Source organism: Barbus barbus (assembly GCF_936440315.1).
Source record: "Barbus barbus genome assembly, chromosome: 34".
Lineage (NCBI taxonomy): Eukaryota > Metazoa > Chordata > Actinopteri > Cypriniformes > Cyprinidae > Barbus > Barbus barbus.
Window position 1 is genome coordinate 27,407,143 of NC_136762.1, and position 130,278 is coordinate 27,537,420.

General features: G+C 38.4%; 7 protein-coding genes across 9 annotated transcripts; 2 read left to right on the plus strand and 5 right to left on the minus strand.

The window, feature by feature from the left end:
- Window positions 1-807: 807 nt before the first annotated feature.
- Window positions 808-10,449, minus strand: LOC306854621 (mitochondrial coenzyme A diphosphatase NUDT8-like). Its single transcript, XM_079392786.1, has 5 exons — window positions 10,406-10,449; window positions 8,546-9,241; window positions 8,174-8,306; window positions 2,033-2,110; window positions 808-1,923 (listed from the first exon to the last, which is right to left on the minus strand). Exons 2-5 carry the CDS (start codon window positions 9,238-9,240, stop codon window positions 1,708-1,710), a joined length of 1,122 nt encoding a protein of 373 aa, XP_079248912.1. The 5' UTR covers window position 9,241; window positions 10,406-10,449; the 3' UTR covers window positions 808-1,707.
- A 4,748-nt stretch (window positions 10,450-15,197) lies between these two features.
- LOC306854170 (tripartite motif-containing protein 16-like) lies at window positions 15,198-23,557 on the plus strand (the record flags this gene model as incomplete). Its single annotated transcript, XM_079391986.1, has 9 exons — window positions 15,198-15,707; window positions 17,989-18,084; window positions 18,166-18,399; window positions 19,408-19,567; window positions 20,758-20,850; window positions 20,930-21,037; window positions 21,586-21,651; window positions 21,738-21,940; window positions 23,095-23,557. The coding sequence occupies 9 exons, from the start codon at window positions 15,198-15,200 to the stop codon at window positions 23,428-23,430; spliced, it is 1,806 nt and encodes a 601-aa protein (XP_079248112.1). The 3' UTR covers window positions 23,431-23,557.
- A 3,208-nt stretch (window positions 23,558-26,765) lies between these two features.
- LOC306853889 (proprotein convertase subtilisin/kexin type 7-like) lies at window positions 26,766-51,361 on the plus strand. 2 transcript variants are annotated; one of them, XR_013782778.1, is made up of 17 exons: window positions 26,766-26,897; window positions 29,514-29,961; window positions 31,075-31,209; window positions 31,537-31,702; window positions 33,630-33,720; window positions 34,033-34,087; window positions 34,430-34,568; window positions 35,263-35,363; window positions 36,553-36,720; window positions 41,025-41,135; window positions 41,219-41,321; window positions 44,881-45,037; window positions 45,128-45,222; window positions 45,730-45,823; window positions 47,707-47,824; window positions 49,327-50,481; window positions 51,027-51,361. XR_013782778.1 is itself a non-coding variant. In XM_079391556.1 (16 exons), exons 2-16 carry the CDS (start codon window positions 29,560-29,562, stop codon window positions 49,552-49,554), a joined length of 2,163 nt encoding a protein of 720 aa, XP_079247682.1. In that variant the 5' UTR covers window positions 26,769-26,897; window positions 29,517-29,559; the 3' UTR covers window positions 49,555-50,359. The 2 variants fall into 2 exon arrangements, 1 of the variants encoding a protein (XP_079247682.1); XM_079391556.1 differs by lacking the exon at window positions 51,027-51,361 and having other exon boundaries at window positions 26,769-26,897; window positions 29,517-29,961; window positions 49,327-50,359.
- On the minus strand, window positions 50,429-59,902 carry LOC306853890 (transgelin-like). The gene is made up of 5 exons (XM_079391557.1): window positions 59,767-59,902; window positions 57,584-57,775; window positions 54,123-54,291; window positions 51,411-51,513; window positions 50,429-51,297 (listed from the first exon to the last, which is right to left on the minus strand). The coding sequence occupies exons 2-5, from the start codon at window positions 57,761-57,763 to the stop codon at window positions 51,150-51,152; spliced, it is 600 nt and encodes a 199-aa protein (XP_079247683.1). The 5' UTR covers window positions 57,764-57,775; window positions 59,767-59,902; the 3' UTR covers window positions 50,429-51,149.
- A 1,774-nt stretch (window positions 59,903-61,676) lies between these two features.
- On the minus strand, window positions 61,677-66,726 carry LOC306854563 (cerebellin-1-like). Its single transcript, XM_079392695.1, has 5 exons — window positions 66,592-66,726; window positions 64,878-65,005; window positions 64,108-64,287; window positions 63,876-64,007; window positions 61,677-62,144 (listed from the first exon to the last, which is right to left on the minus strand). The coding sequence occupies exons 2-5, from the start codon at window positions 64,978-64,980 to the stop codon at window positions 61,840-61,842; spliced, it is 720 nt and encodes a 239-aa protein (XP_079248821.1). The 5' UTR covers window positions 64,981-65,005; window positions 66,592-66,726; the 3' UTR covers window positions 61,677-61,839.
- An 8,651-nt stretch (window positions 66,727-75,377) lies between these two features.
- LOC306853955 (complement C1q-like protein 2) lies at window positions 75,378-78,295 on the minus strand. The gene is made up of 2 exons (XM_079391677.1): window positions 78,161-78,295; window positions 75,378-76,136 (listed from the first exon to the last, which is right to left on the minus strand). The coding sequence occupies exons 1-2, from the start codon at window positions 78,261-78,263 to the stop codon at window positions 75,709-75,711; spliced, it is 531 nt and encodes a 176-aa protein (XP_079247803.1). The 5' UTR covers window positions 78,264-78,295; the 3' UTR covers window positions 75,378-75,708.
- Window positions 78,296-102,761: 24,466 nt separating this feature from the next.
- LOC306854221 (arylacetamide deacetylase-like) lies at window positions 102,762-126,438 on the minus strand. 2 transcript variants are annotated; one of them, XM_079392058.1, is made up of 5 exons: window positions 126,176-126,438; window positions 124,186-124,414; window positions 122,415-122,484; window positions 111,149-111,320; window positions 102,762-103,787 (listed from the first exon to the last, which is right to left on the minus strand). In XM_079392058.1, exons 2-5 carry the CDS (start codon window positions 124,394-124,396, stop codon window positions 103,167-103,169), a joined length of 1,074 nt encoding a protein of 357 aa, XP_079248184.1. In that variant the 5' UTR covers window positions 124,397-124,414; window positions 126,176-126,438; the 3' UTR covers window positions 102,762-103,166. The 2 variants fall into 2 exon arrangements, with proteins under 2 accessions (XP_079248184.1, XP_079248183.1); XM_079392057.1 differs by having other exon boundaries at window positions 126,018-126,438.
- Window positions 126,439-130,278: the final 3,840 nt, after the last annotated feature.

A 130,278-nucleotide genomic window follows, 5' to 3' on the forward strand; every position in this document is an offset into this window, starting at 1 on the left:
ATGCTGTGCGCTAAGGCATAGGACACACAGAGAGAGGCCTTTCCTCTTTAACACGTGTCTACACCAGACGCGAGCGGCGAGTTACAGTAGAACCCATTAGAAGAAGATGTGTACACACTGGATACGGAGCGACACGACAAATCCCTGACATTAAACTGAGGCCTTGTTCTATTTATGGCATACTGACACAGTTAAAATGATTTGCAACCCTTTGTCGTGTCCGGTGTAGAGCTGTCAGGTGAGTGAAGCCGAGAGCAAGATTGCATATGTCCTGTCATATTTAGCTTCTGAATGAACAGCACGTGCCTGGGTCTGTGCGACTTCATCTATGGCTTTTCTCTTCCCTTTCACACACCGATCCATCTCCCATTATAAGTTACGTCATTTGGCTATTTACTTTTATTTCTTTTCTTTTTCTGCTGATGAAACTAATATGGCTTAAAACGCATTATTTCAGCACGATAAACATGATAATCAGAACCAAAACAGATGTTTTTAGCGGGTACGAGCTCTATTCTGGAAAGGGGCCGGGAGCAGCAGCTCATTAGGATTTAAAGACACAGGCACCAAAATCAGAGTGTTTCTGCTTCCACTCAAAATAGGCATTTTCTAAATCATATAATAATGATCTGTGGGGTATTTTGAGCTGAAACTTCACAGACACATTCTGGGGACACCAGAAACTTATATTACATCTTGTAAAAAGGGGCATAATATGTCATCTTTAAATTATTTGTTTTTAAATATAGCTATATGTAGAAAGTAGTTTAGCAGCCAAGGAATCAGCTAATTAGTTTGAAATGAATTAAATATATTATTTTATTTACGGAGTAAATTATTCTGCGTGGAAACTGACAACAGTAAGCTGAATACTGAATACTCCACTCAAAAGGATCATGTCGTTGTGGTAAATGTGATTATAGCTGGAATTAAACTGCAGGAAAGTAGATGTCCATCTGCAGAACTGAGCACATCTCTGCTGTAAAACAAACGTTCAACACATGCCACCAACCTTTAAAGCATCTGAACACTTTTATTCTAAGCACTGATGTTAAATAAAACAATGTTAAATCCATACACGTACATTCAAATCAAAACAATCACTTCTGATTTCCATAACAGCAGAGCAGCTAACCGGTACAGTTCACTCTGTTGCAGTATATTAACCCTAAACATACTAATGAGGGAATCTCTGAGAATCTCTGGCTGTCTCATATTGCACCACTTTTAAGGACCATCATGACCAAAAGAAAATCAGTGTTTTTATTACATATAATGTACTCTCTTCTATTTTTTTGGTGATCCAGAACTTTCTTGACAGTTTCAATGACATTTTTCCTAAAACCAATTCTGTAACACAGCAGAGTTGAATATGCTTAAAGGGTTAGTTCACCCAATTATTGTTCTCTTTGCACACAAAAGGTATTCTCGTAGCTTCATAAAATTGAAGTTGAACCACTGATGTCACTTGGATTATTTTACCGATCTGCTTGCTACGTTTCTGGGACTGGGAACATTTCAGTTGTATTGCTGTTGAAAGGAGGGTCAGAGAGCTCTCAGAATTCATCAGAAATATCTTGATTTGTGTACCCAAGATGAACGAAGGTCTTATGGGTTTGGAACGACATGAGGGTGAGTAATTAATGACAGAATTTTCATTTCTGGGTGAAGTAACCCTTTAAGCAAGCGGTCCGTCTCCTGAAGGTGCTACTGAACTACACTGTGGTCCAACAGTTGCTCTGGTGGCACAATAATTTTGAGCGCGTGATCCAGGGCCACCGCTGTGAGACCCCAGACGCGATACTTAGGGCTGTGAAACACTGGGAGTGTGTACCCGTAACGATCTCCAGTGCGGAAGTGTGTGTAGCCTCTGTTCTGGGGTTGACATAAATGCTCAACTGTCAGGGAAAAAATCTCTTCCACCTGTCAGAGGAAGAAATGCAGTGTTACTCAAGCCTTATCTGAGGACAAACACACTGCCATGATTATGAAGAACTGAATAGATCGTGACGGGATGTAAACTCTGCTGTACCTCACTTGGATTAGGTTGAAAAGAGAGCGCATCCAATGGTCCAAGATTGGCTATTACAGGCGCAATCATCAGTCCAGACTGCAAATTAGGGGAAAAACAAACATACATTCAACTGGAGAATTACTCTGATTTTCACTATAGAAATGTATTCAGGCACACTGAATAGAGTCAAATGAGCATCAATACCATAAAAACATGAGGTTCTCTGTTTGGATTGAAAACCACAGCATCTATTCATTTCCATCTTGTTACATTAGAACGAGCTTTACACGCAAGATTACAAGACCACGGATTATCAAAAGAGAAAAGAAATGTAGGGTGGGACTTGATTCTTTTGCTTTTACTTTTTTCAAGTAACTAGTAAAGTAATGCATTACTTGTTAATTTAGAAGGAAATATCTGAGTTACTTTTTCAAATAATTAACACCAGCTAGATCTAGACTAAATATCTACATGATCTTACTGTAGATCTAGACTAAATATCTACATGATCTTACTGTAGTTCTAGACTAAATATCTACATGATCTTACTGTAGATCTAGACTAAATATCTACATGATCTTACTGTAGTTCTAGACTAAATATCTACATGATCTTACTGTAGATCTAGACTAAATATCTACATGATCTTACTGTAGTTCTAGACTAAATATCATCATGATCTTACTGTAGATCTAGACTAAATATCTACATGATCTTACTGTAGATCTAGACTAAATATCTACATGATCTCACTGTACTTCTAGACTAAATATCATCATGATCTTACTGTAGATCTAGACTAAATATCTACATGATCTTACTGTAGATCTAGACTAAATATCTACATGATCTTACTGTAGTTCTAGACTAAATATCTACATGATCTTACTGTAGTTCTAGACTAAATATCATCATGATCTTACTGTAGATCTAGACTAAATATCTACATGATCTTACTGTAGATCTAGACTAAATATCTACATGATCTTACTGTAGTTCTTACTGTAGTTCTAGACTAAATATCTACATGATCTTACTGTAGTTCTAGACTAAATAGCTACATGATCTTACTGTAGTTCTAGACTAAATAGCTACATGATCTTACTGTAGTTCTAGACTAAATAGCTACATGATCTTACTGTAGTTCTAGACTAAATAGCTACATGATCTTACTGTAGTTCTAGACTAAATATCTACATGATCTTACTGTAGTTCTAGACTAAATATCTACATGATCTTACTGTAGATCTAGACTAAATATCTACATGATCTTACTGTAGTTCTAGACTAAATATCTACATGATCTTACTGTAGTTCTAGACTAAATATCTACATGATCTTACTGTAGATCTAGACTAAATATCTACATGATCTTACTGTAGTTCTATGATCTTACTGTAGTTCTAGACTAAATATCTACATGATCTTACTGTAGTTCTAGACTAAATATCTACATGATCTTACTGTAGTTCTAGACTAAATATCTACATGATCTTACTGTAGTTCTAGACTAAATATCTACATGATCTTACTGTAGTTCTAGACTAAATATCTACATGATCTTACTGTAGATCTAGACTAAATATCTACATGATCTTACTGTAGTTCCAGACTAAATATCTACATGATCTTACTGTAGTTCCAGACTAAATATCAACATGATCTTACTGTAGTTCTAGACTAAATATCTACATGATCTTACTGTAGTTCTAGACTAAATATCTACATGTATTTACTACTCTCACCTGCACTAAAAACACATTCAGTGTTCCTCAGAATCAATAAAAACAGTCAAATGCAAACTCAGACTATTATACAAACCTGCAATAATATTATATATGTATTTATATGTATATACGTATGTAATTAAATATGTATTTAATCCCATTTTATTAACCAGTGTCTTTGCTGCTGACCTTAGATGATCCAGTTCAAGCATACTAGTAAGCAAAAAATGACTTTAGATAAACATAATAGTTTTTTTGTTTTTGTTGCTGAGGAGTGTTGAACTTTGTGTCCTATTCTTCGTGTGATCCAGAACAGCAGCACAGCTGAAAGGTTAGTTTGAGCTGCACCTCTACTGCACAGATCTCAATTTACATTTCCTTCAGCCTGAGGCTCACTTTTGGTGTGAAAGGGCTTTTACATTTTCCAAAAATATAACTTTTTATATTAAAAACAAGCCCGGTCCAGATGAGAAAAAGTAATTCAATACATTACAAGTAACTGAGTAACGCAATTAGTTACTTTTTATATGGAGTAACGCAATATTCTAAAAAGTAACTTTCCCCGACACTGATCATTTTATGACCAATGCACAATATAGACATTCTGAACTCTATTGGGGTTAAACAACACGTTTCAGGACCTACTCATTGTCGAAATCATACTCTAGGTTTAATACTGTCACATGGAATTAATGTTAGTGGTGTTGAAATTCTGCAGCAAAGCGATGATATCTCAGATCATTATCTAGTCTTGTGTAAACTCCATATAGCTAAAACTGTAAATTCTACTCCTTGTTACAAGTATGGTAGAACCATCACTTCTACCACAAAAGACTGCTTTGTAAGTAATCTTCCTGATTTATCTCAATTCCTCAGCGTATCCAACAGCACAGAAAAACTTGATGATGTAACAGAAACTATGGACTCTCTCTTTTCTAGCACTTTAGATACAGTTGCTCCTTTACGTTTAAGGAAGATCAAAGAAAACAGTCTGACTCAGTGGTATAATGAGCACACTCCCAGCCTAAAGAGAGCAGCCCGGAAAACGGAGCACAGCTGGAGGAAAACAAAACTAGAGGTATTTCGTATAGCTTGGCGGGAAAGTACCCTATCCTACAGAAAAGCATTAAAAACGGCTAGATCTGATAACTTTTCATCTCTTCTAGAAGAAAACAAACATAACCCCTGGTATTTATTCAATATAGTGGCTAAATTAACAAAAAAAAAAGCATCAACAGGTGTTGGCATTCCCCAAGAGCACAGCAGTAATGACTTTATGAACTACTTTACTTCCAAGATCGATTCTATCAGAGATAAAATTGTAATCATGCAGCCGTCAGCTACAATAGTGCACTATAGATCCCCTGAGGAACAATTCCACTCATTCTCTACTATAGGAGAGGAAGAATTGTATAAACTTGTTAAATCATCTAAACCAACAACATGTATGTTAGACCCTATTCCATCTAAACTACTAAAAGAGCTTCTTCCAGAAGTCATAGATCCTCTTATGGCTATTATTAATTAATCACTGTCATTAGGACATGTCCCCAAAACCTTCAAATTGGCTGTAATTAAGCCTCTCATTAAAAAACCACAACTTGACCCCAAAGATCTAGTTAATTACAGACCGATCTCAAATCTCCCTTTTCTGTCAAATATACTAGAAAAGGTAGTATCCTCGCAATCATATTCCTTCTTAGAGAAAAATAGTATTTGTGAGGAATTCCAGTCAGGATTAAGACCGTATCATAATACTGAGACTGCCCTCATTAGAGTTACCAATGACCTGCTTCTGTCATCTGATCGTGGTTGTATCTCTCTATTAGTGCTACTGGATCTTAGCAGTGAATGAAGAGGTATCATATCGATCACAAGTGCAGTACGGAGTACCTCAAGGCTCAGTACTAGGGCCGTTACTTTTCATGCTTTACATGTTACCCTTGGGAGATATTATCAGTAGACATGGTGTTAGCTTTAACTGTTATGCTGATGATACTCAGCTCTATATTTCTTCGCGGCCCGGTGAAACACACCAAATTGAGAAACTAATGGAATGCATAATCCATATAAAAAAACTAAATTCTGAAAAAAAAATTCTGAAAGCTAAATTCTGAAAAAACAGAGGTGTTTATTATCGGACCTAAAACCCCCACATGTAATAACCTAGAACACTATCTAACACTTGAAGGCTGCTCTGTCAATTCTTCTTCATCAGTTAGGAACCTAGGTGTGCTGTTTGATAGCAATCTTTCATTTGAAAGCCATGTTTCTAGCATCTGTAAAACTGTGTTTTTCCATCTCAAAAACATATCTAAATTGTAACCTATGCTCTCAACGTCAAATGAAGGAATACTAATTCATGTGTTTATGACCTCAAGGTTAGACTATTGTAATGCTTTACTGGGTGGTTGTTCTGCAAGCTTGATCAACAAACTACAGCTGGTCCAAAATGTACTGGTCCTCAGTACCTGAGCGAGCTCTTATCACATTATAGTCCTCCACGTCCACTGCGTTCTCAAAACTGGCCGTTTGATAATACCTAGAATATCAAAATCGACTGCGGGCGGGAGATCCTTTTCCTATTTAGCACCCAAACTCTGGAACAATCTACCTAACGCTGTTCGGGAAGCAGACACACTCTGTCAGTTTAAATCTAGATTAAAGACCCATCTCTTTAACCTGGCTTACACATAATACACTAATACACTTCTATTATTCAAATCCGTTAAAGGATTGTTAGGCTGCATTAATTAGATCAACCGGAACCGGGAACACTCCTCATAACACACGATGCACTCGTTACATCATAAGAAGAATGGCATCTACACTAATATTTGTCTGTTTCTTTCTTATTCTGTTTCGGATCAGATGGTGGATCGGCGCCGGGAGATGATGTCTCCCTGATCGTCGGTGGAGGCCGGTACACCTGGACGATAATAAAATACCTAACTACATAACACTATTATTGTTAGAAATTGCAACAATATAAAATAGAAATAAATACATTTACACATTGATTTAAAATTTTAATTAAAACAATAAATAAACAATAATCTCCTGTCCAGAGGAGAACTGTCCCCCCGACTGAGCCTGGTTTCTCTCAAGGTTTTTTCTCCTTTCTGTCTCAGAGGGAGTTCTGGTTCCTTGCTGCTGTCGCCTCTGGCTGCTCAGCTGGGGACACTTAATTTCTAGTGATTATCATCAATTTGATTTAGCAGATACTATTTAAACTAAGCTGATCTAGACAATGACATCTCTGAACTCAATAATGAAATGCCTTTAACTGAAAATTGAGTGTTTAATCTTATTATTATACATTACTGACACTCTATCCTCCAGCTTGATACTGTTAAGTGCTTTGACACAATCTGTATTGTTAAAAGCGCTATATAAATAAAGCTGACTTGACTTTTATTACCACCAGACCAGTACAAGAGAACACATGAAGTTTTAGTCAGAATGTAAGTTCTAGGGCCCTATGATTTCTGCGATGTTGAAAATGCGGACGGAATCATAAAATCCAGTTATAAAAACAAAATTTACAGTTTGGTGCAGAATGTCAGGGAATTTGTCAAAGTCTAGATGAATTAAACAAAAGTAGTTTATTAAACTTAAATCAAATCGCTATATACACTAATATCTGTAAATAATAAGCTGCAAAAAGACTATTTAATCGTGCATGTTCCATGTGTCTCTGTGTGAATAAATGACGGAGATGCGCGGTATTGTTGTGACCCCCGCGGTGATTTCAGCTTTGGCCGTCTCATTTTACCGTTTCATTTGAGTAAAAAATAGCGTCATATCATATACACACACAGAAATTTAAAGATATGCACAGCAACCCATCAAAATAAAAGTTTAGTTTAACTAAGACATCGTGCCAGAAATACTACTATTATTTAGTAGAATGTTTTACTACTAGTAGTAATGTTGAAAAATTAAGTTTACTAAGGAATAATCACACAATATTTCTTCCATGTTTTAATTTTAATAGTAAATATCCTTCATTTAAAAAACAAACAAACAAAAGTTTAACTTTCACTAATTAGAAGAAATTAAATGAATGATTCATGATTTCAACATGACATCCCTAAACATGCAATTTTTGTTAAACAAATAAATTGATGTTAAATTGTATGCGTTTACTGATTTTAATTAATCAGACATGCTTTTAGGTTAATAAAGTTTAATTAAACCATTAAATAGGAGTCCAGAAGCAGAAAAAAAACTGAATTTGGGAAAAAATAAATAAAACGGATTTCATAGGGCCCTAAAGTTCACAACGGTCTCTCACACTTGTGTCTGCATTCACTTACTTGAGTAAAGTATGTTTCCAGCCTAATGCCTCATAGATTTGAAATATTACTCAAAACCTTCAACTCAACATCACACATACTGTGCAAAACAAGCAGAAGTGCAGCACGCTCACCATATCCCGCAGCGGTTTGAGCACACCCCACACTTTATCCTCAGTGATGTGGATTCCCAGCTCCTCGCGCGCTTCTCTGAGAGCCGTGTTCACTACAGTCCTGTCAGACGGGTCCTTCTTTCCCCCTGCGAAACTACATTTACATTTATGCATTTAGCAGACGCTTTTATCCAAAGCGACTTACATTGCATTCAAGTTACAGTTTTTACATTTTATCAGCTCTTGCTTTCCCTGGGAATCGAACCCATGACCTTGGTGTTGCTAGCGCCATGCTCTACTATTTGAGCTACAGGAAGGCTACTAGCACAAAAGGCATGAGAAGGGCATTCAAAGGAGTTCAGAGGAGCTTTAGTTCTGGACGTGAGGGCATACCTGACATCTCCTTTGTGCCTGCCCTTCAGTTTGGCAGATCTGAGGGTGAAGAGCAGCGCGGGATCCCCGCTCACGGCACACAGACACACCAGCACCGCAGCCCAGCTCTTGCCTTCCCGCGCGTACAGAGCAGCGTTAGCCTGCAGCGAGCGTTTGCAGCGAGCCTCGTTCCCTGCAGACAAACACTCGTCCATCACAGTCCGCCGAGGGGTGTTTCTGTGCAGCCCGCGAGTCTGCACTGCAGCTTTAAAAGGACCCGGGCCGATGTTAGACAACCGACGGAAGATGCTTGCGCTATTTGTGCTGCGTTTTAAGGCGTAGCAGCATCTTTTAATACTGCTTTCAGGAGAATTCTGACATTTGCTTCGATTAGTGGGGCTTTGTGAGGGAGAGGTGTGTAAAAACAGCAAGAACGCACTTGGTATGTGTAGCCAGTTCATACAGCCGTAATTCATGTGTGCTAATAGAAAACGAGAGCCAGTGCATATCTGTATCGTGTCTGGTGGACAAACATGTTTGGGAGAGTCCAACACATCAGAGAATCCTCTAGAAACGGGGCTGTGAGGAGGTGCTAGAGCAGAAGCGTCTCTCGATGAAGAAGAGCGGCTGCAGAGCGTCTGTTCATGACTGTCTCTGAGCATCAGTACCAGTCTGAGCTGATTTAAGCACATCTTCGTGTGTGGAGTCCTAAACATCCTGTAAAAACACAGTTCAACATTAAAAAAGCCCATTCTTCTGGTTTTATCGTTCTGAAGCCTAAATAGTAAAGACTAGAGGCCTGTACTAAGATGCTAGCTGCATTTAAGCTGAAAAACCAATCCAATCCAATCAGGCTGATGCTGATCATCAACTTTTCTCTGTCAACTCAGGCTTTGATCCTGAGCTCTTGATTATCTGTGAAGCACAAGCCAATCACACGACGTGAAACAGAGCCAGCACAATTCAGTTCACTCTTTTGCTGTAGATTAAGGATTGTTGTAAGGAAAAATATATCATAATAAAACGTAATAAAAAACAAGTTGTGAATAAACGGCAACAAAGTCTCTCCTGCATCTGACTGGAGCTGGCTCTTCATGGTTTCTAGCTGCTCTGAACTGATCAAAATGATGGATCAGAAAATCATCTTGATAAATTGGTTGAGAGGCTGGTAAGACCACTTGGATCAGAAACAAACCATCTATCAACATGTGTTCAAAGGTTATTTATCATTTAGTGCATTGCTGTAATTAACATTCACTGAGACAGAAACCTTGTGGCATTGGCTTCGAATAAACAACATTAAACTTTATAATAAAGCTTTAGTTCAATAAATAACGAACATTAGATTAGCATTAACGACTCGTTATCACATATTAACATAAAACTGTGGAGCAGAAATTGAGGAGTTTCTCATTATTTTAAACACAGCTTAATTCTAATCTACAGCGGTGTGAGCAAACTTAGGTTTTAAACTGAATAAGTCACAATAAAACATTTTTATGACTCGCCTTAATTATTGTTTTATTATTGAATGCCATAAAGAACATACAAAAAATTAAATAATCAGAGCCAGGGTGAGTGCAATTAGGAATACCGTTATTAGTTACACAATCGTGAAAATGTTATGAAAATGATAGTTTTAAGAGCTTTGGAATCGTTGGATTTAAGACTTAAGGTCCTTACAGGAAAGTGAGGTTTAGCACCTCGAAACTTACATTTGTGTAAAAATAAGAAAAATGAAGTTTATCAGATAATATCTGTCCTTGTCTTCTTTAGTAAAGTTATGACAACCAAATAAGACAACCTTATATAACAAAAAGAAACTCTGTGAAGAAAAAGCATGTACAAAAACACAAAAATCCTTCCAAAACAAAGACTCACCTTAAACGAAGTAAACAGCACGGAGCCGTGTGACGGAAGCAGCTTCTTCTTCTTCGGTGTGTGTTTGAATCTTCAGCAGCCGCGTGGCGCCACCTACTGGACACACACATTAATTACATTAACATTTCACGGTACATTTGGTTTATTAGTTACATAATTGAATGCGATTAAAATTTATTTAACTCAGACCATGAAACATGTATTCATTCATACACTATAAAACATTTATTCATACAAGCATCATGTTTTATTTTTAAAATATTACTGGAATAACTGTTGTTCTCTTTTAACCGCTGTTAAAGCGCCTTGTTCACATTTGTTGAGTTTTGAATGGTCACAGTGACAGACTCCGTCTCCTCGGTGTGTCTGAGTTCTGTGTGTAAGCACATCTGAGGCTTGTTGATATTTACACACTAGCAAACAGATTGGCTTCCAAATCTGGCCTCTGGTTGAATTGGTTAAGAACCAAAATCTAAAAGGGCATTAAGATGTAATACTTCTTGAGTGGCTTACGTTTCTTATTAATGTGTAACTATAACATCATGAAAATCTCTTTTTCATAGACTAATGTTATTATCTTGGTCCCTCATCTTTAAACACAATTGTACAGCTCACTCGTATCTAATCTGGAATAACAACAATCTACTGTATAAACACAAATCTCTTTAAAAACATGCTATTATTATTGTGTCTCAGCTTTTCAATCAGAATCACTCTAGTTTTTATCTGAGCATGAGCTGCTGTTAGTCTGAAAGAGTCTGCAGTTGTTGCTGATGCAGTGCCACATGAGTTCTCCTGCTTTTAGAGATCTTTCTTTATCAATCTCATGTCACTCAGTGGATCTCTCTAAAACATTTGTTGGAAAGCAGTGCCTTTCTTCATCCAAGTCAAGAAACAATCAGAAAATGAGAGTTGTGTTTCAGATGGAGTCTGTGTTTTATGTAATCTCTTATTGGAATGGTTTAGTAAGAGATATTTCCTGGAAGAACGTTTGCTCATTTCCTCACAAATATTTCATTATGAGAGAAACTGCATTGAAGTTGATTCACAGAATTTACCCGGATAAGTGCTCTCTTAAAACACTTCAGAATGACATTAATACCAGCTGTTCTTTCTGTTTAGAAAACAATGAAACTTTATGTTTATTCTGGAGTTGCTCTGACACAACATCATTTTGTGTGACATTCTTGACTTTATCAAATGTTATGTGAATCCTAATTTTGAGTTTATTTATAGAAATGCTATTTCTGGCTTTCATGAATGTGAAAAAAAAAGTGATGCTTATTTTATAAACCTTATTTTCCTTTCAGCTAAATATCATATTCATAAATGTACAATACATTTCATTTTTACGATTCAAACTTGAAATGAACATGTATTTTGATTCTCTTGAGTTCTCTTGAACCTGAAAGCGATGAGAGCAGTGGCTTTGTGGAAGGACTTGCGCTTCCTTTGGACTGAAAGACTGAATGTCCCCGAGCGGTTGTTGGATTGTTGTGTTTTGACGATTGTTATTGTTTTTTTCAAGCATTCAATAAAAAAAAAAACGTAGTCTCTTCGCTAATTAGCACACAAAATACCATTACTACTTCAGCCGCCTCACCGGAAGTTGTATTTTTGAAAGATATGGTCATCAGGGCTGCATTTACCAGCTCAAAATACGACCAGTAGCATTGTGAAATATAATTACAGTTTATTATATCTGTGTTCTATGTGAAATCTGTTTGATCATTATTTCTATGATCAAAGCTGAGTTTTCAGCATCATTACTGCAGTCTTCAGTGTCACCTGACGTTACATTCTGATGGTCATAATTGCCAGTCCTCATGTGTAATATCAAAAGGTAATCTAGTGCAAATCTAAAACATGCACATTACATCCACATAACCTTTACCTGATAATGCTTTAAAGCAGGAAGAAGGAAATAGTCTTTAAAAAACATTGCATGACATCATTGTCTTCCATCACGTGCAACATCTATTAACATCTTGCAAACCTGCATGAGCGTGCTCCTGCTATAGACCATCATGAAATGATAATGAAATACATGAAAACATTCATATTTTTGTATTAAATCATGACATAATGAGCGTTTGAACCTTCTGTAATAGTTGCATATGAGTCCCTCAGTTGTCCTCAGTGTGAGAAGATGCATCTCAAAATCATACAGTCATTGTTGGAAAGGGTTCAAATACACAAAAATGCTGAAAACCAAAGAATTTGTGGGAGCTGAAGGATTTTTCTGAAGAACAGCAGGCAGTTTAACTGTTCAGGACACACAAGGGACTCATGAACAACTACTAAACATAAAAAACCCACAGCTTTGGATCGTTCAGGGAACAACACAGTATTAAGAATCAAGGGCGTGTAAACTTTTGAACGGGGTCATTTTTATAAATTCAACTATTATTTTCTCTTGTGGACTATATGTAAACATATTTTATGTGAAATATCTTATTCAGGTCAGTACTAAACAAATAACATGCATTTTGTATGATCCCTCTTATTTTGTTAAAATAATTACCATTTTGCAGATTCTACAGAATTTTCATTCACTATTTTCCTCATGCTGTCTGTTCATCTTTATTGGTGCTGTGGATAACAGGTTTTGTCTTTGTGTGTGTTTCATGTGTTTCAGTTTCACCACTGATGGGAAGAAATGTACTGCAGACAGCGATTGAGCAGAAGATCAGGACGGTGATGGCCATCAACCCTGCACGCCAATAGCTTCATTCAGTCCAAAAGGATGTTTAAATGGAGGACTTTCCCACATGCCACCCACGATGTCCTCACATGCCCTGCATATCATGGGTGACGGTTATGAGAAACTTGTTATTATTTTTGCTCATTTTAAGATTTTTAGATAGATTTAAAATAAATCAAGTTCTCTCTTAGGACATTGATTCCCAATCCAGCCCTCAAGATGCATGTTTGTTTCATTTATATTCTTGCACACTTAAAATGCTTTCATGGCTGTAAGTTGTGTATGCACCATACTAAAATGTTTTGAATTGTTTTAATAAAAATACTTTTGTAAATATGTTTGGATTTGTCTTTTGATTTGTAATGTTATTCTGAATTATAGTAGTATCACAATTTTACTAACTATATGTACTGTAAGTACTATTCCAACTACACAATACTATGATAATAACATATTAGTTATATATTGTTTTTACATATTACTTATGTATTACAAATACAACAATAATTGCAAATTATAGTAGAAACAAAATTACAAAGTACCGTAAAAATACAGTACAATACTGTTTTATAGTTATACAGTACATTGCTCTACATGCTGTAAAGTTGCATTACAGTACATTGCTGTAAAAACAAAATACAGTAACTTGCTGGCAACCGTACTGTCAGTAAGCTCAAGCAGATTGAGTTTTGATATAGCGTTTCAAAGGCTTAATTGTGTTTTTACACCATTCTATTACCTACCACACAAATAAGTGACTTAAAAACAGCAATGTTGAATAGAGGTTGAACAATTATGACACAGCTGTATCACACTAACTAAATAAATACAAATTAAATCCTATAACTGCCTTCTTTTGTACAAAAGTTTGGGATCAGTAAGGTTTTTAATGTTTTTAATGAGTGTCTTATGCTAATCAAGGCTGTATTCATTTGATCAAAAATACTGAAATAAACATAATATTGTGAAATTATCCTTGCTAAATAAAAGTATTAATTTCTTTACAAAAAAAGAAAGAAAAAATGTACTGATCCCAAACTTCTGAATAGTAGTGTATAACACAAAATGTATATTTTGAATAAACACTGTTCACTTTCACTTTTTATTCATCAACGAATCCTGAAAATTATAACAGGTCCCAAAAAAATATGAAGCAGCACAACTATTGATAATAAATCAGCATATTAGAATGATTTCTGAAGGATCATGTGACACTGAGTAATGATGCTGAAAATACAGCTGTGCATCACAGAAATAAATTATATTTTAAAGTATATTAAAATAGAAAACTGCTTTTGTATTTATAGGTACTAATTTAGTTTTAGTATTTTTGATCAAGTAGATACAGCCTTGATGAGCAGAAGAAACATTTTTGGAAAACATTAAAAATCTTACTGATCCCAAACTTTATAACGGCAGTGTATATATATATATATGTATATGTGTGTGTATATATATGTATATATGTGTGTGTATATATATGTATATATGTGTGTGTATATATATGTATATGTGTGTGTATATATATGTATATATGTGTGTGTATTAGTGAGCTCTTCTTCGCTTATTAATAATGTTTTATAATACTATTTATGGTAATTGTATACATGCCATTTTTGACAAATTATTACATATTACTGACTGACATGCAGTTGCAAGTTGGACGTGGAAAGGTGGTTCCTAAAACATTACAAGGGAATGTACTAATGTTGTAACTTCATAACTATCATGTTAATGAAATACTTACGAAAAAAAAAAAACTTTCAATACTTACAGACGTCACAAGGGGAATGTTAACAACATAATAGCAACGTTTATACAACATTCTCAGAACCGTTCATGAGTTAACACATCAAGCCTGTTTACAACACTGCATTTCAAACCCCCGATGCCTGACCAGATACACAGGTTTGTCAGCCTGCCGTACATTTTATTCTAGCTGTGTCATTTCGGTCATGGAAAATGTGTGTAGTGCTTAGAACCATCCAGAGAACTTGTACTACTAGTTTTAACCACACCCGGTCTGGTTTAAAAGGAAATGTGAAAAGCCGTCGCCTGTGCTTTTGCAGAAACCCTGGATTGTTCATCATGGCTACGACAGACTGGGCTCCGGAGGCGTTTGCTTGCCCCATATGCTTGGACATGTTGAAGGACCCTGCTACCCTTCCCTGCGGTCACAGTTACTGCCTGCTCTGTATCCAGAAGCACTGGGATCAGACAGCGACGAAGGGCTCCTATGAATGTCCTCAATGTAGACAGCATTTTAAACCAAGACCTGTCCTGGCCAGAAGCAACGTGCTTATGGAAGCTCTGGAGAAGCTGAGGCTGAGCAGGCAGGACGGCCCGGGCTCCTCTGTCTCTGTGAGTTCAGCAGGGCCCTCGTCTTCTGATCCAGAAGGATCTTCAGGAGCTCCTGCGTCTGAGACCGGACTGTATCCCTCTCTGCCCTCCAGCTCTCCGCAGCTCTGCCCGCTGCATCAGCAGGTGCTGGAACTGTACTGCTGTGAGGACAAACAGTGCATCTGTGACGAGTGCAGCTTTATAGGACACAAAGGCCATCAGGTGGTCCGTCCAGATGAAGAACAACAAAAGATTCAGGTACGCAACTGCATCATGTTTGGGTAAATCTCACAAAACCTGTCAAGAATGTCATGTTTCCCCCCAAAATGTAACAAAAAGAAAGAAATAATGGGTATTCTCCCAAAATAATCCCAGACAGGGTGACCAGCGGCCATAAACACAGCGGCTATGTTAAAGGGGTCATCGGATGTAGGTTGATATGATTCTTTAGGGTCTTAATGAAAGGTCTATAACATACTTTGGTTAAAATTTCTCAATGGTAGTGTAAAACAACACCCTTTTTAGTCCGGCAATATCAGCTCTGTTCACAGAGAACCGTTTCTGTGCATGGTCCCTTTAAACGAGCTCTGCTGACCCCGCCCCTCTCTTCCATGGGGTGACGAGCCATTTTCATGATACTTTAGCCATATTTGGCCACGGAACTTGCAAACTAGCACATTATTAGGAAAGGTGATTTGCAAAGATTCATAAAAGAACCTTATACTCACTTCTTCTGTAGGTGAGGCTGGATCACGAATGATTGGCGCCAACATAAACACATTTAGGTAGATCAGGCATTGGCACATTGCCTTCAAAAACAAACATAATCCTCTGCATCTTCAGCGGCTCAGATGTCGGGAGTAAATGACGACTGCTATGTTCATTATTACATCCAACAACTAAACACTTCAGTTGCTTAGGAGACATTCTTATATACATCTGCTCCGCCAGTGAAACAATGACGGACTGATGACAGATCACTCAGGGTGGTGTAGTGATAGAATGCAGTACTAAGCCAGTAGTGTTACACTTACCAGTAGAGTGTGTAGATTACCAATCAGGAGTTAAAGGGATGGTTCACCCAAAATTATGAATTCTGTCATTAATTACTCACCCTCATGTTGTTCCAAACCTGTAAGACCTTTGTTCTTCTTCAGAACACAAATTAAGATATTTTTGATGAAATCTGAGAGGTCTCAGACCCTCCATAGAAAGCAAGGGTCCAAACACGATCAAGGTCTAGAAAAGATCGGTCAAATAATCCATGTGGTTCAACCATAATTTTACGAAGATATGAGGATACTTTTTGTGTGCAAAGAAAACTAAAATAACGACTTTATTCAACAGTTCGTCTCCTCTACATCAGCGTAGCGCCATTTTGGAGAATATCTGCTGGACAGAAACGGCGTCTTTCTTTTCCGATTCAAATTATTCTAAATTTTTATGCAACTGACTTAAAGTTGTGATGAGTTAAAAATATATATATATCTTGTAAGACTAGTCTAAGCAGCTTATGCAACCAGCCCCATGACTTGCCTTAAAGGGTTTTATTTAGCAATAATGACCTGATAACTTGCATTATCCTGCTTATTACATGGCCACATACCATATTTGTGCATGAAATATTGATCTGAATTGAAATTATTGTAATATGTGAGAAGAAAGAGAGCAAGGATTCATATGAGATACATTTATTAGAAAAACAGGCACAAAGTATGATATTTAGACAACTATTTAATATTTTGAATTGATGTATTCGTCAGTGTTGTATAACGTACTCAATCATCACACTCAGTAAAAATTAAATATACCTTTATGAAAATGAATTAAAAGTTAAAGTAACCAGAATACTTGAATACAAATATTAAGACAACTTATTGCTAACCTGTATAAATGATCAAGCAATCCAATCAACGAGAAGCTGATTGGAGTCAGAAATAAATGTGTTGTATGAATGTGCGATCTTTCAGCTTGCTCAATCACATTTTGATTACTTTAGGACCTCAGCAGCATCAGTCTCATCTAATCTGGTGTGATAGCTTCAAAAATGTCACAAAGCTATGAAATTGTGCGCTCCAAAATAAATATCTATTAACAAATCAACAAAATCTGCTCTCAAAATGTGTTACAACAATTGTATTTTGAAATGAAAGCTATAATGCCTTTGAGTAATTTGTCTGTCTGTAGTAGATGTGTGTTACAAAACTGTGATATCCACTGAAGATGCTGGCAAATGGAAATATTTGGTGGCCTCCCAAACTATCAGATATCAGTTTCAAAAATATCCAAGTTGGAAAGTTAATTAATTGGTTATTGATGACTGTGGTCTCTGTGACTGCTATGCAGTAACAGTTTTGCTTAGTTTATGAAACGTTGCATTGGATGCATTAATCATGGGAATGAAAGTAACAATGTTCTAACTCCTAAACCATTTGCTGCTGATTGCCTCTTCAAATAAGACTGGCCAAGGGCTGTTTTGTGTTTTTGCTGTGCGTATGTCTTGGACTGTTGTACATTGACATTGTATGTCTTTATACAGCAAGAGCTGAGGAAAGTGAGTGATCGGATACAGGGGAGCATTGCAGACAGAGAAAAGCTTCTTCAGAGCCTTCCTCAGGTTTCTCAAGCACACAAGGTAATAATCACATAGGAAATGTTTTGCCTTTGTGTCTCAGTAATGGAATGGGTGGTCAAGATGTGAGTTTGTCTCTCTCAGAGCTCAGTGCAGCAGCTGCTGATGGACAGTCAGGCAGTGTTTGCGGATGTCTTGAGGAGCGTTGAGCTCAGTCACTCTCAGGTGCTCGAGCTTCTTCAGACGCACCAGAAATCAGCCAGCAGCCGCGTCGAGGCCCAAACCTACAGCCTCCAGCAGGAGATCATCAGCCTGCACAAGAAACAAGAGGAGCTGAGGAGACTGGACAGCATCCAGGACCCCATCACCTTTCTGAATGTAAGCGTCTGGATTCGGCTTTTATTATGGCAGGCATATAACATCAGTCATTGCAAACAGATGTTAGTGTATGAAAACGCTTAGCTCTGTTTATGTTTGGTTTAAAATCACTGCATTTATAGATAAATGTCCATGTATTTGGGTCAAAGATGAGACATTGAGTTTTGGTGTCCACATCAAATTAAATTGACAAGTGATTTTATATACGCAGAAAGCATATTAAAATCTTTCATCTTATCTTTCAATTACACTCTTAAAAATAAAGCTGCTTCAAAAGGTCCTTCAAGCCATAGAAGAACCATTTTTGGTTCCACAAAGAACCATTCAGTCAAAGAACCATCTCTTTCTTACCTTTTTATAATCTGAAGAACCTTCTTTCACCACAAAGAAGCTTTTGTGAAACAGAAAGGTTCTTCAGATGTTAAAGGTTCTTTATGGAACCATTTAGATTAAAAGGTTCTTCTATGGCATCGTGAAGCACCTTTGTTTAGAGTGTAACTTGTGAACATAAAAGGCCAAAATATGGGTAAAATAATGATCATTATTCAGTGTAACAGATATATTTATATAAAAATGAAACCCTTATTCTGAAGGTTTATTATATTTTAAATGATTAAAAACAAAAGCTGACATGGGTAAACCCTAGTGGATTGAAGGATTGTGGCAAAGATTGATAAAGATAATTCATTAGTATTATAGGGGGTTTAATGCCAACTAATGATTCTGGTTGTTAATATGCATGACCAGATGTTTCGGTATATAAACTACTGTTACACTGAATGACATTTTAGTGTGTGTCTTCAGTAAATCATTGTAAAAATGGACGATAATCATTATTTTTTGCTCAGACAAAAATCGAATTAAACATCACACTTTCCATAGAAAATGAAATCTGTATAAAAATGTTATTGTTTTCATCTTTGGTCCATCTGTGACTCCTGACCTCCTGCAAATCCTGCAGTAAATCCTGTTTTCATTGACACTGTTACTCACCCGTATCTTCTGCAGACATTCATGGCCGTGGATGCTATGGATCAGACTGGAACTGCAGTGATGGAGATCTGGAGTCCAGAATCTGTGATATCTGGGGTCAGACTGTGTCTGGACGCTTACAGACAGGCCGCGCTAAATCTTACCAAAACCAACCTGGCCAGCATCTTTAGAGTGGGTGAGTTGTGTAACTGTGTGTTTTAGGGCTGCAACAACTAATCGATAAAATCGATTATATTCGATAATGAAAATCATCGACAACGATTCTCATTATCGATTAGTTGTGTCTGCCCACAGTGCATGTCAAATTACAGCACCGAATAACGCATTTCTATAATGCAGCTAAACATAGTGGAGGAAACAGAATGAGATGCTGTGGGAGAAGTATTCATTGTGCTGAAATATCCGTTTGACCCATACAATGTATTGTTGTCTATTGCTACAAATATACCTACTCATGACTGCTTTTGTGCTGCAGGGTCAGATATAAAATAATATTTTCTAGCAGAATAGTCCATGTCTTCCTGCCCAGTCATCAGCATTTCTCATATTTTTATTTTTAAATGTTTTGACATTAATCAATTAGTAAATGACAAACTGTCTGTATTTACACGACCACGGTAACATCGCTATAATGCATGCCCTTTAATGGCTTATTGATTTTAGCAAAATTCCAAAATGGGTCACATTTTACTTAAGGCTTTTATATATAATGCATTATAAAAGTAGTTTTAATGCATTGATTATGCTTTATAATGCATTGTGTGATCTCATGAATAATCGTAACCACATTATATATTCATTGTTACACCTTTAGAAACTATAATTTATTAAAACACATGATAATCAAACCTTCAAATATTATAATGCATGTTAACTTTGTTTACAATTATTTATGAAAAGATTAATGCATTACAGTGCATTTATATATATATATTTTATAATGGATCATACATAAAGGCTTTAAGTAAAGTGTTACCATAAATAGCAATGAATAAATACATAGATTTTTATTAATAATTAGAATAAATAATTCTTCTGCTGAATGCTTCTTTATACTAACTGTATGCTGTTGTCGATCAACATAACAGATGTTTATTTATGTCACATGTACATTTGCATTTTACAATAGCAGAATTTAGTTTTATTATTGTTATTTTATGTTCTCTGCATACTGTAATGTGCATTATCTGCGCAGCTAAAGTCTCTACAGTGCAGTGCAAATAAAAGTAATGCTTTATTTTGACATCACAGTTAAATTTCAGATAAATGTGGTTGTAAATTTGACTTTTACAAATAATAAGCCAATATATTAGTGCTGTAAAGATCAGCAAGCATGCCTTTTGACGGTCTCATGTCATGCTGCAGTCAATGATGGAGCTGCACAGGCTCATTCATCCAGTCAGCCGTGTGATGGAGGTCCCGTCTCCAGCAATCCACAGCCATCCTCACAAAACACAGGTGAGCACAGTTTGTCATTACAGTATTGGTAGTGTACAAGGAATTTGTCTTGCTTGATTGTAAACTGTTTTCCTCTCAGTTACAGAAGTTAAGTCAGAGTCTGTGAAACCAGATGTTAAACCCAAAGTCCAAGCTTCCTCTGCTCAAGAACATCACAAGAAAGAAGTGTGTCCCTCTGCTGATCCAGGTAAATCATGTCCACTTCACTTACACATGGAAATGTAATACATGGGTGAAATGTGACTTAGACATGTTTTCATGAGATTGTTAAAAGTGACCCTGGAGCACAAAACCAGTCTTAAGGGTCAATTTTTCAAAATTGAGATTTCTACATCATCTGAAGCTGAATAAATAATCTTTCCATTGATGTATGGTTTGTTAGGACAGGACAATATTTGGCTGAGATACAACTATTTGAAAATCTGGAATCTGAGGGAGCAAAAAAATCTAAATATTGAGAAAATCTCCTTTAAAGTTGTTCAAATGAAGTCCTTAGCAATGCATATTACTAATCAAAAATGAAGTTTTGATATATTTATGGTAGGAAATTTACTAAATATCTTCATGGAACATGGTCTTAATATCCTAATGATTTTTGTCATAAAAGAGAAATGTATAATTTTGATCCATACAGTGTATTGTTGTCTATTGCTACAGATATACCTGTGTTACTGATGACTGCTTGTGCTCCAGGGACACAGATACAGTTTAAACCTCTTTATTGTGTCTCTACAGCGGGGACATCAGCATCCTGTTGTGTGTCAAATCCAGCTCCTAAAACCAGAGAGGAAATGCTAAAATGTGAGATTGTGTGATTTTTCTACTTCATTAAATTTGTTGGGCAATGTTGTTCTTTTTTTCATATGTAACTGTGTATTTCCTTTCAGTCCGCATCGAGCCCACACTGGATCACAGCAGTGCTTTCCGTCACATTCGTCTGTCTGATGGATATCGCAAGGCGACTCTCTGCGCAGAGAACCAGAATTATCCGGAGCATCCGGACCGGTTCATGTTCTGGCGGCAGGTGATGTGTGTGGAGCCGCTGGCCGGGAGCCCGTATTACTGGGAGGTGGAGTGGACGGGACAGAGGGTAACAACAGCATTCACAAACCACTCAAATACACTGGACGATACGCAACTTTAAATTAATCTTTAGGTTTTACACACAAAAGCCTTACGGTCAAGGTGCATAGAAGCTATTGTTGCAAATTTAGTCATGGGTGTATAAAGCCAAAGATACTTTTATTTATTGGCATAGTATAAATTCATAATCTTAAAAGGATAGTTCACACAAAAATGAAAATTTGCTGTTAATTTACTCACCCTCAGGCCATCCCAGATGTAGATTACTTTTTCTTCTTCAGTAGAACAGTAAAGAAGCTCTTTAGCTGAAACCGTGCTTTTTGGTGATTCATAAAATGCAAATCAATGGCTACTGTCACTCTGAGAATCAAAAAAAGCATATCAGGCAAGATACAATTAATACCAGTGGCTCCTGATGATATGGTGAGGTCTTATGAAGCGAAATGATTGGTTTGTGCAAGAAACTGAACATTATTTATGACATTATTACCTGTAATCCAGAGCCTCGGAAAAATAGGGAAGTCTGAATCATTTCTGCAAACTGTTTTTTATCAGACGGTTCATGTCAAATTGGATTTAGGCACGTTCAAATATGAGTTTGATCGAGTAACTTGTAGATCTGTGCTGCTTTCAGTAGGGTTGGGTATCGTTTGTTTCTTTTCGATACCGGTGCCAAATCTATACTTTTAAAACGGTACCGGTGCCTGAACCGATACTAATAAAACATGTTTTTTTTTTAATTACCAATTAATAATTGGATTGGCCATTAGCACTAAACATATGTCTTTTTCATTCATACTGGACGCCAGAGGGCACCCTCGCACAAAAAATCCACATATCCAGTCACAGAAGTAGCAGAACTCATGAAGCTCCAGGAAATTCCCAATATGGACAAAGGCTATTGCTATAATTTTGACCCATACAATGTATTTTTGGCTATAGCTACAAAATATACCCCAGTGACTTAAGACTGGTTTTGTGGCCCAGGGTCACAAATATAAAGTATTTGAACATAACTGAAGTCAGGTAAAATAGTTTAACAAGTGCTGTCCTGCTGAAAAAACATTTATTAAGCAGATGCTTTATCTAAAGTCGTAATATTTCATTAATAGCTACTGGATTTATTCGTTTGGTCTCATGACATTGATTTGCTCTCTTCAGGTGACGGTCGGCGTGGCATATAAGGACATGAAGCGCTCTGCATCTGACGACAGCGCCAGACTGGGTCACAACACGCAGTCCTGGAGCCTCTACTGGTCCGGCAAGGCCTTCTCCATGTGGCATGATGGGAAAGAAACCGCACTGGTCGCTCCCAAAGCCAAACGCATCGGGGTTTATCTGGACCAGCAGACCGGCGTGCTGGCATTTTACAGAGTGTCGCATAATCAGGCCCAAGAAATATGCTGCGTTCACATGCATTTCGACAGACCTCTCTTCCCCAGCTTCCGCTTCTGGTCTGGAGTCGGCTCCTCCATCACTATCTGTGAGCTCCGCTAAAGAGAAGACAACGACGGAGAAATTACTGACAAAAAGATGAAGAATGTCAGCTGTTAAACATACACCCTTAATGCAATCTTTATCTGTTTACAACTATACGATGAAAATAAAATATGAATACTAATGTGTGTGCTTGTGAAATGCATATTTATCAGTTTCTTACACTTGAATAAAAGCTGATGCATGTGAGTATTAAGCACAGTTATCTTCAGTGGAAGCAGCGACTATGAATAATACATATTTAGTCAACAAAGTTTGTCCTGGCAGCAAGAGCAATGAGGTCTATAAATACTCGGAGAAAGCTATCCGTTCCCAAGTGTCCCAGAAAACCAGGAATTTTAAAATATTTTCCACGCCTTGAAAGTAATAGAAAATGAGAAAATAAATAAAGCTTAATGCTGAGACTGACACTGATGAAGCACCATACCGTTCTGTGCATAAGTCATAAGTCTGTTCATATTGTATGTCATCTGCTTATAAATAAGTGTTTAGAATTTGTACTTACAGGAGCTTGTTAAGAGCAAGTAGATCCATTACTGGCCACAAACCCCCATCTTTCTTTGGAATGATACAATAATGACTACTGGACCTCCTCCTACAGCATTGTGTCTAAAAGAGAAAGAGAGAGGATATTTCTGCCTGCAGCACTTGAGTTGATTCTCCTTATGCTACAGATGCAATTGAAAGGACAGGGTTTCACTGCAAACTCTAGCCTCCTGATGAAGAGCGAGGAGGTTCTGCTGTCTGGTGGACCGAGGGAAGCTTTATATGTGTGCTTTACTTCTCTGAGGCCTGGTTTCACAGACAGGGTTTAGACTAAACCAGCATTAGGCCATAGTTCAGTTAGGACATTTAAGTCATTTTTACAAACGTGCCTTTACTGCTGTGCATCTTGAGACAAAACAAAGGCACTGATATATTTCAAGATCAGTCAGAGCAAGTTTCTTTCAGTTGAAACAGCTCAGATTTACACTTTAGTCCAGGACTAGGCTTAAGCCGGGGCGGTATGTGCTCTTGGCTTCCAGCCTAGAAGCTGAAGTGCTCTGTGACAACACATTTGGGAACTTGTGCTTTCATTTCTCAGACCACAAGCTGCTGTTGACTGAGTCTTGTGATGCTGAAAAAGAAGAAGAAGAAGGGAAAAGCACGTTTTTGTTATTTAAAAAGGCAATTTACTAACACTTTTAAGCAGGTAGCACGACCACAACGAACTAAATAAATCAATAAATAACACTTTCCAAGTATTAGATTAATGAAACAACTCAATCTAGTTTAGCTGTAATAATTCAACAGAGATTTATGGGCCAGATGTCTATTTGTATTTCAGATACGACTAAATAAAGGATTCGCTCATATTGTCAAGAGAAAAGATTTGCATTAGTGATGTGTCGTTCACAGACGAGTCGGCTCCTGTCTGAGAGTCAAGGGTTTTTAACACCAAATAATGGGATGAGTTTTGCCACATTGCTTGTTAGCCATGAGCACTTCTGTACTATTATGAGTATGATTTGTTTTTAATGTTTTGCACATACCTGATACATTACATCTAATATCTGCTCTTCCGCAATATGTCTAATTAAATAAACATTTCCTACAGATCTTAAATACATGTGTAGAACATGTCTTTAAGATGATTTATATGTAAATCTGTTTTTTCTAAGACATCTATCAGATGGTTTTACACAGATCAAGCACTCTACCTGTGCAATCTGCGTAATAATGTATTATGTTTTTGATTTTTATTTGAAAAAAATATATTAAATTATGGCATTTTGGAAAGGTTTATGGAGCCAGAAAAATGAGAAAACGATTAGAATTTGAATGGTGTAAATCTGAATAGTGTGGTTTATCAAATAAAGAGCCGGTTTGGGATGGCCATCAAATAATTATAAAGCCTACAATATATGGATGGATGTAAGAAAGAGGCAAGAGCAAAAACAAGGAAAAACTGATTATAAATAAATCATGACTGGCGATATGCACAAAGAATGCAACGCGACAAAAAACGGAAGAAGAAAGAGACTGTTCCGGATGTAGTGATGTTTCGTTCGTGAACGAATCGTTCTTTTTGAACGAATCTTTTAGGTGAACGAATCATTCTCGTTCACGTAATCCATTGACTCATATTTCTCGTTCACTGAAATTCCTCCCTCCACCGCAGCGCGCCGCTATTCCGCGCATGCGTAGCTCTGGACCGTTTCATCTGTCAAAGAATGACTAAACCTCGAGCCAATAGCCTTCGAGTATGATACGAGGACGGAGCATGTGATTTGTTGAATCTAGTGAACGAATACGCCCTTCATTGAGTTGCTTTGAGTTTGAAAGAGTCAAATGAACTGTTACATACATACATCTATCTCGTCTCATTATTACGTTCGTCGTTCGAACAACTGGTTCTTTGTTTTATTTTTTTATATTATTGTTTTATTTTTTTATTATTATTTTTTATTTATCATTTTGTTTTATTTATTTATATTATTGTTGTTTTATGTTTGAACAGTTACATATTTTTAAATAAAAAAATATTTCATTATGTTAGTCATGTCATGCACTTTTGTTTGTTTAAAAACTGTGAAACATAAAAAAATATGGCAGTATTGATTATTTGCGTCACGTCATCCCATCTCATTTGCGTCACGTGACTCACGTCAGCAAATAGCATTTCAGCTCGGGTTTAGAAGGGGCATGTAATTGGTTGGATCGAACGAACGAATATAATAGCATCATTGACCGAGATGGCTCTGTTTTGAGTCTGAACGAGAGAGAGATCTCCCGTTCGTGAACGAATTGAACGAACTGGTAGCTATACCCAGTTCGTTGACCGGGTAGGTCGGCCATTCTGTCAATCTAGTTCATCAATCAGCAGAAAGCGGATGCAAAGCACAGGTATCCGTACTGTGCACGCTTGTTTATATTCATATTTTACATACAGAATAACTCCTCGTTTAACATAATCTCAGATTTGAACGTGTAAATCTCTGCCTAAACAATTAAATGTTAACTAGCCTAGTATGCAAACAAATAAAAAAACACTTGTGCTTTGGTCATCCGAAAAGAGTGTAATTTAAAAGATAAAAAGAGTAATGACTTTGATCACTTATTTAGACTTATTTTATTCATTTAATGAGAAGGGCACACTTTTTAATGAAGCCAAATCGGTTTTTATTTTGTAACAAGTAAAGTTAGTTGAACAACACATTTTGCCGCACATGCTGACGTATTTGTGTAATATGGAAAAATGGTCACTGAACGAGTTAGTGAACGAATCTGAACGAATCATTTTGGTGAACGAACGAAAAATGAACGAGTCTCTGGAAAGAATCAAAATTTCCACCACTATCCGGATGTGACGAACAGATGACGATTGCGGATGTTTCGGTCAGCAGATCTGCTCGATGGAGAATAATCTAAACAGATCAGAAATAAAACAAACTAACGATAGCGAAATATATCCTCGTTACCAGAAGGTAAGATGAGCGTCTCTCAACGTTTGATTATTTATTTCTGTCCTGTTTGAGGGTTCACTGTCTTCAGTGCTGAGCGCAGGTGTATTTAATTAATACTTTATTACGTTTCATTATTATGTATTTAGTATATTAATTAGTTAACACTTGGTTTAGACAACTACCTAATGTATTGTAATAAACAGAGCTTGTGTTTCGACGTCTTCCGGTTTCTATTTGTTCAGTCGTCTTGCCTTTAACTTACACGCAGTCTGAGTTAAACCAGTCCTTTACACGCAGTCTGAGTTAAACCAGTCATTTACACGCAGTCTGAGTTAAACCAGTCCTTTACACGCAGTCTGAGTTAAACCAGTCATTTACACGCAGTCTGAGTTAAACCAGTCCTTTACGCGCAGTCTGAGTTAAACCAGTCATTTACACGCAGTCTGAGTTAAACCAGTCCTTTACGCGCAGTCTGAGTTAAACCAGTCCTTTACACGCAGTCTGAGTTAAACCAGTCCTTTACACGCAGTCTGAGTTAAACCAGTCCTTTACGCGCAGTCTGAGTTAAACCAGTCATTTACACGCAGTCTGAGTTAAACCAGTCATTTACGCGCAGTCTGAGTTAAACCAGTCATTTACCCGCAGTCTGAGTTAAACCAGTCCTTTACACGCAGTCTGAGTTAAACCAGTCCTTTACACGCAGTCTGAGTTAAACCAGTCCTTTACACGCAGTCTGAGTTAAACCAGTCCTTTACACGCAGTCTGAGTTAAACCAGTCCTTTACACGCAGTCTGAGTTAAACCAGTCCTTTACACGCAGTCTGAGTTAAACCAGTCATTTACACGCAGTCTGAGTTAAACCAGTCATTTACGCGCAGTCTGAGTTAAACCAGTCCTTTACGCGCAGTCTGAGTTAAACCAGTCCTTTACGCGCAGTCTGAGTTAAACCAGTCCTTTACGCGCAGTCTGAGTTAAACCAGTCATTTACACGCAGTCTGAGTTAAACCAGTCCTTTACACGCAGTCTGAGTTAAACCAGTCCTTTACGCGCAGTCTGAGTTAAACCAGTCCTTTACGCGCAGTCTGAGTTAAACCAGTCATTTACACGCAGTCTGAGTTAAACCAGTCCTTTACACGCAGTCTGAGTTAAACCAGTCCTTTACACGCAGTCTGAGTTAAACCAGTCCTTTACGCGCAGTCTGAGTTAAACCAGTCATTTACGCGCAGTCTGAGTTAAACCAGTCCTTTACGCGCAGTCTGAGTTAAACCAGTCCTTTACGCGCAGTCTGAGTTAAACCAGTCATTTACACGCAGTCTGAGTTAAACCAGTCATTTACACGCAGTCTGAGTTAAACCAGTCATCAGTCATTTACACGCAGTCTGAGTTAAACCAGTCATTTACGCGCAGTCTGAGTTAAACCAGTCATTTACGCGCAGTCTGAGTTAAACCAGTCATTTACGCGCAGTCTGAGTTAAACCAGTCCTTTACACGCAGTCTGAGTTAAACCAGTCATTTACGCGCAGTCTGAGTTAAACCAGTCATTTACCCGCAGTCTGAGTTAAACCAGTCATTTACACGCAGTCTGAGTTAAACCAGTCCTTTACACGCAGTCTGAGTTAAACCAGTCATTTACACGCAGTCTGAGTTAAACCAGTCCTTTACGCGCAGTCTGAGTTAAACCAGTCCTTTACGCGCAGATACATGTGAAAGCACACAGAAGCAACAGAGCTGGTCAGGTTTAGTTATTCTCAGGTCTAGGCCTGTCAGCTGGTTCTGCTTTAGTCTGGTCTGGCTCCATCTGCTTTCCTGGTTGTTTGTGAAGCCGGACAAAGTTTAGATCCATCCATACTCAAATAAAAGCAGATAATCAAGGGGCTTAAAAATACTCTTTCATGCTGTGTTTCATGCATGTAATTATATACAGTGGAGGCCAAAATTATCTGAACACTTGTATTTTTTTCACCTGCTAAAGAATGGTTTTAAGTCAGTTATTTGTATCTTTTGCTGTAGTAGTCAGTAGGAAACATTCATTTAGCCATTAATTGTAATAATCAAGTGAGATGTTTGAGATCTGATCATCATCAGTCTGTCTGGAGTGACATGAAGAAACAGAACAAACTGAGACTAAATCCAGAAGAACTGTCTCTGCTTCAAGAAACCTCCTGCAAAGCTCCTGAGAAACTCTGCTCAAACACAAAGGATGCTCACGACGAATGTTGATTTCATTTAGTTAATAGAACTTAATTGATCAAGAAAATCTATTTATGACATTATTTTTGACAGCATCCTCATTTTACAGCATTTTTACACAAACTTTTAACAGTTCTGTAGCTTTGCAGGAGGTTTCTTGAAGCAGAGACACAGTTCTTCTGGATTGAGTCTCAGTTTGTTCTGTTTCTTCATGTCACTCCAGACAGACTGATGATGATCAGATCAGATCTCTAACATCTCACTGGATTATTACAATTAATGGCTAAATGAATGTTTCCTACTGACACACTCCAGCAAAAGATAGAAATAACTGACTTAAAGCCATTTTTAGCTGCTGGAAAACATGCTAGTGTTCAGATAATTTTGGCCAGCAGTGTAGTTATTGATTTGAGTGCATTAAGACTGGCAGTGGTGTGTTTCCCTGCAGCAGATCTGATGTGGAGAGAGCGTTCTGCTGATTTCTCCTGGCTGACATGGCATCCTCCTCCCAGATGTGTCTCAGCGTCTATCATCTGCTGCTCCTCACGGTTTCACCGCTGCTCAGCCACTCCTCTCCAGCGTCCTCGTCCTGCGGGCCGGGCCGGTCCTGGGCGGTGCGTCTGGATGCGGTGAGAGCGGGGCGGTCTCTGGAGCGGCTGGCCCAGAGCGTGGCAGAGGAGGTGGGCCTGGAGAATCACGGGCAGATCGGGCAGCTGGAGGCACATTATCTGCTCTGCCAGCCACTGGAAAACACTGCAGACGTGGACTCGCGTTCAACAGAGTCAGCTCTGGATCGAAACCCTCATGTGCTGTGGCACTCACAGGAACACATCCTCAGACGGTCCAAGAGGAGCGTGACCTTCAATGACCCCAAATATCCCAGTCAGTGGCACTTGGTGAGTACTGTGTTGCATAAGCTGGTAAATAGATTTCCTTGATGTGGAAAATGTGGACAGAATCACAGACTTCAATAATTAAAATTTTGGATTAAATAAATGAATAGTAGGACTGTATATACACTCAATCATAGAAATGCAAAGGGGCAGAAAAGTCCCAGTACATTTCCGGAAACTTTCCAAAAGTTTCTAAAAAATTATGGAAAGTTTCCAGAACTGTATTGAATTTTCTACCCTTTGCAACCCTGTGTGAACATCCAAAAGATTCAGGTGCAGGACAAAATAAAAGATGCAAATGATACACAGTAAATAATGTCCACACACTGAAAATTATAGCTTCAAAAACATTTATTTTTGAAATGAATAAATAAATAAATAAAAAAAGCGCAACGTTTCAACCAGTTAGGTCTTAATCAGGCACTACGCTCTTGATGACTGAGATACAGCTTTTTAAAGGCACACAGCATCATATGACAGATCATTAGAATCATGAACAGCGATCAAAGTCTATGTATAAAAATAATAATACATTTACATTTAGTCATTTAGCAGATGCTTTTATCCAAAGAAACTTACAAATGAGGACAATGGAAGCAAACAAAACCAACAAAAGAGCAATGATATGCCAGAGCTATAACACTCAGTTAGATTAATGCAGTACATGTAGCGGGTTTAAAAAAAATATATAATAAATAAAAAGAAAACGGATAGAATAAAAAAGAATAGAGCAAGCTAGTGTTAGAGGTCTTTTTTGCTTTTGTTAATTTTATAATAAATACAAAGAAAATAAATAGAATACAAAAAGAATAGAGAAGCTAGTGTTAGTTTTTTTTAATAAATAATAATAATAATAAAATAATTATTTAATTTACATTTGTTTGATTTACATGTTAAAAGATAAAAAAATTTAGCAATTTAATTGTTTTATGTCTTTATTTGATTACCACTGTTTTTGATAATAAATTGAAAATAAAAAACAGAATTTGGAAAAAAAATTTAATTAAATTTGGGGAAAAAAATCTAACTGATTTGTCTTAGGGTGCTTAGGAAAAATGCATCACAGTTGGTTCAAGGCTGTCAGATTTCTGCCATGTCACATCTCCACATTTACAGCACAACGATGTGAATCATGGGATGGATGTCAATGTGACCGGTGTCTGGGAGCGAAACATCACCGGCGTCGGGATCACGGTGGTCGTGGTGGATGACGGCGTTCAGCACACACTGACAGATATTCAGCCCAACTATGTAAGTCAATCTGACTTCCAGCACCCTACGCTCTATCAGCTGCATCTGAATTATGTCGCTTCTATTCCTCAATGTTTGAAATGCAGTGAAAATCGGTTCAGTTAGGTGCTTAGAATGCAGATTCACAGGTGCAAGAAACATGAAAATACACACTGTTTCAAGAGTCTGTCACCACAGTGCACAGTTCAAAAAGTCACATTTGAAATCCATTTAAATGCAGTGTTTACTTGTACAAACAAAGGCTTTCTGTAGTCGTTGTTGACAGTGCACAACATGCATTGAACCTTTAACCGGTGGAGGTTTATCACATGATTGGTGTTTTTCTAGAGTCCTGAGGGTAGTTATGATCTGAACTCGAACGACCCTGACCCCATGCCTCATCCTGACGGCCACAGTGATAACCATCACGGCACGCGCTGTGCTGGAGAGATCGCCGCCGTCTCAAACAACAGCTTCTGCGCTGTAGGAGTCGCATACGGAGCTAAAGTGGCAGGTAGGTGAAGCTAATATTGTCGAGAGAACGTCAACTCATGTGGATTATTTCACAACATCAAGTTTTACGATGGATTATATTCATCATATACAGCGGGTGAAATAAGTATTGAACACGTCAACATTTTTCCCAGTAAATGTATTTCTAAAGATGCTGTTGACATGAAATTTTCACCAGATATGGGTAACAACCCAAGTAATCCATACATTCAAATAATTCAGAAATGAAGTTATATGTAATAAAATGAAATGTCACAGGGAAAAAGTACTGAACTACTGAAATGTATTTAATACTTTGTACGAAAAGCTTACCGCTTCAAGCTGCCTCCTGGAGGAGAAACTAGTGGCATGCATTGCTCAGCTGTGATTTAGTCTTCAAATCTTGAAGGATCTGTGAGTCTCTTCTATGAACTCTGACCTTTAGTTCTTATTTTCTATTGGATTCAAGTCCGGTGATTGGCTGGATGTTCTAGCAGCTTTATTTTCTTCCTCTGAAAGCAGTCGAGAGTTTCCTTGGCTGTGTTTGGGATCATTGTCACCCTTGTTTCATCTTCATCATCCTGGTACTGTAGGTGTTGGGACTGAAGCAGCTGATATTAATTTCCACTGACGAGGGGTAGGATTGCTTTCTAATTACTGATAGATTTCAGCGGGTGTCTTGGCTTTCCATGCCTTTTTGCACCTCTCTTTCTTCACGAGTTCAGTACTTTTCCCCTGTGTGATTTCATTGTATTACACACAACTTAATTTCTGAACTTATTTGTTCAGTTTTCTTTGTATGTATGAATTACTTGGGTTGTTCTTAACATCTGGTGAAAATATCAAGTCAACAGCACCTTTAGAAATATATTTACTGAGAAAAATGGTGACGTGTTCAATACGTATTTTACCCGCTGTATGTAAACACTTTTAAAAACTGAATCTTTACATTATGAAAACTGATACAACAAATATCTTCTCTCAAAAGCAAAACCAGTAAAAGTCCTTCTTTTAATTAATGATTAAAAGAAGGACCATGATGAGTAAATGAACCATTTGTTGTTCAGCCCTAATTAATCCCATTCTAAATGAATCATGTTTGAGGTGAATTGCTTTCTTTTTGTTAAATCACTTTTGTTTTCCTCATTTGTCTGCTAAAGGTAAAAATGTAATGTAAATATTGTCATCAATTTACACTTGCTTGCATTGTAGAGGGATATAGCTAAAAGAATAATTGATATATTGCTGAATTCAGCCAATATTCAATACATATATTCTACAATGCATAATCCATGAACATCCATTGTAGCAAGTAAATTCAAAATGTTAAATGCAATAAGTAATGTACCCCGGCTTCACAGACAAGGCTTAAGCTAGTCCCAGACTAAAATGCATGTTTGAGCCGTCTCAACTGAAAATATCTTGCTCTGATATATCTTAAAATATGTCAGCGTCGTTGTTCTGTGTCAAGATGCACACCTTAATGTTTTATAGGCATTTTTGTAAAAGTTGCTTAAATATCTTAATTTAACTAAAGCCTTTAAAGCCTCTTTTTGTGAAACCGGGCCATAATATAATATATGTAATGCATGTTTTTCAAAGAAAAATATTGAATCACTTTTATTTAAGTGTATCACATTGTTATTTATGTAACTGTACTTTGTAATAAGTAAATAAGTAAAAGTTTACTTAACGTGTTTATACGAATATTTTTTTTTCTTGAGTGGCATTATGTGAATTAATTGTTGGGTTTGAGTTTTGAATCAGTTTTGCTAGTAAACTTTAAATGGCTATTGAAACATCTGTCTTGGCGCTCTCATACTTGCAAAGCACAAATATTGTTGAAATTGTGAAACTAGTGGATTGACAAGATTAAAATCATTGCAGTATTCACAGTGTTGGCTCATTGGTAATACTGTCTGCATTGGCCATTATTTGTTTGCTTGTAGGCATCAGAGTTTTGGACGGACCCCTCACAGACAGCATGGAGGCTGTTGCTTTTAATAAGCATTACCAAGTTAATGACGTCTACAGCTGCAGGTGCTTTATGTGCAAGCTCAATGAAGAATTTGTGATTTAATAGATATTTTAACACATTTATCATGCAGATTTTTAATTGATTTTCTTTTGTTGCTCAGTACTGTAATTCCTACTGTGGCATTCATGAAGATCTTTTTCAGCTGATAGTAGGCAGATTAAAACTAATAAGGGGAGTAAAACTATATATTGTTTATTGTTAGTTTGTGTCAGATAATGCATGAACTACTTATAATCCATTAACTAATGTTAACTTGTCCAATTTATACTTTTAGAATTGACTGAAATGTATGACGTGTATATTTTGTCCTGTAGTTGGGGTCCAGATGACGATGGCCGCACAATTGATGGACCGCATCCCTTAGGCAAGGTTAGGCTGTCTGAAGCTTCTCATTCACATTTCATCAGAGTGATGCGTTTAATTATGAGAATCAAAAGACATGCATCCTTCAACAGATGACTGGTTGCACCTCAGCAATGTATTTAGTTCTCTGTACTTTTACCAAGACATAGTGCTGGTGCTTCGGCCATAGCTTGAACACGCCAATAAGACACTTACATAAAATCTAACAGGTACATTTAAAACAATATGCTCTTTCTGCCATTACAAATATTATGTTTTTGCAGCCTCGGAGTTCAGCAAACAGTGGTTTTGAGTAATTAATCCATGTTGTAGTCCGATTCTGACACTGATTCCGTTGTTTGTCCACAGGCGGCGCTGCAGCATGGAGTCATCGCAGGCAGGAGAGGTTTCGGCAGCATCTTCGTTGTCGCCAGTGGTAATGGAGGACAGTCTGAAGACAACTGCAACTACGACGGCTATGCTAACTCCATCTACACCATCACCATTGGTAATGATATGAGTGTCAAAACCTTGTCTGATCAAAGCCATCAGGAGCATGTCTGATTCAGGTTTCAGCCCAGAATTAAAATATATTATATTTGTATTAATATCTGTGTTTCTATATTTGTTTTATAGCATTAAAGGGATAGTTCAACCGGAAATGAAAATGTGCTGTTAATTTACTCATCTCAGGCCATCCAAGATGGAGGTGACTTTTTGTTCTGTAGTAAATCAGTAAAGAAGATTTCAGCTGAAACCGTGCTCCTTGGTGATTCATACAGTGCAGGTTAATGGCTACCGTCACTTTGAGGGAAAAAAAAAACTCTTTCTACAAACTGTCCGAAAGAACCAGTTTGCAGAAAAGAATAGTATTATAATGTTGTAAATAATGATCAGTTTCTTGCACAGACCGATTGTTTTGCTTCATAAGACTTCAGTATATCATCAGGTGCCTCGTGTTTTAATTTTGTGTTCCTCGATAAGCTTTTTATGACTATCAATGTATGTATGCATTCTATGAATCATCAAGGAGCATAGTTTCAGCTAAAGATCGTCTTTACTGTTCTACTTAAGAAGAAGTCACCTACATTTCAGACGGACTGAGGATGAGTAAATGAACAGCAAGTGTTCATTTTTGGGTGAACTATCGCTTGAAGAAAACGAAGGCTCTTTTTAAGACAGTGACTGATGTGTGATTGCAGGTGCGGTTGATGAGAATGGCAAAAAGCCGTTTTATGCAGAAGAGTGTGCGTCTATGCTGGCCGTCACGTTCAGCAGTGGCAGCAGACAGCTGCGCAGTATAGTGAGTATCAGTAGCCTGTTAAAGTCTGCTTGGTTATAACACTAGAAGTAGGTATTATGTGAAAGACAATGTCTAGTCAAAGAAACCTTTTTACCTAAAGTTAAAAACAGTTCCAGTGTTTCAGGTCAATGTAGCCGTTTAAAACCTAGTTCAGACCAGGGGTGTGCGATAATTACAAAAAATTATATCTTTATTTTCTGTGATTTTTATCGATGGCAATAATTAGACCATATTCATGTCGCTATACTCATGTCTCTAACAAGGATGCAACGTAATCTACTAGAGTCAATAATTACAGAGTAAAACAGAATAAGGTCAAATGTAACAATTTATTATCAGTCAGGTAAATACTGTATGTGTTATGCCAATTCCACAGCAATTCAGAGAGATCAAATCATATCAATACAAAACATCCAATTCTCAAAGATAAATCTACGAGTAAAGGATGCATACCTGACTTTACAGAAATACATAGTGTGAAGTATTGAGACACACCACACACTACGGGCTTCTGGCTTAACTTCTTGTTTATTGAACTGTTGTAAAAAAAAAAATCAGTATCACTTTTGTAATCATGGTAATTTTTGGAGAAAAAACCCCGGCATTCTTCGTGTGAAATATATCAACTATGAAATGACATGTATGTATGCATTTTCTGTCCCCATGTCTTGAATTTGTGATAATTATAAATGTATTGTAATAGACTGAATCATGCAGTGAAAGAGCACTCTGTAAATGCTCACTAGTCTAGACTTCTTCATGTAATGTATGCGTGCGCTCTGTAGGGGTGTTTTGAATGATTTTTGCAATTATACTCGATAATGTCAAATCGCACATCATTAAAACAACAATTACGATGTTATCGCAGACGATATATATCACATACCCCTAGTTCAAAACAAACCAAGACGGTTCACTCATATTGCAACATGCAATATGGCAGAATAAGCCCGCCTTCTGAATAAAAGACCCAATCAGCAATTGGTAAAGTCATTGCATCACTGCAGCTTCCATTAAATGCTCTGGTTTTTGATTGGATGTTGAGATCCAATGCAAAAGTGTATGCAGATGAGCGTGAGCTTTCAGGGGTGGAGTTTAAGAGCACTAAATGATTGGAGAAGTCCTGCATGCATCACCAGAGAAAGTTTTCCCCGGAGGATCTAGATGTCTTGTGATGTGTTTGTGTCAGGTGACGTCTGACTGGTCGCTGCAGAGCGGCACCGGCTGTACAGATGGACACACAGGCACTTCTGCGGCTGCTCCTCTGGCTGCAGGGATGGTGGCGCTCATGCTGCAGGTGCGGCCCTGTCTGAGCTGGCGGGACGTCCAGCACATCATCACCTACACAGCAACACGGGTAAAGCATCACTCTTTTTTTTTATGTGATGAATTCACTTTTAATAAACTGTCCATATGTAATATTATAGGGCTGCATTATAAATGAAGCACGGTTCTGTGATCAGTAGTAAATCTCCATCCGAAGGCGCTCTCGCGCAAAAATCCCTACAGCTGTATCTGAATAAACAGAAGATTGAACTGCTTTCATTGATTCAGCATGACTAATAAACACACGATTATGACAATATATGATTTATCTGAGATCTTACTTTAATTATTATAATTTTCATTGTAATAAAGTATATAATAATGACCTGCAAATGGACATAGCCTTTATCACTGCTTAGATTTTATTTTATTTGAAATAAAAATTTGCAAAAACGTTTCATTCTAATTTTAGGAGTGCGTCAGGCAGCGTTATCAGTGGCACACGAGATGTGATGAAGATGTAGGTGTTGTTTCATTTGAATGTTTTTCACAGCTAATCCAGCTGAAGACACTGGATACGGTGCTGCTGCGTTCTTCATTCAATATATTGCAGTAAAAGAGAACATCGATGCAGAGAAGATGCTGTTTACATCAGAACTGTTCACACTGAACTCATATTTATAGCATTTTCTAGAGGGACATCTATCAGCGTTGCACTCGTGTCTCACACAAGAGAGCCGCATGTTTAGAAAACCATCTAAAATTAATGTAAGGTCAACTTTTAAAAACATGTCTCCAGACTTTATGGCAGTTTTCCCATCCCACTGCATCTCATGTGTTTAAATGAAGAAAGTACTCTTGGTGATTGGCTTTCTTTGTGATGCTGTTTTGTTTAAGCAACTTTATTAATTATATATGGTTTATAAACATTATTTTAAACATTATGCACTTATTTCAAAGATTGTGTTATTTTAATGCTTTGAAGAAACGTGCATTAGTAATATTTTGCTCGATGCGCCTTCTTGTGGCCTCAGGAGAGAAGACAAAAGTCCCCCCTTAACTGAAATTATGCCTTTCAAATTCGAATATAATTTGAATATTGTACAAAATTCAAATTTAGTTTTTTATCCATTTTGACAGCCCTAGTACACAGCCATAGTTCACTGACACTAACTTTCATTATAACAGCACGATTACATAATATTGATGTATAATTGAGATTTTGTTGTGTAGCTTGTCAGGGAACTACGGCTCTGTGTAGTAAATGCTGCTCCATCTGAAAGCACGTGATGGAGATTTACTACTGATCACAGAACCAGCTTTACTGACAAGATGCACATGATGATTTATCGTGCAGCCCTATAATATTGCAACTTCAACAGTGTTTACTAACATGCTAAAAATTCTAGTAATCATGTAATTTATTCAATGAATGCATAACTTCTTAGCAGTTTTAGACCTATGTATCGGTTTTGCCCATTTATCGGCATCTATAGTTGATTGCCGGAACTATTGGCAAAAATCCAATCCGATATATTTTCCGGTTGCTGGAGCGGCTGAGAAGGGTCTGCTGTCATTATACAGCACGAGAGTCACTGACAGCACGTGCTGTTTGTTTAGACTTGTGATATTGCATGCTGCACAGAGCAGGACACTTCAGATGGGGATGTAAAACATCAACAACGAAGCGGTGTGCACACAGTATACTCTAGTGCATGTTTTCATATCATTACTTAGTAATTAATTGGTTGACTAGATGCTGCATTAGTGGAGAAAGGACAGCAGTATGTTTATCAAGGCTGAAAGGACACGCACATTAGCAGCAACTCAAGCGGTTAAAACAATGCAACCAAACGATTGTTACCATCTATTTGCATTAGTTTATATCCATCTGCTCATGTTAATGCACTTGTTAGCCAGGGAAGTTGCATATTTAGTGCTGCGAGAAAGCAAACTGATATGTTCATTCAGCTGCCACTCACACAGTTTTACATTAAATTACATTACATTAGTCCCAGATCGTTGTTAATGTACATAAAGACCTCACCCTGGGCTGGAAGATTGTTTGTCTTTCTATGGCTCTAATCAAGTCTGTGTGCTTCATATGGAGAGCTGTAATATAGATCACGCTTTCTCTTTCCGTATGCATTTAAAAGCTATCGGTTGATTAATCTGTATCAGCCAGTGTGGTGAAACCTAGCTATCGGTCGACCTCTAGTTTTTCCACCTAAACATGATGTAGACTTACAAAATGTTCAACATTTCACAGGGCATACTATATAAGACACTAAAAGATTTTGATTTAAAAAAAATGTAATATATATATATATATATATCTATATCATGGCTGTCAACTGATTTAAAAAAAGAAAAAATAATCGCATTTAATCTCACCTGTCAATTAATCACAATGTAATGTTATATGTAGACCTAAATTCATTTTTGCATTGACAGTATTTGAAATATTTAAGTGTACCCCCCATTTTTGAACATAGACGTTATAATTATAATGTTATTATATTGTAAATATTGTTATAATTAATGAACTCTTTGGCATACAGACCTAAGGTTTTTTTTTTTTTAAGAAGACAATCTGCAGATTACTGCAGAAGTGGAATCATTTCAAAATATTAAAGTATCAAAGTTATAGAAGTTTAAATTTACTGTAAAGTAAATGCACTGTACCAATATTTTGTATTTTATATAAAATAAATATTTTACAACATATTTCTTAATCCAAAATTGCTCTAAAATTAAAACCTTTTGTCTAAATAAGTTATGTTCCAAATTTGAAGTTGATATTAAAAACATTGAGGTTCCTGTGAGATTTTATTTAGGGTGTTATACCACAAACAGCCACCGGGTTCCATCCAAACCCCATTGATTTTTTTTAATGCATTTTCTGTCACAAATGTCGAAATTTCTGTCAATATTACTTCTATCAAAAAATCACCACCAAATATGGAATCTTGAGACTCAGACCTTTCCGACAATATGCATTTTTGTCAAGATTATAAAAAGTTTTGATTCCAAGGGCCTGTTTACACCTGGTCATTTCATGCGTTTTCGCTGATCGGATATCTATCTGATTTGTTAAAACGTTTCCATTTACACTTGGCCACATAAGTGTGTTGTCGTTCTTGAATCCGTTCTTCAATTCCTGCGATATATTTAAATTTAACAGAGTTCACGTCATCGAAATCAAATGATAAGCGCTGCATTTTATTAATTATCAGCTCATTTCAAGATCAAAGACCGCAGTAGTCTTTCTACTTTTAATGAAGATGATTGTGTGTTGAGCGTCTGCGTCTTCCTTTCAGTTTCATCCGTGGCAGTTTGTGTGTCGGCTTGCTGAAGAGATGCTCTGCTGCTCGTGCACAGTGATGCTTGTTGCATTAGCACAGTCATATCTGACTATAATGCCATATAGCCTATAACACGCTCTCACACGTTTATTGTTTTAATATTTTGGGAGGAGTAAAATTTACATATGTGGTTTCAACAACCAGATGCAGTTACACTTGTCCAGTTTCGTCTGGAATGCGGCCCAGACCCCCTCCTGAAGTGGGTTGAGCGATCAGATTTATATCCGTCTCGAATGCGTTTCGGAGGGCATTTACACCTGGTCTTTTCACGATCAGATAGCTTTCCCATCAGACAAACGCATGAAGTGACCAGGTGTAAACAGCCCCTAGAAGACCGTAATACATTTTGTAATATGACACCTGACTCCACCCACTAAGGGGAGGAGACTGCTAAAAGATATTAAAGTACAATTTCCATGATAAGGCAATGTCCGATTTAAAAATGGGTTTCACAGGATGAATTCTGAGGTTTTAAGCTTCCAAATGATATATTGTGTATAATTTATGATAATTACTAAAATATGTGCTAGAGTAAAAAGAGCACCATTGGGCCTACCGGTGGGCCAGTGACTCTTAAGAGGTTAATGGCATCTTTTTACTAAGAACTATGAATAAAGGCCAGTATCACCAATGCTCATGATATGGATGCCTCTGTTATATATATATATATATATATATATATATATATATATATATATATATATATATATATTTGTTTGTTTGTTTTCTTGGGATAGAATGAGTAATTATGAATAACTATTGTTTTTATTTAGCATTTTTTAGCAATTGCAAAACATTAAAAATATTATTATAAATAATATATAATTTTTATTTAAAATGACAGATTTTAACAAGACATTCAGTGTGTCTCGTTCGGTTTAAACTCAAAGCTCTCGAGCAGTTATTGAAGATGTGAGCAGTAAGATCATTGTTGTTGTTGTTGTTGTTATTTGCACTACTGATGTTAATTGTATTGTTAAGGTTTTAATAATGCTAATAGTTTAATGCTGAGGTGTCTTTATGTCTTCAGCATGACACTGATGCTCAGGCTGACTGGGGAATCAATGGAGCTGGTTTCCACCACAATCACAAGTACGGCTTTGGCTTGCTAAACGCCTGGAGGCTCGTTAACGCTGCCAAGGTAGATCTATCACAGCAGTGCTGCTTTCAGAGAAACACAGGCTTCATAAAGCAGCTCAGAGTCTATATCTATATGTCTGGCAGGTCTGGGAGTCCGTCCCCTTTTTGGTGTCCTACCAGAGCCCAGTCTTGAAGGCCAATGAGGACATCCCAGCCTTTCCCAAAACTCTCACTCACACCTGGAATGGTAAGAGATTTATATACAGTATGACTCTTTAAGGACCAATTCTCACTATTAACTAGTTGCTTATTAGCATGCATATTACTAACATATTGGCTGTTTATGAGTGCTTATAAAGCACATATTAATGCCTTATTCAGCATGAGCAGATTCTAGATCCCCATACCTAAAACTGAACAACTACCTTACTGACTATTAATAAGCAGCAAATTAGTAGTGTAAAACACTTAGTTAATAGTGAGAACTGGTTCCCAGACTAAATGATTTACTGTTTTCTGATCTAATATGTATTTCTGAACAAACCATAAAAAAGCTGTTATGACAGCTGTGTGCTCTGCTAATGGATCTGTGCCACACAGCAGTTGCCTGCCCTTTTTTGGAAATGTTTGTCTGTGTTTATGTGTTCAAGTATACAGTGAAAGTGAAATGTTGCTTCCCTTCTCCATCGAGATCACATCTTTCTCTGTTTTCTTTGTCTCTGTCTTCAGTCAGAACTGGTGCATTTCTTGCTCTCTTTGACAGTGTTCTCTCTCAGAAGAACGGTTTGTCTTGTGAACCGAGTCTTCTCACAGAGTTTAGGCAGCAGTTGGTCATGGAAAATATGTGTCCACTAATACATATTTAGAAGTGAGGTTTGCAACTGAGCATCATAAAACAGAGCAACATGTGCACAGCTGATCAAGCAGACCTGCAGTCATTATTTATGTTTTTCATATTCATGTTTACACTCAGGCACTAAATTGATTTGCTGATGTTTGTGCGCAAACTTACGGCTTTTCTTATAGTTTTATTCATTATTAAAGTGACAAATTAGAGGTTCACCAGCACTTTTTATGTAATGTGGCAAATTTAGATCAGATTTACATTTACAGATGATATTAAATCATACATTTAGAAAATAATACTTGTTTTGTTTTTTTTATCCTTACAATCTAAATTTTTCTCAGAATATATATATTTGTGGAGTATTCATTGTATTTCCAAACTCATACATATTGACAAATTAGAAAAAATCTAAATAAAACAGCTATAAATGATGAACTTAAAATTGAACTTATATGTACAAACAAACCCAGTGAAAGCGAGAAGGCAGTAATGAAACACAGATTTCTCATAGATGTTTGTCAGAGTACCTCCAAATTAAATTTCTGACATTTATGCCATTATGACATTAACGAGGCTGTGAGGGACTGAAGTACAGTGCTTTAAATGGATCATACTGTTGTTTAACAATATATTGATTATTCAGCTGACGCAATGTCTTTCCAAAAATATAAATTAAGTAGACAAAAACTCTGTTAAACAGTTTTGAACGTTGTGATTTGTGAAAATCACAAGATCTCGGACCTCAATACAATGAGTGCCATTATAAAGACTGCAAGTCTGTCCCTCACAGCCTCATTTTCATCCGTGTTAAAGTCAATATGGCATCTCAACCGATCAAGTTCTTTTGGATATTGGGGGAAAAATAGTTTTAATCGTGTAACAGAAATGAAATGTCCCCTCTGGAAGCATTCAGTTGCATTCATAAGTAGGTTTATATGCAATCACTTGCTTTCAGAAGCATTAATATCGGCATGAAAGAGAAGCTGTGATCGTCTCTTCTTCCCTCTTGTGACTTGATGTCTGAGAGAAGCTGCTTTGTGAATGGGACAGATGTAGGACGGGCTGGGTTTTGTCCATGGTTAATTGATTGGATCGTTGTTATTTGCTATTGCGTGATCAGAGAAGTGATGCCTTTGTCAGTCGATGACTTTAAGGAGTTGTGCGCAGTGTTTGTATCTGACACATAATGAAGCTTCAGTATTTTTTTATTGTTTATACCTTTCTGTAATTGTGTACCACGATGAACCGATCACTCTTTCACTGCCAGAGAAGGTTATTTCCCTATATGGTTAGAGAGCTTGAGCTTGTATTAGCAAACCTTTCTGAGGAAATGCCATGGAGTTAGTGTAGCCTAATGTAAGAATTCAGAAAGGGCTTGGAAACTGCTCTCTTGTCTTTCAGCAGTCCTTAAGTCATGCTCTTACTGCAGTTGTGTTATGTTAAAGCATTATTGTGAGTGTAGCAGCAGCGTAACTGTCAGCAGGAACATATCAAGCTTTCATATTGACATTGTTGCCACAGCTCTATATAGAAATAAAAGTGATTTCCGAGTTACTAAACTTTTAATAACTGCCATGAAGTATAATAGTTAGCAGGAAGGGGCCATTGAGAATTATTACAAACTTGATCATTGAAATCTCTTTGACACAAGAAAACACTGCAAGAATTTTTTTGTTTTTGTTTTTCATGTAACACTTCAGTATAGGGACCAATTCTCACTGTTAACTAGTTGCTTATTAACATGCCATTATTAACACATTGGCTGTTTATTAGTACTTATAAAGCACATATTCTGCATGATTATATTCTACATAATCCTACCCAATACCTAAACTTAACTACCTTACTAACTATTAACAAGCAGCAAATTATGAGTTAATGGTTTGTTAATAGCGAGAATTGGACAGATAAAGTATGACATTTTTTTTCCCCTTTCTTTCTATTTAGGAAATATACTCTATCCTGAACTATTAAATCAACACGACCTTTTGCGATGTAGTCTTTTATAGAGCCTGACCGATATGGGTTTGGTGGGCCGATACCGATATTAGGGAGTACAAAAATATCTGCTATTGATATTTTGACCGATATTGTTGGTGTGTATTTTCTGGATTCCATTTTAATGGTTGAATTCAATTTTAATAATCAAAAATCATGTTTAATTAATTGAATTCATAAAAACAACCCCCCCCCCCACACACAAATTCTGTGTTGTGTATTTTATGGTAATCAAATGAACATGCCGAACATGAGGATTCATATTTAAAATAGTTCTTTGCAGTTTAATATTCACAGACACTAGTTTATATATCGTGATTTGATTTAAGTGTACTGACCTGTTTTTTATTCATTCATCAAAAATGACAAATTCCGTGAAAATCCGTGTTGTACAGTAAATTCTGTTTTTATGACTGGATTCCACGATTCCGTCCGCGTTTTCTGCATCGCGGGAATCATAGGGCCCTACTAATGTAGCAAACGAGTGTGATAAGCTCATTGTGAGAGTGAAAGACGGGGACATTGTTTATTTACTTCATAGCATTGCATCTCACCAACTAGGTGACAACATAGCGTTAAATCACCATTCAACAATCACCACTTCTTTATAGTCTTTTGTAAAGAAGCACAAATGAATTGGACTGAATTGCTCACTCTGTTTAACATTTGTCTGGCTTGGTGCAAGTTTCATGTTTGACTAAGACCTGATTGTTTAAGCAGTTTAATGCTAGACTTTGCATGTAGGTTAACTGCTATTCAGATGTTAATGTGGACCGCAGTGCCATGTGTGAATGCAGCATTGGATTTGTTTCTGCTCTCTTTGTAATTGCTTCAGATCAGTGGTGAAATGAAAATCAGTTCAGACTTTGCTGTTGCATGTTTAAATTGAGTTTGCTTTATGCAAAGTAAAGCTGAAAGAATATTAACCGTTCTCTTTCATTTGAATCTCTTTGGTTCATAGTCTCTCTGTCTGATCTGAGGCAGTCGGGCATGCAGACGCTGGAGCACGTGTCTGTTACTGTGACTATGGCTCATCCGCGGCGCGGGAATGTGGAGATCCGGCTCATCTGTCCCAGTGGAATGAGCTCTCTGATCGGGGCCCGGAGATCGCTGGATGTGTGAGTGTCCCCACACTTCTGATTCACTCCACACACATGCCTTCTGAACCCGTGAGACCGCTTTTAACGCCTGTTTTGTTGTTTGAGTAGAGATACGACTGGATTCACAGACTGGACGTTTTCCACTGTGCGATGCTGGGGAGAAAGAGCCGAGGGACAGTACAGTCTAGAGATCACCGATCATAGTAAGACAACACAGTCTACACATCACTACTCAACTCATTTTAAAATGCACTTAGTTTTTCTTAGTTTCTTAGCATTAGGGCTGTCAAAATGGCTGAAAAACTAAATTCAAATTTTGTACAAAAATATGATCAATATTCAAAATTGAATGGCATAATTTCAGTTGGGGGAAAAAAAAGCTTTTGTCTTCTCTCCTGAGGCCACAAGAGGGCACATCGAGGCACAAAATATTACTAATCCATGGTTCTTCAAAGCAATAAAATAACACGACTATCTTTGAAAAAAGTACATAATGTTTATAAGCCATATATAATTTATTAAGTTGCTTAAACAATTAGAAACAAAACAGAATCATGTATGTATCTATAGCTGAGTCAAGTCTGCAAGTTCATTTCTCTTCTGTAGCACTGCTATTCAGTGAAAATAGCACAGATGCTGGTATGGCAATAAAAACAAAGAAACAAACGCACTGCGACCAATAACACGTCTTCTGTGTTTCTGTCTTTCAGAAGAGTCGACTCTGTCCTTGGGCGTCCTGAAGCACTGGAAACTCACTCTGTACGGCTCGTCTCTGTCTCATCAGCAGGTGAAAGAGAGGCGGAGGTGAGCCATGGAGGACTGATACTCATTGCATTTACTTGAGGATGTTTTAGATGTTGAAGAAAGACATGCTCTGACTGGTCTGTTAAATATATTCTTGAGCTTTAGCGGTATAATCAGTAACACTTCAATTCTCACTATTAACTAGTTGCTTATTAGCAGAGGTGGGACCAAGTCTCAAGTAAGTCTCGAGTCTTTGCATTCAATTCTCGAGTCAAGTCCCGAGTCAAAATAGGCAAGTCCAAGTCGAGTTGCACGTCCTCAACTTTTAGCTTCAAGTCTTAAACAAGTCATTAGTGCTCTTTGCTCAAATTAGTGTCTCAGTATTAATTACCATATCAAATTTATAGTAATTCATATCAGGAAGTCGGGTAGAATATGTTTTACGTAGTTTAATTTCATGTGAGATGGGTGCCCTTAGTAAAACTACTCAAGTTCAATTTAGGGATTGTGCCAAAATAGGACAAGCAGTGAAAAAAACTATTTTATTAGTAACAGAATAGCAAAGGCAACATAATTTCATAGAAATAACAGCTGCAATACTTTGCATGTGTGCATAAGAAGAATATATGCTTCTAGGTGTTATATTTAAGCCTGTGAGCCATTATTAGGAACCTCAATGAAACAGATTTAAAAACATGGGAGAAGAAATGCAGAAAGAACGGCTTTGAAAGAACTAGAAGAAATAACTGCTACATACTTTACATGTGAGAGGAAACTCTTGAAGACATGCAGTCATTCAAAAATGCTACCATTCTTTATTACTAAGAGTAACAAAGACAAAATGTTGTACGTTAAATGTTAAGTTTATAATATGCGTAGTTGATCACTAAATTTAGGGGCTATGTGCTATACAGACTGATTTACAACACGTGAATTCAATTATACATATACTCCATTTTTCTCCCTCTTCACCAGGCACTCATTTCACTTTTATTTCTTTCGGGATAATTATATATAGACTACAATTCACAAATCATTTTGTGAAAGAAACACTTATTCAAATTATATTTTAAATGATCATTAGGCCAATTGCTGCTTTTTTCCCCCTTCAAATAATAGCTAAATATTTTGCAATGATTAATTTTAAATCTAGCTTAAATCAAGGTTTATCTAATAATTATTTTGCACCAAACATTAAACCTTTAAAAATAAGCAGGTTTACATTTTTACCCATCATTTTGATCCTGGATTTAAGTAATATTTGCACCATAACTTTAAACTCAGATTTAAATCTTGATTATGGATTAACTTTAAACTTAATGGAGGTTTAAATAAAATAAAATGCACATGCAATTAAAATATTCAACTGATTGAACAAAAACAGTGGAGATCTGACAAAAAAAAAAAAGGGTCTTGGAGGGGTGTTTACCAATAAAAATGAAAATGAAAACACATGGAGTTGGTAGAGCTGCGAGGGTCATGGCAGGACGCGGATCATAAAGTCTTTCCGAGTCACAGGGCTCAAGTCCAAGTCAAGTCTCGAGTCATTGCTGTTAAAGTCTAAGTCGAGTCTCAAGTCTTCTTTAATTATGTCGAGTCAAGTCGCAAGTCATCAAATTTGGGACTCGAGTCCGAGTCAAGTCTCGAGTCCACACCCCTGCTTATTAGCATGCATATTACTAGGATGTTTACTGTTTATTAGTACTTATAAAGCACATATTAGTGCCTTATTCTGCATGAGCATATTTTGGATCCTTAATCCACCCCATATCTAAACTGAACAACTACCTTACTGACTATTAATAAGACGTAAATTAGGAGTTTATTGAGGCAAAAGTTAATAGTGAATATGTGTGATATAAATGATCCTTCAGTCCTGCCACTGAATCTGTTTGCCAGTTGAGTTTTAATATATGTGCGCGTGTGTTTGTTTGAATTGACAGGGTTGTAGAAGACGCCATGGGTGGACAGTATCTGAACAGCAGTTTTGCTCTTCCCTGCCCTCCTGGTATCGACGTTCCTCCTGAAATCGTGAGCCCGTTCACCTCGAGCAGCCTGAAGGTGTGTCCTCCTGAAAACACTGTCACGTGTGGAACTACTGCACTGTACTATTACACATACACTAGCAGTCAAAAGCTTTTAAAGAATTCTCTTCTGTTCACCAAGCGTGCATTTATTTGATCCAAAATACAGCAAAAACAGTACAATTCTGAAATATTTTTACTGTTTAAAAAAACAGTTTTCCATTTGAATATATTTTAAAATGTAATTTATTCCTGTGATTTCAAAGCTGAATTTTTAGCATCGTTACTCCAGTCACACGATCCTTCAGAAATCATTCTGATTTGATGCTCAAAATACATTTATTATTATGTTGAAAACAGCTGAATAGATTTTGTTTCAGGTTTCTTTGATGAATAGAAAGCTCAGAAGAACAGCATTTATCTGAAATAGAAATCTTTTGTGACATTATAAATGTCTTTATCAACATTTTTGACCAATTTATAGCAACAAGGATAAGTAAGTGTTCATTTCTATAACCCAGAAAAAAAAAAAAAAATTAGACTGACTCCAAGCTTTTGAATGGTGTAGTGCATAATGTTAAAAAAGCTTTTAAGTTCAGATAAATGCTGATCCTTCTATTCATCAAAGAGTCCTGAAAAAAATGGGTAACACTTTATAATAACTGCACTCTATGAATCATTAGTTAAGCATGAGAAAATAGTCAATTCATTCTTTATAAAGCATTGTCCCAACATTAAGTAAGGAGTTTATAAATACAGCAATGCATGTTTTGTTCTTGAGCATATCTATAATGTTTAATAATTGTATTTTCATACTTTATTAACGATCAATTTATCATTTCTAAATTATTACGTTATATACAAACCAGTTATTTAGCAGTTGTCAGTGGTTCATACGATCATTTAAAAAGTGTAAGGGATTAATAAACTATTTAAATGTACATTTATAAATCTTATTATTTACACAAAATAGTTGCACAGTGTGTTAATAAATGCTTTATTCCTGCTGTAATTCATGATTAGGTCAGGTACGTATAAAACAGGTAGTAGTTGTCAGTCATCTGTTTGTGAGCTCATCTAAAGGGAGGACTGTTTATGCCTTTAAAGCATTTACACAGGAGGTTTTATTTTTAAGTGTACAGTTTAATTTTTGCGTCTTGAAAGAAATATTTCTGTGTTCTGTATCACTTTGTTGTTCAATTAGTTTTTGTTTGGAAGATAACTGAGACTTTAGATCTCCTTTGTAATAGATATGCTTATAAATCAAGATCAAGGCATTTATAAACTGCTGACTAATGCCTATTAATGTTGGGGCAATGCTTTATAAAGGATGAACTGACTATTTACTCATGCTTACCTAATGATTCATAGAGTGCCGTTATTATGAAGTGTTACCAAACAAATGTACTCAACTGTTTTGAACATTGATGATAATAGTAATAAAAGTTTCTTGAAGAGCGAATCAGCATATAATGTAAACTGTTGAGTGAAGCGAGTACCCAGTGAAAGATGGTGACGGTGTTGTTTTGTGGTCTGCAGTCTCTCCTGCTGCTGGGCTGCTTCGCTCTCTTCTGGTCGCTCTATTACACTCTGGAGGTGACCCTCACTCACTGGGACTGGCGCGGGTGCAGTATGAGCCGGACAGGACGCCACAGAGGCTTTCAGGCTGGATCCACGCGCCTAGAGGACAGTCAGGTGGTGGAAATCCAGCCCGAGATGGACAATGAGTCTAAAGTCCCGCTCATTGCTGCTGATGAGAACACGTAGCACTCAGGGAAAACCGGCTCTCTCTTTGTCTCCAATTCTTTTTTTGAAATTTCAGGTTGCGCTTCGATTTTGTTTGAGTATGTGAGCAAATGCTCTATTTTGAGTTGCCTTATTTACTTTTCTTTGATTTATTTGCTGATGTGTTCATGAGAGTGTTACCTGATAAGAGTGCCTGATTTTGAGTGCAGTATTTGAAACACTCAGTGCATATATTGTTTGGGTGATTGAGAGAGAACGTGTGATGTGATTGGCTGAATGAATGATATTTTATGAAGTTTAATATAATGACTTTTTTCTTGATCATGATGCATTGAATGCATCACTATTAGGTCTTTTCTGAGTATAAATACCTCTGACACTTGAATCTTGAAAGACAGAAAGAGATTGTTTAAACTGGAGGTCTGCTTCCCTGCAGACGTTTCACTGAATCTAGCCTTTTTTTCTTTTCTTTGTTTTTTTTACTGAAGTGTGGTATTCTTGTGAACAAGAACTCAGATGTGGTTTGAATAAAAACAAAAAGGGAATCTGTTTAACTATCTCTGTGATCTATGCGTGGGTTACAGTATAAAATCAACACAATGTTTATAGCATGCCAATTCATTTCTGTAATGAGGTGACTGAAGCGGACTATGAGGAATTGATTGGTTGCTAAGAAGTCTTTCTATAAATAGAAGCTTGATCAGAGAATTCTCTCTAAAAGACAAGAAGTTTCTTAACTAGAGCAAGTTGTTACATTTTAAAGCCATTTTTTTTTTTTTTTTGCATTAACATGCTCTACAATAAGAGCAGGAATGTGTGTTACAGAAGTAAATGGGGATCGTTTTGATGTGATGTTGATTTGCAGTCATGCTGCACTCAGATGAAACACAATTCTACTCTTCAACAAAGAACGTTTTAATTAGACCAAACATGTTTCACAAGTACACTGTAAAAAATGATCGTGATTTTAACGGTAAAAAACTGTGAAAATGCTACGGTAAAAACCTGTTACATGGTTAACGGAGAGTTCCTGTAAAATTTACAGGGAAAAACCGTAAACTGACGTTCCCAGAATTCCCTGCATTCCATTTCAAATTCTGTTTGAATTTGACGTTTTTTCTTTGAAATAACTGTTTCTTCTTAGTTTTTTCTTATCAGTTATGTTTATTAGGGTTGTATGTTACATCTAATGTTGTTAAATGAATGTTTATAGCATATTTCAGTTTAATGAGTCTCACCATGATGGTGTTTAGTGCTTGTGTGAATGACACTGTGCACCTTCTGTATAATCTATTGTTTAAAAGTTGCTTGTGATGGGCTTTGGCTCGTCATGTGACTTTCTCATCATCACCTGCATTTGGTGGATATCAGTGTATTTCAAAGGAACAAAACAGATTTCAGTACTTTAATAGGTTGGTATATTAAGATTATATCAGTTAAAGAAATTACTAGTTTTTTACTGTAAATTTTACGAAAATTTTTTTACAATGTAGGGACTGACACCGGGTGTGGAAACTTGTTTTAGTCCTGAGTGGAGTTCTTCTTTCTATATATTTATTACACTGTGGTTCTGGTCATTTGGGATCCGGTGGGGAAGCACGTGGCGAGTGATTGGCTCATGGGTTCATGATCTGTCGAGGTCTGCCGTAGCCTGTCATGCCAGACTGGGACGCCCCTCTATTGGATCCCATCTGCAGACCGATGACGTTCTTCCCTTCTTTCAACTGGTCATCAGAGAAATCTCTCCGGTTCTCCTGAGCTTTCCTGCAAGCAGACAGAGGGCAGATATTTAACATCTCAACAGTAATAAATATTGATTTGATCTATGACCCGTGTCACGTGTGCAGTGCTGTGTCTGTGTGATCGTTGGTACTCACTTGAAGAACCAGTTGGGCTCTCCACGGAAGCAGCCGTCATCTTTTGTAACAGCGATGCTGCCCAGAGCCATGAGTGTCCTCTGCACCGCGGCCAAGTCCTTTCCTGACAGCACAGCAGCAGCAGGATTAAAGCACAGCTCCTTTACACAAACAAGCTATAAAGATGCACAGACATCTTAACTTTCAATTTTCTTGCATTTTGGGATCTAGGATTCCTGCATTTGTTCTAACTGAATCAATTAGATGTTGAATGCTTGTTTATCAGGAACCATTGTCAGAAGATACTCTCTTAAAAGTAAAGGTGCTTAAAAGGTTCTTCACAGCGATGCCACAGAAGAACCATTCAGTCAAAAAGAAGCTTTTGTGGAACAGAAAGGTTCTTCAGATGTTAAAGGTTCTTTATGGAACCATTTAGAGTGTTAAAAATTTCAACTCTTATTTAAACTGTTATATAACTGGGTTGTTGTCAGGGTCATTTCATTTCAAAGGTTATTATTGAATTTATCATATAATGTTTTTACTAATAGTCTTTTTTTTAACTAATGGTTATTGTTACTGATTCTAAATCTAAAGCATTATTATTTTAACCCTATTACAAAAGTAAAAGCAATTTAAAAAAGGTAAGTAAAGGTAAGTAGCTTTAAAAAATCTAACTTATTAAAGGAATAGTTCACCCAAAAATTAGTTTAAAATGTGTCTCTGCATCATACTGAGACACTGATGCAGAGACACATTTCTCCAATAAAGAAAAAAACTCTACATCTTGGGAAAAGAAAAGAGACAAGCAGGTTAGAGAAAGGAAGGATGGGTGATAGTTATGCACTGCAAATAGAAAAAGCATCAGCAAATTAAGAAAACATCTTTATCAGTTTGACAACACGTGCTGCAAATACTCACAACACAACCAAAAACAGAAAAACACAGCAAATACTCATAACACACACACACACAAAACGAGCTACAAGTAGCACAGACCCCAACAATGCTTACGAAAATTAACCATGATTTTATTATAGTAAAATTAGTAACCCTATATTGATCACCATTTGTATAACCACAGTCGTACAAATACTATGGTTAAACTAGGTTAGTGTGGCATGGTTTAACTACAGTAACTATTTTTTATTTGTATTTATTTTTTTATAAAATAATTAAATGTATATATAATATATAGGCTAGATATTTCTTTATTTTAATAGTAAAGCCATGATTATTTTTTTAAGTTAAAAGTATCCAGCTTGCATTTCACACTTGCGGTAATTGTGCAGTATTTCATCAGCTTATTTAGGCTAATAATACCCCCCCCCCCCCCCCCCAAAAAAAAAAGTTAAGGCATTATATGATCAGGATGTTAAAATAAACAAAAAGGTCACCTTTCAGAGTAGACATTTAAAAGCACATCCCAGCTAGGTTCGTCGCTTGTTGCGGTTCCCTTAAACATTTCCGATGTAGTCTGTGCATATTTGCAGCTCGTTCGTATTTGTTCGTGTTGTGAGTAGGCAATTTGCAGTGCATTTCTGTTTTTGGTTGTGTTGTGAGTATTTGCAGCACACGTGCTGTCAGACAGATGAAGATGTTTTCTTAATTTGCAGGTGTTTTTTTTCTTTTTGCATTTGTTTTTTAATTTGCAGCACATTGAGCTCTCTTGGCCACCGTAGATTAGGGATGGGTTGATACAAATGATTTTGTTTTCGATACTATAACGATACTTTTAAAGGCCAGTATCGTCGATATCGTTACAGATATGATACTTCTAAACTGAACTTTAAAATTATGAAATTTATCGTTAAATTACTAAAATGGGTATGATACCCACTTCACTTTATATTTGAAATGCATTTTAATATTCAATACGCCTTAATTGCAACTCATTAGGTCATATTTTTGTTTACACATAGTTAAAATATATTTACTGTACTGGTAACCATGGAAATACAAATACTATAGTTGAACTAGGTCACTTTAGTAAAACCATGGTTCATTTTCATAAGGGACTGCCAGTGACAGACTGTTGCATGCATAAAATACAACCTTTTTATTCTGACTGTATGATTTATATTATCATTGATTGACTGGTTCTGTCTTGCAACATATGCATATGTTCAGATGAGCAGGAAAATAGTTCTATCCTACACAATTATTTGCTAACATAGGTTATTCAATGCATATTGTATGTATTAATTTTTTGTCAAATAAACAAAAATCACTGGTAAATAAAACACACCTTAGTATTGATATTTTTTATTTGAGTATCGATATTTTTGATACTCGCATCAGTATTGATATATCGATACTTCATGAACGATACACACATCCCTACCATAGATATTACTGGGTTGAAGGTTAATGCAAAATTGGTTAATAACTAGACCTACTAGACCTAACTACTTTGTACTAAGAAATATTATGCAACAAAAAGGATGCTTTTCCCCATAACAGAGGTGATATTTAAAAAAAATAAATAAAAGCATTTCAGATTTAATTACACAAATGATTACTGCATAAATGATCGCCTAGTTCTAGTTTAGTTTAGCTTTGTCTCATGCCATACATTAAAAATTATTCAACTTTATTTAACAAACTTATTTAAAGTTAGCTGATAATGTTAAGTTAATAATGTAAACTGAAAATTTTAAACATATATTAAATGCTCAATTTTGATATGGGATATGAATGTTTATCACAAACATATATTTCTTTTGTTGAACTCACCCTCCCACAGATCTACGGTCTGAAACATGTCGGTTTTGACGACGCCGTATTGCTCCGCAGCGTTGAGGAACTGTGAGATCTGCTCCATCTGTTTGAAGGCCATGCTGGAGCTCTGGATCTTCTTCACAGGCTTGTGCTTACACAGAGTATTGATGAGCTCACACAAAACCTGAGAACGGTACAGAAAACAAGATTAGACAACAAGAAAACAAACCACTGATGTGGGTACAGTTGAACCACTGATGGCAGATGGACTATTATGACCATGCCTTTCATGCTTCTCTGGGCCTTGACAGTGTCATTTACTTGGTCAATGGGACAGTCACAAGCCTCCTGGTTCTCATCCCAAATATCTTAAATTGTGTTCCGAAGACGAACAAAGCTTTTACGGGTTTGGAACGACATGGGGGTAAGTGATTAATGACAAAATGTTCATTTTTGTTTACAAATAACACTTCAGTTAATTCCCATCATTAGTAACAGTTTCCCCGGGGGATAAATAAAGTTAATATTAGTCTTATATTAATAATAATACTTCATTAACATTGTGATTTATTATCCCTGTTATAGTTTTATTTAGTCAAAAACCAACTAGATATATTTTTCACCATGTTTTCAAGTTATCTATCTCATGTCCAAAAGAAATGTAGAAAGAATGCACAAACTGAAAATACTAAATACTTTTGTGATCTATTTCCATTTGTTATTTTCAAAAGGGAAATACTGACATGGATGTTTACAGAGCAGAGATCACCTTTTTTAATTCCAATGGGAGAGATGGAGTTTTGTTTGACTTTATTATTATTATTATTATTTGTGCTGTATTATTTATATTTATTATTCACGCACCATCTGGTCCAAATGAATATCAGCAAAATGTTTTTTTTTCTGGATTCAGCTACAACATAATGTGTTCAAGAGTTTGTCTTGTTAAAAGAATTCAAGGTAATTTTAAAGGATTTGGTTTATCTGATTGTAACTGTTTAATTTGCATCTGATTGTAGCTGACTGATAATTTATGAGATGACTTACAGTGGTGGCCAAAATTGTTAGAACACCTAACAGATCTGAAAATATTGACCGTTTTTGCCTCCAAAACATTACTTAATTTCATAATGTTCATGAAACATGCAGATGGTTGCTCTGAGCACAAAACATATCAGATGAAGTGAGTCATACTGTTTTTTTTATCCACTTTTAATTTTAATATTTGGTATGTCCATCTTTTGCAGCGCTTACAGCAGCACATCTCTCTGGCATAGAGTCAATATATGAGAACGTCAACACTATTGTTATCCCATGCCTTCTGCAACTCAAGCCAAAGGCTTTCCTTTGAATCTACAACAGATCTGTCCATTTTATTTTCCAACTCGCTCCAAACTTGCTTGATGGGGTTGAGGTCTGGACTTTGAGAGGGGCAGTCTATGGTTTTCAGTGTTCCAGCAGATTCCTTCCATCGCAGGTAGATCTGGTAATAGTTCATTTTATGGGTATTGTGATGGCCAATTCAACAAAAACAACTGAAACCTGTTAAATATTCCACGTGTACAACTGTACAACCCGAATTCCAGAAATGTTGGGCCGTTTTTTTAATTTGAATAAAATAAAAACTAAAAGACTTTCAAATCACATGAGACAATATTTTATTCACAATAGAACATAGAGAACATAACAAATGTTTAAACTGAGAAATTGTACACTTTTATCCACTAAATGAGCTCATTTCAAATTTGATGCCTAACACAGGGGGCACGGGGGCTACAAAGGGCTGAAAAAGCAAGATATTTTGAAAAGATTCAGCTGGGAGAACATCTAGCAACTAATTCAGTTAAATGGCATCAGGTCTGTAACATGATTAGCTATAAAAGGGATGTCTTATAGAGGCAGAGTCTCTCAAAAGTAAAGATGGGCAGAGGCTCTCCAATCTGTGAAAGCGTGCGTTAAAAGATTGTGGAATACTTTAAAAACAACGTTCCTCAACGTCAAATTGCAAAGGCTTTGCAAATATCATCTACAGTGCATAACATCATCAAAAGATTCAGAGAAACTGAAGAAATCTCTGTGAGTAAGGGACAAGGCCGAAGACCTTTATTGGATGCCCGTGGTCTTCGGGCCGTCAGACGACACTGCATCACTCATCGGCATGATTCTGTCACTGACATTAGTAAATGGGCCCAGGAATACTTCCAGAAACCACTGTCGGTAAACACAATCCGCCGTGCCATCTGCAGATGCCAACTAAAGCTCTATCATGCAAAAAGGAAGCCATATGTGAACATGGTCCAGAAGTACCATTGTGTCCTGTGGGCCAAGGCTCATTTAAAATGGACCGTTTCAAAGTGGGAAAGTGTTCTATGGTCAGACGAGTCCAAATTTGATATTCTTGTTGGAAATCCCGGACGCCGTGTTCTCCAGGCTAAAGAGGAGGGAGACCTTCCAGCGTGTTATCAGCGTTCAGTTCAAAAGCCAGCATCTCTGATGGTATGGGGTGCATAAGTGGATATGGTATGGGCAGCTTGCATGTTTTTGTATATAAAGGTTTTAGAGCAACATATGCTCCCCTCCAGACGACATCAAATAGTAGAGCATGGCGCTAGCAACGCCAAGGTCATGGGTTCGATTCCCAGGGAAAGCAAGAGCTGATAAAATGTAAAAACTGTAACTTGAATGCAATGTAAGTCGCTTTGGATAAAAGCGTCTGCTAAATGCATAAATGTAAATATTACAACAGCATGGCTTCGTAGTAGAAGAGTCCGGGTGCTGAATTGGCCTGCCTGCAGTTCAGATCTATCACCTATAGAGAACATTTGGTGCATCATTAAACAAAACATACGTCAACGATGACCACGAACTCTTCAGCAGCTGGAAACCTATATTAGGCAAGAATGGGACCAAATTCCAACACCAAAACTCCAGAAACTCATAACCTCTATGCCCAGATGTCTTCAAACTGTTTTGAAAAGAAGAGGAGATGCTACACCATGGTAAACATGCCCCCGTCCCAACTATTTTGAGACCTGTAGCAGGCATCAAATTGGAAATGAGCTCATTTTGTGCATAAAATTGTAAGATTTCTCAGTTTAAACATTTGTTATGCTATCTATGTTCTACTGTGAATAAAATATTGGCTCATGTGATTTTAAATTCTTTTAGTTTTCATTTTATTCAAAAAAAAAAAAAAAAACGTCCCAACATTTCCAGAATTCAGGTTGTATATACACTTAAAATTTATTTTATGTACATGTCTTTTCTAAAGGATTATTTTTGTGAAACTTCATGTGTTGCTTGTCTTGACCTGAACACTCTTGCAAAAGAGATTTTTAAATCTCAAGGTTTTTTATTTTCTTGGTTAAAGGATAGATAGATAAAATGCTGTCAAAGTCTGCTTCTTGGCAGCCTTTACTTAAAAGTACATGTTGCTTGCATGATTGCAGTGAGGACACCACACATGCATGACTTACACATCCGTCTTTGAGCCAGGTCTGGAAACCCAGTTTTCCAGCCTCTGGTTTTTCAACCCCAGAGCCACACTGAGTCACGATCCACTCCACCAAACGCACCTCCAGCTCAGGGTCGTACTTCTGCTCGATTTTATCCTGCACTTGGCGGCTCATCCCATAAGATGGACCCTTGTTTGCCATAGTTGAAGCTCCCTGCGTAGAAGAGCAGTCAATAGTATATTAAGTTTCATAATATGTGCAATTCCATGTTAGATTTATTATAATTTTGTATTGTTTTTGTTCCAGTGTAGTCTGTCTGAAAGTTTCCTCTATCAAATGTTATTAGACATTTTCAACATGAATAATGCTTGTTTGTTGTTGTGTAAAGATACAAAACAAGAGCACAGTTGGGGGAAGTTTTTCATTATTTTACCTTTCCTGACATCCTCTTCTCCTGAAACAAACTTTTATAAATTAAGCTAAACACCATCAGAATAAAGTGTAAAAAGCCATTGATGCAATTGGAAGCAGCCATAAAGCCATAAAATCGAAGTACAAATCATGCTTATAAATGTTGTGCCGTGTAAACAGTCCACCATTTGTAATGGCAAACAGTTCAGCTCAATTATAAAAAAATATGTTATGTCAAATGGATACTTGAGCTAAACTGTTATACAAAAAGCAACCATAGAGGCAGAGGCTGAGAGATTCACATGTTCATATAGTCCTTGAGTGGAGGTGGATGGGGAAATCAGTACTGTACAGCTGAATAAGACAGGATCAGATGAACATGTTCCTCCAGAAACACCATCAGTAACATTCACACATTTCAGCAGTCTGTAACACCATCAAAGCGAAGCTCAAATCACACACACACCCTTCACCTGTGCTGCCATTCTGTGCTTTACGAAGTTCCTCTGAAGTCCCAACCTTAAGGAATGAGTTTAAAGTCATTCATCCTATGAGCATTACATCTGCACCTTTTTGTTGAATTAATTAATTAGTTATTATTTGTATAATATTATTTATTTCAGGACAAATAGTAAAAGATTATATGCTAAAATGTTATATATATATATTTTTTTTTAATTTTATATAAAATGATATAATAAAAGGTTATTGGTTATAATAAACCAATATAAATGTGTTAAATGTAAATGGTTTCTGGTTTTCCAGAACATTATACATTAGATTACACATTACCAAACCAGAGGTGAAGTTAGTCCTCAGAAAAAGTGCTTATATTTTCTAATGCTATGACATTTACACATTTGTAAGTGTCTTTTAAATGGATAGTTCACCCAAAAATGAAAATCCTGTCATCATTTGCACACCATTTACACACATTCACTTCCATAGTATTTTTCCCCCAAACTGTGGAAGTCAATGGGGACCAGCAACTGTTTGATTACTGATATTCTTCAAAATATCTTCTTTTGCGTTCAACAGAAAAATGAAAGTTATACAGGTTTGGAATAACCGGAGGGTGAATAAATGATGACAGAATTATAATTTTTTGGGGGGTGAACTATCCCTTTAAATTTCCATATCATTTTACATATCAGTTTTGCATAAGGCATTTGTAATCTACACCTGTATATGAGCATTTATCCTCAAAGTTCAGGCTGGCTTGTTCATGAAGCTGACTGGTTGATTCATTAATGCCTCCACTTCATCTATCTATCAATTAAACTAATAATAAACATAAATAATGTCCATATTTAGTTAAGTATGTTATTACTATTATTTATTTAATGTATTTTTTTCATAGTCTTTTCTTACCATGATCTCTGATATTCTTACCAGTGCTGCGGTTTTGTAGCTTTTAGTTCTGAATCAATGATAATTTAATCATAGGGCATTTAGAATAGATTACGTCTGCATTAAAAGTTTATGAAGAAAGATATGTGTTTGATACAAACGCTGTTATTAAAATGTATAAGGTCACAACAAAAAAAGAAGCTCAGAGTTCAAATAATGCAGAAACACTGAAGTGAACCTGATAACTACTTGCAATCAAAAAGTCATGGAAAAGACAAAAAATACTGCATTTAAACAATTTTTTCAGGTCTGGTCTTTAAAAAAAAATAAATAAAATAGCACGTAGGTTATGTATTATAGAGTTGCATGGATTATTACAATATGTCATTTAAAAGCCACAACCTGACTGAAAGGAATTGAAAGCATATGAAAAACATACTTACTCTAGTGAAAATGAAGATGACTTTGTCGTTCGTACAGGCACCAGTCACCCTGGAGCTTTATGTTCAGCAGAGTCGCCCCTATCGCTGTTTCAAGAGGAGATGTCTTTTCCATTAGAGAAATAAAATTCGGTGAGAGGGGGCAGAGAAAAGGAAATCGACGCCTTAAAAGGACATGCTGTTTTTCTCAAGCCCACCCTCCTCTCTGCTCTGCACTTAAGCTTTCTGGTTCGGCCCTTTGTTAAAGCAAAGCCTTATTTGGGAAGAGGCTTGGATGAGGACAGGAACCAAGCCAAGAGTCTGTAGTTTGGTCAGAGAGCCGAATTCTCCAAATACCACATCACTGCATCAGAGGAAGGCTGCGTGAGCGCCTGCTGGAAGCTCGAGGTGGAGCTGGAAATAAGCTTTGAGTTTAGACAGAGACATACATGGAATAGTTTGACAGATGGACTGTATAGATTAGATTAATACACATTGAGACGCAGAGCACGGTCTGTCAGCGGTACGGTATATAAGGTATTTTGATGCAGAAGCATTGGCAGAGGGGAAATAAGAGAGAGCTGAAGCTAGATGATTTACTGACACTTAGGAAGCAAGCGCTAACAAGGCCTTCTATGTACAAAATACTCCCCAGTGTGTGTTCAATACTACGTTATCTAATGTTGAAAGCATGCAATACTATATTTTAATCACACTTTATTTTAAGATCCAATTCCCAATATTAAAGAACTATGAACTATGACTTCCGCCGCATTAGTAGTTAGTTTAGGTATGGGGTTTATGATTAAAGAGATTAAAATATGGTCATGCAGAATAAGGCATTAATATGTGCTTTATTAGTACTAATACTAAGTACTTGTCATATCTCATATTTGTGTGCTTCTTTATAAGGATTGATTATGCTGAAAAAATTATATGATGTTATATTAGGATCACAGTAAAACTCCTGAAAACTTTCCAAATGACCTTTATGTATACAGATATTATTATTATATCCTATTCTAGACATAGACTTTCATTCGTAAATATTAAAATCTAACATACAATTATTCTCTATTTAAAACAATATTAGTTCATTGCCATTTTCATTGTATTATATGAAAGTGATTTTATGAAGTTGTTTTCCCCCTCAACATGAATGCAGATGTATGCATGCATTTATTCATATATTGTTAGGCAAGGACAACATTTCCTTCACACATGACAGCCCACCCCAAGTGAATAGTGATGTACAGTACCTGCGTATATAAAGTATTTACATTCAAACTAGCAATAATTAAATAATAATAAACAAATCAATTAAAGCTGTCTCCTTTCACTTCTGGGTTATGATTTGACTTGTGATGCTGATAAATAGATTGAAAATAGATAGTATTACTTGCATTAAAGTTTTAGCAGAAAGTAGATACTGCTGTGTAAAACGTTTAGAGAGAGAGAGAGAGAATAGTATATCGAATAGTAAGGGAAACAGTAGTCATGACAAACATTTCAGAAAGTAGTATGCTGGATTGCTGTCATCATTTGGGGTAACACTTTACTTATAGCCTTTATGAATAATGCATTATATAAGTAGCTTTAATACATTAATTATGCCTTGTAATGTACCTTTTATTGCATTGTACATTCTCATGAATAATTGTAACCACATTTAATACATTATAACACTTAGCAATTCATTGTTACACTATGCATTTTAAATTACAACACGATATCATGTATTACAACACACATTATGAGTAATGCAATAGCCTTTAATAACCCTTTATAATGCATTATACATAAAGGCTTTAAGTAAATTGTTACCACATTTAGTTATCATTTTATAGATAAATATGGTTTTATATTTTTATTCCTTATATAAAAAGCTAGCATATAAAACGGTCAACGAACTAGAAGGAATAAGCATCACAGAAAACTATTAAAGTCACCTTTATTCATAAAGCCAAATACTTTATGTACATGTTCATTTAGTCACTTTTATGACAATTTTATATGAAGACTGCCAGATTCACACCCAGACATCTTGTTTAATCTCTGATGAAGATAGCTGTGTATGTGTGTACAGTTATGGTTTTCTCATTGCTCAGAGATGGGATAGACCAGGTATCCGCTGAAGGTGTTTTGGCCCTGGGTGTCTCCACACAGCTGTCTGCCTGACAGCAGCTCCACATACACCTGACAGCCCTGTCTGAGCTGCAGAAGAACCGTCTGAGAGCTGCTGTCCTCCGAATCCTCACGGTTATCTTCCCAGGACGAGGCGATCAGCTGGCTGTTCTTCATCAGCTGCACCTTCTGGTAGAGCCGCTGACCTGCACTGCCAACGCTGGAGTACGCCGTGAAGGAGAAGGAGTAGAGGCCAGCGTGAGGAGCCGTGAATGTGCCTGTGAAGAATCAGGGTCCGGTTGATGTTTGCTTGCCTTATTCTGTTCAAACTTACTGTGAGAAGTTGGCTCTACAAGGACTACGTGAACTGGATGCATTGCATTGCATGAGTCTAAACAGGATATCATTTAAATGTGACCCTAGACCACAAAACCAGTCATAAGGGTCAATTTTTCGAAATTGGGATTTATACATCCCATGAAAACTGAATAAATAATCTTTCCATTGATGTATGGTTTGTTATGATCAAACAATATTTGTCTGAGATACAACTATTTGAAAATCTGGAATCTGAGGGAGCAAAAAAATCTAAATATTGAGAAAATCTCCTTTAAAGTTGTTCAAATGAAGTTCTTAGCAATGCATATTACTAATCAAAAATGAAGTTTTGATATATTTACGGTAGGATATTTACTAAATATCTTCATGGAACATGATCTTTACTTAATATCCTAATGATTTTTGGCATAAAATAAACATCTATTTTTTTTTACCCATACAATGTATAAAAAGTTAAGTGACAATTAACAATTGTACTTTAAAATTAATTACTTAATCATTTTAAGGTAACTGGTTTCCTCAATTTTTTAAAGTAAAGTTAACTGATCAGTTTTTACACTGATGAGAAGCCTATTTATGAAATACTGTGTGTCATCAAGCCAGAGTAAAACAAGCAAAGGTTCACAAAAGTACAGTATTTCATTGTGTTTGGGGCAAATATCTGCGCTCCTTTAATGCTGAATTTGGGAGCTATAGCTAACTGCTGTAATTACTGTAAAAAAAATAAAAAAAAATGTTTCATCTTAAAATAAATTGGTACCTCGCTGACTTAAATTTTTTGGTTTTGTCAACTAAAATATTCCATTTGTCCCTTAAATTAACATTGAGTATCTTAAAATTTCAAGTTGACTAAACTAATAATTTTAAGTCAGCGGGGGTAACAAATTATTTTAAGTTGAAACAACTTTCTGAAACATTTTTTTTTACAGAGTACAAATATACCCCAGCGACTTAAGACTGGTTTTGTAGGTTAATCAGTTGCATATGGAATTACTTGACTTCATCATGATTCAATTATATATAACAAAACTGCTAGTATGCTTTTTTCTAGCTTAAAACTGTTATGCATTACTCCAGAGGTAGACTTTATAATACGAATAAATACGAATGCCATGACTATTCAACATTTCACATATTGTCATACAAGCTGACAAGAAGCACAGGCAAGCAAATCAACAATGAAGCCACATAAATAGTTTTTTATAAAAAAGACGCTCAAAGTTTTAGATCAGAAGCTTACCAGCTTTTGTATGACAGCCATTTTTTTAAATACGTTTTTCATAGACGTCATATTTTAAACAACTAAGTCGAACTGCATCTTACCTGTGAAATATTATTATGGTATGTGTTATCAAAATACTTTCATCAGTTTGAAAACAAAGCTTTCAGATGTTTTATGCATCATTTACATGTGGTTTGGAGCAGGTGAACATTTTTTTTGTGTACCAACTAAAATTTTGAAAATACAAATACTTTCATAAATCCGATAATTTACATCAAAACAGCTTAAAAAATAATTTAGACAAAACCTTATTCTGCTTGTGCTTCATAGACTACTGTGACCGCAGCATTATAGTCTCCTGTTTTCCACTCATTTCCTGACGTTCTGGTTTTTGACGCTGCCCTGAAATATGAAGCAGCATTGGCACAGTGTAATGTGGCCTGCTTACCCAAAGCAGGATTGTAGCCATTGCCCTGATTGAGGGAGACAGACTGGTAAGAGATAGACACATTGCTGGTAAACGGCCCAAAACATCCACTCATTGGAAGCATCGCAGCAGTGAAGGCTATTTTGCATCCAGCTTCAGGAAGGGACAGAAAGCAAGGAACATATGACAGTTCAAATTAAGATTTTAATATTTTTTAATTCCAAAATGATAAGCAAATATGAGGCAGCAATACCTGTGAGCTCCTCTATTTGGCTGTTCAGATGAGACAGTCCTTCCCATAAGCCAACCATACGCATGAACGTGGCCTCCTCCAGCTCAAACAGAGGCTGTGCCACACAACAGCAGCTCTGCTGTCTACTGAAGGCACATTCACAGTCCCATCCGCCGCAGGGCAGGGACCCCGTGTAACTCACTGATGAGAGATCAATGACAAAAATGTCAGGAAAAAAGTACACTACCACTCAAAAGGTTTTGAACAGTAAGATTTTTTAAATTATTATTTTTAAAGAAGTCTTTTCTGCTCACTAAGCCTGCATTTATTTGATCCAAAATACAGCAAAAGCAGTAATATTGTGAAATATTTTTGTTATTTAAAATAACTGCCTTCTATTTGAATATATTTTAAAATATAATTGATTTCTGTGATCAAAAAGATGAATTTTGAACATAATAAATAAATGTTTTTTTGAGCAGCAAATCGGAATATGTGACCCTGGACCACAAAACCAGTCATAAGGGTCAATTTTGTGAAATTGAGATTTATACACATTTATACAAAGCTGAATAACTAATCTTTCCATTGATGTATGGTTTGTTAGGATCGGACAATATTTGTCTGAGATACAACTATTTGAAAATCTGGAATCTGAGGGAGCAAAAAAATCTAAATATTGAGAAAACATTACAAATCTTTCTGTTCAAAAACTTTTGACTGGTAGTGTAGAAGTGAGACAAAGACCTGCAAAACCTGTATTCATATGAACAAATGATCAACTTCTTCACCAGCAGATTGGCGCAGGAGGTCAAAGGCAGCGGTAGCCTCCACTCGTGAGCAGAGACTGAGAGCCATCGCTGCACACAGAGCAGCTGCTGTAAGCGTCTTCATCCTCAGCGTGCAGAGTCCAGCGGCCCTTAAAATACAGCTCATTTAAACCTTGAATGATTGAACACTTTTACAGGTTAAAACAGAAACAAATAAACTTATAAAAATGAAGAAAGGCATACTCTAGGTCTGTAATACAGTGTTCCCAGACATGTTTCTGGAGGCACATCAACAGCACACACTTTGGTTGTCTTTCTTATCAGAGAAGTTGTTATTATATATTACCAACCTCCACAAACACTGGAGAGAGCTTGATGGTCAACTTGGATCATGTATGCGTGTCTTCAGTATAAATTACATTATAGCCTTAATTTCATTGAATTGCTGTCAGAGTTAGTCATTGTTTGAGGATACCAAAAATTTTTATCATAAACTGAATCTTACCTGCCACTAAATTGCCTGTGATTGTACAACTGATCTTCCTATGATAGGACACACAACTAATTAAAATAAATCACTCTAGAATCCATCTAGAATAGTACTTTTCCTGTATCCTGAGGGTAAACAATAACACATCTCTTTTAATTCAACTAAAAGCCTGAAAAAAAAACTGACATATATAAAGACATGAATTTCACAAACTTTATGTTTCAATCCAGATTTTAGTTGCTCCTCTGAAGCTCTCATTACTGCAGTCCCCGAACCAGTAAACATAGCTATTGTTCCTGGTGGACCGTTAAAAAATGCTTAACGCTAGGCTCCCCCAAAACCTGCAAAAATCAGCCAATCAGATTTAGACTTTTGTCTTTGTGAAAGCGTTTCCAGTTTGAAGAATCAAGAATTTTGATTGAAGAATTTTGTAACAAAAACAGAAATTTGCAGAAGCTAAAATACGTCACCATAAAAATTACAGCGTTAGGTTTTTAAAATCATTTAAAAACATAAAAAATGAACAGCAAAAACAAAAAAGACCCCTAGCTGCCTGTCCTGTGCTAGACTAACTGAGATTTGTCACAATACTTTATACTGTTGCTCTGATTGCTTCCATTGTTATTCTCATTTGTAAGTTGTTTTGGATAAAAGCGTCTGCTAAATGATTAAATGTAAAAATAAATGTAATCACAACCAAAGGCAGGCTAAATACATCTAAACATAAACCAGATCTATGTGAGTTAGTATTAATATAAAACAATTACTTGCTAGAAACAAGTGACTAACCGCTTCATTGCTAGATTTTCCTTAGCTGTTTACAATATATAATTGATTATATGTTTGTATGTTGGTTTAGGTCACACTATTTGGATAGTCCACTTTAGACATTCTATTGTGCAACTAAACGCCAACTAACATTCATTAGAGTATTAGTAGACTGTTAGGTTAGGGTTAGTAGAATAAGTTGACATGTATTTATGAAGTAAAATATCCATCAAAATAGTGTTAGAAGACATTAAGCAGTCAGTCACTAATACTCTAATGATTGCTAGTTGACATGGAGTTACAAAGTTACTTATAGTAAGTAGAGTAAGTCTAAAGTGGACTATCAAAATAAAGTGTTTCTGAATTTTACATTTAATCAGATCTGTTTATGTAGTATACTGCAAAGCTGCGCGTTAACAAATGTAAATATAATATTTTGTCACTTTTTCTTTAATAATATATTTTTGAAATACTCACTGTGATGAAGATAACAGATCAGGTGCAGAAGAATTGAGTCAGTTAAAGACAAAAATGGAGTTGTAAGTGGAGCTTTCTGTGCAGCTTTATGCAGTGGGTGGAGTTGCTCACAGAGTAGCTCGGCCTCCGAAGCATCTGATAAGAAAGAATATGAGACACCACAATATCTTTCATTTGACCCACTTATATGAATGCATGAAAAGGTTATTTGTTACTGATACCCACAATAATATTTATAACCAGGATACATTCAGCTCCTCATGGACTGCAGATAATGATATCATTCCCTCTGCTGTGTGATTGTTCACGTCATTTGTGTATTATTACTGAATGTAGCCAAATCTGAAGACTCAATCTAGAGGTGGGAGCAGGATTTGGTGTCCTGATTCTCAGGAAGGGTGTAGACTAGAGAAAGATGTGAATCTATGATCATTCTATTATAATGTTGTCCCAAAGCTTGATAACAACTCTTTCATGAATGTTGTGTAAGAATGAAGGGATATATATAATGCAACAGAGAAGGAGTTTGACTGTGAGACGGCCATCGAAGCCAACATTTCCACCTTTAAATGAATCATTGATAATCAATGGTATATGCTTATCACAAATGTACCATTTCATTTGTGTAAAACTATTCAAATTGCATAAATTTATTCAAATGTAGAAAGCACTGTGATAGAGCTTGTTTCAATGCACCCTTAAAAAACACACACTCTAACATATGAAAATAAAGCCATGTGTAAGCACATATCGCTGATTTACATTTATTATAATAAATAATATGTTGATGTACCATGTATATGTATTTGAATTGTAAACATTGCTTTTTTATTTCAACAAAATATACTTTAACACGATGTTAAACTAACATAACATTGATTCAGTGATATTACCATCTTTTTTTTTTTTCAACATTTCAGAATTTCAACATTGTTCAACCGAGGGTGCAAAAGTAATGTTGAATCAATATAATTTTGTAACATTAATTCAATGCAATAAGCACTGACCCATCAACATTGACATGACATTGTTTGAATGGTTGCTTGCTGTCTGGGAAAGGACAGGAAAAGAAGGACAGGAAAAAGAAGGACAGGAAAAGAAGTTGAGCAGGTGGGCTCTCTTATATATTTAAGTACAGAAACTATTTCCCATCTTCCCAATACAGTTAAATGTAAAAACAAGCTTTCAAAGGGTTGTAAACCAGACAAGCAAGACAGTTTTATCCCTCACAAATATGCAAGACATCCAAATTACAAGCCTTGGGTTACAAAGGAACCCAAACATTATCTTAGTTTGAAAATAAATAAATAAACAAACAAATAAAATGCATTTTTAAAGGTGGATTCACACAGTAAAACAATTAATGAAAAACATTAAAACAAAAGATTAAGGTACCAAACTGCAAAATACTTGAAAAGTGGAGGACAAAACTTATGACAGGTGGCCTGGTAAGGCCTAAAAACAATGATGGGAAGACAGCCGAAGCAGCATCAGATCCAGTGCTCTGATCAGGACTGTAAACCCGGCAAACAATATAACAGACAATGTGCCTCTTTCAGAACTTTATACAAAGGAAAGATTAAAGGGAAGCATTTCATATTGATATAGATCCATTACATTCTATCCACGCTTATTTTCAATGGTTCCCATCTGGGAAATGGTTTAAGGTAACCTTGTTTGTATAAGAAAATGTTTGTCCCAATTGCTATTAGTATCTTAAATAAGAACATAGAAAGGTATGAAGAACAAACAGCTTATAACTGTTTAAGTATAAGACTTAGAGACAAATTTCTATTCTTCTATTTCCTTTCTATTCAATTCTTTTAAATGACCAATATTCTCTTATAAGGCTCATCAATTGCTGTTTAAAATAGTTTTAACAGATCATAGTTCAAAACATCTCAATTTAAAATATAATCTATAGCACTTAAGACAATACAGATTGTTTCAAAGCAGTTTTACAGGGATAAACAGGGAAGCATGATTCAAAGATGCAAACAGAGGTAAGTTTAGTGTTGAGATCATCAATTATGAAAAGAGTTCAATTCAGCTGTAAAGCAGCTCTGGAGTGACGTCATCATCCAGCTCAGTTCAATTCAGTTCTCATCCATAGTGTCAGTGCAGTCACTTCAGTTACATTGAATTAAGTGGAAATTGAAATCAGGCTCAGTCAGGGTCAGACGAAACTAGCACGGGGTGTTGTAATTCCAGGCTGCAACACAGGTCAGACTGTGGCTGACATCCATCCAGTTCCTTCCGCTTGAAGACTGAATACATCACATAGTGAAGGAATCGAAGCTGGACACAGAGGCTGTGCCGATGAGTTCTTCACAGGGGATCTGTCTCTATGGCTCAGCTAGTTTTATAATAAACATCACTTTAGTTGGGATCAAACTGTGACAGCTATTATTTATTATCTTCTTATATATAAGTGCTTAGGTGAACCCTATACAAATGTTCTGTAACATTGGTGGCAGCAGTTTTGTTTCAGTTCATTTGCGTTTGAGTTGTACAGTGTCGCAGAAGATGTTAGTCTAACTTTAACAGTTATTAGAGAGTCAGTGAGTGTTCAGCGCTTCGCTGTCATTGTATGGTGTAAAGACAAGGATGGCTTCTTTTCGATGCAGGGCCATCACCGCATGGTCAGAGCATTTACGAAGGGAGACTTTTAACAACTAAAATCTAGTAAGGATTCTGTCGATTCATTTAAATAATGCTTCTTTTTTTCTGTGGGACAGCCTTCCTACTGCTGGTTCAGGCTGATTGCGAAGCTGTGAAGGAAGGATTCAAGGAGGCTTTTGGACATAGATAGTTTATGGATCTCCTCATAATTAGCCAATTAGCCTGCCCACATGTTCCATAAAAAAGTTTGGAGGTGTATGCTGCATAGATTAGCAGGTTGATTCATGAGGAATTACTGGAGTATTAAATAAGGGACATGAGAATGAAACTGAAACACTTGGGTAATGAAAACCAAAAAGTGAAAACCAGAATATATCCTAAAGCTATGAGTCTTAAAGGATGAGTGGAGTGGAGGCTGCTCTTGATCTAGTGTATTGTGTCAATGCTGCTGTGGGGGCCATGGATGTCAGTCTCTTGTCTTTGTTGGAGCACAGAGAGAGGATTTTTCTGTACATAAGATATTTCCTTTAAATATGGGCACTTTGAGCTCTGTAGATAAAATTCAGTTCCTTTTCGAATGGGAACTTGGACTTGAGCAGAAGTTTGTTCCTTGGAAGATGCCCTGAGTGTTGACTGTAGCTAGGCCTCCTCTTACTTCAAAGAGTTGTCAAGTTTAGGCGTCCATTCGCAGAGCTCTGTTCTGGTCTATACTCCCTTAAAGGTGTTTTCTGGAAAACCAAGCCCTTGAGGTATCCCGTGGGCCACCCATGGGCTTGGCCCTGCAGATAAGGAAGGAATGGTGCATGCCAGCATTTTCTTTAATAGGGTATGCAGCTCAGGTTTTGGCCTTAGGGAACTTAGTCACGACAGCCACTGGTGCGTACCTTAGGGATTGGGAATTCAGTGTCAGCCATTTAGGCACTCATCAATCTTCTGGAGAGGATGCAGATTCGCAGAGGTGTAAAAAGTACTCAAAGATACTCAGTGAAAATTTTACTCAATTAAAAGTACAAATATCTGGCCAAAAAAACATACTTGAGTAAAAGTAAAAAGTACTACTTTAAATTGTACTTAAGTATTAAAAAAGTAGAAGTACTTTTTTTCCCCCTGACAGACATGATGCAATGCAATGCAATCAAACAAAATGCAATGGCACAGGTCAAACACATATCTAGTGCAGCGATAACAATTAAAATGCAGCACAGCATATACACTCACCTAAAGGATTATTAGGAACACCTGTTCAATTTCTCTTTAATGCAATTATCTAATCAACCAATCACATGGCAGTTGCTTCAATGCATTTAGGGGTGTGGTCCTGGTCAAGACAAACTGAATGTCAGAATGGGAAAGAAAGGTGATTTAAGCAATTTTGAGCGTGGCATGGTTGTTGGTGCCAGACGGGCCGGTCTGAGTATTTCCCAATCTGCTCAGTTACTGGGATTTTCACGCACAACCATTTCTAGGGTTTACAAAGAATGGTGTGAAAAGGGAAAAACATCCAGTATGCGGCAGTCCTGTGGCCGAAAATGCCTTGTTGATGCTAGAAGTCAGAGGAGAATGGGCCGACTGATTCAAGCTGATAGAAGAGCAACTTTGACTGAAATAACCACTCGTTACAACCGAGGTATGCAGCAAAGCATTTGTGAAGCCACAACACGCACAACCTTGAGGCGGATGGGCTACAACAGCAGAAGACCCCACCGGGTACCACTCATCTCCACTACAAATAGGAAAAAGAGGCTACAATTTGCACGAGCTCACCAAAATTGGACAGTTGAAGACTGGAAAAATGTTGCCTGGTCTGATGAGTCTCGATTTCTGTTGAGACATTCAGATGGTAGAGTCAGAATTTGGCGTAAACAGAATGAGAACATGGATCCATCATGCCTTGTTACCACTGTGCAGGCTGCTGGTGGTGGTGTAATGGTGTGGGGGATGTTTTCTTGGCACACTTTAGGCCCCTTAGTGCCAATTGGGCATCGTTTAAATGCCACGGCCTACCTGAGCATTGTTTCTGACCATGTCCATCCCTTTATGACCACCATGTACCCATCCTCTGATGGCTACTTCCAGCAGGATAATGCACCATGTCACAAAGCTCGAATCATTTCAAATTGGTTTCTTGAACATGACAATGAGTTCACTGTACTAAAATGGCCCCCACAGTCACCAGATCTCAATCCAATAGAGCATCTTTGGGATGTGGTGGAACGGGAGCTTCGTGCCCTGGATGTGCATCCCACAAATCTCCATCAACTGCAAGATGCTATCCTATCAATATGGGCCAACATTTCTAAAGAATGCTTTGAGCACCTTGATGAATCAATGCCATTAAGGCAGTTCTGAAGGCGAAAGGGGGTCAAACACAGTATTAGTATGGTGTTCCTAATAATCCTTTAGGTGAGTGTATATATGAATGCATATTCAGCATATTCATATATATATGAATGAATGAATGAATGATGCGTTTATATAGTGCTTTATTGTGTATTGCTGTACACCCAAAGTGCTTTACAATCATCTCTCCTCAACCACCACAATATATATATATATATGACTTTTATTTATCAGATGAACACAAACTAAGATCTAAATCATCTAAACTAAATCATCTCTCTTCTTATAAGACAAGTATGGGACGTCCAAAAATGACACTTCAAAAACTACTCAAAGTGAATATGACTAACTCATACAACCCCAGTTAATTAATCAATATTTTTAACTTGACCGTCGTGTTCACTTTGTGGTGTTTCTGAAGTGGTCCTGTCCCCTTGCATTACACGGACAGTAACGGACTAAAAATCTTTGCTTGTGTTCATCTGAAGAAAGAAAGTCAAAAACATCTGGGACGACATGAGAATCTTAATTTTTGGGTGAACTATCACTTTTAATAACAATGTGATGCAGAGGTTAGAAACATATTCCAGACAGAATGCAAGAATGGGTTGAATTAATGAGGAGAGTCACAGAATTAAAACATACAACATTGACGTTTTGAAAGGCCTCTTTTTTGTCTACGTCACTGTCTAAAAGGATAATTCATCTTTTAATTGTTTATTTGGGGAATTTCATTTGGGCTTTTTCTCAGAAAATATTGCTTCATAATTATTAGTGACTAATTATATGAATTAATGAGCAAATCATGTAATTATTAAGATTAAAAAAATATTCAATGAGAGTCCAAATTCCTACTCAATGTGTCACACAATGACATTATTAAAACAACTTATCCACTACCTGGTAAGAACATCACAACATGAATTACAATTAAGTAAACTTACAATGTTCATTTAAACACTTTTTTTTGGAGATTTGTAACATTTAATAAAAAAAAAAATTATTCCCACAAAAATATTAATTATATTTAAATTGTCATCACTGATTTTATGTGCACTCAATCTTGTGCATTCAGCCAACATATTACACAGCTAATGGCTCTATCAAAACAGAACGAAGAATGAATAAACTTTTTTTTGGGAAAACACAACTTTGCTACCTCAAAATACTTCCTCTGATTTGATGGTGAACTTTTGAAGCCAAACATTTACCTGATGAAAGTCACAACTGAAGTAGAACGGTGTGCTTGATGCTTGAAAACAATGATCATTGGTTCTCACATCAAGCATGCACTTTTGAGCTTCCGTTTACCATATTTAATGTGCATAAGATAAAAATGTAATGTACTTTATAAGTTGAAATAAAATTGTGAGTAAAAAGTACTGTTTTTTCTTCAGAAATGTAATCAATTAAAAGTACAAGTAGTCAGTTTAAATTGTACTTGAATAAAGTAAAAATCCCCCAAAATGATACTTAAGTAAAGTAATCAAGTAAAATTACTAAAGTATTTTACACCTCTGCAGATTCGTAACAGTGCATGAGTGGAAGTAGGAGGGTGCTGAGCCTGTGGCTGTTCTATATGCAAGCATCAATGACTTGAACTTAATGCGAGGCGCAACCAGTAGCCAGTGCATGGGAATAAAGAGAGGTGTGACGTGGGCCCTTTTGGGCTCATTAAAGACCAGACATGCAGCTGAATCATTTGTAGAGGTTTGATTGTGTTTGATGTCCAGCCAGAAGAGCATTACAGTAGTCCGGCCTAGAAATGGCAAGTTCTGGACAAGAAGCTGTGTTGCATGCTCTTTTAGGAAGGGCCTGATCTTTCTAATGTTGTGCTATACAAACCTGCATGATCGAGCGGTTTTTGCAATGTGGTCCTTGAAAGTCAGCTGGTCATTAAAAGAATACACCAAGATTTCTGACCAAACTTGATAGGGTAATTGTTGATGAACCTAGCTGGATGGTGAAATCATGCTGTAGAGTCGGAGTGGCAGGGATGATGAGAAGCTCAGCCTTTGCCAGGTTCAGGTTGAGCTGCAGGTGACATGTCCACCAGCCTGAGAGCTGTGCAGCTACAGTTGGATCATCTGGTTGAAATGAAATATAGATCTGTGTCCTGTAAAACCCAACAAGTTAGGGTAACTCAAACTGTAAACCAATCCCCTTGGCTTAAACCGTGTAAGTTTTAAACCGTGCAGTTAAGTAATTAAGTGATTAATTAAGTGCTGATTGAGCATTAGTGATGAACACCTGCTGTTAACAAACAGAATCACTGAAGAAAAGAGAAACACAAGAACTACTACAACTGACTTCAGTCACAGCCTTAGATGAAATCAACTGAAATAAAATACATTAAATCTCTCAAAATCTGATTAAACAACCCCGCAAACAGCATCACCAGCTCCACTTATTAATAACCAGACTGAGACATCGACAGAAGATCTTATTGAGAATTAACTAAGGTTTAGATGTTATTTTCATTTGAAGTAACCATGTTAGAGATCATGTTAGAGATCAGGATCTTGACCCTTGACATTTGTATTTGTTTTTTGTCTTTTCCTTTGGCTGTTGTAAGCATGTGTTTCTTGAACATATTTGTTACAAATCAAAAGCCCAGAGAAAAGGATCAGTAGTTAGTTGTTCTATATTTATAATGACAATCATCTATTAGTGAACTGATCTTATTGAGAGTGAACATAGACTGTGTGTCTAATCTCTGATTAAATGGATGTTGTATAACATGTTTATTGACAGAAATAAAGTCAGTCTGGTTATTAATAAGTGGAGCTGGTGATGCTGTTTGTTTAGGTCTTGAGATTTAATGTATTTTATTTCAGTTGATTTCAGTCAGTTGTTGTTTCTCTTTTCTTCAGTGATTCTGGTTGTTAACAGCAGGTGTTCATCACTAATGCTCAATCAGCACTTAATTAATCACTTAATTACTTAGTGAACTCAGCTGAAATAAGTTCAGAGCACTCATAATTGTTAGTTATAAAAACTTAAATAGTTTAAGGCAATCAGTTTCCTCAAACGGTTTGAGTTATCTTAACTTGTTGAGTTTTGCAGTGCAGTGTGCCGAGTTTGAATACTTGTTTGAGGACCTCTTCTGATCCCGACCCCCTTCTTCCTCTCCCACTTCACTTTTTGTCAACTCTAAACTATCATATCACAATAAAAGGCACAAAAAAAAAATGTTTTTATAAATAAATAAAATAAAATAAATTAAAAATAAATATAATCTCCTTGTATTTTTTTATTTTTATGATTTAATAAAAATAGTACATACTACACTAAAACAGATCTACACTAAAATATGTGTTAAAAAAGAGATGGGATGGTATGGGGTGATAGGGATGCTAGAATAATTTTAACAGCTGCTAGGTAAGCTTTCTTGGTTTAAATGCTCTTCATTTGTGATTGGCAGGATTAATAAGACATTGGGACCTCCATTTGATAATAGTATGTAAATATATGCGCAATAATAATAAATACTTTATCCATTACTGTGTCACATGGCTATCATAGGACTTAGTGCTTATCATAATTATCAAAAAAAAAAAAATGTTTTTAAATTAAATTTAGTAAAATGTCCTTTTGTCCTTTTGGCAATAAATTGAAACAGTTGGATAAACTTAAAATGGAATCAGTATTACTACCAAAGATGGACTTTGTTAGATTATATTCAAATGGAAGAAAATGTGTACTTATGGAGCATTAAATCAATGTGATGCAAAATCAGCTCTATTTCAGTGTCAGCTGAATAAATAACTGTTGCTTTTGGGGTAAGAGAATATGATTTAGATATGAAGGCCAAGTGAATGTGTCAGAAGAAAAGAACCACAATTTTTATTTCAGAACAAAAGCAGTATTTCAATATTCAGTATTCCTGAATATGTTCTTTGCATTAAACACATTTTTAATTTATTACTCCGACCTCATGTTTTGTATTTAAACACTTAGTGTAGCTTGAAAGAAGTCGTTTTAAAATGTGTAAATGTGCAGGGTTTTGTTGAGAAAGAAATATATTATGGGCAGAGACAGCAGAGGAAACATGTTTTAAATCACAATATACCATTCTTGCACTACTGAAAACGAGAAGTACCAATAACATCAACTTTAAGTCACAGTTGCATACTTAGTATTGCATTTTCTATATTAATCAGTTGCATAGAGCAGGAACCCAGTGAAAGTATTGTAGTGGTTGTTATTGTCACACAGAAAGCAGCCGGCTGGAAGAACAACATCCACCCTGTCTCCTGCATGCAGCTGCACTACTAGCAGAGCGCTAGTGCTGTCCTCCTGGTCCTGAAGGTTGTTCTCACTTGGTGATGCAATAGTGCGCCCGTTCAGTTGGAGTCGAGCACAAGCAGCCAATGCAGCTCCAGGAGCACCAGCATCACTATAAACCGTTAGTGCCAGGCTGTAGACACCAGAACGTGGTGCTACAAAAGCACCAGTGTTGGTGCTGTAGCCATCTCCCAAGTTAACAAATACGCTGCTATACTTCACCACAGCGTCTTCACGATTTGGGCCGACACAGAGGCGAGTGTCAGTAAGAGCCACAGAGAAGGCACTGCGACTGGCTGCGCAATAAGAAAAGGAAAAGAGACTCGTTAAATTATAAATGAAATGTTTTGCACTTTCTGAAGGACATAGCAGTGCTAAGAAGATAGCAGAACAAAGTTAACGTTTTAGGTTGGTTTCATGTTTTAGACTGTTTTTTAGATAATTAAATCTACATTACAGCCATTTTGTCATTGTCATGACACTCACTATGTGCCCTGTATTCTGTTGGCTGTGTGAGACAGTCAACACACCAACTTTGCTCTATTAATGACTGTTACAGATGGGTAAATAGATATAAAAAATACAACACTAATCACCAAGTCCTTGTTTTGCAAGTCACAAGTAAGTCTCGAGTCTTTGCATTCAAGTCTCGAGTCCAGTCCCGAGTCAAGACGAGCAAGTCCAAGTTGTTGCAAGTCCTCAACTTTAAGCTTCAAGTTCCAAACAAGTCATTAGTGTTAGTTGCCCAAACAACTGTGTCTGTATTAATTACTACAGTAAATTTAAAATAATTAATACTGTAGTCTATATAGTAAGTATAATTATAAAGATATAATAATTAGTGGTGTTTTATTGAGTAATGAATCATTGTTTGTAAACAAATATAGGCTTAAGTGAATGAATGATTTCTTTTAAGTCCACTTTCATTTGTTAATGATTCATTTATGGCAGGCCACTTCAAGTCCTAAACTGATACATTAATTACTGGGCAAAGAGATAGGCCTAGATAGAATGAAGCAGAAAAAGTAATAACAATATTTATAATATATACAAATGTTAAATAAACATAAGAAACCATCAGTGGATGGGTTTAGAAGACGGACTGGATGATGTGTTTTCTTCAACAAATATTGATAATAATTATTCAAATTTCATGTTGTCACGGAGACAAGAGCAATAATGGTTATAATGATGGTGCTGCACATCTCTTTGTTATTCTTCATTCAAAATAAAATGTTAATATTTTAATAATTCTAGGGTTGAGTTAATATGTCGAGTTTGAGTTATATGTCGACCACAAAATAGCCTAAACCGATCATGTCTGGCACCAAGAAATGAGGCATGCAAAAGTATTCGCTGCAAAACTGTAGTTACTCAGATTCACAAATATAGATGTAAGTAAATGTATATTATGTTTTAAACAAGTTCATAATGATCACAGTTGATGGCTTTAGGGGCTATTGTGCGCTGTAGCCTAGTCTGTCTGAATTCATCCATTTCTTCTGAAAGACAAGAAAGTGAGTGGCTGGTAAATAGAATAGAGTGAACTTTTATATGTTGGCTACATATAAGGCTAGGCTACCGCTGTTTCAATATGCGGTTTATAGTGATTGTGTATTTTAAATGTCTAAAACATTAAATATCCCAAACATTATGTGGATGAATACACAAACCGCTCACTTAAGCGCTCACTTAAGCGAGTCCCTCTCTGGCTCAGTGCCAAAAGCTGCGCTAATCATTCCAGTGTCTACACCGGACGTGCTGCGCCGCAACAGCTAAAGTCTGTCTACACTGACTGGACGCGACAAAGTGACTCTTAAAAATCATTTGAACTTTGTGTCTGTACATCATAAATAAAATGCAGCATTTAGTTTACTGTTGGGGATTTGTCGTGTCATATCGCCGCATCCAGTGAAGACAGCATCCCTGAATATAAAGGGTTCTATTGTATTGTGTTGCGCCGCTCGCGTCCGATGTAGACACAGTGTAAAGACTTGCCGAGTCACAGGGCTCAAGTCCAAGTCAAGTCTCGAGTCATTGTTGTCAAAGTCTAAGTCGAGTCGCAAGTCTTCTTTGATTGACTCCGAGTCAAGTCTCGAGTCTACAGCTCTGCTTATCACAATTCAATATGCAAATAAACAAAACCAATTGTAATTCAGCAGGTAAAATCATGATTCCATCACTGGCAGCTACAGTATGAATGCTGTTATTATGAATCTAATAACAAATGTTAACAGGTCAATTTCAAACCAACATTTTTTAAAAGGCATTTTAAGATATTTAAATGAAGTGCAAAGATATCTACAAATGGCTGTCTCACCGCGAATATTGTTTAACACCGAATTAGCTCTCTGCAGGTTCCTCTGTAGTTCCTCTAATGTCATGTTGAAAACCTTCTCGAACATCCAGATCTGCTTCTGCATCAGGCAGCAACCGCAAGACGCCACATCAGTCAGACACGCTTCAGAGGCAAAGAGACAAGCATCATAATTGTTCATTAGCCTGATGCCTGAATTATTGTTTAAGGGGTTTTATGACCTTTATTATTATTGTTATTTTCTTTTAAATTCACCGTTCTCATTGGCGTCAACTTGGCTGTCGTCTCCACTCCAAGAAAAAATCCTGTCTTCTCCAAGTGCACATCCCAAGAGGCTTAAGATTACAAGTGCTAAAACAAGTAAAGGAAAGTTATGTACATTCAGGCAATTCTGTACATAAAACACATTTATGTACATGTATATACAGGTTGAACACTGTAATTTAATTTAATTTAAAACATTTATAGTCTCACCCCTCATTTCTGCTGATGCCTTTCAACTGTAGTCTGAGGAAGATGTGTTAACGTCAACTCGAGTAATGCTGGCTATAAAGGCTAGGCAGACCCCACCTCTTGCCTTTCACAAGAAATGGCATGGGCAGAGCCTTTTGTGTGTGTTTTTATCATGCAATACTGTGCTGAATATAGGGCGAGTATTGTTTTTCAGCTAAAGCCCGTCATGTTGTTCCCATGGTTGTTTTCTCTAGGGTACCACTGACACTTATCTTTCTTCATCTTGGAGCTGAGCGTTGAACTGTAACAACGACACAATGCAAAATACCTAAATGATCACTTGCAGTCTGAGTATGAAATAATGGATTTTGACTTCTCATCTAAGGTAAAGGATAAATAATGTTTGGCCAGTCACCTAAATGACAGATGCAACAGGCAATTCACAGAAAATTCAAGTTTGACACCTCCTCAATAAAACTGCAGTAAATCAAATAGATCAATTTTTTAGCTTAATTTAAGACATAAACTTCTGTTGTGCTTGGCTAACTTTTTTGATGTTTTTTGTTGCTGCATGATTCTGAGTTTGGTGTTTGGAGCTCCGTCAAGTTTTATTTTTAAGGCCTGTTCACACAAGAACAGTAACGATAATGACAACTATATTAGTGAAGTGAAGTGAAGTGACATACGGCCAAGTATGGTGACCCATACTCGGAATTCGTGCTCTGCATTTAACCCATCCAACGTGCACACACACACACACACACACACACACACACACACACACACACACATACACACACACACACACAGCAGTGAACACACACACACAGCAGTGAACACACACCCGGAGCAGTGGGCAGCATTTATGCTGCGGCGCCCGGGGAGCAGTTGGGGGTTCGGTGTCTTGCTCAAGGGCACCTCAGTCGTGGTATTGAGGGTGGAGAGAGCGCTGGACATTCACTCCCCCCACCTACAATCCCTGCCGGCCCGAGACTCGAACCCACAACCTTTGGATTATGAGTCCGACTCTCTAACCATTAGGCCACAATATTAGCATAATTAATTGTTATCATTAGTGTTCTACTTCTTCTGACATGGTCTATAGCAGCCCATAGAACCGAATGGTAAAAAGTTGTGAAATTTTGCACACAGGTAGGACATCCTGATCATTAACCTTTATCTCAAACACTCTAGCATCACCAGCAACTCAAACTATGTCTGAACCATAAGGACTATAAACAGTTTTTCTTCTGATGAATCCTTGGCTCACGCCGAGTCAAGTTTCTCCCTGACTTCATTTTCCCTGATGACTTTTCTGAAAAAACAAAAAAACAAAAACAAACAAAAGACCACTGCTCTGATTTTCACGAAAAATGAATCAGATTCATACACCCAATGAAGTGTCCCCATATTTAAATCATATTGTACTAATACTTAATCATATTTAATACTAGTATGGATATATGGACAGACTGTGAATGATTCTCTGCTACAGGAACATATGCCTCCAGTAGAAAGTTTGACCTGTTTGACCAATTAGATCAAAGAAGATATTAATTCACCAAACAGGCATCACTAGTTCTTCATTTAAATAGCTAATAGAACATACACATGATACAAATGACATGATAGCTGAAATATTGTTAAGGAAAACGATTTTGTCTGTATATGGTGATCTCTGTCTTCAGACAAGGATTTATGTATAATATTTTCCTGGAGTAAAAAATGCATTTCACTAGGGCTCAAACATTTGTGTATTCAGGTTTTACTAAAATTTTGTTAAAAGTTTGTTAACTTTTCTCTGCTCATACCTTACCATTAATACTTGGGGTCTGTCTGACATGAATCTTGACATCTGTCCAAGGGAACAAGATGCTGCTTCGGAAATGTTTTGGGAGCACCTCTGTGTGACTGCGTCCTGAAGCATGTGTAAAATCAGTCCAATAGGTGGGATGACCCATGCAAACCCGCTGAGAAGTGACACAAGGTCCAAGAACCAAACTCGGGGCAGCCAGAATGGGGCTATTAGAAGGCTGACTCTTCCGGCAGACCCAAAAGAGGTCTCTAGAGACGCAATCAGGTCTACTTGATTCTGGCCTAAAATGTTCCAAATCTGCCCCACAGCCTCGAGATGGAGCTTCCATTCCCTGGGCCTCAGCACCTGCCTTGCAGGTTGTCTGCTCCCTGATTGACATGCCCTGGTATATAGACTGACCTCAGGGACAGCAGCCTTCCCTGGGCCCAGAGGAGGATCTGGTGTGCCAGTTTACAAAATGGATGCAACCACAGACCCACTTGTTGGTTTATATAGTTAAAGTTCAAGTTCAAGTTGAGCTTTATTGTCATTATGCTACATGTGTGGACATATAGTGATATACAAGACCACCGAGCTGTTGATGGTGCGTACAAGCACATGATAACCTCTGAGGTCTGGGAGGAAGTGTTTCAGAGCCCAAAATATAGCCAGCATCTCCAGGCAATTTATGTGCCAAGCAGGGCTAGTTCTAGACATTAGGAGGCCCTAGGCAAAATTCATGTTGGAGCCCCCCCACCCCAAATAAAAAGCACTTGAAACAAATATGATTCTAACCTTTTTATTTATACATTAAATTAAATTGTGTATATTTTTACTTATACAGTACAAAAATATGGAAAGTATTACTATTTTAAATGTTTATGAAAGAAGTCTCTTATGGTCATAAAGCCTGGGTTCAGCCTGTTTGATCAAAAATACAGAAAGAAAAAAAAACTATTTAAAATAATGGTTTTCTATTTTACTATATTTCTGTGATGCAAAACTGAATTTTCATCAGCCATTACTCCAGACTTCAGTTTCACATGATCCTACATAAATAATCCTAATATGCTAATTTATTACCAATTTTAGAAATAGTGCTTAATGTTTATTTTATAACCTGTGATTCTTTTTTCACGATTTTTTACAAATTATTCAAAAGTGAAATTTAAGTTTAAAAATAAAAATATAAATCTTTTATAACAATATAAGGCTTTACTATCACTTTTTATCTAACACATTATTCTGAATATTACTGGGTTTTTCTGTATTTTTGATCAAATAAATACAGGCTTGATGATAAAATGAAATGTTTTTCTTTTATGTTCTTTTAAAAACATTAAAAATAGTAATGGGCCCAAACTTTTGACCAGTACTGTATATTAATCAAACTTTTTCCAAGGTATTCTTTTTTTTTGTTTGATGAAGATGTTATTGTTGTTGTTATTATTATTATTTGCTGTTTTATTTAATTTAATCACAGTTCTAGAATACCACTTCAGTAAGTGCGTTTATAATTTTTTCCCTAGCTGGGTATGGGCAGGATTTCCCCCTCCCATTTAATCATTATTGACTACAGATCTTGTCGTATTATTAATTACAATAATATGATATTATGTATTGCATTGTTACCTTAAATATGATATATATATATATATATATATATACAAATCAAGTGGAACAGGAAGACACGATTGCTACTATGCAGAAAAAAGTTATTTACTTAGCTGAAACTGAAATTATAAGTGTCATGTTAGAGCAGTAATCCTAATCATCAGCCAAATGTAAAATACACCTGAGATCCTTTATTTGAACCATTAAAAATATTTGTATTTTGAATAGAAACTTTTCTGCTTTTACTTTTTGTAGCTATCTTGCTAGCCAGCTCCCGACGCGATGTCATTCATTGTACATGCAAATTCAAAGTGTCGTGTCTAGGCTCGTCAACGGTGTGCACTCTCTTAAACTCGTAATAAAGCAGTGAATGATCTTTCCAGAAATGACGCTGATCGACAGAACAACTTTATATTTAGAATGCATTGCAATCACTCCAAAATAGATGACAATAACTCAAACACTTGCATTAGGAGCTGTACTTATTTGCATGCCTATTTAGCCATTTGCATTGCATCGCATAGTTCGCAGCACCTGAAAGATGCGTTCGTTATGCAAACATTAAGAAGGCGGGACCTGCTTTGAAACGGCAACATTAATTGGTTTAATTGCAGATGAGTGACAATTCAACTATATCCAATGAACAATGAAGCTAGAATTTGCTGCCCGTCTTTACTGGTGGACTAGCACATAGGGGATGTTACGGTTATGGAGGCCCTTCCTCAAAGCCCGAGGCCCTAGGCAATCGCCTGCTCTGCCTATAGCTAGCGCCAGCCCTGGTGCCAAGAGAGATTATGGCCTTCTCATAGACCCTGGGCTGAGTGAACATTCAGGTTTGCTCCTCAACCCGTGAGGAAAGTGTCCGTTGTTAGTGTTACACAATGACATGGAGCACCCAACACAGGTCCCTGAGACAGGAACCAAGGTTTCTTCCACATGACTAAGGCACAAAGGCAGTGCAGCGTGACCTTGATCATGCGATATGGGTTGCCCCTCAGGGAAAACCCTTTGGTCCTGAGCCACCACTGCGGGGGTCTCATGTACAGCAGGTCAAAAGGTATTATGTTAGATGCTGCTGTCATCAGGCCCAACAGTCACTGAAACTGCCATAGATAAAGTGACTGGCATAGCTTCTTGGAGTTCAGCCTCAACCCCAGCTCTTTCATATGGGCGAGGACGACATCTCTATGCCGAACCACCATCTGCTCTGACTGGGATAAGATCAGCTAGTTAGATATAATTTACTATGTGAATGCCCTGGAGTCTGAGAGGAGCCAAAGCAGCACCCACACACTTGGGGAAAGTGCAGGGTGACAGTGCTAGACCAAACAGAAGAACCCGATATTGGTATGCTTCGCCCCCGAAAGCAAAGCTCAGGAACTTCCAGTGTTTGGGAAGGATGGAGACATGGAAGTACGTGTCCTTCAAATTTATAGTGACGAACCAGTCTTCAGACCTGATTTGCATCACAATCTTTTCTTGCTGAGTTTCAAAGTCAGCATCTTGAATCTGAAAATCTTGACTGAGTGGTTGAGTTGGCACAGATCTATGATAGGACGCAACCCCCCATCCTTCTTGGGAACAATGAAGTATCGGCTGTAAAAGCCGTGGGAACAATGAAGTATCGGCTGTAAAAGCCAGACTTCCTCTCGAGTGGAGGGACGCACTCTATAGCCTCTTTTCTCAAGAGGGTAGCCACTTCTTGCTCCATCACCAGAGCCTTCTTGGGGCTTACCACAGTAAAAGTGACCCTGTTGAATCAAGGTGGCCGAGAACTGAACGGGATTCTGTAGCCTATTTCCACTGTCTGCAGGACCCACTAAGACACATTTGGCAGGCATATCCAAGCTGCCAAAAGTCTACTAAGGGAACCAGCCTCTCGAGACTGGCCTCTGGTGTCATCATAACAACTGACTCGGTGCCCTGAAGCAGATGACTGGCAGAGATAGACTGGTCCGGCTTTTCTGGAATCCTCACTGGAGGATGTGAGCTTCCCAGGACCACTATGTTTCCGGGCGGAGACTGAGAGGAGCGCTTGCTGGAGACCGCTGTGCCCTGAAGAACCAGAGGTGGCAGGGTTGACAGACCGCCCCCCCAGGGCCACTCTGTGTCAGGAATTCTTTGCCAAAGCCTTCCTAGAGAGAATGACAGATCCACTTTCTCCCTAGTTGGCTTTGGCGAAGAGTGCCACCCGACCCTTGATCTCTCTGCGGGGGAACCCGGGAAGCAACACTCTTTTTCTGCTGCAGCCTGTATGAGGAGCTGGTAGACGGCTAGGGCTGCTCCTGCCCAGCATCCCCTGAAATCTGGACTCGGCGGGGGAGGTACTGCTGGAATGCCACCGCTTGCTTCTTAGCCTCCTGAAACCACTCGACGACAGAGCTCAATGCATCGCCGAAGAGGCCCGAAGGAAGAAGCGGGGCGTCAAAAGGAAGAATCTGTCCTTGTTCTTCATATAGGACAGGTTCAACCAGAGATGCCCTCCACTGCCTCCCTGATGTCATCGGAGCTGACTTATTCACCTTCATGGTGTGCAGACATGCACCAGCCTGACCTGCTACAGTAAAAGCTTTACCCACCAAAAACAAAGTTGTTCTTTGTGGCTTGGTGGGTAGCGCTAGAGAGAACCCTGAGAGAGGACACTGGATCTAGTGGGTGTGGGAGAAGAAAAGGCCATGCCCATCTCCAATCCCTTCTGCAAATTCCTCTGCAATCCCAATGACCTAGGTCTCAGAGCTGCTTTGGCAGGTACAGGGTCACAAGGACCGTGAGCCTGAGCGCTCTCATCAAAGAGCACCAGGTGGGAGCGGAGCCTGCGCAGCAGCATGCAGTAAAAATTGACACATTCAGCTTCCTTGAAAGCTGCACGTGCATGCTCCACTCCCAAATTGGCAATGCAGAGCATGTGTATCCCCACCTGTGATGTAGCAAAGACAGGAAGGAACACAAGGCCTGAAACGCTGCCTGTCCCTCTCTTCACAACTCTGCATTTTGTCTGAATAATTTGTGCACTGGCATGACACACACACACACACACACACTTCAAAGATGACCACAACACATAGCACTTGCTGAACAGCAGAAGCTAACGCTGTATACACCAGGTGCACTTTTAAGCTTCATTTATAAAACGTTGCACAGAAACCATCCTACATTTTATCTTACGATCATCTCTCGAATATGCGTACGTTTGATTAATTGAATGAATGTACGAACAGAAAACGCGCGTACGCGTCCCTTTCAGATGTGAAATCTATGATCGCAAATGATCCTCACACGCAGTTGAATGGTTTCAGCTATCTGCCTTGTTAACGACTCCTAATTAATGACATTAACATATAAAATATCACCAACCATCATAGTTTAGAACAGTGAGCTGCAAGAACAGCTTACAAAAAACCTACAATACTCCGACAATAAAAAGTGCGTACGTCTGCTCAGACCCTGACTTGACGCTAAGCATTTTTCCACGTCAAAGACAGTTTTTATAAATATGAGCGCTGGTGTGGATTTAATCATACGCACACTCTAAGATCAAATCTGAGCGTACGCACGCTTTGTAAATGAGGCCCCAGGTCACTACGTCACTCCCAAGTGGCAACCTTTTGGTCTCCGTCTTGAAACCAACACGGAAGTGACTTAAACTGCAATTCATCGACTGGCCGCTAGAGACTGGCTACAAAAGGGAGTCAGTTCCACAAACTCCCCAAAAATGCCCAACTCTACAGCAGTGTTTAAAATTTTTACAGCCTGGTACAAAAAGTGGTTTTGGTCTATATAGCTAATTTTGCCCTTCATGACAACTGTGAGGGGGGTGAATATCTTTATAACTTATCCATTTAAATTATATTAAACCTTAAGATTCTGCATAATTAAGGGCGTGGCCACTTGAGTGACAGGTGGATTGCTACTGCTGTTACCACTGTCGTACTAGGTGGGACCCATATCCCACCTTTTCGCCTATTTTCAATAAGTGACGCGCTGCCAAGAGGCGACGGTCATCTCCGCAAACATTGAGCTTCAAAGTTGCTCTTCAGAAACCTAAGAGTGAGATCATGGACACCATGTCCATTTATTTTACAGTCAATGGTCACCCCGACCATGACGTCTCACTACACTTTTGGACTGATTTCACAAGTGCTTCTGGACGCAGTCACGCAGAGAAGTTCCCAAGTCATTTCCCACGCAGTGTGAGTTCCTGAAGGGGAATCCAATTTTCTCTGTATGTTGATTTGTCCCTTACAAAATAAACCTGACATTATTAAAAGTTTGATGCCATGTCAACAAAATACAAACTAATCAAATATTGAAATCTTTCTAGTAAGTTGTAATTTGTCAGCTAATGTTGTGTTTTTACATATATTTCCAACCAAATTGGAATTTCTGACTTCTGATTTAACTTTTCTACATAAAATTCAACGATTTTTTTAAACTCTACATCTACAAAATGATGAATAAAGAATGTGCATCATTGTGTTTTTGCTTTTTTCTGTTTTATTCAATTTATGATGGTGATGTAAACTGAATCACTATATATGTTCTATGATAATTATACAATAATATAATATTTTGTATATGTAACTTTACATTACAAAAACTAACTTTACATTACAAAAAATTCATAATTTTATTAATTTCAACAAATTTACCATCAATACAGACGCTGCATATCTATAGTCTTTGGCTGCATCCATTGCATCCGACACGTTTTCTCACTGACATGCCTCCAACTCGGAAACTCGGGGCTTAACGATTTTGAGTTTCCCACACATAACAACAACTTTGTGTTCAACTCGTAAATACAATCTATCCGAAATGACTTGAACGCACCATAAGCCTGAAGTGGCCCACATGTACAATATCAAAAATGTCCCAAATGTATCAAATCACATGTGGACAGAGGCAAAGATGTGGTGTTCACAGCAATGTGTAATCTGAATGTGACCCTAAAGTGGCCCATGTGGTAAGTAGTGAATATGGCCCAAATAGTGCCAACCAAACGTGGTGTACCTGGCTAATATGGCTGTGAGCCTAAAGTGGCCTTTACATGATGCCACAAATGTGGCCTAGTTATCCTAAAATGTATCTGGGTCAGTTTTGGCAAATATATGGCACAGTAAGCACTGGCTAATGTGGCTGTGAGCCTAAAGTGGCCCTCATATAAAATTACAAATATTGGCCAAATAATGAATAACAATTTGGGCCAATTTTGTCAAACATACGGCACAGTCAGCATTGGCTAATCAGGGTGTAAGCCTACCCTGCAAACAATAATAATAATTCATAATAATTTGTTACATACACAATTATACAGAGTATAACCAGCAGTGAAATGTGTGCTCTGCATTTAACCCATCCAAGTGTACACTCAGTAGTGAACATACACCCGGAGCAGTGGGCAGCCAACGCTGCGGCGCCCGGGGAGCAGTTGGGGGTTCGGTGCCTTGCTCAAGGGTCTCACCTCAGTCGTGGTATTGAGGGTGGAGAGAGTGTTGGTTATTCACTCCCCCACCTACAATCCCTGCTGGACCTGAGACTCGAACCCACAACCTTCAGGTTACAAGTCCAACTCTCTATCCACTAGGCCACGACTGCCCCTGCACTGGTCGTTTACGGGCTGTCAGCGCAGGGCCCCTGAGAATTTGCTCATTAGCAAAACGTTGGGCCCTTAGCACTGGCCCTGCACGGGCAGCCCTCACTTAGCCTCCAGGAAGCCTAAGCGCTGTTTTATTGAAAATAATAAAGTTTAAAAAAAATAAATAAATAAATAAAATAAAAAATAATAAAGTTTGAAGTCACCATTATGGAGGAAAGCACTTGCTTTAGTTGGGCTCTTGACCCCTGACTTCTTAACTTTAATGTGCCTCTGGCTGCTGTAACTCTATGTTTCTGAAACACATTTGTTATAGCACAAAGTAGTTGCAAGAAGAAAAACTGATTTGATGATTCCCTGATCTCCCCCAGTGTTTGATCTCTGAAGACATTATTTAGATTTAATTATTTCACATTATAGTACCCTTAGAATACAACTGCATGAAATTTTGTCTTGACTTAATATTTTGAACATTAAATTGTTATACAGAAGTTTTTTTTTTTATGAGATTATGTAGACTCACACAGATATCAAGATTCAGTGTATGAACCTCAACAATGGTGACAGCCAACAAAATATTCAGATAAACTCTGAACATCACAAAACAAGCTTTTCTTTCATTGTCACCATTATTGAGGTTCATACGCTGATGTCCCATGAATTATCTGTGTGAGTCTACATGCCCAAATAAATTATGCAAAAAGACTTAAAAACTTTCAAAATATTAAAGCAGGACAATTTTTCTTGCAGTAGTATTCTAGGGCTACTAGAAAGTGAAATGATTAAACCTAAATAATGTTCTCAGAGATCAGTCTCTGGATGAGATCAGTGAATTAAGACACTACATGATGACTGAATCATCAATAAGTAACCATCACCATCTGGTCAGTTTGTCTTTTCACAACTTTTGTTATAAAAAACGTGCTTCAGAAACACACAGTTATTGCAGCCAGAGAAACATTAAAGTTAAGAAGTCAAGGGTCAAGAGTCCAACTAAAGCAAGCACTTACCTCCATAATGGTGACTTTGAACGTGATTATTTTCAATAAAACAGCGCTTAGGCTTCCTGGAGGCTAAGTGAGGACTGCCCGTGCAGGGCCAGTGCTAAGGAGCCAACGTTTTGCCAATGAGCAAATTCTCAGGCTTGTTGTGCTGATTGTATTATTCTGTTCAGGTGTGCCTAGTTAATTATCCTTGTTTGGTCTGAGTACTTAAGTTCCTGCATGTTCACTTTGATTTTGTCTGGTCTTACGTCTACATGTCTTGGATTGTTGCTGTGCTACATTGCGTTTGGATCTGTTCAGTTGTCCTCAGTTTTTTCTTAGATTAGTTTTGTTGACCTTGTAGTTTGATTATTAACTAACTTTAATTTATTTTGTTTCCTGTGTGCACATGCCTTTCTACCTGGCCTTATTAAACCCATAAACGAAGAGTACCATTGCGTTTTAGAAAACAACTTGGATTGTTTCAGAGAGAGAGAGAGAGAGAGAGAGAGGGAGAAAAAAAAATCTATAATAGATAATTATTATTATATATTTTTTTTCTTTCTCACTCTCTCTCTCTCTGAAACAATCCGAGTTAATAATAAAAATAATAATAATTATAATAGATAACTTGAGGTCTTTCAAATGCGATGCCTCAGGCAAACCTTGGGGGTAACTCGGCTCGACTGACTTTGAAACTAAACTGTAAGACGACAACGCAATGACCAGTCCACAATCAAGGAGGCAATACAGAAAAGACACTTGCAGTGGTTTGGGCATGTGTGCCGAACGGACAGCACCCGGCAGCCGTATAAACTACTCTGGCGCCGACAACCACCAACATGGAAGGTACACCGCTGTGCACAGAAGAAGACCTGGGCGAAACAAAACAACCTTAAAATCGTCGTCTCACACTTGTGGATGCCAAGACCCTATCCACCGATCAGCATGGAAACAAGTTGTGAAAGATGCTGGAAGTCCGTTGGCACCTACAGCAGCATATGAGCTACGAAGACGTTGTCGGCACAACACCAGCTAAGGATCAAGAGAGAAGAGATAATAGATAATATTATCATTATAAGGAGAACACCAGATTTCCTTCAAAAACAGTACACAATGCTCCATGATTGCAACAAATCATTTTAAAAGTTGACAGATCTTACATGGTTTTATAACTTGAAATCAATCAACACTCTTGATTTTACTAAAACAGTTAACAACAAGAGCAATGTTCTCTTATCAACCATTAGGTGGCAGTAGCAGGTCTTCTGTTCTGTCCATTTGTTCCACATGAGAGAGCTCTCTGGCCACAGCCACATGGCCCATACCATCTTCTGCTGTAGGTGTACAAAAACAATTGATAATGGCTCTCATTGATATGGGTAGAATCCCCACAACCATAGCAGCAACATTTACAAATCTTTACACTACAAACGGGAACTGAATGTGCATGTAGCCTTCTCTGTCTATTCTGTAATGCCTTTTCCTTTGGCCCTTAGTAAGTCTTATGGCAACCCTATATACATAAGCTGCTGCCTGTTAGAAATCAACATGAGACTGCTGTGAATCTTAAAAAAAAAAAAAAAAAACTTGAAAACTTGACCCTTAAATTTTAAGTTAATTCTCTTTAAAATCATCATTTGGAGAATCATCCAACTTGGCACTGTGGGCTGTAAGGCAATTGTAGTTGTGTCTCTTCTCTGTTTTCTTCCCTTCATTGAGTCTGCTTATTAACAGCAGGTGTCATCAGTAACAGTAAATCATAACTCATAAGCTGTGTCCCAAACTGAAATGCACACACTTCGAAGGCCATGCCTCCGAAGTGCACAAAGGACCCTCCAAAGTGCATGAAGGATACTCCGCCTTTGCAGGATTTCCTAATTGCACTTCTAGGGGTTCCCGATTAGCGCTCTGTCACATAACAACGGTGCGAGAGGAGAGCTGCCAGGATCGGTGGTTAAGGCTAGAAGGGATAGGCTACGTATGGCTCTACTGGGGAAGGGGGTGGGGGAGGTGTGTGGCCAAGTATGGTGACCCATACTCGGAATTTGTGCTCTGCATTTAACCCATCCAAGTGTACACAGAGTAGTGTACACTAATCCCTGCCGGACCTGAGACTCGAACCCACAACCTTCGGGTTACAAGTCCAACTCTCTATCCATTAGGCCACGACTGTACTGGGCATGCGCACATCAATACAGCGTAATTTTTGTCACACTGTACAACAATAAATACTATTTTTTCATTATTTTAAGGGGTAGGTTTAGGGTTGGGGTAGACGTTAATAAAACACAATCTAATAGGTCGAAAAATTATTTCATTGTTCGTTTCCGGTCGTAGCTGTATCCCTTCTAGCCACAACCAGGATAGGTGGAGCCAGAATTGCTCATTTTTGTTTTTATGTTTTACGTCATAATGGAGGAGACAGTGATTAGCCAAGACCGAGGCCAAGTAAGTTACACTGGTTTGCTGCATCCTTAATTGCCGGATTACAACTTTAAATGCAGGTATTGGCATGGAGCTTACTTGAATAATGTCATGATACATATGAAAGACTACAACACACACACACACACACACACACACACACACACACACACACACACACACACACACACAGCAGTTCAAATGCTGACTGATATCTAACAAAGGTGCGATTTCATATAGTTTATTGTCTTGACCATGGTGATCATATGTAGACAGGTTTGCGACCCGGATTTTTTAGGCAGTTAAGCATAAAAATAAAACTGTTAATAAAAAAAATAGAGCAATGTACAGCTCAATGTTCAGTGGCAGCTGTCACAGCTGAACAGTGCCCTGTATGGTCAGTCTGAGTCCTTCAGATGCAGCCTTAGATATAGTTAGCAACAATTTGTTAATATTCTGACAATACATGTTGTTACTTTCATTTTCAAAATAATCAGTGGTGGACTGTAAGGAAGCACATTCGTTAAGTATTCTCGTACAAATGGGAAGTACTAAGTTTTCTTTTTTCCTCACAGAACAGCAACACTACAAAAATATGGTCTTTTACAACATGATGCATTGTTGTAGATTAAACTACCCAACAGTATATGAAGTAGGCAACTTTAACTTGAATAATCCTGAACATATTCAGAAGTAAAATGCAGCATAAACAGTAGTGCAGCAGTAATATTAATGCAAAACCATCCTAACAAATTCTTTTTCAGTACAATACTGAATATCTTTACTTTTACTCTCAATACCTTAAGTATATTAGAGTATGCAAGATAATACTTTTATTTAAAGGATAATTCACCAAAAAATGAAAATTCTGTAATCATTTACTCACCCTCAAGTTGTTCCAGGTTTGGAATTTTCATTTTTGGGTGAACTATCCCTTTAACTAAGGTTTTAAATATGACTAGTAGTTTTTCCCCATTGTGGTTTTAGTAGTTCCTAAAAGTAGTTCACTAAAGTTTCTTAATATTACTTCTACTAATTACTTTGTCATAGCTCTAAACAATTTCTCTTTTCCTTCTTTCCCTAAATCAGACCGGACCCCTGTACTGCAGGATAAAGGTGAATGTGCCAGCGCTGGACAGGTTTTTTTTAATGGTTTTCGGCTGAGCAGGGAGGCCCTGACAGTGCTGCTGGATCTTCTGAGAAGTGAACAATGACACGGATGGGGTGCTACAATCCAGAACCTGGTGTTTCTCTTCTGTCTGCCAGTGGTACATCATACAGAGTGGTCTCCAGAGTGTTTGACATGGCTCGCTACACTGTCCACTCCATTGTCCTCTGAGTCGCTGAGGAGGTGCTGGCCATTCGCCACCAAGAGATTCACCTCCTGAAGACCCCAGAACACATGAAGGCAGGGCAGAAAATAATAATTTCACTTTTCTCTTTTATTTACACCTGTCAATATGCAAAACAAATACAAAATGTATAGAAAGTACTCAGGCTCATTTACAAATAAATTACACTACAAATATGAATAATGTATACAACTTATTCAACCAACGTATTTAGGCTGTTTCATTGACAATGTGACATTTAAAAAAAGATATTGAAAAATTGTAATGTACCCATTTTTCCTCACTGTTTTCTCTTGCCTAATAGAGAATGGCTAATAATTTATTTGTTAACTATTCTCTAAAGAAGAGAAATCAGTCTCTCCCTGCTCTTCTGTGCTCTTCTCTCTGTCTCTCTCTGGAATTGGATGTCCTCCCTGAGTAGCTCCACTAGTGTCCCACTCACTCCCTCATCCGTCCCAGGACACTTGCAATCCTAAGGCAGAGCAAATAAACCATGCCAGTTAACAACAATAACAGCACAATGAGTTTCAGCAATGTGTCTATTACCTTGCTTACTTTGTAGTTTTTAAGTCTTTCCCCAGCAGGCTCATTTTCTAAAGACATTTCCTCATTTTCCCATTGCGTCGTCATTGACGACTATATGCAACACGCATCCAGTATCGCCGTGCTATAAGCAGATGCTCCACGAGCTCAGCCTAGGCACACTCAGCGAGGGCCCCATAAACCTAAGCTTCAAAGAGACCCAAGAATGACCTGAGGTCTGCTTGACATAACCCTTCCCACCCGAAGTGGGGAAAAGTAAACATTAAGCGGATAAAACCCATGCTTGCAAGTCAGGAACGTCCAAACTGTAAAATCTAATAAAGGTAGATGACGACGACCAGCCTGCAGCCGCACAAATCTCCCCAGTAGAGATTCCACTGGACCAGGCCCAGGAGGAGACCATTCCTCTGGTGGACTGGGCCCTCACAGCTATAGGGCATTGCACACCCGCTGAGGCATGAGCCAGGGCGATAGCCGTGATAGTCTTTGCTTTGTGACTGGCTGCTCTTTAGAGCGGCCTCCAAAGAACACAAAGAGCTGCTCTGTTTGTCTAAAAGACTTAAAATGCTCAAAGTACACTCGCAGTGCCCGGACTGGGCACAACAAGTTAGGTTCCTGTTCACCATCCACTACTGGGAGGGCAAGAAGGGAAATAACCTGGGCTCTAAACGGAGTTGAAAGCACCTTCAGTACATAACCGCTGCGCATCTGAAGAACGACTTTACAGTCATTGAGTCCAAACTCAAGACAGGAAGGACTGACAGACAGGGCTTGCAAGTCACCTACACCTTTGACGGACACTAGGGCCAAAAGCAGAGCGGTTTTGAGCGTCATGACCCTTAACCCTTTAAGCACCAGGGAGTTTTGGAAAAAATGCTGGATTTTGACATCAAGATTTCAAAAGATTGTGGCTTGAAAGGGCTTAAAGATAGATTTCAACTGTAAATTAGAAAAATGTTGGGCATGACCAAAAGTTTATATGGGGTGTAAATATACTCATTTAATTAGCATATTATGACGTCATCAGGGGGCGGCCCTCTTGAATTTCATAATATTCAGGAAATAGTAGATATTGAATTGATGTTTGAACTTATTTGCATATATATATATATTTTGTCTTTTTATCCTCATTCCAAATGATCAGGAAAAGAGGAAATCAACAGTAAAACAGGAGAAAGTAGTAAATTATTACTATATTACTGTGCCTATTTTTTGATCAGTTGACCAGCTATCTGCCCAAACAAGTATCTAGTTGACAGTTTATAGTTCTTGAGAGTATTGTACCTCTCATTGCATGGCAACTTAGAGCGCGCGCGTTCAGAACAAACGGCGCAATCTGGCCAATTATCAGAGAGCAACAGCTCTCCTATGGACACTGAGACCACGTCCACCCCGTCACCCCCATCCCCGTTGGGCAAAGTGTTGAAATTATCACTTTTTTGTGCTTTGTGAACACTTGTGCCTTGCGCGGCGGCACCATTGCGCGGAAAAGATGTACCGGGAGAAGCGCGATCATTAGACGACCGATCGTCATTTCCAAAAGGCAAATATTCCCCTTCATAGTCAGAATCGGCGAATAACATTTGCAACACATCCTCACGGTACAACTTTTTATTAGCCATTTGGCAATTTTCTCTCACAAATCTCACAATTTACTCACACGCTATGAACTGAATTTCTTCCGCATCAATAACACGATAGCTCGATTTCCTCGAACAATTTTGGTCTAGAATCAAAGTACTACATGTCTGCCATCTAGTGGTAGAGAATACAAATGAGATATTACACCATATTAGGAACTACAGTCTATTTCATGAAGAATGACGTCGCAATTTTGCGACTTTGGCGCTTAAAGGGTTAAGCCAGCTGTTTGAAGTGGCTCAAAGGAAGGGCCCTTGAGGTCCCCCAGGACTATGGACAAGTCCCATGTCGGCATAGTCTTAGGGCGAGGAGGATTCAACCACCGAGCGCCTCTAAGGAACATAACGTCCCTTATCCAGCAGCTCTTGCAGAAAGGTTAGAGCGTGGGAAACAGGATCCTGGTTACGTGCTGAACACCAGTCACTGAAGACAGACCACTTGAGGGCGTAGAGTCATTGTGTAGACAAAGCTCTAGCCTCTAAAATGGGACTAGTTGACTTGACTCCCATCGAGCGGCCAGACATGAAGGCTCCACAGTTCTGGCTGGGGATGCCAAATCTTGCCCTGCACTTGCGAGAGAAGATCTCTCCTCACTGGTATTGACCACGGTGCTTCAGACAGCAGCTGGATCATCTCTGGGAACCACGAGGGGGGCCCCGAGGAGGAGACAGCGTTTTGTTTCCTTGATTCGCCTGATAGCTTGGGGTAGCAGGGCGATCGAAGGGAAGGCATACAGACGGTTGTTGGGCCAGTTGTGGGCCAGAGCATCCTGCTGCTTTGATAAATAGGTTGGGCAGTGACAGTTGTCTTCAGAGGCGAAGAGATCGACCTTGCCGAAAACTGACCAAATCATCTGAACCATCTGGGGATGTAGACTCCATTCCCCCGGAGCTACATTGTTCCTTGACAACATATCCGCCCCCTGGTTCAGTCTGCCTGGCACATGAACCGCTCATGGTGAGAGGAGTTCTTTCTGTGCCCAAAGCAGGAGATGTTGAGTCATCCTGTGAAGGGAACGTTACCTGAGTCCACCTTGGTGGTTGATGTAGGCCACGACCATTGTGTTGTCCAACCGGACTAGGACGTGATGTCCCTTTAAGGCTGGCAGGAAGGTCTTTAGGGCCAGACAAACAGCCATAATTTCGAGGCAGTTGATATGCAGGCGTCACTCGTGGTTCGACCAGGAGCCGTACACCGGTTTGCCCTCACACAGAGAGCCCCAGCCTGAGCTGGAAGCATCTATCGTGACCACCTTCCTTCTGGAGGTCGTTCACAACTGTACGCCTGATTGAAACAGGCGAGGAGTTGTCCAAGGGGCCACAGCTTTGAGGCAGCGATGGGTTACCTCGACATAAGCGTGGCCCAGGCGCCAGGTGTGCGACGGAATGTGGGCTTTTAGACAATATTAAAGGGGCCGCATGTGTAGCAGGCCCAGGGGAATAACTGAGGAGGCGACAGTCATGAGGCCGGGCATCCTCTGAAATCCTCTGCTTTGAGGGGACGTGAAACCCCCAGCTTGAAAGATGCCGCCGCTTGCTGGATAGTTAAGGAGCGTTCTGGTGCAATCCAAGCTCGCATTTGAATAGAGTCTATGACTGTTCCCAGAAAGGACTCATTGTCTGGGAACCAGAAAACTCTTGGCTGGGTTGATTTTCAACCCCAGACGCTCTAGGTGGTTGAGCAACAATGACCTGTGAGTGATCAATTGCTGTTCTGAGTCGGCTAGCATTAGCCAGTCGTTGAGGTAGTTCAGTCTGTCTCAGAGGGGAAAGAGCCTTGTTTACGTACTTTGTAAAAGTGCGGGGGGCCAGAGACAGTCCACATGGAAAGACTGTGAAAGATCTGTTTCAAGGTTAACATTCTGAACGACCGTCGCATGAGAGCCCGATGCAGATATCTGAGATCGAGAACTGGTCTGAGCCCACCGTCTTTCTTGGGAACGAGGAAGTATCGGCTGTAAAAGCCTGACTCGCTGTTCGCTGAGGGGAGCCTTTGCAAGCAGTGTGTGCACTTCGGCTCAGAGAACATGTGATTCATTGTCCTGCACCAAAGTTTGCACAACACCTCTGAATGCAGGTGGCCTGCGAGCAAACTGGAGTGAGTAGCCTCGTTCTATGGTTCTTAGAACCCAATCTGACAGCAGTGCGGCATGAGGTTCTATTTTTATTAATGACAGCTCGCTGCCTGAAGGGGGAGAACTGACATTTGTGAACATTTTTATCGAAGACAGCTCGCCGTCCTAAGAGGGAGAGCTGACCTTCGCAAATGTTTTTATTTTTAGTTATGACTACTCACTGCCCGAATGGGGAGAGCTGACATTTATGAGTGATTTTATTGATGACAGCTTGCTGCCCAAAGGCGGAGAACTGACAAGTGTGAGTGCAGGGAGAGGAGAAATGCTCTTTATTGTATTTGGGTCCTGTAGCGGTAGTTTGGGCACACGCTGAACTGGCAGGACATGCCCTGTTAAAAAACCTCCACCACTCAGAGGTGTTCGAAGGGGTGGGGAATGAATGCGAGCTCTCTTTGAGGGGGTTCCGGTATCTGCGAGAACTAGCCCTCTCCTCTTCCTCTCTGCCCGCAGATCAGGACGGCTTCTGAGGCCCAGGCTCCAGCACTACACAAGGGCGGGAACCCTGGCACTTCGGGAAAGGATACTTACTAGCCGTTCGGGGGGCCCTGTTGAAGCCCAGGCTCCCGCTTTTGCGAGAGCTGAGGCTGCGTCAGTTTTGCAGCCTGCTGTGTGGACACTGTCTTGGGGCGGCTTGAAACAGTCGCCGAACTGGGGAGCTTAAGCAGGGCCGAAAAGTTTCTTAGGCATCAGCACCGTCAACTGTGGTGAGAGCCGCTGCAGTAGAGGGGTTAACACATGCCGACTAAGGAGCCCGCCATATTTTCTCTTCGTGAACCGCAGGCATGAATGGAGCTGGACGCTGATGGGAGGAAGGTTGACAATGTCCCTTCAGGAACCACTTGTCAAGGAGGCCGGGGGTCGGCTCTTAAGGGGCCGGCCACACAAGGCCTAGTTCCTCCACAGTACGCATGAGAACACGGAACAGCTCCGAGTCTACGCTTGGCCACATAGACTGAGATGGAGGGGGAGCTTCGGGCTCTTTGCCGGAACACACCCACTCGTCCAGCGTCATATGCCGTCAAGGACATGGAGTCGTCAACGGCTATCTCTTCCTCAGAAGCGCCGAAGGAAACCAGGCCGCTTGTGAGCCCCGCTATTCCGCTGCTTCTTTCTCCTGGGAGAGAGAGGAGTCGGGGGAATGGAGCAGAGAGGACCACCTTCATGGAAAAAGGCAATCCGCGAGCGAAGGCGTGCAAGGTTAATTTCCTCGCCGTGAGGACACAAAGCTCCGGTGAGTGCAGCCTCTGCGTGGGCGACGCCCAGACATGCGATACACTCCTCGTGCCCGTCAGCTGCGGGCAAGGGCTCCCTGCATGAGCTACCCTCGCGAAGCAACATTTGAGACAATGTGCTTAGAGATTTGCTCAGAAATTCGCTCTATTTTCCTTCGCCGGATGGCTACAGGGGAAATAGTCCAATGCCAGTGGCTGGCTTCAACGGCGGGAGCGTAGAGCAGGCTGAGCTTCTAGCTTTGGCTTTGTCGCAGAGTCAGCGAAGAGATGGTCTTGTCGCTGAAGGAGAACATTCTGATGAAATGGCGCTCTGGGCCGACTTATATAGCAGTCGGGTTCCACCTCCTCTGGCGGGCTCGAGCGCCATTGGTTTGTGCAGCTACACAAACGTTAACAAATCAGGTTTCAGTAACAGAGTAAACAAGAGTTTACCCATACAGTCGTCAATGACGACGCAACGGGAGTTACCTTTCGATAGGGAACAAGAGAAAATGGAAACACTTATGAAAAATATAAAGACAGGTTTGCAATCTTAACATTAGAAAATATGACACAGCAGGACATGCATACAAAATACTGAAGAGCTAAACTTTGGTTGAAACATTTGTAGACATATCTTGCATGACAGAACTGCATGGCATGGCAGACAGAAAGACTATTGCCTTATATAATGGTTGTCTTATTGTTTGTGGGTTTTGAGTAAAAAAAAACCCTGGCTTTTAACACTTGTTAGTATTACAACACTAGGTATTTGAGTAAATGAAAACACAATAATTACATTTCAATGTGAATTTCCCCAAAGAGAACTCTCATCCTCATGATCTTTTAATATTGTCATCTGCGCGCAAGTGATTCTGGGATATGGTAGGGTATGAAGTTTCATCAGATGTACACTTAATTTTCCTGTGAAACGGAGGGTGCATTTGAAGTTGCTTTTGAATTACGGCAGCCTTCGTCGTGCCGCAGTGATGCAATCGGCCTTGGAATGTGCGATTCATCCTGAATTGGGACAGCTTACGTCGTGACGTTGTAATGCAATCGCACTTCAAATACACACTTCGGAGTATGTGCACTTCACATTGGGACAGTCTTCATCGTGCCCCTGTGACGCAATCGCACTAAGGATTTTCCTGTAACTTCAGTGAGGCCTGCGGATAGAGAGTGTGTTGAGGAGGGTAATGACAAAAAAAGCTGGTTGAAATAGATTTTGAAAAGCCAGGTTTGACAGGGTCACAGACAAGACAACAAATCGGCAATTCTTACAATTGTTGGAAAAAGAACTCATAGCTTAGTAATGGATTTATGCACACACAAAGACCTGGCTGGCTGAGCTAATTCCTATGAATGTCTTGGTCATCAAATTTATTGATTTCATTTGCGTCTGACAATTAGAATTCAACTGAAATCAGCAAGCATTCAGGCACTTGGCAAATCTGTATACTTATTAGTAATTAGCTGTGTTGCGTCCTATGACGTGTTTTATTTGTAATCCTTTTTTTTGTGCTTTGTGGTGTGTTTTTTTCTTTTGTTTCTCCTTATGTCTACTGCCACCATGCTCATGCTGGGGATTGGGATCACCTGTTGCTGATTTGCTGCCCATTAATCTCAGCTCCACTGATTGGCTGCAGTCGGGAGAATATATATGTAATTTTAGAATAGAATTTATATATTATATAAACTCTTCAAAATTGCTGTGGAATACCATCTGTAAATATCTCTCGTTCTACCATAGAGCTGTCTACCTCCACCTCATTCTATACCCTTCTCATCCCTTATTTGCACCACTATTTATTGTTATCCTTAGTTATTCACTGAAATTATTTATTGTTTTTTGTATTGTAAATATATCTTTACATGTTTGCACTGAGTAGGGAGATGCTCTAAATCTCATCGCACATGTATATAAATGCATATTGTATGTGTGTGCAATGACAATAAAAGGCATTCATGACAATAAAAGGCATTCATTCATTCATTCATATTAAGCCAGCACCATCTCACAACAAGGAGGGAGAGAGAGAGTTGCAGATGCTAACTTGCCACATGGCTTCTTTTCCCTTGGTCCAGATAGCTTCATCCTGTTATGTTGTTGAAACCTGCTAACCATTGGTGTAATTGTAGATGTGGTTAAAGATTTATAGTTTAAGAATTTAAGTTTTTTTTTTTTATTAGGAAACCTGTAGGGAGGTGGGTGCCATTCTTGTTTGAATCCGCTTTTCTCCTGTTTATGTGTAGTCAGGGAGAAAGGAAACTTTATTTGTTATTTATTTACTTTTTTTTTTTTTTTAATGTTTAGGTAAGTTATGGTTAAAACTTAGTTAGAAACGTTTTTGTTTGTTTTGTTGGTCTTTGCCCCCTCCTGAAGTTTGTTTCCTTTTGTCTTTTTCTTTTGATTCAATAAATACTTTTCTAAGCTTATTCGTTTTGGATGTTTGTTACTGGGTCTGGAGACAGGAAGTTCCTGTGCTCTCTCTCTCTCTCTCTCCAAAACTTTGCTACTGCTATGCCTAGTACTCCTAGATTTATAAAAAACAGGCTAGCACGTAACAGCTGTTACAACCTCAAGATGATGTAGGGGTGTTGGGATATAACATTTAATCTGAAAATTGTTAATGAATGCCGGTTCAATCTTTCGATTTTCTGACTTATTGTAGAGGTTGTCTCTCCACAGAGGAAGATGCCAGTGGGATTTCTTTCATATCAGAATAATTCCAGTAATAAAAACCACCTGCCGCTGCTCTGTGTTCATACTCATTCCAGCTTTCAGTGTCACAAGACTTTTTATGCCAGTCATGTATCTCTTTTTCAAATATTTTTTTCCCCATACTGATGTGTTAGTTACTCATTCTTCTGTGGCTGGAGTTATGGATCATCTCACTTACTGATATCTTGAAAAATTATTTTTCTTTAATTTCCCGCTCTTTTATGGTTGATTTTTATAAAAAAAAAAAAACTTTTTGTTATATGAAGATCACAAATGTATAAAACATTTTCAATCACAGGCCGCAGATATAATCACTATTGTCTGATTTGCTTCAGTCCTGAGATAACACATGCAAAACAGAAACACTGAGTGAAATAATTTAATCTCAGTCACACCATGCTCATTATCCCACAAAGGAATCAGAGGAATTTGGAATGTCACATTGTCTTATGGAACTTTTCTTTGCAGGTAACTAATGTTGGTCAAATCACTGACAATACAATAATATAACAATTTTACGCACATTAGTGCCTCTCATTTCCATGCCAGTTTAAAGAGTTTCAATATCTAACACTGGCCACATCTGAATGAAGTTCAGCCTGAGATAATTTGTTGTTGTTGTTTTGAGAGTGCCATGAAAAGATATTGTGTTTCTATTGCTTTTAAGTTGTTACCTAATCCTACAGTACATTTGATTTGAAAACACTTAAAGTTACAGTAAATTGAAGCAATTTTGTGTGTGAGAGTTTTGTGTTTGGTTTTCTTTGTTTCTTTGTTTTTCAATGCTTTTATTATACTCTTCACAATACACACAATTCTGTTTCAAAGCAACATAAATTTGAATATATTTATAGCACATTTTTTAATTATGTGGATATATGACAATCTGTAAGGTTTGAAATTGTAATAATTTGGTGTAGTGATATATTTATTTGTTTTTTTGGTGGTGTGCCATGGTTGCATATTACAGGGTTAATGTTAATAAAGTTGGTTATATCTAATACTCGTAAGCAGTTTAACTAAAAACTTTTTGTTAAAGTCATGCCATAATATCTCATACAACAAAAGACATAATACATAAAACAAAATATATTTAGTCCTCTAGTGTGCAAGCCAAAGGCAACTGACAAACGAACAAAAAAACTCCAGTTAATGTTAGATAAAGGAGAAGAAAACCTAGGAAAAAACAGACTAAGACAGGGTAGCAGTTCTCCTCTGGCTATACAGTCAATAATGTCAGTAATTAAGTGCATGCGTTACTGTTAAGTTAGGGTGGAATGGGATTGAACGGTAAAGTGAATATATGTAGTGTCCACCAAGAAACAGCATCATCCTCATTAAGGAAGGCTGAAGAGATTCAGACGTTGAGTCATGGAAGGTCCCTTGCCTGCTGCTTGGCACATGTCATGATCTGTAGACATCAGACAGCAACATCGAACTGGGCTTGAGCTGGATCGGGAAGACTCTAGAAATTTCAGGATAAGCATCCCAAGGATGATAAAAGGCTAATATTGAAAATTAATATTTTCATCCATCCAAACAATTAGTGAATGAGAGATTTAATTATTTTAATTATTTTTCATTGCTCATAATGTTTATTGCACACTTAGCTTACTTAAATAAAAGGCAATAAAAGCAAATTTTGAAATATAAAACAAAGAAATTATTATTGTAGATTATTTTGAAAAAATTTTATTTTTACATTTTTTTAGCAGGCTTTCAGACTGTGACCTGCTTTGTGACATACAATGCTTGATGTTTAATTTCTTTTGGAATTATTTTAATTGGTGGAGAAGAAATTAACAAACTAAATGCCCATTTTTTTTTACACTGAAAAATAAGTGACTAAATTTTAACTTATTGTTCATTGATCTGTGTCCAAAAAAAGCAATTGATTCAGGGATAGTGTGTTTGTTTGCCATCATGATTCTGAAAAATGATTGCTCCATACCATTTTTCCATCTTTCAGTGAGGCACTCTTTAGGAAGAGCAAAAGAACTGCAGCTTCAATCCGTGGTGTCATGACATTTCTCAGTTCTCAGAAGCAAATTACTTGTACCTACTGAAGACTTGATCTTACTTTTATCTTATCTTCTCACCATTTAATTAAGATACGAATTCAGTGAACCCGGTACTTCATCAGACAGTTTACTGCATTTCAAACCAAACCTTTCAAAACATCAAGCAGTCAGTGATAATTACAATAGGCTGAAATAATAATAATCGTAAAATAAAATAAAACAAAACACTATTAATGTTATGTTAACATGTTGAACGCCTTCATTAGTAACATATACATCGTTAATGGATTGGAAATAATACAGACCAGTGTTTCTTAAGACCAGGTTTGGTCATAATAGGAATGTTTGTACCATATTGGATTAATACAATCAAAAGTGTGCCCTTTTTAAGATAAAAAGTGGTGCACTGTAAACAACAGGAAAACAAAACAAAACACATTAAATAAATAAGACAAAATTTTTAAGAACCAGTCAGCCAAAACTGATGCATAAAGCACTGTTGCATTCTACATTAATTTTATAGATTTTGCTTAAGCCATGATACATAGTTGTCCATCATTCTATGTCCAATATCAAAGTCTGTGGGCCACGTAATGAACATTAGTGCACCATGAAATCCACCGGGGTAATGTTCATGTGTGACATCAACTCCAGCATTACGCAAACGAGTGACATACATCAAGCCATCATCCCGCAGTACATCATATTCGCAGGTCAACACATAAGCCTTAGGCAGTAAACGTAAGGCTGTGTCAGGCACCAGCAATGGCGAGGCTCGTGGATCTGCAAGCAAGGGATGAGGACCAATAGAGTGCACTGAACTTTTTCCGGTGACCACGGGTGGAGCACTGTAGTTGTATGTCTGGCGATATGAATCAGGTAAATATGAACTCCAATTGACAAACTTAAGCAAATCAGCTGATTCATGGTTATTGTGTCTGTTTGCCATCATGGCTCTCAAAAATGACTTGTCGCTAGTGAAGTACTCACTCCAAAACCTCACCATCAGTGTGCGGGGCAGTATAGGCATGTGCTGGTTCTGCTGGTAGGAGGGAGTGTTCAGATCCAAGGCTTGCAGGACAGGGTAGATTAGAGCTTGGGCCTTTAGCTGGATATGCTGTTCTGGGTCCTTCTGCAACTGAGTATACATAACAAATTCAATTAAACATATGATAATATAAACATATTTTTAAAAATACAAACAAACTTCATAAAGCAACTTCAGTTTCATTGTTGCCATTTTTGACCACTTAGAACTTAAGCACTGCTGAAGAAAAAATTTAAATGTGAAATTGTTGTGTAATTATTGTTACCAGTTGCCTGGTTTTATCATATATTTATAACAATAACTATTATTGTTATATATGTGACCCTGAACCACAAAACTAGTCACAAGTAGCACGGATATATTTGTAGCAATAGCCAACAATACATTGTATGGGTCAAAATTATACATTTCTCTTTTATGCCAAAAATCATGAAGATAATAGCAAAGATCATATTCCATGAAGATATTTTGTAAATTTCCTACCGTAAATATATCAAAACTTAATTTTTGATTAGTAATATGCATTACTAAGAACTTCATTTGGACAACTTTAAAGGAGATTTTCTCAATATTTAGATTTTTTTGCTCCCTCAGATTCCAGATTTTCAAATAGTTGTATCTCAGACAAATATTGTCCTATCCTTTGCCCTACTCCCTCTTCCCACAACCCACCCCACCGACCCCCCCCCAAAAAATAGCATAAATTAAAATAAAATAAATAAATAAATCACAAAGTTTAATAGTACAAACAGTAAGGAAATACTTAACATCAATGTTAGCACATTGGGTTTGATTGCGTTATCCGTTTAAGTATGCACAGATCTTATTAATTTTACTATTAATTTTAGTTTGGGGGAAGAGTTACATCTTTTTCAAAATATGAGATCATAGGGGTCCATACTGAATAAAAACGTTTGGTGGATCCTCTAAGAGAATATTTAATTTTCTCCAATTTTAAAAACAGCATCACATCACTAAGATAGAGTGAAACTAAAGGTTGCTTACTTGATTTCCAATCAAGTAATATTCTTCTCCGAGCCAAAAGACACACGAAAGCACAAGCGTCTTGACAATTTTTGGACATGACTGTGCCTTGTTCAGGTACTCCATAAACAGCCATTTCAAAACTAGGCCTAATATCTTTACTATATGCCTATATTATGTAAATATAGTTGTCCAGTAAGCAAACAGTCTGGGGCAAGCCCAAAACATATGAGCCAAATCTGCTTCAGCATGTGTCAGTTACATTTGTGTATATCTTGGAAAGACGAACCTTACTGTAGTAAAGTCTATGGAGGACCTTGAACTGAATTAAACCTAAACGAGTACAGGAGGTTGTTCCATTCACTCTGAGTAATGCATTGTTCCAGGTTTCCTCTGATATATCCATTCCCAAATCCTTTGACCATTCTGCATGAATTTTGTCTAGATTAATATTTTTTATTGACATTAAAGTGTTATATACATTAGAAATTACTCCCTTCAAATGTAAGGGAATATTTAAAACTGCATCCAATTCCGTACTAGGAGGAGTGGAGGGATATGTGGGACAATGGTTCTGGATTAGATGCCGAACTTGAAAATATCTAAACAAATGTGATCTCGGCAGTTTGTATTTTGAAGAGAGAGTTGAGAATGGGGCAAAAACATCATTAATAAAAAGATCACTGAATTTGACAAGGCCCAACTGTTGCCATTGACTAAAGACTGAGTCCAATTGACCTGAAAAGAATAGGTGATTCTTGCATATAGGGCTGGTTATGGAGAAATCTTTGAAACCAAAACATTGTCCATTGACTAATCTTTTAAAGAATTCCGCTAAATTTGAGTGGACTTCACATTGTCAAAGGGCATTTGAGAATGTGAAGTTGCTGTTGACTGCTGCCCCTGTCTTGGCAGCGCCTCAAAGTGGTCTTCCGTTTGAAATTCAGGTTGACGCAAGTCAAGTGGGAGCAGGAGCGGTTCTTCTCCAGACTCATCATGGTGGTATCAGTCATCCAATTAGTTATTTCTCACGCAAGTTTAATTCATATCAGTTCAATTATTCTGTTATTGAGAAGGAAATGCTGGCACTGATTTGGGCGCTACAACATTTTGATGTGTATGTGGGGGGAGGGTCCCCAGTTGTCATTTATTCGGATCACAATCCTTTGACATTTCTTCACTCATTGCAGAGTCCGAGTCAAGGCTTAATGAGGTGGATACTGTTCTTACAGCCTTATAATTTGACGATTAAACACATTAAGGGAGTTGAGAATGTTTTGGCAGATACCCTGTCACGTGCCCCTGTGGTGGAGTGAGATTGTTTTGTCTCCAATTGATGTAAGTTGACCTACCTTTTAAGTATATAAGTTATTAGTTTTGATGTGGGATATTTTTTTTAAGGGGGGTGTGTTAGGATTGTGTTGGTTTGGGTGTTGGCAGGTTCTGTGATTGAGGCATGACTGGAGCACACCTGATGCTCGTCATGGCTGTTATTTAAACCTGGTGCGAGAGTTCGTTGGGGCGGCTGCTCCTTTGTTGCTCGAGCAGTTTGCCAGAGCCGTGCTCCAATTTTGTATCATTATGTTTTGTTGTAATGAATATTATGTTTGAAATTGATTCCGCTGTGTCGTCTCCCTTTATGTTACATCTTTGAGCCAGGTGTAACAATTGTGTAAATTGAAAACAAATCTTGAGGGTGTTTGCTACAACTGGGCACTGAGTATACAATGAAATACAAAGGGGCAATTTGGATAAAGCTAAAGCAGGAAGAGATGAAGAAATACAAAAATCATCTTACAAAAAACATACAAAAAAACATCTTTGGGGATCTGAAGCCAATAAAGTACTTTTGAAATATTTGCAGCCCAGTAATAATACCTAAGATCCACCTTGAGATTTTTGTCTTTGGAGAAATTCCTTCCGAATACTAGGTGTTTTTCCACCCCATATAAATGATGAGATCAGTCTGTCTAAATTCTGAAAAAAGGATTTAGGTAGAAAGATTGGGATACACTGAAATAAGTACAGGAACCTTGGTAAAATGTTCATTTTTACACAATTCTTCCTGCAAGAGAAAGAAACAACAAGTTCCATTTTTTGAGGTCTAGTTTTAACTTGTCAATTAAAGGAGTAAAGTTCTCTTTGTAAAGGTTAGAGAATGTGTAATATTTATCCCTAAATATTTCAAACCTGATACAGACAGCTGAAAGGGTATATCCTTACTCGAAATAGAGGCCCTTGTTGTTTATGGGAAAACAAACACTTTTTGAAAAGTTTAATTTATAACCTGAGAAAGTTCCAAATTGATTCAATATCTTAACTACCTGCGGAATACCTGTAATCGGATCTGAAAGGTACAACAGCATATTATCGGCATATAAGGATATTCTATGTTCTATGCCCCTACTGTTAATGCCCGTTTAATGCTGTGAGCATCTTAATGCTATCAATAGGGGCTCGATGGCTAAAGTAAAAAGTAAAGGGCTAAGAGAGCATCCTTGTCTTGTACCCCTTGATAGAGGAAAAGGCTTTGAACGTAATCTATTTTTAATTACCGATGCCTTAGGGGAAAAATATAATAACTTAATCAGTGAGAGAAATTTTGTTCTAAAGTCGAATCTTTCCAACACAAATAATAAATATTTCCACTCCACCCTGTCGAACACTTCTTCAGCGTCTAATGAGATGAGTACCTGAGGGATACAGGTGATCTAATATTTTAATAGAATCAATTTGTAACGGTCGGTGGTTGTAGAAATAGGAGCGCTCGACGAAGAATAACAAAAGAGATTTTATTTAGCATCAACTCGCATAAACCATTGTATACTTAAGATCCGACAAACATAAAGGCAGAACTGAGGACTTATAAAGGGAGAGGAACAAACAAGGAAACAAGGTAATTAATCGAACACAGGTGATGCATATAACTAATTAACAGAACTAGGTCAGAAACTAAAACAGGAAGAACCAAATAAGGACAAAAAGGAAACTAAACAAACAGTTCTGTTACAGATATCGCCCCCCTCCCGGAAGGTGCGTCCTGGAGGCTGGAGCAGGACCAGGATAGGACAGGGAAGCCTCCAGGACGGATCAGGAGCCTTGGGAGACCATGGCAGGACTGGAGACTCGGGAGTCCATGGTGGATCCGGAGCCTTGGGAGGCCATGGCAGGACTGGAGATTCGGGAGGCCATGGCGGATCTGGGTCCTTGGACGACCATGGCGGATCGGGGTCCTCGGGCGGCCTTGGCGGATCGGGATCCTTTGTGGCAATGGCCTTTGGCCTGGCCACACAAACTGAGGCTATATGCCCCCCCCCCAAAATTTATTTGGGAACGTTCCCCTCAGGCGGCCATATTGGAGGAGAGGGCACTTGAGGGCACTCTGGAGGAGCGGGCACTTGAGGGCGCTCTGGAGGAACGGGAACTTGAGGGCGCTCTGGAGGAGCGGGCACTTGGGGGCGCTCTGGAGGAGCGGGCACTTGGGGGCGCTCTGGAGGAGCGGAGCTGGACGGGACCAGCGTAGATGCAGGAGGGCGCTCTTGCAGCGCAAACACTTGAGGGTGCTCTTGCAGCGCGGACACTTGAGGGCGCACGGGAGGCGCGAAGCTGGATAGAACCAGTGGAGACGAAGGAGAGCTGGACGGGACCAGCGGAGATGCAGGAGGGCGCTCTTGCAGCGCGGACACTTGGGGTCGTTCTGGCAGCGCGGACACTTGGGGGCGCTCTTGCAGCGCGGATTCAAAGGGGCGCTCTTGTAGCGCGGACATTAGAGGGCGCACGGGAGGCGCGGGGCTGGACGGGACCAGCGGGAACTCAGGTGGGCTGGACGGGACCAGCGGGAACTCAGGTGGGCTGGACGGGACCAGCGGGAACTCAGGTGGGCTGGACGGGACCAGCGGGAACCCAGGTGGGCTGGACGGGACCAGCGGGAACCCAGGTGGGCGGAACATTCTTCGCCGTGAATAAGGCTCCGGCTTGGGGTCGGAGGCTCTCCAGACACCGGATGATGGCTTCTCTCCAAGTGAGGTCGGAGGTGTCTGGGAGCTCTCGCTGCTGGTGGTGCGTGAGCCCGAGCCGGAGCAGCATCTTGAGGGTTCCCTCATTGAGTGTGCTGGCGAGGGCAAGAGGCGCAAAAGCCAACAAAAAACTCACTGGGTCCTGGATGGCGTGGGCTAAAGCAAAAAACTGTGCGAGCTCGCCCATCTTCTGTGTCGGTCGGAGCTTCTGTTACGGTCGGTGGTTGTAGAAATAGGAGCGCTCGACGAAGAATAACAAAAGAGATTTTATTTAGCATCAACTCACATAAACCATTGTAAACTTAAGATCCAACAAACATAAAGGCAGAACTGAGGACTTATAAAGGGAGAGGAACAAACAAAGAAACAAGGTAATTAATCGAACACAGGTGATGCATATAACTAATTAACAGAACTAGGTCAGAAACTAAAACAGGAAGAACCAAATAAGGACAAAAAGGAAACTAAACAAACAGTTCTGTTACACAATTAAGTCATCTAGTCTTTGTTTATGTTTTTTCATTGAGAGTGGAAGTATATGAAATTATTTCTCCCCTGATTACTACTTTAAGTGTCTCCCACAATGTAGATGCTGATGTAGATTCTAACCTATTGTGTAATAGGAAATTATCTATAGCTGTATTTATGAATGTATAAAATGCAGGATCTGATAATAAGGATGTATTTAGTCTCCACAAAGGTTTTTCGGTATACCTCAAATTGCAAATAAGATCTAAATGCACGGGAGCATGGTCTGAATCCATAATAGGTAAATAATCGATTTGTTCAACAGAAGGAAGGAGAGATTTATCTATAAAGAAATAATTGATTCTTGAATAGGAGTGGTGAACTTGTGAGAAATAGGAATATACTTTGCTGTGTGGGAACTGAAATCGCCAAGGATCAACAGCCCCTACTTGATCTATGAATGTAGATAAGGCTTGGGCCATCTTAGAACAGGATAAAGATTTTGGATTAGAGCGGTCAAGGGATGGATCCATAACACAATTTATGTCACCACCAAAAATCAAGAGATGGGAGTTAAGGTCTGGCAACAAAGAAACAAGCTTATTAATAAAACTCACATCATCCCAGTTGGGGGCATATACGTTAACTAGTAAAACAAGGACATGATATAAACTCCCAGAGACAATAACATATCTTCTCTGAGGATCTGCAATGACAGCAGATGCTGTAAATTGATTGTTTTTGTGCATCAAAATGGCAGTGCCCCTTGCTTTAGAGTTAAAACTAGAGTGAAAAATTTGACCCACCCATGATTTCCTAAGCCTAAAATGATCACTAATGCGTAGGTGGGTTTCCTGTAAATATATTATTTCAGATTTGAATTTTTTTAAATATGCAAAAATTCTGCCTCTTTTGGTTGGGCCATTTAGGCCTTTAACATTCCAGCTAACAAATCTATCTTTATAAGCCCCAGGAAATTTAGTTAAATCGGCCATATTAGACACGGGCAAATATGAATTTAAACAGACAATCACAGAACAAAGATACAATCAACGATATACATGTTTCCTCACTGTTAAGTTCTTCTGAAAAAATAACTAACCCAGGGACCACTGCAATAGTGTAAGATCCCTCCAAGATATTCCTCCCCATACCATCAATGACCCACTGCCAAAACGGTCATGCTGGATGATGTTACAGGCAGCATAACGCTCTCCATGGCATCTCCAAACTCTTTCACTTCTGTTACACGCTCAGTGTGAACCTACTCTCATCCATGAAGATAATGGGTGCCAATGGTGGACCTGCCAATTCTGGTGCTCTCTGGCAAATGCCAATCGAGTTGCACGGTGCTCTCATGCCTGACCTGCTGGGGTCATTTTGGAGGGCTCTGGAGGTTTTCCTCCTGTTCCTCCTTGCAGGAGCAGATGCTGCTGGGTTGTTGCCCTTTTATGGCCCTGTTCAGCTCTCCTCATGCAACCGTCCATCTCCTGATATATAGGAGACACAACAAACCTGAAGTGCCATTGTGGAAGAGCTGGACTACCTGTGCAACCTGATTGGGCTGTATGTACTGCCTCATGCTACAAGTAGTGAGAAGGACCCTAACAAAATACAACTCTAGAGACAAATCAGTAAGGAAAGATAAAGATAGAGCAGTTGTCTGTGGCCACTACCTGCAAAACCATTCCCTTTTTAGGAGGTTGTCTTGCTTTTGTCTCTCCAGTGTACCTGTTGTCACTTTCATTTGCACCAAAGCAGGAGAAACTGATTCACAATCGCTTATGCTTATTTATTGTTATACTGTGATGATTGAGTGTGTAGATGGAAACAAAAATGTGATGAAAACATATTATGTACAGTAGGTAACTAAAGGTATAAAGCACAACATTTATAGATAAAATGCATTGATTATTTTGGAGTCCTATTGTACAAATTGTAAATCGTACTGTAGACATTCATGTATAATTTTCCACATCTTACCTGCTGAGCCACTGCAGCTGCAAGGTTGCCTCCTGCACTGTCTCCAGACACAGCAATCCGTTCTGGATTGATATAGTAGCTCTTCAGAACATCAACACGAAAGATGAACTTCACCACACGGTACACATCCTCAAACTGGGCAGGAAAATGATAAGCTGGGGCAAGACGATACCTGCACAGAGTAAATTATGTTGGTATTGTTCTTCTTAATTCTGTTTTTCTGTCAGAATAAAACATACTTTTTTGAATAGCACGGTTATCCACAGATAGTTACCATAAATAGCATGACAGTTTTAATGTGTTTTTTTTTTAATTAAAAGAATGGACAAAAAATAGCATCATGTCTGTAATAGAATCTGAACTTGTTCTGTGTTTGTTGTTGGCTCCAACCCGATCTCATGAAAGTGCATATAAATAGTACGCCAAATAAAAATGAAAACACATGGTATTGATAAACAAAAATTTACTTTGGAGTGTATATGCTACGCGATAGGTAGGGGGGTAGAGATACAGTTGAGGGGTAGATGCGTGTCATATATATGAGAAAACTACATATCATTTGCACACCAACAAAATTTGTATCATATGCACGCGAAACCTGCATTTTATATATACGCCAAACACGTTCGTATTATACACATGCCAAAGTCCATTTTTACATATCTATACCACAAGTTTTCGTTTTTATTTGGCGCACTATTTATATGCATTTTCATGAGAGGGCTCGTTAGTTTGCAAGCTCCAATACACTGTTTCACTTTCCATCACAAGCCCCAAAGCCTTTTTATTGTATTACTCATCACTATCTTTACTTTTACTTTGCTGAGTCAAACGTTACTGAATGCAAGATCCCTCATTAGCCCAGCAAAGGTAAAAAGTTAGCATTAACTAACATTATTATTACTTAATATATAAATGCCTCAGTCATTCATTCATACTTAAATTAATGAAGAACAGCTTAAAACCTCAATAAGCTGAACAACCTCTTTGAATGGTTTTATTTTATTTTTTAATTGGACTGGGTCTGTGAGTAAAATACTTTTCCCAGCCTTTAATGCAGCCAATTCCAATTGTTGCTTGTTTTTGGGAGTTTCTGCCTTTACTCTCCTCTTCAGCTGCTGAAATTCATGTTCAATCAGATTTAAATCTGGAGATTGTCTTGGGCAATCTAACACTTTCCATTTCTTTGCTCTTATAAACTCCTTGACTGAACTGGCAGGGTGTTTTGGGTCATTGTCCTGATGCAATATGAAGCACTTCCCAATGAATCTGGTGGCATTTTCTTGAATATTGGTAGGAAAGATGGTTTTGTACCCTTCCAAATTAATTCTGCTACTGTCATCATACATTAAGTCATCAGTAAAGTTGAGAGGGCCTGTTCCAGAGGCAGCCATTCATGCCCATGCCATGACACCACCTCCAGCATGCTTTACAGATGAGGCTGTATGCTTGGGATCATTGCAGTTCCCTTTGTTTTCCACATTTTTGCTTTCCCATCACTTAGATAAAGGTTCATCTTTGTCTCATCGGTCCATAAACACAGATACAAAACTCTTCTGGCTCACCTTTGTGCTTTTTTGCAAACTCTAATCTTGCCTTTCTATGTTTGGTGCTGGTCAGAGGTTTGCATCTTGCTGTGTAGCATCTGTAATTCTGTGTCAAAGTCTCCTGAGGACAGTAGATTGTCAGAGCATCACCCAGCTTTCTGGAAGTTGTTGGTGATTTTACAGACACGTCTTTTAGGATTCATTTTCACAGCTTTTATGATTTGTCTGTCATCAACTACTGTTGTTTTCTCAGGCGATCAGGTCGTTGTTGGTTGCTGGTGTCGCTGGTGATTTCCAAACTCTTGATTTCTCCATGCCCTTTGTTTTTGCTAGAGCTCTAACTGACTTCCTCTTTTCTTTTAGCATCTAAATTGCTTGCTTTTCTCTCAAAGTCAGCTCCCTCATCTTCATCCTGGTTTGTGTGTGTCATCATCGAATGCAAGATTCAGAATACAGAAGTAATGAATATAACTGATACGACACATTCCCTGCTTTTAATATCTGAAGAATTAATGCAACAGGTCACAGCTGATCACTTAGAAAGACCTGTGAGGCAACTGCTCCAGTACTTATGCTCACATCAGATAGAGGGATCAAACTATAAAAGTGCTGAACTTCTTGGCTGGTAAAACATCTATGTGTTGAATCACCCAATAATAAAATGTGACATTCTGTAGTTTTGTCTCATATTCATCTTTTAATCATATTTGTAAATGTCTTGACTCCACAGCCAACAGAGCAATTTTGTCTTTACTGTTCCAATACTTTTGGAGGGCACTGTAGCTATATCTATGCTATACATTATGTGCACAAAGAGTTATAAAGCACAGTTTAAATGGAGAGTTTAAATAGACAAATGGACAAAGGACAGTTTAAATTCCTACACTAAAAATGGAGATAATAATGAAGATAAAGAAAAACACAAACTATTTTCCAAGTCATTAAATGCATATACAAGACATTTAAAGCTGAATGCCTCTAAAACTACATGTGAAATACAAAGTTCTGGCATGAAACTCAGTCTAGATGGTGCAGTCTGATAGATCTAACTCAATATGACAATGACATCATCACAGCACAGCTGATTGGTTCTCGCCTATATCGGTAGCCAATGAGCTCGCTGCTCAACATTCAAATACCTGGCTAGTGCTTCCTGTTGCAGTAGCAGCGCACAACAGAAACCCTCCACCTTCCCCAGCTTCACCTGTTTAGATCTGCTATGGGGTGATCATGTATGCTATGGGGGTTATTCCTGTTATTTGTGCAGCAGCAGTATTTCTTACATGCTCACAGCAGCATGTTGTGGATGTATTGGTAGTCTCGGTACTCGCTCGGTCCAGCAGCGTAGCAGATCTGTTCTGCCAAGACCAAATACATTAACATCGTCATGTTACCATGCCAATCCTTCAGAGAGCTGTCATGACAGAACTTTCATTGAGTGACAATGCTCTTACTAATGGCCAGCCTGTAAAGCCATCAACAACCTTTTTCCCTCTGTAAACTGGCTTCAGCTTTTCACATTCCTATTTTTTTTATTTTTTTTACAGTCCCTGTACTGAGACCTTTCATACACTTTTGTTGCTTTGTCCATCCCTAATCAAACACTTTTCCTTGCTCAACTCTATATACTCAGGACTGAATCAAGGCTCAGAGTGTTTGTCTGGGATATCTGCATTCCCAGAAATTTGCTGGTATTAGCATTCACTATTTCTTCTAACATTAACTGGCCAAATAATGTTCATGAACAAGTGCATGTTTTGTGTGTCCTGTACTTCACTATAATCTCTTTAGTGTTTCTGGCATTTGGACACCTGGCAGGCAGTCAAAGTGTTTATAGTTTCACAGCAGCGGGCAGTCTGACAGCAGAAAGTCAGACAGCCGCTTCTACTCATTATCTGTAAAGGAGATAAATAGAGACGCATCAGACTTTTGGTCTGAATGTTACTCACCAAACTCCTTTTGACTTTTTATTATTGGTTCAATATGTTTCTTTTGTTTTTTTCTTTCAATTTGATCTCATTTCATGCTCTGTTGACACACCGCATGTCCTTGTTTTTGCTGTTGTCCATGATACTACAGGATTCTGCTATGGAATGCTGGAGTGCTGGCCCATGCAGAAAGGGCTTACCCTCACTGCAGCTCATTGTTGATGGTTATCAGATCACAGTGGTGTCATCAGCACATTTATTTATCCTATTCCTGCTGTGTTTGCATGAAAGCTATACGTCAGAACAGCGAGAGCAGCATGGAGCCTCTATTTGTTAAGAACAGAACATCCACAGGTTGAAAAAGTTTCAACAGAGTTAGGGCTAAATGCATTATTCAGCTCTTTAAGCAAACTATGACAGGTATAGGAAAATAAATCAGATATATCACAGGTATATCACAGTCAATATAGATAGAAATCAGTGAGTACTGTCAACCTCAGATTTGAAAAAATGCACAAAAATGGGTGTGTAAAGCCCGGTACACCCCAAGCCGACGCCGACGAACTAGTGGCGACGAAAGCAGACTGCAGGGTCGGCTCACGTCGGTAGCGTCTGGGTCCAAAGTTGCCCTGACACACTAAGCTGACGCTCGACACACGACGGCCAAGTAGCGCATCCGTTCTGAGCTTTTCTCATGCACTGGTTCACCAGCTGAACAGCCAATCAGAATGATCAGATGGCCCGACTAACCGACGAGCTCCGATGCCGATTCAACATGTCGAATCGGCCGAAAAAAAGCAGACGAGGACCAACTTCAGCCGACGCCACGGAACACACTGAGAAAACTTAGTCGGCCGACGAACAAAAACTGCCCGATGGCCGACCGTCGGCTTGGTGTGTACCGGGCTTAAAGCTGTTAGAAAAGGGGAGGGGAAATTTTAGGGGAAGGGAGGTTGTCAAACATAACCTATAAAACACAGAGCTACAAAACACTCAGGATAGCAGTGTTTCCAAACCATTTTTCTTGAGGCACATACAGTATACATTATCAAACTGTTCCTAATCTAACACACCTGACTCATCACAACTGCTTTGTTGTAAACCTGTACTCCATGTATACTCCAAGACCTTAAATGAACATGTCTGATAAGAGAGACATTCAGAATGTGTACTGCTGGCTTGCCTACAGGAATTAATATTGATATGGAGTGCAGACCAAGACAAAAGAATTTGGAGCACTCGGCTGTATTTTAAAATACTGTATATGCCATCACAACAAACTAGGGACACAATAATAAAAAAACTGTCATTAAAAAAAAAAAAGAATTTCTGTAAATTCTTATTTGAATTTTAAATTATTTTGTCTTTGTATTCTCTTTATCTGTACAATCTACCACATAGTCGCTGTTGTATTTCACTATACCAGTGCTGTTATTTGCATAACTATATTTTATTAGAGAAGGTACAAATATTGAAGCAATACATTAGATAGCATATCAATATAAACTTAGTCAATATAAGTCAATATAAACTTAAAAAATGCTCATTCCTGTCCGAACATGAACTATAATCAGCTGTGTACTCCATATGGAATGCTGTAGGAAGGAAATATTGATTCTAGATTTCATTGTAATCTTGTACTTTTCCATAATGCAACACTACAAAGTGTTGACCCAGACTAGAGTACAAGAGGTATCCTTATTATCATGGATGTCTGTGAAGCGAATTTATTTCATTTTAGGGTGTGAAAGACCAATTTAAGCTTTTGGGTCTTTCTTTTTAATCTATCTGCTGTTATATAATATTTTAAAAGCTTAAGTGCCACTTTTTCTCATGGCTTGCTCGCTTTACTGAACCTAAGGCACCAGCTCTTACCAAAGGAGCTAAAGAAATTCCAGCTTGCTATCATAACCCAGGAGAGACTCAAACATTACTCCTCTTAGGAAAGCATGCAAGTGTTTTTCTGAGAAATATAGTGAGAGAGTAGTGACAATGGAGCACATCCACAGCTTCCACATCCTTCCTCTCTCTATCACTGCCAAAGGCAAAGTGATGGCCCAACTATACCTATCCAAAGTGCGAACAGAGGCAAAAACGGTACCCTCTCTAATTGCTCTATCCAAATACTTGCTAGGAGTTACTAAAATGTGGTATTATGACCTCCAGAACCAAAGCTGGAGGGCTGGCAGGAGATGGAATGAGACGTCAGTGGCGGGTACTGCCCAAACTCCTCTTCAATACTGCCCATTCACATATGAGCACATCGGGACACACACTAATGCAACCCTTGAACCCTCATGAAGGGGGTGTGATAAAACCTGACCTTCTCCTCATAAGGAAAGTGCTCAATTGCAAACCTGATGAAGAACTGGGATTCGAGAAGAAGCATCTTCCTCCTCTGTATCTGCATATGCGAATAACAGAAAAAGCAAATGCCTCTACCACTGTATTCACAACACTGAAGAAATGCCAGATGAGAAGTGTGGCGAGAAACCCGTCGACCTAATTTATGCTCCGTATATCAGGCTTATACAGGAAACGCATATCGCCTCTACCTCTGTATTCACAATATTGGGGAGACAACAGATTATTAGGTGGGACACAAACAGTGGTTTTGTCCATCTTCTGCAATTATGTCTGCCAACCCTACATATGTGAATACAGAAGTAGTATAACACTTCCATCTCCGTATTCATCCTTTAGAAAAGCAAAAGGTGAGGAAGTGGGATACAAGAAGTCAACATTATTTATATAGTGCTTTTTACAATGCAGATTATGTCAGGGTTGTGGGGAGAAGGGATGAGGCGAGGACTCAGTACTGCAGAGAATGGGCTTTTATTTATAATAAAAATAAACAAAACCAACCAAAACTACCCTGTAGGGGAAAAACAGGACAGCTGGCAGGCTTGGTAAGGCAGGACAGGACAGGGCAGGGCAGGGCAGGGCAGGGCAGGGCACGACAAGGCAAGGCAAGGCAAGGCAAGGCAAGGCAAGGCAAGGCAAGGCAAGGCAAGGCAGGATCAGCACAAGACAGGGGAACATACGATGACAAATTGGCCCAGGACTGAAAACACAAGGAGATTATAAAGGGAGCAAATGAGGAGGGTAATGAGGTAACAGGTGGGGCAAATTAACCAATAATCAGGAAACAAGGTGGGTGGGGTCAAGACAATTGACGAGAGCACATGGCACATATAACTAAACAAGACCAGCCATGTGCTCAAACAAAACAAAAACACAAGCACATGGCCAGCAAAACAAAACACTAGCCATGTGCAAAACAGGACATGAACACGCAGCTAATGAGAAGACTCATAAGCCACGTGTTCACAAAAAACAAACATGAAAGCATGCAGCCAGTGAAAAAACACAAGCTGCGTGCAACACGGAGCAAAACAAAACGAGAAAGCACGCGGCTGAAACCGAACCACGTGCCGAACAAAACACACACACACACACACAGAGGACAGAGGAGCGCACGGCCCGAGCGAACTCAAAATCGCACGCTCCCCAGCAAGAACAAACCTGGAGCGTGAGTGTCCGAACCCCGACACGAAACCAGAACAGAGTCTGAACAAGACAGGAGTGCCGGGATCCGAACACCACGCCCCAACATGAACCAGAGCACGCAGACAAGAGAGCGCGCAGCTCGAGAACACTCGAAGCCGCGCGCTCACCAGAAATTGTGATCCTCAATTTATCTAGAATCGTGCAGCTCTAACACCCGCCTTCAGCTACTGCTACCAGCTGGGCCCAGCTGCAGGAACAGATGTTGGGCTAAAGGACGCTGTCCACGACCACCACCTAAAAAGTGATGCCGAAAAATCCGGAAGACAAAACCGGGGCATCTAGGAGAAAAGATATTTCCTTCTCTTTCAGCTCTGACAGATTAAGCCAGTGATGCTGCTCTCTGGCTGCCATGGTTGCCACAGAGCGGCTATCTGTCAGATTGTCCATCAACTATATATACTCAAGATGGCGCCGAGTATGGCTGCTGTGGTGTGGAACGCTCCCGTACTTTTGTTGTTTTTGTTTGTTTGTTCTGTGTTTAGTCATTCTCCTACTGTCAGTTTTACCAGAGACGAACTACTGGACATAAGGCAACACACACCGGACAATTTTTTTCCGGTTTTTGATTATTCAGACGCTTTGTTGGATGTTTTGGTCGGAGGGGCAGCGGTCCTAGTCAAACGCGCGCTCAGACGGAAAAGAGGGAAGCGCGCCGGCGCGCTGGTTAAACTCCGCGAACGCGGCTTCCGAACTGCGCTCCCAAGCATTCATCTAGCGAATCTCCGATCCCTTCCTAACAAAATGGATGAACTACTTCTCCTCGCCCACACAAATAAGGACTTTACAAACTCTGCTGCATTGTGCTTCACTGAAACCTGGCTGAGTGAAAACATCCCGGATAACATGCTTCATTTGCCTGGATATCAGCTGTTCAGATCAGACCGCATCACGGAGCTAACGGGGAAAACGAGAGGTGGTGGACTATGTTTCTACATAAATGAAGGTTGGTGTTCAGATGTAACAACTCTGAAGAAGATGTGTTCTCCTAATTTGGAGGCCTTCTTCATAAACTGTAAGCCGTTCTATTCACCCCGGGAGTTTTCCTCCTTCATTCTCGTGAATGTGTACGTGCCTCCGGACGCGTGCGTGAGCGCGATGCAACAGCTGGCCGAACAAATATCTGAAACAGAGCAAAGGTACCCGGACTCTTTTTTAATCATTCTTGGAGATTTTAATAAAGCAAATCTCTCCCGCGAACTGCCAAAATACAGACAGCACGTTACATGTCCCACCAGAGACAGTAATATATTGGATCATTGTTACACAATAATTAAAGATGCATATCACTCTGTCCCACGGGCAGCTCTGGGGCTCTCTGATCACTGTTTGGTTCATCTCATACCGACCTATAGGCAAAAACTCAAATCTTCGAAGCCTGTATTAAGAACTGTTAAGAGATGGACTAATGAAGCAGAGCAAGATTTAAAAGCTTGTTTTGACCTCACTGATTGGAGTGTTTTTGAAGCCGCTGCCACCGATCTGGATGAACTCGCAGAGACTGTAACATCATATATCAGTTTCTGTGAGGATATATGCATCCCCACCAGGACATTCTTATCATTCAATAATGATAAACCGTGGTTTACTGGGAAACTCAAACAACTTCGTCAGGCCAAAGAGGACGCTTACAGAAGTGGGGATAAAATCTTGTATAACCAGGCCAGGAACAGACTAACAAAGGAGATCAGAGTGGCTAAAAAGAACTACTCTGAGAAGTTGAAAAAAGAACTTTCAGCCAACGATCCGGCGTCGGTATGGACTGGTCTGAGGAACATCACCATGTACAAGACACCACCCCCACAGTCTGTGGAGAATCAACAACTGGCTGACGATCTCAATGTGTTCTACTGCAGATTTGAAAAGGCCAGACTGACACCCAGCACCCGCTCTGATCTGCACTTCACACATTCACCTTCCCCCCCTGCAACCCCCCTTACTCCCTCCCCCACCATTCTACCTGCGTTTAAAGTCTGTGTAGAGGATGTGAACCGGGTCTTCAGAAAACAGAAATCTAGGAAAGCTTCAGGACCAGACGGTATTTCACCTGCCTGTCTAAAAGTCTGTGCTGACCAATTGGCCCCCATCTTTACACAAATCTTCAACAGATCTCTGGAGCTGTGTGAAGTTCCCTGCTGCTTCAAACGCTCCACCATCATTCCCGTCCCCAAAAAGCCCAAAATCACTGGACTTAATGACTACAGACCTGTCGCACTCACGTCTGTGGTCATGAAGTCACTTGAGAGACTGGTCCTGGCCTACCTGAAGGACATCACTAGACCCTTGCTGGATCCTCTTCAGTTTGCCTATAGAGCAAACAGGTCTGTGGATGACGCTGTCAATATGGGACTGCATTACATCCTGCAACACCTCGACAAACCTGGGAATTATGCAAGGATCTTATTTGTGGACTTCAGCTCGGCCTTCAATACCATCATACCTGACCTTCTCTCAGACAAACTGAGACAGCTCTCTGTGCCCTCCTCCATCTGTCAGTGGATCACCAGCTTCCTGACAGACAGGCAGCAGCTAGTGAGGCTGGGCAAACTCACATCCAGGACTCTCACCATCAGCACTGGTGCCCCTCAGGGTTGCGTTCTCTCCCCACTGCTCTTCTCCCTCTACACGAATGACTGCACATCAAAGGACCCCTCTGTCAAGCTCCTGAAGTTTGCGGACGACACTACAGTCATAGGCCTCATCAAGGACGGTGACGAGTCTGCTTACAGACAGGAAGTTGAGCAGCTGGCTGTCTGGTGCAGTCTTAACAACCTGGAGCTGAACACGCTCAAAACTGTGGAGATGATAGTGGACTTCAGGAGAAACCCCCCTGCTCTCCCCCCACTCACCATCATGAACAGCACTGTGACTTCAGTAGAGTCATTCAGATTCCTGGGCACCACCATCTCCCAGGGCCTGAAGTGGGACAATCACATTGACTCTATTGCGAAAAAGGCCCAGCAGAGGCTGTATTTCCTCCGCCAGCTAAGGAAGTTCAACCTGCCTCAGGAGCTGCTGAAACAGTTCTACTCTGCAATCATCGAGTCTGTCCTATGTTCTTCTATAACTGTTTGGTTTGGTTCAGCTACCAAAACAGACATCAGAAGACTACAACGGACAGTTAGGACTGCTGAGAGAATTATCGGTGCCCCTCTGCCCAGCCTCCAAGAACTTTACACCTCCAGAGTGAGGAAAAGGGCTAAGAATGTCACTCTGGACCCCTCACACCCAGCTCACTCTCTCTTTGTACTGTTGCCCTCTGGTCGGCGCTACAGATCACTGAGCACCAGAACAGCCAGACACAAGAACAGTTTTTTCCCCCAGGCCGTATCCCACCTGAACAACACATAACACACCCCGGTACTGTACATCTGTAAATACTCATCAAACCTTCATCTGTACATAGGACACATGCACATTCACAGTTCTGTCTATGGTCATGTCTCTTTTCTGTATATTTTTATTTTTATTACTATTGTTATCCTTAATTATTGTATATTCTCTTCATTAGTGTTCTTTATCACCTTAATTATATGTTGTCTGCACTATGTTTGTACTTTCTGTACTGGAAGCTCCTAACACCAAGACAAATTCCTTGTGTGTGCAAACACACTTGGCAATAAAGCTCTTTCTGATTTCTGATTCTGATTCTGATTCTGAACATCCTTCAATAAATCAGCTTGGTATGTCTGCAACACCGCCACACTTTCGAAATCGATGTTCCCTTATTTTTTTTACTTTCTTTTTTGAGCTTTCTCACACAGATTATAGCACATGCACACACAGACAAATGGCTTTCTGAAGACAATGAAGCTGATGACATGTCACCTAGGCACTCCATATAGCTGACCACCTCGCCTGTGACATCACCCGATGCAGTAGCCAATCAAGATGGGCATTTAACAAGCATGCTTCAGACACCGGCTCACAAGTAATATTCCCATAGTGTCAGCATCATGAAACAGTTTTGTGTTCCACTTCAATAAGGAACTGAGGGAATTCCAAACTATTTTATTACAAATTGGGTTATATATGATATTTATTTATTTATTAGCTGATAATTAATTAACAATTTAATGGCTGTAATAGAAATTCTAAACACATAAAATTACATCAATCAATCAATCAATCAATCAGTTAATCAGTTAATCAGTCACCAGATCCTGTGTGACCTTGTTGAAGCAAGTAAGGATTTTTATTAAATGAACAACATTTGATACTTACTCTACAGATACAATAACTGCGTTGAGCTCTGTAACCATGTGTCTGGCCAGTAGGTCATATGGGCCCATACCTACGGTGAGAAGGGAAAAAATATATGCTTTTGACTTTTATTTCATTAAGCCTCTAGTGATGAAAACAGTTCTCATGAATTAAAGCATAACATATGTAACATGCTCTTACTATAGTAATAACAGTACATTTTAGAACAGACCTTTTCTACAGTTTATGTATGTTCAAAGCAATTTTCAATATATTAAATACAACGTTTATTTTTGACACATTTTTAAATCATTCAAAAAATAATCAGCCATCTACTGTTTATGAAGTTTCATGCATTAGAAAGTCATGACTTCACATTGGTTATCTTCGCAGAAGAATGTTCACTATCACTGAAGCAGTCAGTTCTGCACAAGCACAAAAACTGCAATATGTCTACACTGCAATATGTATTACATACATCATTTCTGCACTTTGTCTTGGATGAAAGAATTTGAAGGAATGCAGAAGTCAATCAGTGAGTGCAAACTGAAATAAACGAGGGTTTTCATCAGATTTCTTCATCAGTGACTAAAGACATCTGATTAGCTGTTGCATTCATACACTCAACAGAAACATGTGCGATAGGCTGTAATGCCCAATGCTGCAAAAACCAACACATAAAAAAGAACTCTTTTACCCCTTTTCCACCAAAGCAGTTCCAGGTGCTAGTTCAGAGCCAGTGCTTTTGCCGGTTCTTAGTTGGTTCGACTGGCGAACCCTTTAAGAACCGGTTGCTTTTCCACAGGCTAGAGAACCAATACAGAGCCAGGGCTTACGTCACTGAATACGTTTCATGTTTCAGTTCACTAGCGCGGCACAACAGGCTTGTTCGAGGTGCATCAGCACCACGCAGATCGATCGATCGGCACACAACACACTAAAGCACCGCGAGAGCGATCCAAAAGCATAAAGAGACGTATGCTTTCCAGTCGCTCCCGCAGCACTCCGATATGACTTGCACCGAACGGTCCACGCAGCGCCGATCTATCCCAGACAAGCCTAAACAAACTATCAACAATGGTGGACGTTGCGTTGCTATTGATGTTCATGGCTTTGCGAACCTACATCGGCATCCAAACACGGCGAATCAAACATGTTAGCGTTTAGCTGCTATTTCAAATATGGCGGTCCAAGTTTCTGTTCGTCTTGTTGGTCACGGTAACCCCGCCCCCAGCCCCTGACGCAAGCGGTTCTTCCTTCTAGCCCAGCAATGTTTTGGTGCTACTTACGAACTGCTTTTCCTGGTTCGGAGCTGGTGCTTTGGCTGTCGAAAAACAAAGAACCGGTTTGAAACTAGGTTCTGGCTCCGAACCAGCACTGGAACTGCCTTGGTGGAGAAGGGGTATCCGATACAGCATGAGCAGATCTAAATGTAATGCTGCATTCAACACTTTTCAATTATTTTCATATTTCACTTCATCTCGACAGTCATAATCGATTTTGTTTAATGGTGCAGGGACTTTTTTTGCATATGTATCTTGAATATGGGGTGCATTTTTGTTCATTTTGGTGCCATTTTTGCCTCAAGCTGCAGTTAATTTTTAACTCCGATCTGCACTGACCTAATGCATGGCTTCTCTGCAGTCTGAACGGAAATCTGTCATAATGATGGAGAATTATAATCTTTGAAGTTCCAGTGTCAAGCATTCATATAAAAACATTTACATTACCATATAGATATAAAAAGCTGGAACACTCCATTAAACAGCATTGTGTGATTAATGGTACTCACGGGAGCTGCCAAGGCACCATCCTCCTCCATGCAGGTAAATGATAGCCCTTCTTAGCTCTCCTGATTCTTCTTGCTGGCTTGGCTGGTACACAATCACCTCTACCCCATCAAAATTCTCATCTGACACTTGCACCCTCTCATCTGACACAGGCACTACTCGCTCTGCAATGGTGACGAACATCATAACTTTCATGTAGTGTAACAGTCCCATCCACTCGCTCAGTTCTGCCTGTGAAGAGCAGAGAGAGAGAGAAACAAAAAAATATTTAAAGGGATGTTTTTAGCTAATCTTGTGCAAGAGCTCCCAGTGAAAGCCACACTGTGCCTGGCTGTGTTTTCTCAAAAAAGTTATGAACAGGGCAGACACATGGTTGATCAGCTGAGATCATCTCACTAATAACCAGAATCCCCTAATCTTTTGCTTTGGTGGACAACAGCCCATTGTTAAGCCACTTGATGTTAAATTATGTTACTCCAGTGATGTTCACAGTGTTAAGCCTCAAGTCTCTTGTCACCAATTCTAGTTTAGTCTTCAATCTCCTTTGGTAATAGGTTATTTTCTAAATCATGTAGGGACTCTCTTGGCTGCAGAGCCCCCTAAATGATGGCCCTACAAACATAGCAGTTAAATAAAATGTTTTAAGTGATTAACAATTAATATCTAAACTGATGAAAAATATATATTTAATTTGCAACAACATTGTAAACTTTTATAAATGCATCACTATACAAAAACATGAGGATAGTTCTTCACATCAAAGACAAGTGTAAATTAAACTGAACTGAAATATGGAGTGTGTGTGTATATATATATATATATATATATATATATATATATATATATATGAGGATATTAAATGTAACAAGATGATTGACAGGCCAGTTTACAATGACAGGATGCATGCAACTATGCAAAAGCGTGGTCCGTAAAAAATGCATACATGATGTATTATGTACCAAAACTCACCAAATCCTTTCCTACACACTCAACAGTATTTTTATTCAGAAAAACAGTAGTCGTGGGGTATAGTCTACATGGGAGACTTGGGATGCAGCATAAACCCCCTAGCCACACTTTGTGTTGTGTTGTTCATTTGTTCAGCCGTGTTTTAGGTATTTGTTCAGCATTATTTATTTATTTATTTTCTTCCCCAATTTGTTTGAAATTTAAATCAAATGTTTGACATTTGCATACCTTTTATAATGTTTAAAATGAAAGGTGGAGTCAGGATGCTGAGCAATATTTTAAAAATCATGAATTTCATACATTTTATATGTCACTTCAAAATGTAAGCTGATGTCCAGTATTTGTAACAACAGTGACACTACAGTTATTAAGATCTACAAGATGTAGATTTCAAATCAGCTGTAATTTGGAGAGAGAGAGAGAGAGAGAATATTACGTTTAGACCTAATATTCTAACCCCCCCCCCCCCCCCCCCCCCCATTTAAGGTGCATTTTACACATGCATTTAATTTCTATTTCCTGCTATAATTTCCAGCTATTATTAGCTACAAAACTCACTGTATAAAATACAATGCTCGGAAGAATGGTCATTAAGAATGGACATAATCTGTAAACTAAATCTGCTGGTGTTGTGTCATGCCAAACAATCCAAACAAATAATCAAACGCTTTACTGACCCGACAAATAGGCTACTCCTGCGATTAGTTGCGTAATCACACTCTTAGATCAAACCTGTCCAAAATAATAACCCGATACCATACGGCCGTAACATTGCAAATGCATGGCGATACGTGCGTTAGACTGATGGCTGTCAATTTTACAAGCAATTCAATACGCGTTAAAATACAAATGCATGCAAATTTACCAACTGGATTAAACTCCTGAAGAAAGAGTCAGTGAGCATTAGTTTCCATCTCTCCTCTATGTTATTCGGGATTGGTGAATAAACGTAATACGCTGTTAACGCGCCCAGTAACACAAACACAAACGCTCCTTTAGACCTCATTATTTAGATTTAGTTACGGATCTCGTCTGTGTCTTCTGTCTGTTGATGCTCTCTTCTCAAAAGTCTTCGGCAATTGAAGCCTCCGTCAGCCGCGTTTATTAGTCATTGAGTTCTTTCTGTGTTAAAGTGTAATCCTGGATTAATTTTGGACTGGAGCCAGCGAGATATGACAACACGTGTTAGTGTCATCTGATCGTGATACTGTACGCGTGTGTGTGGAAAGCTTTGCGCTGCTCTTCTCCGTTCTGCGTCTTGTGCAAAGAATATATCGAGTCGTAATGAAACGCAACTGGAGCTTCAGCGCATTACGCAGAGCTCCTCTCAAATTCCTCAGATAACCTTGTGGGTCACCTCCTTATGTCTCCTTATCTAATACTTACTCTGAAAGTGTTGAACCCGTGTCATTGCATGCTTCATGTTTTAAAAAATACTTTCCAACAAGTGTTGTGTTAAACCAGCTGTTTATAAAACTAGTTGAAAAGCACTGTGCATGCCAAAGTGATAAGTGGCAAATATCACTGCTAGACAACCTGCAGTGATAAGTTTATTGTGCTGCTTTGACCACTTACAATGTGTTTTTAATTTAATGTTCTAATGGCCTTCACGGGAACTGTTTTAACTGTTACCACATTTGAGAGTGTGAGTTACACAGCTGGTTAAGTTATTTAGCCTAATTATTATTAGGTAGTATTTTATGCATGCATTTTCTTCCTCTTTGTTTTTCTTTCAGCTTGTTTTATATAAAATAAAATGTGACTGAATCTGCAGGGCTTCATAGCTCATAGCACTTCTCAAATTCCTCAGATAACCTAACGGGTCATCTTATGATTTGGTTGCCCTCCCTCCCCGGCCGAGTTATTGGGAGAGGAGATATTATCAGCTCGCACGATTCTCTGGGGCAGTATGCACATATATATATACTGTGAGATTGTGGAAGGCAGAACAAAAGCTTTAGTTAGAAAATCAAATACTGGCATACAGGGATGATATTCGAACTTTTCACATTTCTACAACGGCAGCAGAATGACACTGATGATCAGACAATATAAATTGTAAAATTTTCACATCTTAGCCTGAGTGTAGATTTACAAGATCTCATATTAATTTGCTTATTATTTTAGCATTTTTCTATGACTTCCTAGCTGAGAGTTTTATTTTAAAACCTATTCACAAAACTCTTAAAAGCAAGTTTCTGTTATGGAGCCGACGAGACGTGAGACGTACGGATCCATTTGCAAAGCTTTATTAAGAGACGTGATCATGAAACAGGCATGGATTCAATAATGGCAAACAGGCACAACACAGGCAAGACAAAGAGTAATCCTAGGACAAGCGTGGGTCTTCGATCAGCAAACAATATCCAACAGGGCCAGGCAACGAGATAATCCAGGTACACGAGCAACAGTCCAAGCGAGGTGCAAACAGAGTCCAAAACAGCAGGCAAAGGGTTAATCCAAGATACACAGGCAGGAGATCAGGAAACAGGAAACAACAAGGCAACATGAAATGATTAGACTTAAGCCCTATTCGGATGGTAATTGTTTCTCAGGTGGACGTAAGTGATTTTCACAAGTTACAGGGGGTAGTTGGTGGTTTTAATGCTATCCAAATCCAGGATGTCAGTGTTTTTCTCTCACCACCCCCTTAAAAATCCTTGGCTGAATTACCTGCTGTTTTTTGACAAACACCAAGTTCGTGTGGTAATTTAATTGCCGTCCGAATCCACATCTCTGAGTTTACGAGAATAAATCGATTCAAAATTCAGTGTTTAAACCCTTTTTGCATACTCCTGAAGACCGTACTTCAGTGTAATTTGCATACATAGTTATTTCTGAAATGCTGGAAAGTATTTAAAAGAACAATACTTCATAACTGCTCCACCACAGTGACTGGGAGCAGAAAGAGAAGAAAAGCATTCGAAATGGGTCTTTATTATGGCAGAAGCAAGTATGCAATACAATTTTAAAATGTGTATTATAAACAGATATAGATATACAGATATATATATATACAGATATATATATATATATATATATATCGCGTATAATTATGTACAACTATAGTGCGTCTATTTACCTATTTTTAAACAGGAGATTTAAATAATCAAATAATAAATAGGATTATACATTATAAAATATGCTTGGAATAATAAGAATACATTTTACATAATAAGAATAAATTTGTAAATAAAATTAATGATCAATGTGACAATTATTATAATGGGTTTATGTGAAGATTTTTGTTAAGTAAATTATTATTTTTTTTTTAAGTCTCATAAATGTTGAAAAAAATGATGTTGAATGGCTATAATCAATGGTCAATTTCATAAAGCCATCAGTAAGGCCTATAGGTATCAGTGATACTCGCCTTCAGTCATAAGAAAGATGCCACTGAACAAATATATAAAACATATACTGTCTTTATGTTGTTTGTACATTAATTTGAAGATTGAATGTGAAATATAAAAGTATATTTAAAAACTTTAATTTTAGGTGAGATTAATCGCGATTAATTCAAGAACAAAATGTGATTAATTAGTTGTAAAATGTAATCATTTGACTATATATATGTAGTATAATGGCAGACAGGAGAAGAAGAATAGTTTTTACTGACATATGGCCTGACAACATCTCATCTGACCCCAGTTCACCGCTGTTCTGCTGAAGCTTCTCGTCACCTGTACTGTTTTCCACACTCGTTTGACTGGTGCTGAGGCCAGGTGAGCGTCTGAAAAGTCTCCTGTTTGATGTGCTCGTAAAGACGTTCTACGCGTCTAAATAAACAACATTTTTGTCAAGAAAAAAGAGACAGAAGCAGCAGTTGTGAGTGGGGTGGCCTCTGCCTTAACTGCATTAAATATTTTTAACGCTGTAAACTGTTCTGACGTTCTTGCTTACTGATTTGTGCTTTGCTCCCTATTTATGTACTTTATGTAAGATTTTAACTTCAGCAGATCAGCATAGTGCTTAAACAACACATTTTTGGAAAAAGAGGACTCTTTGGCTTCCACTACCAGCAGCTTACGTTCCGGAGACGGGAAAACATTGCTGTCTACATTCAAACAGACAAGAGAGAAAATGCCTCTTGTGGAATGTACTTGCTGCATGCTCAAAACTCATCCGTTTAGCTGTGCATTTATTGTATGAGCACTGTGCTACGTTCATATTTTATGCATAATCATTGTTTTATTATTTAATTATTTTATTTTATATTTCTAAATCATTTAAAAAGTTTTTATGTTCCCTGTTTTATTGTTGATTATTATTGTTTAATGATTATTTTACTTCCTTTTATGTAAAGCATTTTGAATTACCATTATTTTTAAGCTAAAGTCAACCAAAATATTAAAAAAATATATATTTATACTTGTAAAAGTAGAATAATCCAAAAAACTGTACTTAAGTACAGTAACAGAATTTGGATTCACACTTGGGTTCAATATCTATAAGAACTGAACAGAATAAAAGCAAACAAACCAAAATAATCTTTGCTGCTTTACTGTTAAGTGAACTCACATCTCTTTTTAGTAGCTCAGATGTCATTATATTCAAACTGTGAGCACCCACTTAATTTGAGTAATAGTAATTCAATATTTGTTTTATGTTATTATTTTTCACAATGAATTCTACTGTAATGATACAATTGTACTTTAAAATAAAGAAAATAAATATTTGATCATTATAATTTTATTTTACACTAAAAGATACTGTAAAATGTGTCTTGTTTTTGGCCTTGTTTTCCTGTGACCTAGTTTCTGTGTGTGTCTAACTAGTCATTCAGTTCACCTCTCGTTCAATTATCTTATTAGTTCCTTTGTTTGTCTTGTGTATAAAAACACTGAGTTCTCCCTTTTCCTCTGCTTGTCCTCATTTGAAATATGTAATAATCTGCATAATTTGTTTGGTTGTGTTTCTATATGTATCCTTGAAAGGTTATTATTAAAACTTGTTCCTTTACATTCTCCTTCGTTGTGTGCTTTGTAACACAACCATTGCATAACAGAAGGACGGACCAAAACCGAAACAGTGTGGAGCAGAAAAACCTGGAGGCCCACACAAGTTGATTTCTTTATCTGGCGAGCCTCGCAGATGAAGTGTGTTTTTATTTGGCCAGCTTGAGC

Coding starts and splice junctions, on each gene's coding strand:
- LOC306854621 (XM_079392786.1), bottom strand. CDS start 9,240: ATGTTTAGGACTCCACACACGAAGATGTGCTTAAATCAGCTCAGACTG. Junction 2,111..8,173: donor TCAAACCGCTGCGGGATATG/GTGAGCGTGCTG, acceptor CCTAATTTGCAG/TCTGGACTGATGATTGCGCC. Junction 1,924..2,032: donor TTCAACCTAATCCAAGTGAG/GTACAGCAGAGT, acceptor TTCCTCTGACAG/GTGGAAGAGATTTTTTCCCT.
- LOC306853889 (XM_079391556.1), top strand. CDS start 29,560: ATGGCATCCTCCTCCCAGATGTGTCTCAGCGTCTATCATCTGCTGCTC. Junction 36,721..41,024: donor TCACCTACACAGCAACACGG/GTAAAGCATCAC, acceptor TTATGTCTTCAG/CATGACACTGATGCTCAGGC. Junction 45,223..45,729: donor TCTAGAGATCACCGATCATA/GTAAGACAACAC, acceptor TCTGTCTTTCAG/AAGAGTCGACTCTGTCCTTG.
- LOC306853890 (XM_079391557.1), bottom strand. CDS start 57,763: ATGGCAAACAAGGGTCCATCTTATGGGATGAGCCGCCAAGTGCAGGAT. Junction 54,292..57,583: donor CCTGGCTCAAAGACGGATGT/GTAAGTCATGCA, acceptor TACCGTTCTCAG/GTTTTGTGTGAGCTCATCAA. Junction 51,514..54,122: donor GACCGTAGATCTGTGGGAGG/GTGAGTTCAACA, acceptor CTGTGCTGTCAG/GAAAGGACTTGGCCGCGGTG.
- LOC306854563 (XM_079392695.1), bottom strand. CDS start 64,980: ATGAAGACGCTTACAGCAGCTGCTCTGTGTGCAGCGATGGCTCTCAGT. Junction 64,288..64,877: donor CCTCCTGCGCCAATCTGCTG/GTGAAGAAGTTG, acceptor ATCTCTCATCAG/TGAGTTACACGGGGTCCCTG. Junction 62,145..63,875: donor TGGCTACAATCCTGCTTTGG/GTAAGCAGGCCA, acceptor GATTCTTCACAG/GCACATTCACGGCTCCTCAC.
- LOC306853955 (XM_079391677.1), bottom strand. CDS start 78,263: ATGCAGAAGCAGATCTGGATGTTCGAGAAGGTTTTCAACATGACATTA. Junction 76,137..78,160: donor GGTGTTAAACAATATTCGCG/GTGAGACAGCCA, acceptor CTTATTGCGCAG/CCAGTCGCAGTGCCTTCTCT.
- LOC306854221 (XM_079392057.1), bottom strand. CDS start 126,158: ATGAGGTCTAAAGGAGCGTTTGTGTTTGTGTTACTGGGCGCGTTAACA. Junction 122,485..124,185: donor ATGGTGCCTTGGCAGCTCCC/GTGAGTACCATT, acceptor TTCTCACCGTAG/GTATGGGCCCATATGACCTA. Junction 103,788..111,148: donor CAGCTGCAGTGGCTCAGCAG/GTAAGATGTGGA, acceptor ATGTATACTCAG/TTGCAGAAGGACCCAGAACA.